Source organism: Ptychodera flava, chromosome 11 (genome assembly GCF_041260155.1).
Source record: "Ptychodera flava strain L36383 chromosome 11, AS_Pfla_20210202, whole genome shotgun sequence".
Lineage (NCBI taxonomy): Eukaryota > Metazoa > Hemichordata > Enteropneusta > Ptychoderidae > Ptychodera > Ptychodera flava.
In genome coordinates, this window is record NC_091938.1 from 41,056,771 (window position 1) to 41,200,949 (window position 144,179).

At 37.1% G+C, this 144,179-nt stretch overlaps 1 protein-coding gene across 3 annotated transcripts; it reads right to left on the minus strand.

Annotated features, from left to right (window-relative positions):
* Positions 1-1,926: 1,926 nt before the first annotated feature.
* LOC139144554 (somatostatin receptor type 2-like) lies at positions 1,927-104,051 on the minus strand. 3 transcript variants are annotated; one of them, XM_070715263.1, is made up of 2 exons: positions 103,719-104,051; positions 1,927-4,884 (listed from the first exon to the last, which is right to left on the minus strand). In XM_070715263.1, exon 2 carries the CDS (start codon positions 4,814-4,816, stop codon positions 3,710-3,712), a length of 1,107 nt encoding a protein of 368 aa, XP_070571364.1. In that variant the 5' UTR covers positions 4,817-4,884; positions 103,719-104,051; the 3' UTR covers positions 1,927-3,709. The 3 variants fall into 3 exon arrangements, with proteins under 3 accessions (XP_070571364.1, XP_070571363.1, XP_070571365.1); XM_070715262.1 differs by lacking the exon at positions 103,719-104,051 and adding an exon at positions 98,677-98,817 and having other exon boundaries at positions 2,505-4,884; XM_070715264.1 differs by lacking the exon at positions 103,719-104,051 and adding an exon at positions 57,869-57,939 and having other exon boundaries at positions 2,505-4,884.
* Between the last annotated feature and the right edge of the window lie 40,128 nt (positions 104,052-144,179).

Below are 144,179 nucleotides of genomic sequence, written 5' to 3' on the forward strand. Positions count from 1 at the left end.
TTCCGGGATTAGAATAAGCGCAGCTTGAGTCCGCAATACAGCGTGTCAGTTTAGATTTTCATGTATGCACGGTTAATTCTTTTGAAAATCTTCGGTGTTTTAGATTCATTCTAGTACATGGTGCCTCTTACAGAAAAATAAAACCATGAATATACCGAGCAAGAACGTAGACCAGAGGCAGTGTGTGTGTTGTTGCACTTGTAGATCATATATACCCTTTTCTTATATGTTGTATACATATGGCAAAGTGGAGCCAATTGAATACTTGACTTAAGAAAACAAACAAACAAACAAAACAAAACAAATTGATCAGTGCTTTGGTTTACATTTTTGTCTAGGAGATTTTGATATTCATAAAACCCCACGAATCATCAAATGAAGAGGCCAGGCAATGTATTGTACACATTAAAATTGTCGAAAGTTTTATGAACAGCGACGCGAATGGATATTCATGTAGGAAAATGCTATGCCACCATGAAAGTCGTTTTTTTTGTACGACATAGTCAACAGCGAACAGGGCAGCCAGCAATTTTTTTCACGAAAAAGTTTTATTGGCTGGTGTGTGAGCATTCTTTCTCCATTCTCGCGAATAGGAGCTATAATTATGATCCACAATTGTACGCAAATATCAAGTAATCCGTATACAACTCCTGCTATTACCGCAAACACACCAACCAGCAGTCCTACGACGATGGCTTTCTTGTGACAGTGGGCGTGGAATGGATGGACTGGCAATATTTTATCGACGGAATGGGAATATGTTTTACCTGACCAGTAACTTGCGAAAACACCCAAAGGGTGGGTAGGGAGTATGTTTTCATTGGTTTGAGGGTTGGAAAGTAGAAAATCATGTTATGGGGAGAGGGCAGAGGGGAGATTTTGGAAAGGAAAGAGGACAGTGGGGAGGATCAGCAAAGAGTTTTGCTAGTGGGGAGGCAGGAGGAATCTAGTCGGCACCAGTGAAATAGATGGTAAAAACAAGAAGGCATTCATCGACCACTTTGGAAGAATGTAATATATATCAGGGGGTAATTACGTCTCTGCAAATAACAATGATTACCACGGCGATATGCACCGACACACAGCTATGACGCCAACCATTTATGGATTTAATTTACAAAATCGAATGCATCGCTCTCCCAATGACATTTACTATACCTAAACACTCACTATTCAATATTGATACAACGTCTATTATTTACTAACACGCACGCTAAGACTGTCGTGACATTGTTGAATAGTAGAACCTGTCAGAGTCTTAATTCCGATGATTCCCTAGGTGGTTCTTGACTAGCTAACAACGAACATTACATTTATTTCGCTAATTTCGATTTTAATCAGGTATCTTGGTTGCAAATTAACAGTCTTAGCGTGGGTACAGCGTTAATTTTTGTCTTGATGCCGCTTTGTACACCGTCTTATTATTCATGGCGATCTTAAATGGGTCATGGACATTTCGAGAAAAATTTCTCAACGGATAGTAAAACATATAAACCACCATGTTGTATTCCTAATGTTGTTATAACATTATTATTAATAGAAGCTAGTGTTATATCCTACAGTAAATTAGAAATCTGATCAGTGCGAACAGCAATTAAACTATAATTATCGTTTCCTCTGTTCTGTTTAGCTTTATTACAGTTCGATGTTTACCGAAATATCATTTTAAGGCAAACGAGAGTAGCAGCAGCAGTATGTTCGTGTTTATTATTGTTTAAATACAGTTCCATGTGTCAGACATGCGTTACAATGAGCAATATTGATTAGAAAATGTCAATATTTTTATCCTATAATTCCATTCAAAGTGAATAACCTGGCGGGTTCAGGGTGTGCTGGCCCAATATTGCGAGAAAGCTTCCAAAATGCGAATATCCAAGCTCAGATTATTAAATTTGAATAGAGATAGGGATGTAAGTATTGTAGCTTGGTGGTAATACGACCTTTAATCACCATTTGAAATATAATCGGATTCAGTGTACATATGTCAACTAAACGCAATTCCAGGATGTTACAAATACAGTGTGGCATCTAAAAGCCCACCGCCGTTCGTAATATTGTAGACAATTTCAGACTTTTTCGCACCTGAGCAGAAATATTAACAACCATATTCAACCCTGCTAAGAAGGTCAAACAGTTCATCCAGCTAGTTGAATAAAATCTGACAATGAACAGCAAGACTTTGAAGTAATGCCGCTTTTTGTTCGTCTGAGTAAATCGTATTGTGATTTGCGAAAATCGTGTCTATCTACGATCATAAATCGTTTCAGAAATTGATAAAATCATACCTCATTCCCATGTTAAATTTTTGATCGTAGGGAGAATATTCGAATCAATCTGGCATTGATTGGTGTTCACTCGCCTGCGTGATTGGTTGTCAACAGTGCTGTGTCTGGAATACTAATCTATTCTTGTTTCATTTGCTAGTGCCAGCACAATATCCATAGCTGTGATGTTGTGTCTAACGACATGAAAAAATACTTCAAAAATATACCATTCTTGAAAGCAAGTATATATTCATGTTACATATATTGGATAAAGACTTAACTACGTCATTTCACATCATTACATCACATAAAAACGTAAGGTAAATGTAAGTTACCTACAAACATAAAAGTTTGAAATTTCCACTAATAAGTTGATACGTTTTCATGATATATAGATTTGTGACAATAAATTTGTTGAATAAATTAACATGTCTGTGAATCTTTACTAGAAGTGTGTGAAAGTGCTTAATCTAGTGTTCAAATATCTACGTAATATTAGAGTGGCCTTTACCTGATCAATGATATCCAATGTCTGTGCAACATTTAGAAAACTGTCGACGTCGGAGATAACATCACATTAAATAGAAACAAGTTTCAATAACTGAACACAGATTCTCTTTATGATATTCTCAAATGTACGGTGCCTGAAATCAGGTGCAAATCTAATATCTAATGAATCTTAAATGCACGTGTGCGTGCCTTATGTCCGTAATGTCCGTATTGTCTTTGTATTTTCCTTTGTACACCTTGTTTGACAATTGAATAATTTAGCATCGTGTATTATTATGAATTACATCCTTGTGGAGTTTGTCACCAACACACGTCCAGCAGCACTGTCGTTGGTATGTAGAGCTGCGTCCTTGGTGCAAAGACAGAATTTCCGCACATTTGAATGCGTTAAGTTCAAATGGGCAGCTGAAAGCTCCACATCTGTGTAACTTCATTTCCCGAGATTTTCTGTGGTCAAGTTCCCATCATATACAGTCGAAATGCCGAATATTCTGAAACATCTCTACCTATAACCAATCGACCCACATTGACTTTCATTCTTTTTGCCCTTCTCAGCAGCCACTATACCTAACCATGACATCATTATCGCAAAGGATTATGAGCCAAACATTTCCTTTGTTTCCTCGCCGACTTAATTATATACAGACACTGAACACCGATGGCGCCTTTTTTAAGGAAATGAATTTGAGAAAATAAGTTAGCGATAATCTCATATTACTTGGGAAGATGAATATTGCCTTCTAAGAAGATAACGGAAAATCCATAATGACACGGTCATGAGTCCCGGATGTGTCTGCAGTAGCATGCAATGAAATCCTTCTGCTGAGTATGCACCCGTGTTCAATCTTTCCAGGCATTCTCATCTTCATCAGGCGTTAGGTCAAACAGAAGATATTTCCTCTCCAAGTCTAGTTATTTGTGAGTTCACGTACCATCTAAATGTTTTTGCTTCGCAGACTCTTTCTATTCAAGTTTGTTGTATTAGCTTCGCTGATTCGATCGCTGACCACTGTTGAACTGCCTCTCATACGCAGTTTTCGCCGCACATTGTGACTCAGTAACGTGTACAGTAAAGGATTGGCACAGCTATTGATATAGGATAAGCATACTAAAGCTAAGTTAAGGTACATCAATACAGGGGTAGGTGTTATCACTTCATAAACGACAAGCATCATGATTATCCAAAAAGGCAACCAACAGATGAAGAACACCACGACGATAATAAGAACCATCTTAGCTACTCGCTGTTTAGATTGTCGAGACTTATTGGTTTCGGCGATTGCAGCTGATCCGTTTTTACGCAGAAGAGTTGACACAATGGTCAAATAACACACGCTGATGATGAAAAACGGCAACGGGAATGCAAAGACGAAGATAACCGTTTTGTATACTTTGTCAAACTCTTCATCCATGAGACTTTCACATCTCTGTACTGTTGAACCGTCAGAGTTTGTAATAGTTACCTCATTGACCATAATCATCATTGGTAAAGAAAATACAAAACTTATGAGCCACACTGCAACATTTACATAGGAGGCGACGGCACGTAATCTGTAAGCCATGGCCTTTAGCGGGAAAACCACAGCAAAGAAACGATCAACACTCATTACAGTAAGCGTGAAAATACCAGTCAGCATTGTAAAGATGTCCATGGCGTCGATCAAGCGACAGCCGATCTCACCAAATTTATTATCCGGTCCCAATAAGAACTGCACCGCAAAAAGGGGACTTGTAAGTACAAACAGAAGGTCAGCACACGCCAGGCTCAATATATAAACACTCGTCGTACTTTTCAGCTTGATTCTTCGTGTAACGACGTAGATAGTGAATATATTGCCGACAACGCCTACAACGAAGATCATGGAGAATATGGTTGATGCCATAACCGTCATCAAGGTGGAAAATTCCTGGGTACTGTTACTGGGCAGTAGACTGCTGTTAAAGAAATCCAGAAATAGGGATTCATAATCCTCAGAGTCATGCTGTAGAGGTTTTCGAATGGGAAAAGAATCCACGGCCAAATTTGCCATTTCATGCGACATCGTAGAACAGTATAGGTCAGTGTGCGTCCACAGCTCTGTATGTCTCAGCGATCATCGCCTGGAACAGTCTGCAACGAGGAAAAAACGAAAGGAGATATACTTGTAGTGAGTGTGGCTAATAATATGGTGGGTGGAGTCACTCCTTACTGAAACACCCCTCCCCCGCTAATAACGATTTTACATCTATTTTCAGAAAACATCTCGATAAATAGCAATACAGGGCCATATGTTTAATTAACATTTTGCCGAGAGGTGATTTCTATTTAACAGTGATGTATCGAAGCTATTGGAAAACATCTCGTTTGAAATACTGAATATTTTGACAGGCGATATTTGACACTATTTTTCATCATATTGGAAGCGTCGTGAGACGATGCATAAAGCATATAAATCGATGCCCTGAGCTTTTAAACATTCAAATATATGGTGATATCTTTGATTATTTCTCATGAGGAGTTTAGCGTTTTAATGATTTTACTAGTCGAATGACGATTTTAAACATTATATTCGTCTTCTCAAGAACATTGTATTATATGATCAAATTATAAATTTTTGAACTAATTGCTCAACATCTCATAATCAAGACTACTCATACAATATCGTCCCATGTTCATCTCTAGTTCATTTATCTCCTTTTTAAAGATTAAAGAGAAAGATGAGTTTTCAACTTAATGTCAATTACGGCTTTGGATATTTTTAATTGAAAAATCCAACTATCTCTCAGCTCCCTCTCTGTCTCTTTCTGTCTACTTTATCATAATTTACTTGTAAGTGGACATCTTGTTCCACATTGCAATTACTGTTCCGGTAATTGACCACCTGCTCTGCTTATCGTATCAACGCTCTGTTAAGACAAAGGTAACCGCACTCATGATCTCGGACACGTGTCCTACACGTGTAAAGAACAGAGTCACTGTTTTCTTCTACGAGAAAACAGTACTTTCTCATTTTCTTCCTTTATATTTCCTTTTATGTGTTAAATGTAAATCTGTCGAAGTATATTTAAATTAATAAAATTTCCTAATTATGAACAACCAACAATTTACAAGATGTTTTAAAGGGCAATGACGGGTAATGTGCTGTGACGAAATATTCTGCGTCTGTGTTAAAAAAAACGTTTTTTTAGCATGTCACTTACTAATATGTGTGGTGCGTGATTTTCATCAGTTTTATTGTGTAAATGCAATCTTAGCCATGTCGTTTTGATATCAAAGGATACACAAATTGGATATTTTTACTATTCTTTGACAAATCTCGTCAAATAAACTAGCATACCTCTCAAGGGAGTGAAATAACAGAACTTCCAGATGTTTAATGTCAGTCAGAGAAATGAGAATTATCCGACAGCTATCGTAGAACTAGCCTAAACTGACATCTTTGCCACTCAACTATTCAGTAAACTAAAGAAATAAAGAAAGCGACTGTATTGATTTGATTCTCATGTGCTAGCAAGCTGTGAACTACCATTCCATTATCAACAATTAAACTGAAAAAGTATGTAATGAATGTCACAGCCAATGCAACTTCTAAGTTCTGTATTAGTTACTTCAGCGACTAATCAATAATGTTTTCAGATGTAATTTTCCAAATGTAACTTTTCAGTAGTTTGTTTATCCAAACATTTACTACATGTTTAGCCCATACTCTAAATTGCTGACAAAAGTAACAATGAAATTACCTTCTATGAAATTATAAAAGATGGTCTACTCTAATTATCATAATATGCAAATCATAGTCACAAAGACTCACTTAAATGCAATAGGATAGCAACTATAGTAAAGACCCTTTACCTTGGAAACCCAGCTGTAATAAAGTAAGAGTCCTGGATCATATTCAGCCACTTTCTTTTACCAGGATACTTATCTCTAAAACACAAATCGATCTCTAGATTTACACAGTCGATAAATAAAACTATGGAATTCTTTCAGTTGCCTAGGGCCTACTTTACATCTACACGATCGACGATGTTTTAAAAAGGAGCCATTCTTGCAAATAATTGCTTACTCTTTATCGATAAACATTGACGTTTTGAACAAAAAGGTACATTACCATACCAGGGTGATTGTATGTTAAAATGTGAAAGTCCATTGGATCAACGGCTTTCTTCTGATGAATGTCATTCAATGAGATTTTATCCTAACGAACTCTCCAAACACGTATTTTTCGTACAGCCACAGGCAATCTCTCCTGCCTTTCAAAACACTCATCTTGTCTGGGCCCTAAAAGGAAGACCTACATTTACTGAGAAACTAGACCTACATTTCGTTAACTTTAAACGTTTTTGGTTTCAATTGAATGTACATAATTAGTCAATCTAATATTGTCCAGACCTCGAAACATTTATTCCTAAAACCATGCAATTAAAAGTTTGGTTCTTCTACAAAAAAATTCAAAAAACCATTCTGGAAGTTTTCATACTCTAACATCCACCAAAATAGCGTCAGTTCATCAACAAAGTTGAGTATCTCAAACTTAAAAGGGTATATGGTGCTTCTACCGTGCAAATATAATCTGGTCTGCAAAGTCCGTAGTTTCCCCAAAATAAACTCAACTGGATATGAAATTATGAGTTGCTGGTAATTATCAGATCAAAACATACATTTGTTAAAACTTTACACAACTAGTACTGAAAATATGCCCACTTTATTGTTTGAAACCAATCTCTATGGATTTAAAAACCATTTGAACGACTAAGTTGTTTACATCTGTGTCGTACAGTCATTTCTTTGATGTGTAATTTATTTACCCAGTTCAACTCATGAAAGATGCTGAAGTATCGACGGCCAGAATGCTGCTCTTATCAAATTCCTTCCTACTTCAGAAAACGGAATATATTATTTAGGGAGGCAGTTTTCATCTTATGACTGTGCTGTGTGCAAGACTAAAATGATGCCGTTTACTGAACCCTATGATCTTACTGAAATTATTTATTTTTGGTTGTGAAAGACAAAAATGCTTCCACAATTACAGCCTGGAATGCAGTGGGCATGAATACTATTTATCAATCTATGGCTTTTGGTCGTTTTTCTGATCACATTATATGAAGGAAAGTGTACAACAACGTTTAGAAAATTGTTAAAGTGTTGAGCAACTGTGGTAGCAACTTTGTAAACTTGACGATCGATTCTGGCAATGAAAGATACGCTAAATGAGATAACTTCAAATCATTTTTCTCATCTATTAAAACCATAAAAGTTCTAAAATAACATTCGACATGAGAGGTGTAGCCTGACGCAGGTGAATGTTAACATAATGGTGAAAATAAACATATGTGACATACCAGCTAACCGCGGAGTCGTGATCAACCCAATTGATTCGGAGATAGTGTCACCACAGTTGTCTTTATATTTCACTACAATATTCTATGGTATGTTGGGTAAAGTTAAATCTACCCAATTTAACCCATCCAGCTAGTCTATAGTCAGTCTTTCCCACTAGTTTATCCCTTCCACTTTCCTTACTCAAAATCAGGAAATCCCCAATGGCCCCATCCCAATGGCCCCCTCCCCAATGGCCCCCTCCCCAATCACGAAAGCACCGAATATCTCTCTCGTGACAAATGTTCCTTCTTGCACTCTTCCGGACTAACGTTCGGCATATTTCTTCCTTTGTTGCTCAAATACATGTTTCAGTACGCTGTAAAAAGGGGACATTTCCCGCTCACTGAATAAATGGAAAATTTAAAGTTTCTCAGCTCTGTATAATAATGCCACTATTTCAATGACTATACCTCTCATAGTTGCTAAGATAAGGAGTGGTCGAAGGTAAATTTAAAGAGAAGGCAGGGCCGATTTAATTGAATGGTAGACCTAGTCTTAATTAATATAATACTGTACTGAGCTCTCGTGATCTTCTGTGGATACCTGTTGCCGCACAACTTCAAACTAACGACAATGAACTTGTCCATGTGCACCTTGAATCCCAAATCTCTACCCTACGCAAAGTCATACTGGTGTGAACTTGATTTCGTCTTTGGCGGAACATACCATTACACGCCCACTTTGGTGGAGTCCTTTGAGGTGGTAAGACTGATATGTAGAATGGAGTATGATGTATCGTTTGGATTTTCTCACGGGTTTAGTGTATTCTAACCTTGAACATGAAACTCGACGGGAAAGGCCTAGCCCATATCTTTCAACAGATCTCGAAAGACCGACATCAATCTTCGTTAATATGAAGTTGACATTTAAGATCAACAGCTAACTTCTAAGAGAAGGTTTAGCCATCAAGCTAGTTCGCCTTTCAAATAATATGCAACGACTTTGCCCGGATAATGGAGATGATAAACGGTTTGTACTTCACCTTAAAAGAAGTAAGTCATATTCCTTGACATACAATCGTGAAAGGTTTTCGTAGCTAGTTTGTCTCACTGAATACTTAATATGTGACAAACATGAAAATTATAATCTTTCTATGTTGTATAGTTATTGTAGGTACTGTAGTTTTATTGTGGGCCTTTTAAGTCTTTTCATGGCACCATTTAGGGGACATCACACGGCAAGTGAAAGACAACACAACTTGCGTAACTGAAATTGTTATTGGTCTCAAGTAATTGGCTTTTGCCTCGCAATAACCAAAAGCTTACACATCATTTTAGAAAACCAAATGCCACGATACAGGGCCAAACAAAACGCTTAATGAAAACGAGTATGATGGGTAGGAAAAATTCTGTCATGATTCTTGTAGTAAAATGTTTCCATTAGTCTGGGCAAATGAAAACATTAAGCTACTGAAAAGAACTAACATTACCCGTACAAACACAGGCTTAGAAAGTATTTGCCAATCAAACAGGCTTGCAAATTGCAAAGATGTATATAGGGGCTTGCAAAGGCATAAAAAAGTCTCTTTCACGGATTTTGCAGAAAGTGTAAACTCTGTCCGATAGGCTGTCTTTGTTGTCGTTTTTAGTCGTTTATAACAGTCATTTGTTACCATGATGTTTTAATATTATACAAACAGAAAGTTAAATGCATATCGATAAGCATTATGTGCTAAGTAAAAGGCAAAATTACATGAAATCTTACTCACAAAAGAGAAAAGCATGATTGTATATCTGAAGTTGAAATATTCAACACTTTGACACGACTGTAAATAAATCTACTGCTATACAAGGCTGAATTCCTCGTTTCGGAATACACATCTTTTCGTGTTAACATTGGTGCTCTTTACACTTTTTTCAAATAGCCACATGACCGGGTGTCCAATCATGTTGCATCGTACACCCGGAGACTGACTGATTACAAAATACATGTTCTCTGCATTTTAAAGCAATTTGAGGATGTGAATGAAAAGTTTCAGAAGTGTTAAAATCAAAATTTAAAAGAACTATGTTAATTTATTTCTTTAGTCTGCCATACGAAGTGAAAGCTTGTCACAGCAATGCCTCCATATGTTCCAACGTAATCTACACTGAGCAACATTTGAATAGTTATCGTTGTTCTCTTTGTTAGAAGATTGTGTATACGTTTTAATTTGATGTACTTTGAATGCAACAATGATGCATACATAATCCACTTGTTTTTTCCCAATATAATGAGTATCATCAATGAGTACACGGCTTGGCTTTTCATATGTAACACGTTCTGCTTATTCCTTATTAAACACTTGTTTAATTGAACCAGAGTTTGAACAAAAGCTACTAAAAGCAAAACAGAGAGTGGAAAAGAGAGAAAAACCTTGCAACGGCTGTTCTCTTCAAACAGCCTGTTTTCTTTAAAGATGCTTTACTCACAAAGAGGTTATCGCTATATCGAATGCATTACAGGTCCATACAAGGATGTCGACGAAATACACGAGAAAAAAATGTATTTTCAAAGTCTTTACATACTGCATTTCTTGCGGCGATAGATAATGTCATCGTATTGCGATAGACAAATATCATCGTATTACAATTTCCTATGAACATTTCAGAATTAATCGTCAGGTAAATGATGTTACAGAATGATGTGTTTGCATTCGGATGAAATTTAATCACTCTATCTAACAATTCTCTGCAATATATCAGGTTTCTGCGAAAGATAAGCGTCTATTCAAAAGAAAATGTCTCTGTCAAGATGGGAAAGTGACACTTAAATGTAAGTAAGGCGTATTAATAGAGCACAATAAAACTTGATACCTTCTCCATCTCATATGACAATAGCATTTTAACGTTTGACTATTTCAAAGACGATATAAAAGGATAAGGTTTACCTGTCCGATGGATAACATAGTGTGTTTTGAAGCTGATGATAATGTATCGCTCGAACAATCCTGCTGACTATTACCTCAAACATGATTTTATACGATAGAATAGCAGAAATTGACGATATATGAAAAGAAAACGCTTGGAAAATTGTGGATATAAATAATACAATTGATGTTCACCTCATCATCTCAGTTGTCCTAACGTCTGACAGAATCTGATGTTGCAAGACTTACCGTATGACTGATGCATTATTACCAAGGGGAAACTGTACGCGTCTGTTGAAATTTCTCAAGTCACACTTTAGCACGTCCCCAATTACTATCACCTACTTTAGACAATATTACATAGATTTGATTGCTTGATGATATAGCCAACGATGGCTGAGCCATTGAACGCGAGAGAGATTAAAATGTACACAACTTATGACAGCGGTGTTGATGTTTCTCCCGATACGATGTTGTCTGTGCATGTTATACAATTTACGCACTAATAGACACTCAAGTCATTTCATTGGTAGACGGTTATCGTGTGTAATATCACTTCAATATTGCTGAACTATCCAAATTGTCAACTGTGTGTACGTACTCACTACAACTATGTCTATATACCCATATGTCAATATTTACCATACCACACTCTGCTAGTGTGAGTTGAGTATAAGAAAGATTGATTGGTTAATATATACAGAGAGAGAGAGAGAGAGAGAGAGAGAGAGAGAGAGAGAGAGAGAGAGAGAGAGAGAGAGAAGAGAAGAGAGAGAGAGAGAGAGAGAGAGAGAGAGAGAGAGAGAGGGAGAGAGAGAGGGGGGGGGGAGGAGGAGGGAGGGAGGGAGGGAGGATACAGAGTCAATGGATGTTCGAGTTTAGTTGAGAATGTAATATATTCACATAGTCTTAGCTTTCACGGACTCGAGGCTACTAGTACTACAAAGTTAAACATTTGAAAGACACTGCGATAGTATTTGCTCAACGGTTTGCGTAGCCTGAAAAATATATTGAATTTGGAACACTCAAAGTAAGATCTTAGCTAACTCAGGTTGCTTTGTCTGTGTTTAGTTTCAATAAATCAACTCTACATATCTAAGGAATAGTATTTCACATTTGACATAGGAACCAATGTGCTGGGGGCTTGAAGCTATATCGCTAATGTAAATGTATTGATTTGTATAATCGAGTTATGTGTTGTCTGTAGACCGCGTTTGAAAGTAATCTCTCGTGTTATTTCTGAACAATTATCTACGGTTTACATGGTATGGTAATTATCAATATCTATGGCAGTAGATGATGCCACGTTTGTTAACAGATTAAACACACAAAGAATCACGGGTAAAATTCCCAGGTGAAGTTATAGGATATTGTTTTAACGCTAAGATTGGAAATGAATAATCTATGCATGTCTGTATTACTCATGATGGGAGCTCTCTGTGCCGAGTCTGAAATTGATCAAGTCATGCTCCACAGTTATGGCCATATCCAAATTAAAAGCACTCGTATGTCTGGTTTCTTCCAGTGGGATTTATCAAAAACACAAATCTATCAACGTACATGACGTATAACCCAGGAAATGCAGCCGCTCACAAGGTCGGATATTTCTATTTTTAATTTCTTTTATTGATATCCCTACTAATGGTTCAAAGACGCTATTTATTATTACTGAGTCCGGAAGAGAATGATTATCATCGTAAAACCTACAAAGAGTATTGACTATCAACATCGTGAGTTCAATGGTCTGATCATCTCACGCGATCTTTCTTATAGCTTGCGAAAGACGATAGCCGTGATATATTACGGCACACAACAAATTTGCACTGGTTCTGGGAGTATATCTGACCCTGGTAGGAATGGAACTCATCACATATCCTCACTGTGTATTGTACGACGGAAACCTCTTGGCCACAATCCATTGTCAATTCAATATTTGCGATGGACTTTTAATTTTTCTCAATACATGATTGTGTTATTTAACCATTTTATGTAAAATATAACAACGTTTAATCTTTTTAGTAACTTTTATTTTACCCTTATCTGGTTTCCTAATGTGGTATTTTGCACACGAAACGAAAGCAAAGTTAAGTTGATGTTTTCAGCTTTACCAGAGGAAACGTTCGATGTCCGAAGTTAATGCTCATTGACATAACTTCTCTATTACCTATCGACTTGTCTGTTCTTTGTGGTGTGAATTGTTTATTCAACCATATAACGGACAATTACAAGAAAAATATTACAGTCACTGTGAAAGTATGACTTTATCTGGTTTGGACCATAGAAATAGTCCATAAGGACTAGTCGAGTCCATGGCCCACTACTCAGCTAATAACTGCAAACGATGATGCCATAAAGGGCTCAAGTAAGACAAAAATACATATCGGAGATAAAGAGGAAATAAAATACATTAGATACATAAACAACTCAAAAAGATACATATTGTTATATGTTCATTAAGTAGTTTCTTAATTCTACTTTGAAACTTTGTCTACACGTTATTTGCTTAAATGAAGAAGGTAGAGAATTCCAATGTTTAATTGCTGCATACTTAATGTTGTGTTGTGTGACTGTAAGCCTTGTTTTAGGAATACAATAATTGCTATGCTCTACTGATCGTGTAGAGTACCCATGGCGAGGAAGTTCAAAACAATTGTTAATAGTGATTGGAAAACCGTTATTTTTGAAATCAAAAACAAAAAGGCAAGAACAGTAATTACTTAGTTTAAAAATATGAAGGATGTTTAGTTGACGAAAGAGGGGATTTGAGTGGGCATGAAAATCAGAAAAAGGTATGCAGAAGAAGCTGCTAATCATATATTATTCCATTTTAAACATCTTATTTCTGTGTATAGGCAATAACATGCAAGATGTTACTAATTATTTTAAAACCTCAGAAGTACTATCTGAAATTATTCTATGAAAATTCGGTGACACTGATGAAGAAGGTTTATTGTGTGTATTGGGATAAGACTGGAGAACTCTGCTGATTGGCACTTGCCTATTGTGCGCATGCGTTAGATAAGGGTGAAATGTAGAAACGGAAACAGTTCAGAGGAAAATCGATCAGATCTGAAGACTTCGCAAAGTCGCCGATGGTTCCGTAGTACACCCGGCGCGTGCTTTGGTGAACATCTTTACGATCAACTGTAACATACAGTATATTTAGATAACATGTTGTACCGGATGTGAACTGGATTTATAGATGCCTTTTCAAAAGGAGGTCCAATCTTTAATAAAGTTTTACATATAACGGATTAAGTTGAAATCTCCTTTTATGACTTAACGATGTCCATGTTTTGACATAGACCACGTTCACACCCGATTGAGTAGAAATAAGTCACGATCTTTGTACAAAACGAAATAATGTTCTTCCCATGGTGATGGTTCTATCCATGCTGATGGTATATTCTACATCCACATTATACGCTTCTTAAAGCTCTTTTTTACAAATTCATAGCAAATTTACAGCAAGCTTCGTACAGTGTCCGACAGGACTTTTTTCAACAGATTTTAATCTTAAATATCAAAAACGTGCTATTAATGCCACACCCTGACCATAAACCCTAGAAGTCAAATACTGCCCGTTAACAGTGCAAGAATAAACACAACATGCCTTTGGGTGACACTTCCAAGGTGAATATGACCTTGAAAATGTCAGGACTTATGCGGTTGTTGCATTTGTAATCAATACCCTACCAGCTAGGAATGAATGGAAGGTAATCGGTATATCGGAACTGAATCTGAAACGTTTTATGTGGCATCAACTTTTCTCGCACTTGTTTTAAGTGTTCGCAACCCTATTTTAGAATTGATAAAAATACATTATTTCAAGCGAAAATTCTGATGCAAAAGTTAAACTGTAGACCAGTAAAATATAAAACGTTTATTCTACTCTGTATTAATTAACCGTGCTAATTAAAGATACATGGTATTGAATGACAAAATCATAATCTGCTTATCTCCAATCGAATCACCGTTGCTCTCAAATATACAATATGCACAAGATTTCAATGAGATCGGATATATAGACAAAGCCATTTCAACGTTAACATGTAATCTAGCTGTGCCATTACATTGTGCGTGCCAAGACATTATAAAGCAAGTCGGAGAGTTACACGGTGTACAGTTCTGTCTGCATATATCTTGTGTCTGAACCTTTCAGCAGTCACTGCAATCCCACTGTAACATCACGTGTGGTAAATGGTTATCCAAATCACGCTACGCAAAAAATGGCCGTTTCTACGAAGGCTTGCATTTCTGAAAGGTGACCTCTATGTAGGTCTCTGACCTAAATGCAAGAAGTATCTATTTCTGTCTGGGATACTCGCATTATCCAATTTGAATTTAAAAGTAGTGTCTCTGCAAATGGCATGGAAGTCGTTATCTGTTTCTGGAACAATAAAGACGTCAGTAGCATACCGCTATGTCAACCAGGTCGCAATGACGACATCTCATATAAGTCAATAACTTTTCTTTCCCGTCAATATTATTTACTCAAAGCTACTTCGTCTTTAAAAAGAGTTCTTGTAAGAACGTTCAATTTAGCCTACAGCTTCCTGCAACGTTAAAATACTTGCTCCAACCGTGACAAGAAGAATCGCTGAACCTTTGTATCTCAACATTTATCCTAATATTGACGCAGACGCTCACTTTTATACTATGGTCTACTCCCACATGTCTCTGGTGAATACATTCGCCAGCTTACTTTGTATTTTCATGAATGTATAAGAAATGTCATGTCTTTAAAGTGACATTAACCTTGTCGTTGAAAAATAATCGGAAAATTTTGATAGAACATTTTTAAAATGATGGATCTCAAAAAATTCTACAAATGTCATTTGATTGTCAATTCTGAGTGTCTTGTGGTCATCATTTATGATTGAGATGAATTGACAGTGATCAGGACCATGTGTTGGAATAACTCTGTCTTTCAAAATAAACTGACATCACAATCTACAATTTTCCTTCGCGTCGAAATTTTTTCATGTCTGGTTTAACTGTTTTAGAATTAAAAGTTGTCGGACGGAATATCTCGTAACTAGAAACACATTTTTTTGTAAGATTCGAAGACGAAGAGAGTAGGTTGGAATTCAAATCCGATATTATAATCATATCTGTCGTACTAAAGGAAGAGTTTGTGTATTCTCAAATTGAATTCTCTTACGGAAAATCTCTGACTTAAAGTTACCTAGCATACTAGATATCAGCGCAAAGGCAGTATTTGCTATCGAAATATATGCATTCGAAACAGACATGTAAGACTGTATATCGATTTATATAGTTGGACATAGGTAAAAGGTATATTACTTTTTATCAGGTGACATGTAATGCGTTTCACGGCACACAGTATAATTACGGCTGGTCTTTCGAAAAAAATCCCACAGAGTTGTTTCCTTGACAACGTCACGTCTGTGTTATTTTTGTGGGTATCCTTGGCAACGCGTAGGAATATACTTATTTTTCGCCGATTGCATTTTGCGTCAGAATTCAAAAGTGAAATGGTGCAGACAACTAATAATATCAACTGATGTCAATTTCACGATGATCATAGCTGTGTTGACTATGTACTTCCTTTCTGTAGCTTTCTTTGAAAATATTTCTGATTTGAATATTTCGAGTACAGCATAGGTTGGTTACAATACGTTTTCATTCCATTCAAATGCTCCCATAGCTAAAAGAGGAAATGTACTTTCATAGATCACAACTTGCGTATCTGTCAAATTTTAATTCCTCTTGTTACCAAGGAAACCATTAAAATATTGCATATAGTAACTTGTCGAATATTAAAAGATTTCGGGAGAGACAATGAGCATGCTCCAAGTATTGTCTTTTGTCAGGAAGTCGCAATTTGTTCGGCACACGCTGGAAACATGACGTCATGAAATTATGCCTGATTACAACAAATTGATTGCCAATGTCACTTCTTTATAGTCTGCGATAGTTAGGAATGAAACTAAAACACGGTCTGTACCCCTCACAAGAGACGAAATGAAACGAAAGCTATATCCATGTTTGGAGGAGACTGGAGTCATAGTTGGACTATCCACGGATCCCGTTCCTTATTCTGTTTCTGATATAAAACTCAACGGACTTTGAAAGAAGTTCAGCGAACTATTCTACTACTTATCTTATCCATGTGCCTTAATTTGTTTTGCGATGTAATCCGATATGATTGATTGGCTTCGATCATAATCGATCACGCACTAACAAGCTGCCTCTGATCCTGCTCTATGGGTCATCCATGGGTCATCCATTGGTCATCCTGTCAACTCCTTCTAAGTAGCAAGGAGGCCAATCGAGTATTTTTTACAAACTGAAGCGTTAACTTACTATAATTCTAATGTTTAATCGAGGTGATGCAAATGAATTTTAAACTAGTCTGTTCGAATAGAAGTTACAAAATTAGACACATACTTTAACAAATGCAATCGTATATTCAGCTAAGAAAAACCTTGTAGTGTTTCTCAAACTTAGTTGTCCTTGGTTTAAGTAAGTGTTAAGCAAAGGGAGGGAATGGGCCAAAGTAAATTTAATTGCATGCAGCGTATACAATATTTTTGCTGTGTATGCATGGGGATAGTTGTGGCTTATTACAGATGTATGCGGTCACTTATTCTGTCAACCAATCATCATTCATAGAATTGACTTTGTGCTTGACTGTGTCAGCAGCCTTATTTGCCTTGTGAAACAAAACGCTCATTGACAATTTCAATCACATAAAAGACTACAAACTGATGTACGGCGAACTAAAATAAAGCAAAATAACAATATCAAATGCCTGTTGTTTGTTTAACCATACATTTAAATATAAACATCGTAGGGAGTTGCACGGCCCTCCTACCATCTTCTGCTCTCCCGTCCACGTCGGCGAACCCCCCTCCCCCCAAGTTAGTCTCCTCTGTTAGCAATGCTATGACCCTTCTCGTCGGTCAAGTTGTGATGACTCGTAAGCGATGGCCGGTACAAGCATTTGCACAAATAAATAATTTGTATTTGAGTCCAATTTAATGATCTATTGCGTGTAATGCAGCCACTTTTCAAGGTGATAGAGACACAAAAATGACATCCATGAATTTTCGTGCAATTCTCTGTCTATGTCTTCATCATTAACCCCTGTAGGTGCTTGCTGGCTTCGACACGATGGCAGCGCTAACTTTATAGACCTAGTGTAAATTATCTGATATAACCCATTAAAGAATATTGTCACAGCTCGCCTTTCTTTCGAACCTGGTGACAGTCCTATTAACATAATTCATTTACTGACTTCACACAGGTTGTTTTGGGTTTTATATTTTTAGCTGACAATATATAATATATATGTGACTGCTGTGTAAAATATACACCATTTCGTGATGTATCCTCAATTCAGGGTTGAAATCGCATATTCAGTGAATTCCAGTACTCTAGCGTTATGCCGTTCGATCCATCAAAGTAAATGGGTTTACCCAGGATGAATTGCCACTAATCCCGTCGCTAATGAGATCTTTGATGTATGCTCAATCGATGAGGAACACTACACGGACATGAAAGTCGATATGTCACCATACGGAGAACTTGCCTATTATGACAACTGTGTTGGTAGATAGGAGAGTAGGCAAATGTAGCGGTGAATGGCCGTATAAACAAAGGGCTCACATCAGTGAAAATAATATGACGAAAACTGAAAAGACAACGTCAATTTTATTCCACTTGTGACCATACGCAGTGTACAAACATTGAGAGTTTTATCAGTGAATTATCAAAATGAGTGATTTTTTATTCATTATCGAATAAAGCAACGTATCATTCGTTGACATAAATCAAAGCTCTTACGGGAATGTGGGTTACGATGTAGAAACAGCCAACATGAGAAAAGGCAGAGACGTTATCAAAACCGATGAACGCCGACAGAATGCAAAAATGACAAAAGATTGGCTACAGTGCCAAATACAGTGGGAAAGTTATATAATTATAGCAAGGCTCATACAGACTTTTTATCGGTGTTGGACACATCCTGGTAGAATTTGATTTACACAATTAAAGTGACATATCCTAGAAATACACACACTGATAAGTATTGACTTTGACATTTGGTAATGAAAGTATTGAAATACTTTTACAACATGTTGGAATAGGTAAATCTGGAACAATAATAAATATCGCTTGCGATTACACAGTATTGCGTTATAAAGTATAATAATAATACCTATAAATGGTTTTATGACATTGGGGCTTGAAACTTGACAGCGTCACAATCACGATATTTCTGAGTACTCTTCCTTAAACTTGAAACTGATACAATATGAAAAGTTTCAGTCATTTTGTGAAGTATGGGGCAATATTAGGCTACTTTCAATTTAAATACACTGGAATGCTCTTTGTCAACAACCGATGAAGTTAACGAGGAAAGTTATAGGGTAGAAATTTTCTTTCACCTTGTGCCAGTGTTACCAAACGGTGTTGTATCTTCGATCGTTATTATTTCTTTTATGGTGGCTAAATCAACATCTGATTGTTTAGCTAGGGTTGGTTTACAATGTTTTTGCTGCTGTACTGGAGCTGGGTTTAGTACAAATCTTTTGTTCAGCTTGTTTGTATCATGATATGCAATCCTTATTATTGTTCTTGCCAGTCTTTGTGCCCTGGTCTAATTAACTTTCAAATATTTAAGGACATCAAACTCTAGGCTCATAGATAATCCTTGTTCAAAATCACTCGCTATGTTTATAATTGGTAGAAAAAATAATTTTCAAGTACGTTACATTGTGCCCAATGAAATGTTAAAATGTGAATTTCAAATGATGGTAAATGGCGGGAAATTGTTTCCCCAGTACAAGATTTTGCACGGTTACCCATGAATTATATTCTTTATTTGGAAAGGGTAAAAGTTTCTTCACCTAAACTTTGACCAAAAGTTTAAGTCTCTCAGTTTCTTCCTTAAATATCATCTTGTGAAAGTCATCAAAAACATTCCTTGATGAATTGTGCAATTTTTGTCATTATACTCAAAGATCAAATCGTATGAGAAAATGGAGCAACACATTCTTCTCAATTTCAGTTCGTCGATTGACTACAGCATCGCATTGCTATAAATGTACATAATGATATTACACTTAGAAAAAATTCAGTTGATGTTATCTGAGTAAAAAAATCCATGGAGTTGTGATGTAGGCTACATTGCATATTTCAGCATTCACATTGATTTACAACACAAAGTCTCTTTATTCTGTCACGTATACATCAATACATCTATACGCACATTGACACATGAATATCCACCCATCCATCCATCCATCCATTCATCCAATACATACACACATAGATAGATAGATAGATAGATAGATAGATAGATAGATAGAAACATACGTACGTAAGTACGCATGCACACACGCATGCACGCGCATACATACATACATACATACATACATACATACATACATACATACATACACACACACACATACATACATACATACATACATACATACATACATACATACATACATACATACATACATACATACATACATACATCCATCCATCCATCCATATAAATACATAGATAGATTTACAGACATACAGACAGAAACACATGGATATGTAGACCCTCCCATCCACACGCAGAAAGTCAACACTTCAAGTGCATGTCCTTACCACCATCCACAATGTTTCAGGAGCTTATAGTATTTTCAAGAGACAATCAGTAAACGATGTATGCAGCATTCTTTGAAAAGAATAGTAGGGTTCGAAGAAACCAAGTGGGGCTTCATCTTCGAAATAAGCGTACAACGTGCCTAGTGGCCGATAAGCTGATTTGCATAAGATCTCTTCAACCTAGGTAAGCTACAGAAAAGCTAAAACGAGTAAAGAAGGTCAGTATTGAGATTGATGTGTCTTTCTAGGTTAACATCTCCTGACCATGTCGTAAACCTAACACGTCCTGTAAACTGCAACTTTTACATATAATTTATTTAAGTAGCTAATGACTTTCGCAATCGTGATTCTAGCTTTAGATTTTACACATACATACACTAATGCAGCACTCAAACTGATTGTCTTCTTGGATTTGAAGTGTCCTCTTCGTCGACTTGCAAATGCTACTTTGAAATCTAAAAGCAATACATAATGCAGCCTGTGGGTATTACAGGCTTTTCCAGAGCTGAGACTTCAACTATACCGATAAGATTTGACATTTATCTGGCAAAACTTACATGAACGTAGATGGCAACTGTGCTGACATTTATATGTGGCTTTATCTATGAAAAACGATCGAGAGAGTCTCTCCCTGAACGATTCCGCTGTCTAGTTCCGTTGTTTCATTTATCATCGTATATTGTCAACAAGTCTCATGTTGAAAAGTAGCATAAAAACTTAAACTGCTTGGACTATAGTCTAAGATTATGATTATACCCTGTGCGATAATTTAATCCTCAGCTTACATGTCAGTTCTTTGTAATTGTACTTCAATTTAAGACTCGGTTTTGAAGATGTAATTTTAAATGTACGCTGTTAGCTATAAGACTTTAAAGGGGAAGGTTTTTTCTGCTTTTTCTCTGAACACATTATTAGCTAGCTACATTTTCCAAAGAAGAACAAAGGAGGAAATTGTGCATATAGTAAATGTCAACAAGCGCTAAACCAGGGACTGTAATTTGAGGACTGGCGCTTTAAGCATTTAACTTGGTTTTCATTTCAAGGTTTGCAACAGGTGTAGGCTAATTGCCTAATGCATGGCTGTATGTCTTCGCTTATGTCTGTGTGTCTTCGTGTCATGTCTGTCTGTCGTCTGTCTGTTGCATCGGTATCTATGAATCGATACGTTGGTCAGATCATTTAAAATAATCTTTAGGGTACACTGAACTTGGTGGAGGGCTGAAGCTCCAAAAGTCTCATGTTGTTATGGGTTACGTATTGTTAGAATATTTGTCGGTGTCCGTTTTTCACCATCCACAGATTTGGAGAAATATGACGTCATAGTCATGATCACAATCACGCTAAACTACATCGACATTATCGAAATAACTGTCTTATCTCACCACATATTTCCACTCAATTGTGAATACGTTTTTACTCTCCTACAGTATAGTCTACGCTAATCACACAGTTTTGGAATCTGAATTCCCTGCACGTTATCAAACATTCGTGTAACATTTTCAAAGTCAGCCGTTCCTTTTGGGAGCACTGGTTAGCTGTATTCATTAATTGTATTTCTAAAAGTGTTTCATCCCTGATACAAGAAGCATGCACTTGATATTTTTTCTGTTACCCAACTATTTAGAGTTGAGAACTGCTACAAGGTAAATTACAGTGATCATTATGGTCAAAAGATGCTTAAAGCAACTAGGACGCATTTTTAACGTCGTGAAACGTTGACAGTAATACCACGGAGAGCGGTATTCATAGGGGCAAGGACATCTAAGATTCTAGCGACCTTGTTAGAAGGTAGAAATGACACTTTTTCTGTAACTGCTCAAGATGTAGTGCCAAGAGAATTGATTGGCTCCCAACCTATCAAAATGGCAGTTGGCGTCAAAGTGTACAATCCTCTCAGGTCGCTTTTACGAGGTTCATACTGCACTACCAATCGCTGCTCAAGTTACATGGCAAGTTACACTGGATCAGTATGAACTGATATTCTTCGTAACTTTTATGTATCACGCGATATAATTATATTAGGCAATGGTACGGTCACGTGACGTTGTCTTTTTCAAGTTTCTAATACATGTGCCGAAAAGTTGACAACGTCATTGCAGCGGTAGTGAATGCACTCCAGAAAAAAAAAAAACTTGCATTCGAACTTTCAGTGTATTACCGTTATTATTTCGTGCATGCCCAAAGTCCTTGCAAGTAATGTATATTCTGAATAATGACAAACGAGATGAGAATGACACGGATTAAAAGCTTTGAGAGATACATAATTGTCATTGTTTCTGGCTAAGTCTAGCAAATTAAAGAAATCCTCTAAACTTTAAGCATGTTTAAACCTATTAGCGTGACAATGCACAGTAAAGTTTACCAGTTCAGTGTTATTCGATGCTAGACAAGTTATCCTCCCTCCTCCGAACTGAAAACTTGTCCGAGTATATTGTTGAAACCTCCGACAATAGTACACGATTCCTTTTCCGTATGCACGATTCACGGTATCTCAAATATATTCCCATTAACTTGCGTGATCACGTGTGGCTTGCCATCGTTTAGCTTTCCTTTCTAGGTAGTATCATATAATAATAACCTACTATGAGTGGACTTAACTGTAAATGAGAGGACGAATAGCTCATGTCTGGTAAATTCTAACCAATATGAATAAATGAATACAAAGTGACAAATAGACAATGTAATGATGTATATGACACTCCTAGGCATTGGCTATGACACAATCTAGTGATGTCATTTGTACTCACAGAGACACTTGGCTATGACACTAGTGATGTCATTTGTACTCACAGAGACACTTGGCTATGACACTAGTGATGTCATTTGTACTCACAGAGACACTTGGCTATGACACTAGTGATGTCATTTGTACTCACAGAGACACTTAGACATTTGGCTGTGATATATCTGACTGTGATTGGCATTTACCATGTAAGTATTATACATGAAATTATTCATAAAATGGAGGTTGCACGGACTCCTTCCAATTAGTCAATAGACGACATAACCCCCACACCAATAAACCCTGACTTATCTGATTGTAATCTATAGCAAACTTTGACCTTTGTTTGACCTCCGTAGAGGGAAGTGGAATATCATGTTGTTAGGTAGGTCCATTCTCTGGACTCATTTGTGTTTCTTTAACTGCATGTGATATTGAAACTCTGAAATATGGTCTTCGCAAGTTTATTTCACTTTAATAAACCATATATTACACAATATCACCAATTTTCTACTATTAAGCAACGCACTATTTTTAGGACTGTGCCGCTCTTGTCAGCCCATTTGCGTTTAAATATTACCCGAATTTAACACGATTGGAACTAATATGGGATAATTGGATCGTCATATTTTTCAGATTTCTATAAAGTGTTAGGTGTCCTATAGCTGAATGTTGTAATATTAAAAATTATTCATAAAAACAAGTGTATAACTTAAAAAGAAATGCAGATGAGTTTAAATATGTAGATTAAACCGACATTACTACATCATCCAATTATCCCAAATTAGTTCAAATCGTGTTAAAACAATTTACAACTTCACATCGACAAGGACACATGTAGAGATAGCGTGTCACGTACAAGAACTGCTGAGAGTGTCCAGTGGTAACCCATGGCTATCCATTACTTTCATTTCAGTGTGTCTTTATGTCATAAGAGATGTCCTTCTGTGTGAAACATTGAATTACATTAACTTACGTTAGTAGACACTTGTAAAATACTATAAATAAAAAAATTACACGTGAATTCTTTAATTGATGAGGTGGATATAATGTCACACTTACATTGCATTGCAGTATTTTTCTGATCCTACTACTTGAATAATTATATATTGCTATAGTGGCTGCATCGAATGTCTACAGCTGTTTCTGCAATATTTCCATATATTGATTCTTTGTGCAATATATTATCACTTTACTTTCAGTTTGCATCAAAATTTGGATGGAATACATGGATTTTTTAGATTTATTGTCATTTATTTTTCAAAACATTGAAGGGGTTGCTTGCTTTCTCTAAAATTTTGCATATTTTCACACAAAATGCTCTGACAATAAAATGTGTCTATACGATCTACGTCATGAGTATAAATTCCTGACGCAGTCAGAGAAGTCTTGAGAATGAAACTTAAGAATTTTTCTGAATACGTTATCGACGTCAGACACATATCTGTCGTTATAGAGACTGTACTAGAAATCTGAGACACTGTGTTGTAGATTTATTCCTTCACAGGCATAGGGACTAAAATTACTCTGAGTTAATCTGTTCACATGGCGCCGATCGATACAATGTGGGGAGTTATCAACTGCAAAAGACAGAAAGTAGAAAATATTGGTTGCTTAAAAGCCTGTTAGCATAGGATATTTACACTAATGACTTTCCTTAACGAATGATTATTAAGGCGGTGACTTGCAAATGCCAATATAAAATATTTAGAAATAGACTCGTGAATTTTTAAGACACTTCGACGCACATTCAACATTGATAGCAAGCTGATTTGTGCTGATCACTAATTCTTTCGTAGAATTACGAATTACTGTATTTTAAAAGTTTAAACATTGCCATGGAAAATCAATACATTACAAGGTGTATACCCTTATTCTGTAGAGTGAACATTCAGTATCTGTACGAGAACACACATGCCGTCTTTGGTCGCATTGTTATTCTATTCTCAGGTTCTGTGTTCAGACCTCTTTTCCGTTTTTAGTGAGTTATTTCGAACTAACGTTTCACCGACTTGGAGCTGAAGTTTTATACACTTGATTGTCAGATTGAAATCGTCGATTAGCGGTGTCTCATAGAAGAATATTACATATTTCCGAATTTCGCAGACATATATTCAGTGTGTTTAGCAGCTCTGACCATTTCAGGTCATCGCATGGTCTATGTTCGCCATTTAGAGAGAAAGTGAATACTATAGAGTGAGACTCAAGTTGTATACAAAAGTGCAATAAAATGAATCATGATATGTGTTTTGTTAGCATTGATTCTAAATTGAGTAATTTCTTCCATGTTTCTAAATTAATGTAATTTTTTTTAGAATCCCTAACACGGCAAACAATTACAACACAATGTCAGCCCCGTTTAGATACCACTGTTACCAACTGAAAGCAATCTAGTTTTGAAAAACACTTATAATAACGCTGCAATATTCGAAGATCTCACAGGTCAAGCAGAAATTATTATTTTCAGTGACAAACTATCAGTTCGACAAGTTAACATTTGATATTTCCGTGGTTACCTGCCTGGAAAGTGAACGCTAAAGTAATAATTTCATTTTATTCCTTTCACATTTTACTGAGCTAACCACCACTAGGCATTTGGCTGTTAAGGGACTATTGTAAATTTATCTCGAAAATATCAACTTTTGCCTTCTCGATTTGCCGCCCTCGACGAAGGGATACAGAGAGTATCGTGTGCAACAAAAGGCACATGCGCACAACGTCGGAAAATAACATTGAAAATCGCTTTATACTGACTTACAGTGTAATATACCCTTGACAAATATGGTGACAGAGAAAACTGTGATAACACTCAGACAATAATGACACACCTTGTTACAACCCTGTCTATGTATATCAATGCAGTCAATAATTCAATTATTACAGAGTAATACGGACCCGGCGTGTTCATATTACATCCATAGGATTGAAATCGAAAAATAAAGCAAGACTTACAAACCATGTCATGCCATGAATACAGATCTTTGCCTCAACAAATCAGTCCTCAATCCTTGGTTCTCTCAATACTACCTGTTGACATTGACTGTTAATTAAAGAGATATCAGTCCTAGATCCTCTGTCTCCTTTGGAAGTTGTGTCCAGTTAATCAGTTTGTTAAAAAATAAAGTCGATAAAAACCTGAGCCTCAAACCTCGTGTATGTTATTAGTGGGAAACAGTGTACAAGTACACAGACATTACTGTAGTGCTCGATACTTAAACAACAACTAAAAGTCGGCGATTTGGTGATGCTAATGACGATACAAATAGAGCAATCCGTACATTTTTAAATCCGTTATATTTCAAACGTGCACATATCTCATTCTCTATATTCACAAAGCGTGATGTAAAACTAATATGGCCATCTCCTAAACTCTTCGACTTACCGACTTAAACGAGATTTGAATATGATTTTACAGTTTGTGTTAATCAAATCCATAAAAATTAAACTATAACAAAGAAGGATAGAATGAAACAATCGACAAAAACGCACTACTCTCTGAAAATTTATTTTATAGGTCATGCTCAGGTGACGTCTATGTAACAAGGTTGAAACAAGATCCTCTTTTGCTGAAGATTTTCTCGAAACTACGGCCAGATGGAATTGGAAATAGCGTTTGTAAATTTTTTCATTTCCGATTTGAGCTGGAACAATATTCAGGAATACGATGACTTTCATTGGATTGTCACGAAGGGTACCTGGAGGCTGAACAACGTATACATAGAGTCGACTCTGTCCAACGGGACAATAGCTGGTGCCAATCTCCCTATTAAGCTATGCGCTATTTGCTAGTCATCTCCTTACTCTATGTTACGCTACGGTATTGACTAGACATCCCCCTGCACTATGTAAAGCTATACGGTATTGGCTAGCCATCTCCCTACACTATGTTAAGCTATACGGTATTGGCTATCTTCCTACACTGTGGAAGCTTTACGGTATTGGCTAGTCATCTCCCTACACTTTGGTAAGCTACACGGTATTGGCTAGCCATCCCCCTACACTATGTTAAGCTATACGGTATTGGCTATCTTCCTACACTGTGGAAGCTTTACGGTATTGGCTAGTCATCTCCCTACACTTTGGTAAGCTACACGGTATTGGCTAGCCATCCCCTACACTATGTAAAGCTATACGGTATTGGATGTCTTCCTACACTGTGCAGGTGCAGCCAACGAACAATGCACTTTTAAAAAGGTCCTTACTATGATAAGATATATTGTGCATGACAAATAATGTGAACTTAGTCTGACTAATTTTAAGTCAAGAGGGTAATTAATTAGCTGTTCATAATTTGCCCTCCGACAGAAATTTTTTCGACTTACCCTCCCATGCACACTCAAGATTCATTTTTACCCACTCCCCACTTATTTTTGCCTGTTTCCCCTCCCCACTGTGATTTTTTGAAGCTCCCTCGCCCTGTGGCGAAAAAAAACTTGCCAATTTCCCCTGCCCTGGAAACAATTCCCCTCAAAAAGTTTTTCGCCAAGCCCTGTCCCAAGGACAATCACCGATATCCGCCCTGCCCTACAAAAAACACTAAATTTGCTCCCCTACCACCTAAAAACATGTCCCCTGCCCTAGCAAAATTAAATTTCCCCTGCCCTCAAAAATTGCTCCTGGAATAGCTTTTTCGATGAATTGCTCCGTTGGCTGCACCTGACTGTGGAAGCTTTACGGTATTGGCTAGCCATCTCCCTACACTTTGGTAAGCTACACGGTATTGGCTAGCCATCCCCCGTACACTATGTTAAGCTATACGGTATTGGCTAGCCATCCCCCTACACTATGTTAAGCTATACAGTATTGGCCCTACACTCTGTTAAGCTACACGGTATTGTCCTTGAGCTATACGTTATTGGTCTTACCAAACTACGTCTGTGTACAATATGCGATGTTGCTGACAAATGAATTGTAGCCCGGACTAACAGTCAGCTACCAATAATAACAATTGACTTTACTCATATTGACGCTGTGCCAATCCAAAATAAACATCGAACACTTCAATATACTATTCTATAAACACAAAAAACCAAAACAAATGAGTTAAAGCTAATGGATCTTTTGGTTAAATTTTGCAAGTCAGTGTTAGTGCATAGTAAAACGAAATGTTTTATTTGAACCGACAAGCATATTCTGATCAAGGCCTGACACAGAACATTGCAAAAGTTAATTCAATATCACATTAAGGTTTAGTGTAGAATATCGTAGTCCAGTCAGATATAATTTATAAGATGACATATTTTATTGCGGTTGACCCGCTTTGGAGTCCAGCGTATTTTCATCTGTATGTTAGGAGACTTAGCTATACATTTTATAAGCCCTGTTACAACCAATAACGTTATTGGTTCGTTACTACGTTATCGGTTGATTTACTACGTTATCGGTAAATTTTTACAACGTTATGGGGTTTGATATGTTATCGGTCAGTTACTACGTTATCGGTTGTAACAAGCCCTTGTAAACTTGACATTTAAACCTTGTACAAGCATTGGCGTATATGTAAGAAATGCTGTTTCATTTCAAAATGTGTCTAATATTAATTTTCCCATTGATCAATCAATTTTTCCTGAAAAGCTTAGTTCTATTTGTAGTCTGAATATGGTTGATACGAGTTACACATTCCTTTTATCTTTTCTGACAATCCTTTCTGCTTTCCGTTGACAACAAGGCTAGGCACGTCAGGGTGACATTCTAAATAGAAAGAAGGATATATGTCAGACTATGGTAGGAGCTTTCATGGCGGCAACTGACTTTCATTTCCTACATATGAAGTCGTTATTGACACAAGATGACATCATCTTCTTGCTATATTGTTTAAAGTCTACACAATTTTTGTATTTCGATTGTAGTGTTTCCGTGAGATGAACCCGAGCACTATGTCATCATCTCGGCAAAATATAGAGTAATATACTCAAGATAGACAAGAGAAACAATTTCTATCTTTATTTTGTAAAGATATCAGTTTGTTGGCACTCACAGTTATCACTGCAGGACAAGCTAGAAATGCATAGGTACATCACCATGTTACCATTAAAAGTTTCAAGGTGAGGTGTAACAAGCAAACGTAGCTCAGCTGGATATACTCACTCTATCAAATGACTCACAATTTAATTTTACGTATGAATTCACTCTTTGTGTGAGATGTTGTCGGAAAGGAGAACAGGGGACGGACTTTCGTAAAAAGCTCGACACCATTCTTCAATTTAAAGACGAAATCGTTGAGCAGTGGTTTGCTTTGAACGTATAAAGGGGTTAGATTACATGCTTACAGGTGAATACTGCACTGAATGTAAAGCTTGGTTATCAATGTAATGTTGATTTACACTGTAGCCTTCTATTTTACTCACAACACATGTATTTTGAGAGTAAAAAGTCTATTTTTAGAAGGCTTATAAAATGTCTCTAATTTAATATAATAACAATACTGGTTGTCTGCGAACAAACTATTAGTTGTAATCAGATTGTAAACATTTCAATAATGCAATTCTGGGGAAGAACAGCCATTGAATTTCATACATATGGGAGGAAACGATCCATTATCGAGTCCAGACTTATTGTGCTAATATCAAATCTGAAATACTGACATAGCGCTACACTATTGCACTTTTTATTGAAAGCAACGACATGAAAATAAGTATCAATTTGTTTAGAAACTACCACCTCTATTTGATTTTCTCTTGAAAATTAAATTTATTCTTGTAAATTTGCCTCATGCGTTGTGCGTGGTACAAAACACATACAATTGTCGGTTACGATGTATCAATTAGCTCATAATAGTTTGGCATGGTAACAAATGTCGCAGTAAATCACTATGGAGACGTTTTCAGCAAATGGGGGAGGGGGGACAAAACTGTGAATACAAATAAAAGGTCGTTGTAAGACAGCCCAACTGGCTTATCCACTCCAACAAACACGATGCACTTTTTCGTCATTCAATACTACGTTCTAAATCAGAAGATTAAACTTGATCCTCGATTTTTCATCTCAGCAAAAGAGTAGTTATATTTTATTTTGTGAATACACCACCGCTAAGTTGAGGGAAAGAGAGGAGGGTTTATTGCAAAGAAGAACGGAAACACCGACAAAGTATAGAATAAAGCACAAAATAAAACGGCAATATATAAAGCAGTAAAGGGCATAGAACTAGTGCCCTCGCAGATCTCAAACTAAGTACTATCAAAACTTACAATACAAAACAGTCAAAATAGAAGTAGCAAACTAACCTACAATAAAATATGAGCAAAATATATGGGAGAGGGCCCCTTCAGTCAAGCAACCGAGCAAAGGTCATTGGTGACCCTGGTATGACATGAACCCATCGGCTGAATGAATGAATGAATGAATGAGAGCGATGAGACAAAGGCTTGATGATGTAGTGTCGTGTGCAAACGTGGCTGATTGGCTGGGAAGGAGGATTGATAACAGTCATGGGTAGAAGAGCCGATTGACTAAGGGGATGACAGTGAAGATGTAAGGAAGGCAGATAGCTAGGTGTAATCACAAAACACATCTGTGATAAAACACAGATTCCACTAAAACTCCACCACTATGTTTACGAAGAATATTACCCGCTCATGTATTTTACGTTTAACTCATTTAGTTTTTGCCGAATCATCACAGTCAAAATTCGATTAGTAGAGAGAAAGAATAAAAATAGATTGCAGCACGGGTACACCTACCAATAAATCAAGCAAATATAAACTTACCGTTTAAACGTGATTTTACATTATTTTTCTTGTTCTCAGCAAAAACTAAATGAGCGAAACCCAAAATACATGAGCGAGTGTTAAAAAATTTTCAATTTAAAGATACTGCACTTGTGAAGAATATTATATTTTCCTCAATGCTACCATCATTACCTTTTCACGGCTAATATCTAAATGAGAACAAGTAATGTCTCACTGTATAGACGCAATATGAAAGTCCTGTAGGTACATAATCAGAAAAGCGTTTCAAAAGCTGTTGTCACGTCTTATTTTTTACCTAAAGAGTGATGTCGAGTACTTCTCTTCGGTTCAAGGCAATTTTGCCCTCTTTTGATCTAAAAACAACAAATTAATCATAGATACCATACACATTTTATACAACCGTTTACCATGTTCCTCGGAATTTAAAACAATTGATTTGCTTCTCTACGTTAATTATCAGTCAGGGCCAGAGAGATGAAGTGCGTCGATTTCCTCGTGATGCTCCGCGTCCAGGTTACGCTACTCGATTTCCTCGCGATGGTCCGCGTCCAGGTTACGCTACTCGATTTCCTCGCGATGGTCCGCGTCCAGGTTACGCTACTCGATTTCCTCGCGATGGTCCGCGTCCAGGTTACGCTACTCGATTTCCTCGCGATGGTCCGCGTCCAGGTTACGCTACTCGATTTCCTCGCGATGGTCCGCGTCCAGGTTACGCTACTCGTCCACTTGATAGAGACCGGCATGACTTCAATCGTCAATTTCAAACAACTTCTACGAACAGAAGAGTCAGATGCTATCTATGTGAGGAAGAAGGTCACATCCAGCGGATATGTTGTCATGGCGTGTCCATCAGATGTTGGAACTGTGGATCTCTCGGTCACAAGCAGAAATCGTGTGCTTTGCGTAGACTAGGCCGTAGGCAAAGAAGTTCTGGCCGGTAATGTGTTTTGTCGTACTAGTGAGGAAAACAATGCCTTAACTTTTTATTGTTGGAACGTTCAACATATTTCAAACAAAATCGAACAGATCAGACATTATTTATCCCTCACTAAGGAAAATATATTATCTTCTGTTGATGTTTTGTGTATTGTGGAAACCTTTTTATCTGACGATGGTTCCAGTACCGAATTTTCCATCGACGATTTGTTACGTACGCCATACTGTGTCGAACTCCCGCGCCGTATTCTGTCATAATGTCGAACAGTTGTGTGGCCACTCTGTCAAAACACAATTTCAAAATCGCGTACCAGTTTTATTCTGGCTAAGACAACCAAACCCCATACATCGCTGTGATTCCTAGACTCTGGCTTGAAGTCCTGCGAAATATAAATCGTGTACCTACACAGATCGTTCAGAATACCCCATTTGTATCGGAGATGGCAGCGATACAAATTCTACCGTATGGGGAACAGTTCTGTGGCCACTCTGTCAACTCATTTTCAATATCGCGTACCATTTTTAGTCTGCGTTTGACAACTACAAAACAGGTATCGTTTTAAAGCTCTGACATTGCTCTTCTTTCTTGCAAAGTGTTATACGCGTACCTACACAAATAACCTTTATAACAGTATTTCTAATAGAGATGACGAACATCCACAAAATGATTCTCGGTACTTGAGCGAAATCGATAAACTGGGGGTAGAAATGAATCGTCAATATTTCGAATATTTGTTCACTAATCGGACTCCTTGTTGGACATGACCTTCTGCAGAACACGTGGATTATGTTGACTGTCGAAATTCGTCGAAATTCACAAGACAGGGGCTTAATAAGCGGCCCAAAACTGCCGATCACACTTGGTGGGTAATTTGTGACCCAGCGTGACCTGTACTTTATTAATGATGTAATCTGGTCGATGATTGGCTGAATGCCGGAATACATTATCATAATGAGTCTCCAATTTTGGAGATGACCCGGACTGCATATTTACGTTTCGAATCATGTCAATTTTTATAATACTTCTGTTCTGTTTCTGTTACTTCTGCTTATCGGATCATTTTCCTGTTTTAACCAGGCGTAAGTTGAAGTTTTCTCGTCCACTTTTCTGTATTCAATGTTATGTCAGTAAGACAAAGAATTTATTATTTCCTTGCAATTTTAACATTTAACTGTGTGACAGGTAATGCTCCGCAATATCTTTCAGATATGTTAATCTTCCGAAGTAGAATTCACCAATATTATACACGTTCTGTAGAAAAAATGGATTTCAATATTCCCAAAGCAAATATATGTATGGGTCACAGAACTTTTAAATATCGATCATTGCAAGTCTGGAATTCTTTATCGAGTGCATTAAGACATGCTCCAAATATAACAACGTTTAAGGTGAAAGTGAAACAATTCATAAAAGAAAATGATCCTCTGTAATTATTTTTGTTCTTTGTATTGAGATTTTTGCTCTTTGTTTTTTTTTCTCACATTCCTGGCCGCTGGGAGTGCGGGATCGACGGTGTGGGAAAAATCGATCCCACACTCTCAGAAATCGTCCCACACTCTGCAGTCAATATTACACAAGCTGTGATTGGATGATAAACAGTCTGTTTCGTTCCACGCGCAAAATGCTATCCAATGGCACGACGAGTAACACACGGACCGGAACTACAAAGTAAGCAGGTCAGAGTACAGTGGCAGATCGACGACAGAGTTGTCACGATTTTGGATAATGTTGTACGTGTTTAATGTGAATTTGATGCATTTTGTGGTCACGTGAGAAAAATAATCTCACACACCAAGGATCTGGGATCAGATTTCTCACACGAGTTGGGGACATTTTGTCTCACACGAGCCGCAGGCGAGTGTGAGACAAAATATTCCCAACTCGTGTGAGAAATCTGATCCCAGGTCCTTGGGGGTGTGAGATTCTATTATTCTCTGTATATTTGAGCCCCGATGAAAATTACTCTTTGAGTAACTCGGTCGCTCAGTAAAAGTGTAAATAAATAAATAAATATCCCCAACGTACCTGAAATCATCCATAAGTGTTTTCAAATCTGATATGACATACTGAATAGCGTTCATGATGTTATTTATCCACAGCTCTGTGAAAATTATCGCAGCTAAGAATGCATTCTGGGTATTAATATACGCTGCTGGCACTTTAGCATACCATTTCACCTATAGCTTCCATGGCAGACAAAACATTTCAAAACACAATTTGAACTAATTTGGGAGAATTGGATCTTCATGTTTTCAAATTTCTCCAAAGTGTTAGGTGCCCTATGGCTGAACGTTGCAATATTACAAAGTACTCATAAAAACAAGTGTATAATTTAAAAAGAAAAGCAGGTGAGCTTACGTTTGCAGATTAAACCGACATTACCTCACTATCCAATTATCCAAAATTAGTTCCAATCGTGTTTCAGATACTTATTACCGTGTTTTGCGTTATTTTTATTTCAACTCAATGTTCTATAACTCTTTTTAACAAAATATTGCCACAGATGCACGTGCAAAATTTACTGAAAATGCATTTTACATTTATACTGTTCATTTACAGAACATCAGAAGTATTACCATTTTACTTGTTTCCACACAGGTGATGTAACTATGATAGAGGAAACTCGTGTTGCCGATACGTTGATGTGTGATGGATATCTTTTGAAGAATTGGGACAGGGTCAAACTGTAAATTTTATTTCAAAGTATTCTGCTATACTTCTGGCGTATTTTCACTCAATCCCTTTGCGACTTCAACGATGGTGGCTGGAATGACTCGCCCTCGGAACGTATTGGTCGAGTAAATCAAATTTATTCATTTAAATGGCGAGAACAAAAAGATCACATGACCGAATAGAAATAGGACGGATAATTGGATAACTACAAGTCGGGTTGAGTCAACATACTATTTTTTCCGTTAAGAGTTAACAACACTATGTGCCTACCAATAGCCATGGCAAACGCTGAGACCTTGAACGCTGAACAACTGTACATGTGGAACGTAGAATCTTCAAAGGGATGAATTAGTTTCAGCAGAACCAAGTCAATTTCAACACTATTGAATAAAGAGAGACAGTATCAGCTATATACGTCATATTACAGATGAACCGGAAACGACACGCCGCCAAGTAAATTAATTGTAAATGCATGAATTAGAAATTGAGCATGATCAAAGGAAGTACCGATTCTAAGCGATGCTAGCTTCCTAGTAATCTGGTCAATTAGTATATTATAAATAGAAAATTCCAATATGCAACAATTACAAAATATACTCAGTGACATGACCCAATAACTCCCCAATTTCTGCACAGAAAAAGATCATGTCTGAGACAAAGACATCTCACCAAATCTCTACTCCTCTCAGGTTTGACAAGAACCACTTTCATTCAACAGTCACGTTTCCTTGGCAATGACGATGCCTTAAAGCTAAAGCAGTCCTTGAGACTGTAATATACAATTTAAATAACAAATAAATTGGAAATGATGGAGTGCCGATTGACTTTTATAAAACGTTCTTACTTCTCCTTACTTTCCAAGTCACACTCCTTTTGAGATGGGACTTCGATAAACCAACTGACATCAAAGTGATACTGGGAAAAAAATCAGGACAGAAGGTACATCTCTCTTCTCAATGCCGACTAACAGATAGCAGCAAAATGTTTCAAAAAAGTTCGAGAGTGTCCTACCACACCATTCATCATAGTAAACTGTTTTTTTTAATAAAGTGTATTAATGATTTCATTAAGTTCACTTATCAGATCCTCGATTACACAGAATTCGAACAAACACCAATGCCAGAAGTTCAGCTATAGACTTCGAAAAGACCTTCGATACTAAAGATTGGTATTTTTTCTTGTAAGTGCTTTACGTTGGCTTTTGTCCGGCCTTCAAAGAAATTTGGATCGACATCTCGCTTGTACTTCCTTGTACGGAGACATTTTCAGTTCCACGATGAACAGGTTTAATTTCAGTTCTTGCGGCAGATTTGGAAACAGAAAACAAAGAGATGACCAACTTCACAGTTTGGCAAGAAGAGGCCATAAAGGTCATCCTCGTACTGGATTACGCTGCCATTATCACGGAATGTTAGGAAGGTAAGATGCCAGGTAGAGTTATTAATGGGTAAGGGTATTTCTACACGCTACCCTAGAACATGTAGAACAGTAACGCTGCAGACCAAACAATCAATAGAAGCTTATCAGAATTAATAACATTCTTATGTTTTAAATACCGACACCATCTACAGTTCCCTTCGGCTTATATTGCAATGCATGATGAAGAAGAGTTGTTTTAAATCATTTACAAAACTTTAGCCTTATCAGAAATTTTTACAACCTCGATTTCTGCAGGGATCAAGAGTGAACAAACAGTCTTACAGGCCGTTAACGTTCGGTGACCCAGATGATTATTTAGAAAGTTGGTATGAAATGTATATTGTGTGTTGGATAAATATGCTCCGTGGCAAGAAAAACGTGTCAAGAAACCAATGCAACCAGAATGGTTGTCTGATGATATTCTGAATGCCATTCATACTAGAGATAGATTTAAGACATTGAAAAATCACACTGAATATAAAATCTGGAGACAGAAAGTTAATAAAGTGGTTAAAAGGCTAAAATTGATTACTACAGATCGCTCATAGAGGAAAACAATACAAATACTAAAGAGCTATGGAAGTACATGTCTGATCTAGTGCCCAAAAGTCTAATACTTGCCCCGCTTCATTGAAAGTAGAGGGATCAGATATTACAGATCCAATGGAAATAGCAAATTCTTTCAACAAGTTTTTCACAGATATAGTGAATCAGTTACTACAGAGTTTACAGATTTAGAAACAGATTTTACAAAACTAAGAAATCATGTTCATGACACTTTGGTCCAGATGTGAGTTTTCAAATCCCTCCAGTTAGCGAGGAATTTGTGTTAAAAGAATTATCAAGTTTAAATACAGCTAAAGCTACTGGACTTGATCAGATAAGTCCTAAGATTCTTAATTATCATCGAACGCTATAGCTAGATCTTTATGCTACATTTATAATTTAAGCTTAAAAACAGGTGTGTTTCCAGATGTGTGGAAGGGAGCAAAGGTTACCCCTTTGCACAAGTCTGGATCCTTACAAGATCGTGGAAACTACAGGCCTGTTTCAGTACTCCCGGTCCTTTCAAAGATATTTGAGAAACACGTTCATAGTCATTTATACGGGTTCTTAAAACCTATGGTTAATGACTCACAGTCAGGTTTTCGAAAAGGTTTCTCATGTGAGACAGTTTTATGTAAAATGGTTCAAACCTGGTCTAAGGCTATGGATAATGGTGATCTAAATGGTGTAATTTTTATAGATTTACGCAAAGCTTTTGACCTGGTGAACCATGATGTGCTTCTTAAAAGCTTGAAATCTATAATTGTGATATAACATCCATAAACTGGTTTCATTCATATCTCTCAAATAGGAAACAAGTTGTGTGTTTTCAAGATCAAATTTCTGATGCTTTACCGATATCTACTGGGGTTCCTCAAGGTAGCATACTTGGACCCCTTTTTTCATATTGTTTATTAATGATTTACCTTTAGCTGTCAACAACACCATTGAAATGTATGCCGATGATTCTACAATCATGGCAAAAGGAAAGAACCTGGCAGAAATTGAAAAAAACACTCAATGATGATCTTGAATCAGTAAGACATTGGTGTATGCAAAATAAAATGGTTATAAATACAAGCAAACAAAGACCATACTTATGACCACACATCAGAGATTGTAACGTCTACCAAGCAATGTTCTTCATTGTAAACTTGGTCAGAATATTTTAGAGTGACTGTCTGTAAATGAAGAAAGACTTCTGGGTATAGTGGTAGATCAACACTTGAACTGGAAGTCAAATACTGATTCAATTTATAAAAAGGTCAATTCACGTATAGCTCTACTTAGACGTATAATACGATATTTACCATTAAGTAGTAGACGAACATATTATAATGCATATATACTTTCCCATTTGGACTATTGTTGTAGTGCATGGGGAACTGGTGCAAATATAAACAAGTTCTTTAAATTACAGAAACGCGCTATGCGTGTTATGATGGGCACTAAGTATAATTATCCGACCAATGGACTTTTAGATCATTACATATTATGCCTTTACCAGATAGAATTTTATACAAGAATATGTGTTTAGCTTTTTAAATCCTTGAAAGTATAGCCCCATTGTATATGACGGAAATGTTCCAATATGTCAGTCAGTGTCATAGCCGTGTGACCAGAGCTAGCTCCCAAAATAAGCTTGATATCCCTAGAGCCAAATTGAATGTTTTTAAAACACATGGTCAGTACAGGGAGCTATGGAATGGAATAAGTTGAAAACAGAAGTCAAATCTTCTGAGACACTTGTCTCTTTTAAAAGAAATTATTTAAAACAATATTGGCAGAATTTTAATTTTTTCTTGCTTTTCCTGTTAAATGTGGCAGTTGTTATATGTGGTTATTTGTATTTTCACTCTTGAAAATTGTTTTTGTCGTTTTGTATATATTTGTTGTAATGTCCAGGGCCCTGGGGGAGATAAACTCTCTCTAGAGTTTACCAGGCTACCCTCATTAAATAAAGCCAAATAAATAAAATAAATAAATAAATTTAAATCTAGTGGGTTTTGCTTATAGGACATCAAAGAATCATAATCACAAATTGAGCGAGTCCGAGCAAGTCACAATGCATCACGGTAGAAAATACGAATCACTCACCTTGAGAGTAAACCGTACGTCACGAAAACGTCAAACTGCACCTTTTTAGCGACTCATGCTCGTTGTTGAAATGAATACTTTGTCTAATTATGTTATGAACGTGACGATACGAAGCTTACCTTGCACCAATACGTGTTGATTGTTTCACAATCGCTGCACGATTATTAACAAGATGTTTGCTCTCCTACACGTCTTACTCCCCCCTACTGTGATTAATTTGACATCGAATCTCTCACGATGGTAGGATAGGATGAAGCAACAAAACACTGGTTCATAATTTTGGTTATTTTTATTTGATGACATGATTTATTCGTTTCTCAGCGTTTGAGAGTTTTAACCTGTAACAAATGGCATTATCTCTGCGAAGTAATAATTAATAAAATCATTTACATCAGAGGATCCTTTGTAATGCTGTACCTGATGCGAATTTCTCTTTATCATACACCAAAGATATTCATATCCTAATTCCTACATTTACATTTAAGCTCCAAGCCTAACTGAAAAAAGAGCGTTGCATTTCAGTCAATGTTTGTACTCGTTGTCTAGTTTCATCCACAACGCTGATCTATGACGCTCTCTGCAGACAATGAAGAAGTCTAAGATTCACGCAACTTACAATGACTGATCCACAGACCAGCTGTGATCCTTTAATGGTTTGACCTCGGGGCCATGATGTCTAACTGAAATTTGTATTTGTTTTCGTTAAACTAACTCTCCAATCGGATCGTGACCAAGTCGGCTACCTTTCAGTGTATGATAGCTTGATTTTTGTTCCTTTGAAGCCAAAATAGCACGAACCACTCAGCATGACTTCGTCGATGGCATCTATGAGACATCAACGCGCGCAAAGACGACGATAAACCAAGAACGTTAGTCTCTGTGGCCCGAATGGATAAATTGCAGACTTCGCTCTCAGTAAACGAGTTGAAAAAAAAGAATACTGATGGATATATTCTGCCGTTGTATATAATTGAACATCATACAACTGAATGTAACGCTTTCGGTTATTTCGTCGGTGAATTGCATCACAGATGAAATTGCTACTCGGATTAAAAAAGGTGACCAGTTTACAAATGTTGGTTCTATTTACACTGAGATTTCACCAAAGAAACCTAGAGCCTATGATAGATTGAAAAGTAGTTCCTTCGTAGACATTGAAGGTAGTAAAGTTCACTGCCACATCAGAACATCCTACCGTAATATCTAAGGCGTGGACCATTAAATCTTTGGAGAGGTGGTCAAAACGTCGGAAACTTTGCAGATAAAAAGTAACAAAAATACTTTTGCAGCCATTTCGAATTTAAAACAAATCATATAAAGGTTGGCTAAAATAAAAGCACGCCAATGGGGGAAAGCACACAATACTCGAAACTCAAAATCTACGGAAAAATAATTCGTTACATTTTGCAATGCACAGAAAAATGCATGTCAAGATCTTTCCCTAAATGGTAGATACCGTATGTAGCGCTTTCAATGCATCACATAGTAGTTGCCATGGTGACATAATGGCTTTGATATAATGATTCATTTACTCCAAAGTACATGGCCACAGAAAAGATTAAATATCGGCAGTATTTTAGAGCAACATCTGCAGTCGGCCTTGGAGAGGCTAAGAGTAATTACATTTGGTTGGCAGACAGGTTACGCTTAGCTAGGCTGCGTATAGTTTGAAATATTTTCAAATAGAACTGATGAATACGATAGCAGACCTTCAAAGTAAGTAATAGTAGTCAATGCTACTTTTATGAGTGACGAAAGAGGAAAACACACACCCAGCCAGGTATTAAGTTTCTCAACTTTATCAACTTAATTCATCTCATCTTTGTGATCGTTATCACTTTCAAATTAAACATCCATTAATAGATTATTCAATAAGACTATAGGAATTTCTTCATAAACACAATCCGTTCATAATTAACTCTCACAGACAGCAATGGGATATGTACGATTGTGTTCAGTTAGGTACACTATTTTGGTGTGTAAATATCAGCAGTATCCCCTGTCACTCTCTACTCTGTCTTTTCAACACAAAAGTGGTTTATAGTCACAAGGCAATTGAAAAAAAATGTGAACTGCTATTTCTGCTTTGAATGTTTTAATCTATCATTTTAGTGGAACAACAGAATGTTTTTACTGTCACGCTGACAAAAACACGGCGTCGGTTCATGTCACCAGTATTGGAAAGTGAAGAATAGGTCCCGTAGTTTCCAATAATAACTCATGGACGGGAGTTTTCTTTTGAAACATACTCACAGAGCTTTAAGAGTGCAATTTTTTCCCAAACGAATGGAGTCAATTTGTGACGTGTTTAGTACCACATGACACTCACTTACGTAAGAAGGGCACAAGTAACCGATTCTCGAATCTACAACGTTGGTCATTTGCTTCATTCATTTATATTTGAGAAGGACGACAAACACTTCCTAGAAACTGGACATTTCGCTTGTCTCTGACTTACGTAAAATTCAAGTGTAGTAGGCCTGTTATTTACTTCATTGAATCCATGTTCAATGCCTTCCAACTAAACTATCTGTATCAAAGTAGTTGATTATTAAGTCAGAGTAAACAATGTTTTTTGAATTTTTTTGAAATAAATATTTTGAAATCGGTCTGACATATGTACTGAAGCTTTTAGAGAATTGACTTTATCAACATGAATGTGTTAACGTTTGAATGTTGCATAATTTGCCTTCTGAGTAAGTTCTATGAGAAATTGACTTAGTAATTTTATTCACTGTTTCCTGGGAATACATTTATATTTGTAGTTGAAGTGTTACCTTGGAGACAACACCAAATGGTGAAGAGCAGACACATCAAATCCTTACCGGAAGCCTTTTCAAGAATGGAACAACAAGAGAACTGTTTTATTGTGGGTATTTGCTAATTATAACAATGACATTGGTTGGCAACTAATTCTAAAATGATAATGAACTTCCAAATCCATACAATACTTCATACTTCGATCACGTGAATTCGGAGAATGCTGACACTGATAATTTTCTTTTTCTTCCAGAATAAGCTAAGATGATGGTAGTGTGAAATAAGAGTAAACGCTTGAGTGCTAGAAAATAAGTTGAACCCAATGGATATTTAAATATCGAATCAAATAAGTCATCCATGATGTTGTACTAAATATCCCCTGTTGCCAGGCTCTGCATAGAGGATGCATGGACACAGTACAATCACACTCCAGGCATCATGATATAGATCTTCAATGCAAGGACGAAATGATACAATGTAGTGGCACACGATTTCAATTTATCGACATATTGGGTATATCGATTAAACCTACAAAACAGCAAAAGCAGTCGTGAATTTGAATATTTGCATATTTCATTCCCTAAATAACCACTCTAAATAAATGCCTCGTTCTCATTTTGAGCATTTTTCAGCAGTAATAAACCCTATGGCAGGTAACATTAACAGGCTAATCTAAACACGCTGGACAACGCCTTACAAGTTCTTTGGGATACTGAACAGTGCGTTGTTGCTATGCTTTGTCGAACACTGAACTGCCCGTTGTTGCTACGCTTTGCCGATCCCGCTCTGAGATATCATCTCCACAAACAAGTTTTGAGTCATTCAATATGTCGTCATGAGTTTAACCGATAACGACTGATAATCAGGTTACTATTTTTATGATGACTTCGACAGCACTGAAACTTGAAAAAAAGCACCACAGTTTCTGCAGTGTCTCTGATTAAATTGAAGTGTTCATAGACGAATCCAATAAGACAAACAGCGCAATAAGAACGAGGTTATAACGCAAACTAGGTATATTTATCCATCGTGTTCTGCAAATACAGTTAACTTGATGGCCAAAACAATACAACTGAAGTTCCATAGATTAAATTGCATTTGATAACATCAGTTTCATTGCCGTAGTGCTAAAGCCTTTCCATTATATTGAATGTTTTACACAATCAGGAGCGAATCAGTCACAGTGTTATCCATTTCCTTCATCTACTAAACCATGGCATTGATTTGCCCGCCTGCAAACTCGTACGTCAGACCTTTTAAAAGTGTTACTGTCCTTCTCGTAATTCATTTCTCATTCACACATTACAAGTCATTTAAAAAGCCATCAAAGGACTAGTACTATGATATTTTTGTAGAACTAAAATGGACTAATCTGCTCGGGTTGTAAATTTACACTTAAAATCTTGAAAGCAATGCTTTGAGTTTTAAAGAGAGGTCAAATACCTTTTTAGATCACTTTGACAATACCAACCATCATAAAAACTGCAGCTGTTCTGCAATAACCGTGAAAAACTTCATTATGGAACTAAATTCCTCTTATCTCATCCAGGGTACATTTTATGACTAAAATTTTAAGGAGAACGATGATGAATAGCACTCTAGTAAACAAATGCAGCTATCTACGCGTCCACCCGTCAATCATTTGAAATTCCACTGTAGAGAATGTTTATAACCTCTTTGTTCACCAGCAGAGCTTCATAACGAAGAACCATACTGTCGTTGCTATGTGTACAAATAATTGTACATGACATGTCACATATTTCTAGCAGGGCTGTATCAACGGCAAATTATGAATGTCCCTGCATTCATTAAAGTACATCGTTTCTGAAATGTTATTTTTCAGCTGATCAATTTCTCTACAGCTAATACAACATTTTCATTCTTTGCAAAGAAAGTTACCATTGGTTGCTGGCTCATCTGATAATATGACAGCAGCTGAGAGAATTTTGAACAGAATTTTGACACGCATATAAATATGCTTTTTCTGATGGATAATATAAACTTTAAGTGACATATTTCTCATGGGTATGCAAGCTAAGGATGGACACCCACAGATTTCCCCAAATCTATGATTTAATAAAATAGACAAAACACGTTTCTTGAGGAATATATTACTATGTGAATTGGAAAAGGTTACAATTCATTTGCATGATAACATTTTGAACGTTAACTTAGACATATGTTTCAAATAATTCACAAAACAGTGTACCGTACCGGTGAAATAACATCTACTCTTTTGCATAATAGACATCTACAGATTCAAATATCAAAAACAGTATTGCCGCCGGCTATGGGAACGTCCAATTGCAATTGAACAAAAAAAACAAGATTGTGAGAATTTAGGTTGTTCATCGCCTATATATTGGTGTTACCATGACGCCATCAGTGCCCTGATTCTGAAGTGTAATGGAGTGACGCAAAGCGACCTAGGGTATTACTTTGCATTCATGTAAATAATGTTACTAATTGTGAACGTTGAGTCGGAAATTAACTTCCTAATAAATAAAGTTGCTAGGCTTGTCGCTCCATGATGCAACCCTGATGTATGATCGCTGTCGGCATATGATGGAATCATAACACTCCGACTTTACTAATAATTTGTCTATGATAGCTTTTCATGTATGCTCCCACAATTATTCATCGTTATATGCAGGATAGCAGTTTTAGTGGGTTGTTTTCTGCAGGCAACACATTCAAAAGAAGAACTGCTCCTGGACATTAATAGCATTCTCAAGCTATAAACTGTCGTATAATTTTGTTTTCAGACGATTGAAAAATTTGCTCCGGTAAATCATTTTAATGCTGCTATTCATCATATGGGTTAGCTTGTGGCAAGGGTAACGTCATATTTAGATGGGATTTGCCGAACAGCTCAGCCTATCAAGGCTCTACATCATTGCTGTATCGCAATTGACAGAAAACTTCGCCTTAGCACACCCTTGACACTAAATTATAACAAGTACTAGAGCAGTGTCGTAAAACATGTTGAAGGCACGCCAACTTTGGCCACGCTAGAGGATTAACTGTCATGGTTTATTTTCGATCAAATTTATTTCAAAGGAATCAAGCTTAAGAGTGAACAAAGTATGATTCCTGAAGACTAAGCTAGAATCTCAGACACACCAACAGCCCAATATTTTGACAATAATAAGATGCCAGGACTTTGTCATTGACAATGAATTACAACTCTAGATCCACCATTCACTGCCAACACCTCACATTAATCAAAGGTCAAAAGGGTCACCCGGAAAAATGCCCATTTGCAGATCACATTCAATATTCAATTCATGTACTCGGGACTGTTTGTAACAATAAAAAACATCATAGTGCTTGTACATTTAGTAAGAAGGATAACAAGTTCAAAACCACATTTTGACTAGACGAGATCTCACATTGGCTGTGGTAAAGTTTTAATATCCCAGCACTGAAGCAATTCTCAGTCTAAACTAACACAGAAGGTTATTGCCAAAACAAAGCGGGTTTACATAACATGAAAAAAATTAAAGGCTAGTAAAAGTAAACAACAGAGTGTATTAAAAAAGCAATGTATGTAAAACTTTTGACAATGGACTTTCAGAACTGTCATATTTGAACATTTTGCATGTAGTTCACTATACAAGAAGAGTTATCATGTTTGGTCGTCTGCTTCACTGTCACTGTCAGGCCCAACTACGTGTGCGCCCAACTTTGGTCCCGGATTCTGTACTTTCTCTCAACGATGCAGGCTCAATTTTGAAATATGCTTTCGCCTTTTCGATTGTCAAACTGAAGGGAAAACTATCTTAAAATGTCAGAAACACACATGTCCACATAACATAATGGCAATAACCCCTCCGCTGACTGGTATACACTCAATTTTGATACAATTCACTCCATATAGCATTCGCCTAGTGGGTGGAACTTTCATATTATGTCAGGCATTGCACCCAAAGCCTTGTGTATACTCACTCTCGAATGGGGTTATTACTTACATAAAAACCCCTTAATATGACTTTATTTGATATTTGACCTCTTTCTTTATTTTACTCATAAATTTGTTAAAAAGCGCAATGGAAGGTATATAGGGATAATTGCATCATATGAGAAAATATTGTTTGAAGTTTCTCAAGGAAAGTAGCAAGCGTAAGATGTTATGCTTGACTTCTTATCATTTTAATATAAAAGACTAAGTTTGTAAATCAAAAAGGAAACTGTCTATGAATTTCTTTTATCCGTCATACCAGATACCTATCCCATAATAGTTTCAATGGTATTGAAAAAGCCAGAAAAATATTGCAATGGAAAATCTTGCAATAGGTTTTGCTCTAACAAGATCCTCATTACCGAATCTGTACCGGTTTTATTATCAGTCTTCTAATACGAAATTACTTAGATAATTGGTGATGTCCTTCCTCACTAAGATTAAGTAATTATTACAATAAGGAATTCACTTGATCAGAAGGCCGTCACTTTGTTACTCGATTAAGATTATAAGTAGATTAAAAGGGACCTCAATGCAATAAAGCTATAATACTAAAATTCTCTTTTCTTGAAAATCGTTGTGACAAGTAACGATTTTTGGAAAATCGTTTTTATCACAATAGACTGAATCTCATAAAACCATGACAACGCAATGATTTACGTAGGACGCAACATGCACCATGAGAACTTTGTCTGATAATTGGATTTTATATGCAATGAATTTTCTCTTTGGCACGCGATAATCAATATCAACAACATTGGCAGTTACGTGTTTGGATAAAATATTATCCAGTAATTTGAGTTGTCTGATAGTGTACACTTGCGTGAAAGACCGTTTAACATTGAATAGACCTTATTCAAACACAAATTGCAATAACAATCAATAGGTTCAATTGTAAATGCTGTCTCGCGTCAAACCAAAAATTTAAATGATGTTTTGAAAATGTAATTTCCAGAATTTGTTTTAGTGAGGAATGCTTCACTCACTCTTATATGTTATAGTAATTTGTCAGCTTTGTGTTCAAACCTTGCACAATTCATCAGTGAACTCGTCTGATCTTGTCATCGCATGCCGAATGAACTTTAAAAACAAACGTTCAGACGGTTTTACAACGTCTGCTATTAATGATGTTTTTTATAATCGAAAGGCAATTTTATGATCATTGTAAGTAATAACTTGATAAAACGAACCCATGATTTGTATTCCACAAAGATTTAGCCTCGTTACCATCAGACGAGACGACGCAGTTAGTACCACACACGCACACTCGCTTAGTTTGCTAGGCAGAAACGAAATCTTTTTTCATTCTGAAGTCCGTGCTGCAAATTGTCAATAACTTGAATGATCAAAGTAGATCATAAAGTTGTTGGAAAATTAAGCCATTATATCGAAACAAGCTGAACAATATGTCCCTGAGAGCCAAAGGAATGAGTTGACAACATTTTATTGTATCGACTTAACTGCTCTTTATATTTGGACTGATGCACATTTTAGTTTCTATTAGTATTTGTGAAACATCACGCTAGCCTTTGGGGGGAAATGATTCACAATAAAATAGACACAATCTGTTGATGAGATAGGCGAGCAGAGTGATTCCATACAGCCTAGTTACGCCTGCAGCTATGTTACAAGTCACGTATAAAAATTCGTGTCAATTTTATAGTAATACAACTGAATCCCAAGCGTTCTCATCTGTTTATACTGACAAAAATCTTTCTGCTACATTTCATTCCCTGAAAGTTATGGCCAGATTATGTAGCAGTTTATTTTCTCCAGTGTCACCCTTGATAACATCGAAGATGTAGTAAGTAAAATTGCGCCTGTATACTCTTTGACATGCAAAACTTTGTGCATCAGCCTACGCCAGTATTACATTACACTTGAGATTTTATTTACCATCATCGTTGTTGACAGTCGGTTAAATTTCAGAAAGGTTGTTTTATGCAAATGAGTGCACGAACTAGGGAGGGAGATATAGCGATTGCCTTTACAAAGAGCTAATCTCTGGCATTTCCAATGGACAAAGTATAGACAGGCACAAACAAAGTTAACGGCAATCGTTTCGGGTTACCACAGATTTATACAATGGTTTAATACAACCAAACTGTAAAGCACGTGACTTTCAGTGAACAGCAAATTTTCCGTGTATCAATGCAAACGTGTAAACGAGAATGTCATGTCCACTGCTCCAGTCATCACGTGACAGCTTTCAAATGGCTTATATAGGAAGATCAAATAATAATGCGTGGCGGAATTTATTTTCGGCAGAATAAGATGTAATTAGGTTGTGACCGTGAATTACTATAATGTTGATGCATGTAAGGCGTACTACATTCTTGATCTCCTATGAAGATAATAACCGACCAATGGCAATAGATAATTATTTTGACGTAAATTGGATAGATCTTTTGCAGATATGGAGTCATTCCTAGGGAGTTGATTTACAATAATTTGACAAGTTAACGACGTCAACTTTGAAAGAAGACTTACAATACAACCAAATGTTCAGTAACGTATTCAGTAACGCACTGTAATACCCTATCATCCCAAAACTTTGAGAATGACATAATGACCAAGAAATGTTCGAAATCCATAATAAATATGTATTCTTAATAAGATTTAGGTTTTATAAACCAAACAAAATACATTCACATCGCGTGTTTATGTAATTCCCTAGACTTTAATAATAGCCATTGTGTACCGTTAGGATCATGCAATGTATGACAGGACAACAAACCAAACTGTTGAGACTTGACTGAAATGAATGACTTCACTGTAAACTCTGCAATAAGGAAAGTAACATGACTAATTTCCTTTCAGATCACACTATCACTATGACACTTCAAAAAATTTCAGTCTCACTGTGTAACCGTGGATTTCCCAAACGAAAGAGGACGATCCATAACAGTCTGAGCGCGCTTCAGTGATGTTTCTCAAACCACTTCATTTTCACATCGTTGAGCATATCATTGAATTGCCAGAGTGGAAATACCTTGTTAACGAAACTGTCAAAATGACCCTATCGCAGTGAAACTCGTACGGATTTCTTACTCTCACTCAAAGTACGCTAAAAGCTTTACTTGTGACGTCATGTGCCCCATGTGGTATAACATGCGTGTATGGAAACACCATTATGTAACAATAGACACAAACGTGATGTTCCAAAGATCTGGCATATTCGCTGATAGACGCTGATAAAAATGCCTATTAACAGAGTCAGTGGAACAAGAAGACAGTGTAAAATGAAAAGGGAGTAGGACAACGTGGCCTTTTTTTTACCGTTAAACCAAAACTCGACTGATTCTGTACTATTGTAAGGATATTGAGAAACATGCACAAATTGAAACCGAACAGAATACTGGGACTGAAAACAAGAGAGTGGATTCAGTGACGCATACAACGTCTCCCCGTTTCCTCGTTGTCAGCATTGACAAATCAGGTGACTTAGCGTGAAATACGTTTACAGCTGCAACTATGGTCTATTTCCTTAAGATTGACTGGGATGAAGATTATCTCATGTTTCACTGTGGTACAAAGCTTGACATAAAGCTATCTACTTTAATTACTTTATTGCTCAGCCAAGCAATATTTATTAAAACTGACGTCATGAACGCACTACGATTTGTTTCGACATCTGGACGGAGTTGCTTATTCACATTAGAGCATTTCAAGCAACAACTGACAAACACAAAAGATCAATTCTGCTCAGTTAGTCCACGCTGCCATAGTCTTCTAATGTGTCTCTGCTGACCTGAAAATCGTAAGGCTTCAGTTTTGAAGAAATACGTGAATTACTTTTGTTTTGCTTGCCATATTGAGAGATGGTGTCGGCCTTAATTTTCCTTTTCAAAACTCATCACTTCCATCATTGGAAAGGAATTATCAGAACAAATCCACCAAATAGTCTACCCCATCTCTTTCTTTGTGAATGACACGTGCGGCAATAGAATTCTTTTCAATATAATGAACAGTTTTATTGTGAACTATTGAATCATTACACTCAGGCATTCTTAGCACAGTGAGACATTGAGCCAGACAGGAAAGTGACATTATTTCGAAAAAAAATGTCAATTTCTCACTGTTCTTTAGTTGACTCAGATGCGTGAATATAGACTATTTGTGTTGGATTGGTTGAAGGTTAAATTAGAAAGGCGTCTTTTCATGCATTGCAGGTTGACTCAAGTGTACTTGATAATGAATGTCCAGAATAGGTGCGACACTTACTTCATGACGCGATGAAATAGAAAACATTAAACTGAATTGTTACAAGTGGTTACTTGAACACAACACGGATCTGTAATTTCACAAGAGAGGGCAAAATATTCTTTACTGTCGATGACGTTCAAGTACTCGGCGGCAACATCACAACGAATAGAAGCAGCAGATATCGTTTTACTAAAATAAATTTATGTCTTGCATCTCATACATTTTACATTTTATAGATAGACGATGTCAACAGAACTCTGCTAGTATGTAGGCTTTGTATGCATGACATGATTAAATGTGCAATGATAGAAGACAGATCTAATGGTAAATTTGTAGACAAGTATTGTAAACATCCATTAGGATGCCATACTACTCGAAAGATATCAGTAATTGCTCTCAAAACCTATCTGCTGGGGTTTCGAATTTGCTGCTGATTTACAAAGTTGCCCACTGAGACACATCGAGTTCTTCAATTTTGGCTGATTGCCATGTGCATAAAGTTGACCTCACCAAGCTTTGAACTTAAGGAATACAACTTGCAATCGCATTCCCTCAGCTAACACACATAACACACATATATCTCAAATAGTTGATGTCGGAAATGCATCAACTCAACAGGCAATTGGATAACTTGTCGCTTTGAGAATGACTTTTCACGAATTCCTAAGCTCTAGATCAACCCGCAAGGCTAATCAAATGGTAATGTAACCAGCATAGGATAAGTGACAAGTTGGTCAGGGCAGAATCACCGCAAATGAATCACTAGCGTTGGTCATTTAGCAAGCAAAACCACTTATGGCTTTGTGTCAATGTATTACAAAGCAATTGATGCCGCTACTTTCCCCCGCATCGTACGATCCATGAACTAAATCAATGACGTTTCTAGACAACTTCTTGTGTTACATTTCTATCACGGTCATGTTCTCACTTTTACAAACAAAGCTGTTTCGTTAATATTTGAATCGTAGTCGATTTGTTTTGGATATCCGTAGGTTTCTTCACTAGATTTGCAAGCGTGGATAAGTGTTGCCTCGGCGAAGATTGACACCGTTCATTGCATGCATGGTATTGGGGTACCTGTAAATCACAGAGGCAGTAAAAGATTTATCAGAAATTAACATTGCCCAATCAACAAGCAAATACAGTCATCATTGACAGATCCACAATGGTTTCAGGAAAAAGGGTCATTGGATTTAATAACACTATTGAGTAGAATGCTATCGTTAGGAAACCTTTGGAAAGTGAACGTCTGGTGTGTACTTGAACTTTATAATGTAAAATCATCAGTACACACGTGTTAATAGTTGAATCCTTAGCTGACTAAACGATCCGTGCCAGCACAATTTTCGTCCTAGTAGTTTCTAATTTAGCTGATGAAAGGGACAAAGTCGCTTTGATTTCATAGTTTTTGTGAAATCAAGAAATGAATGGAATACTTGCTTAAAGTCACTCAATGTACAAAATGACGACAGTGTAAAAAAAGTGTCAAAATTACCCCTTTGCTGAATGCAAACAGATAATTTCCTTTTTGACCTCTAGAAAAAACGGATTTTTCTTACTCGGGCTTGCTTTCCCATGGCAAATAAACATTGTTACAATGTACAAGAAAGCTGCTATCCTTGTCTATATGAAAGGCAGGCACTACAGTGAAGATTTCATTGCAAAAGCTTGCATGAAGTCCAAACTTTATGTAACAGAGTATGTTTAGCCATGCATGGTGAGAATTGTGCACGGGACTTGATTTTTTGGTACAGACCATAAAATGTTTCAGCAAATGTTTAACTTGTCTGGCTGCAAGCAGAGTTGAGGTTGTGCACAGTTGACCAGTATTCCAGCATGTTTTAAGAAGTCAAACAACACAAACTACTTTTCATATCAAACGAAATTCATGAAATAAAGCTCAACAAGTCATCGTTGATGACACAGTCCCCACTTGTTAATGGGTATTTTAATTAGAAGTCCTCAGAGAGGATAGAGTCCTCTTCATTAATTGGGTCTGTGATTAAAAATACTGCGACACAGATGGGGCTTAATGGCCAACAATGAGTTCCATGGTGGTGAAAACATAAAACCAATGTAGGCCGCCATCCTAATTACAAAAGGTCATTAAATGAGTCAATTGGTAATTCATTGACAGGATGCTGCCAAACATTTTTGCATCCTATCTTAACTCTGACAGATTATCACCGGTACCACATTTCATAATGTTTAATGCAGCGCTTCTTGACATTCACCCTACAAACAAAAATTCATCATGTAAATGAAAACTAGCAATTAATTTAAATGACAACACTATGAGATCAACATCTGTAACAAGTTTCATCAAATTTGACGCAGTATTTGTCGAACTATCACTCCAATTAGGAAAATGTATTACTTGTGCAATTACAAATTAATTAACATCATACTGATAAATGTCTTTTTGACTGTTAAAGCAATTTGAGCTTAACATCTGTACCAAGTTTCACAAAATTTGATGCAGTATTTCTTGATATATCAGTTTAATTACGAAAATTCAATAATTGACATGAGACTGCTACATGCCATGAAACAAATTAATGTGCATATGTATGACATAGGTCAATGTCCTTGTACCAACTCTGAATAATACTGGTGGAAATATGTTTGAATTATGGCTCTGTACATGAAAAAATCGTAACAAAATGGCCGCCGTGCAGCAATATTTGATCTTACCGTCTAAAAAATTAATATGCATATGTATGACATAAATCAATGTCCATGTACCAACTCTGAATAAAATCGGTTGAGACTTGCCAGAGTTATGGCTCTCGACATGAAAAAAAACATAACAAAATGGCCGCCATGTGGCCATATTGGATCATATCGTGAACAAATTGACGTACATATGCCATAACATAAGTCAATGTCCTTGAACCAACTTTGAAAAAAATCGGTTGATACATGTCTGAGCTATGGTTCCGGACATGAAAAAATCGTAACAAAATGGTCGCCACGCATCCATATTCAAACTTATCGTAAAACAAATCAATGTACATATGCATAAGATAGGTCCATGTCCTTGTACCAACTTTGAATAAAATCAGTTGAGACGTGCCTGAGTTATGGCTAAGGACATGAAAAAATTGTAACAAAAATGGCAGCCATGCGGCCATATTGGATCGTATCGTGAAACAAATTGACGTGCATGTGTATGACATAGGTCAATGTCCCGGTACCAACTTTGAATAAAATTGGTTGAGACGTGCCTGAGTTATGGCTCCGTACATGAAAAAAATCAAACAAACTGGCCGCACGGTGGCCATATTAGATCGTACCGTGAAACAAATTGACATGCATATGTATGACATTGGTCAATGTCCTTGTACCGACTTTGAATAAAATCGGTTTAGATGTGCAGGAGTTATGGCTCTGTACATGAAAAAATCGTAACAAATTGGCCGCACGGTGGCCATATTAGATCTTATCACAAAACAAATCAATGTGCATATGCATGACATAGGTTAATGTCCTTGTACCAACTTTGAATTTAATCGGTTGAGAAGTGCCTGAGTTATGGCTAAGGACATGAAAAAATTGTAACAAAATGGCCGCCATTCGACCATATTGGATTGTATCGTTAAACAAATAGACGTACATATGTATGACATAGGTCAATGTCTTTGTACAACTTTGAATAAAATCGGTCGAGATGTGCCTGAGTTATGGCTCCGTACATGAAAAAATCGTAACAAAATAGCCGCACGGTGGCTATATTGGATCGTATCACAAAACAAATCGACGTGCATATGTATGACATATGAAGTAATCTTTGTACCAAGTTTGAATGAAATCACTCCAGGCATCTCTGAGATATCTGCGTGAACGGACGGACAGACGGACGCACGCACGTACGCACGCACGGACATGACCAAACCTATAAGTCCCCGGACGGTGTCCGTGGGGACTAAAAAGCCCTAAAATGATATTTGAATCTTCCCACAATGCAGTGTATTATATCATAAGCGTGAAGAATATCGTACAATAACGTTCAAATCATACTGCTTCGAACGATATATTTTATCGCAAAAATGACTGATTATGGATCACAATGTTTACTTTTCTTGTTTCACAGGCAGATAAAAATGTTCGCCTGTGACGTCATTATTCACTTGTCCAGCTGTTCCACTACTCTACCCATCGTCGTGGAAATAAATTGATTTCGTAGACGTTTGGTTTCTTAATATAGACAATAAGAAACTGAAACATCGTATTCGTGATTCGACGCCAGCACCATGAGTTTACCATTTATATTCCCCCTTAATATATTGTGTTTTCGATCTGCCAATTGTTTTCACATGTGTGAGAGTAAAATACGTTTAATTTCAACTTCAGAACGTTTCGAGCTCAATGCATGTCACAAATTACTATTTTCTTTACTCAGTCCATAAAAATGTTGTTCTATGGCATCATCTTGGAGTTTTAACGCCGGCTTGCATTAGGAAAATTAAATGCATGGTAAGTGACTTCATCATTCGGTATTGTTTTGACCAATTGGGGTTTTATCAGGCTGATTTCACTGCCGAAGGCACTCAGATCCTCAAGGTATTACTGTATTTGCTGCACGAAATGAATCACCGTGTTCTTCATCAAGGATAATGTAGACGCAAACAGGATATGCTCTTTCATTTTGATTGACGAACATTGAGGAAAAAATATCAGTCCTTCAGAGATATAGAAAATAAGTAATGACCAAGAAATGTCATACCCGTGAATTTGCGATGGAGAGAGATCACAAGATGTGAACGAAAACCTACAAACACCTCGGTTTCTACATAAATCATATCTCAGGAAATAACTGAAGAAAAAACCATAGGATATTGCAAAAATTATTGTGTGCGGCAACTAAGATCAGCGTTCAGCTAAATTAAATAATGTTCTTATAATTTCAAGAGTAACCTAAGTTGCTGGTTTGACTAACGTAGCTAGAGTTTTTATCTCCGACTCCAGGAACGGTGAGTGTCATTTTGTTACTTGATTACACAAAACGTTTGGCAGTCGTTGACGTCGGGATAGCGAGTAACTAAGAAGAGTCCAAGCCGTGAGTTGCAATTCATTAACATGCAAGTTGTGTAAATGATTGTCATCAAAATTATCCACATCAATGACTTTGCCACTACTTAAACATGACCTACCATGACCTATCCGAGAACACTAAATATTTCAAGTGTAAATGCTGTACTTATTCCTGTCAGAAACGAAGGCAGTTTAAAGAGCCAAATCCGATGATAAGATGGGCGCTATTGACTTCAGGCCAGTTTATATATCATGGAGTTTTTTTTCCGAAATGTGATAAAACGTTTTTAGTTTCAGTGATAAAATATGAAGCGTCTGGACCACATACCTGTCAAACAAGAATAATATGACGCTGACGTCTGTGTATGATCAAGGCCGACAGCGTGATACTATCCGTTTTGTTTTACAGTCCTGTACTTCATTTGCACTAAAATCGATTGACGGCTTTAACGGTGTCACGCTATGGTCAGTGTACGCTCATATCAATACACGTCCTCAGCAACCTAGGTGCTGATCTAATGTTGGCCCTCTAATTTAATGGTTTCTTTGATGACGGGATTCAAATGTCAGCATTCACTTTCCACTGCGCCGCGGCACAAATCAAACTTCGTCACAATCAGTCTTTTCGAAATTCCAACTTCTTCCAAACTGGCGTAATTCCAAAAAGTCAATTTACTAGTCACGTGATTTATTCCTACAACGTCCTATTACAGTGGCCATTCTGAATAAATACGATAAACGTAATAGACTGACGTCACTGCAAGTAAATTTATGCAGTAACAGTCAGGCTGTAAGGCAATGGACACACACACCTTTAACAGAACCACACTCTATCTATGAAAACGAAGATACAGATGAAAATGTAATGTTAATAAAGATGTAAGATGTGTTTTTGAGAGAGGGCATGATTGCATTGTAATTGCAAACACCGTGGGCTACAATCACTTTACTTTGTGAGATGTCGATAACGGTATACCAAGTACAACAAGTATGGTTTACTGTGAAACAAGAATTGGCAGCTAGCTTCTTTTCACACTCTATATAATTGCTCTGATACGCATCATGTTTTCATGGTAGTGAACTATCTTAATTAATTTAGTCATCCACAATGTTTTAACTTTAATAACTTCTATAATGGCTGCCAGTTTGAATTTTTAACGAAAAACCTCCCGACTTTAACCCTCAGGTGTTAGAAAATGTGTTGCTCTCAATTTAACAAACCATAAAATGTCCCCTGAGGTGGGGAGTAATTTGACTGCTCCGAATCTTAAATTAGCTGTAAACTCGACAAGGCTTTCCCTGACATCTCGAGCTACTTGATGAAAGACAAGTGGTCGTTGTCTTAGCAACGGCCTCGATATAATTTAGTCTCTAGTCTTGTTTTAGGCAGGACCAGCATTGAAAATGTTATCATCAACAGGAAAGCATGAATCTGTAATTTTAGGAGAGATGTAATGCACGTACTTGATGTATATATACAGTAGAAAGTAAACTTCCCTGAATGTCATTAGCCCGTATATAATACGCTTAAAACTGCACATCATTTTCACAACTGCAGACTCAGAGTTCATCAGAAATACTTTTTTCAAAATGAATAAAACGCCATTTACATACTTGATGTTGACGAAAAATTCAATTAAAAATACTGAATTTGAAAAGGAGAAGTAATGGAAACTTTTGAATTTCTAAAGGCTGAGCGAAATCTTTAAACATGTTTGACAACGAATACCAGGTAGTCCATTTAGATAATATGTAAAATAGATCATTTTCTGTCTCACCAAGTCGATGCAAATTTACCGATAGCCATTTTTTCCCTGTTGCAATGCATTAATGGGTTCACTTTACGACATCGTAAAGTGCCGGTGTAATGTCTGCTTGTATGCTAATGTCGCTAAGTCGCACTAATCATTGCTACATAAGGCAATGTCACGGAGTCATCACCATGACTACATCGGGTAATGTCACAGGGTCATCACCATGGCTACATCAGGTAATGTCATAGGGTCAGTACTCGTACTGTGTAATTGTTTTCTTACCGGTCAAAGATGAATTCCAATCCCCATTTACTTTGGACTCACAAATGAAACAATTGTCCAAACACCAACTAATAATCACAGCATGTTAAAACTAGCAAAATATTATTTAAAGATTTGCATCATACTTGATATTTAATTATTAACACCGTTCAGACAAAATTAATGTCACGTTTGAGACAGAATCGGGCAAAATACTGTAATATTTCTAAGGGTGATATCACGTGCCATCGGAAGGGCACTGGAAAAGGGTTGTCGCATGTGCTTTCTCCGTCGGCACATCTCTCACGTTGGAGGAAAAAGGGCGGGCGAAGAAATTTCATTCATATTTTCAGCTGGCTTCTTGGAAAATGGCCAGCGGGCAAACAGTTGCACGATTCGGTTTTTTTGGCGGGATGATGGGAAAGGCGGAATCATAAGGGGAGAGGGTACTGAGCAGCCTTTGAAACGGAAAGACAGTCAGCGAGAAGAGTTCCCGTTGGGAGAGGGAAGAACAACACTTTTTGGCGGGAGGGAAAATTTTAAATCATGGAATTTCAGTTTCGTTAAAAATACCCGATCCTGATAGTATATTCTACTTGTAGGAACACCTCTTGTCGCGATGTCTCAAAATGGCTTGATCTTCAGCCCCCGTACAATATACCTGTCCGCATGCAATCCAAGGGCCCACGGCAAATATTTCAAAATCAAGTCAAGGGAAAATCAACTGAGATAACTGAAAAACATGTCAATTCTCATGACTTTCGGAATAATTGTGTCCAAATGAAAGATTCAACTGATAGAATGGAAGACACTGGATAAAGAAGTTAACAGATTTGTGACGAGGTAGTCAATCCAATCCATAAACCATGCACTCATCAACTTATTACTGTAACAGTGACTGCAGTAATGATATGCAAAAAAAGACTTATGAGAGCTGCGAACACACTTAGGCTGCATTTTCAAACGCCAAATGCTGACGAAAATTAAAATCTGGCTGAAAAAATATGCTCACTTCCCCTTCCCCAGCCAATGAATTCATTTCAACCCACATTCACCTTCTAGGTGCATTGGATACTGCTGAAATGTAGCATTGTGACTAAAATATAAAACATTGATGAAGGCGAAATTATGAAACATTAATTACATTGTGTTAATGCAATGTAGCGAGGCTTTAACGGGGTTTTACGACCTACCTGATTAGGTGAAGTACTTTGCGTAAAGACAATATCGATATACTTTGAATAAAACATCATGTGTGTGGGCTGTACGAAGTAAAGGATTTGAATAAATGTCAGCAGCGATGGAGAATGTCTTTAGACCTTAGTTTGATATCATATAATGGATCACTATGACCTACTTTCGTATTATTCGTCAAACTTCGTAACCTTTGACGCGACAAAACACTAACAAATAGGTGCAGACTTGTGATTTGACCATGGCCTGCAGGTATTACAGTTCAAATTATGAAAACTAACGCTGAAATGCAAATCTCCGATAAGCAATCAGCATGGAATATGGATCTTAAGGGTACAGCATGCTTCATTTATAAAGTACCACATTGACACAACTACATATTCCATAGACGGTGATTGAAAAAACAAAATCCCAAAAAATAAAAAAACCCTCCACCATTTAAGTGCATGCACAAGTACATCTTTTGAAAGCCTTTGTTCACCCTTATCGATGATTTCTTCCGGTAAGTTTAATATGCTATATCGTTAGAAGGCAGTAACTTGCTTATATCGCCGACAAGGGCAAAACTACTAAAGCTGTCTTGAAGATAACATCCCGATAGACATAAAATTGGCATACGATTATATAAATTGCATGTTGCCAAGGTAACTGCCACGGGACAGTTCAATTTACATGAATGATATAAGTAAATAAAAATACGTAACTGAAAATTTGCTTGATAACATGAGTCATAGCTGTATCTAACGAATGCAGTTAAAGTGTTGACAAAGCACATTACACAATTTACCATTCAAAGGAATGGAAACTTGTACATATCATAGCATGGTCCAAACTGATGACGATAAATCTCAATATTGCTTGAAAACGAAACTTACTATTTTCCAGATTTTTTCAAAAGTCGATAGAATTGTACAAGCGATAAGAATAGATTTAGTTTATATGGATGGGCCGCATAGAGGGTTTCTCGCCCGTCAAAAAGATTAAAAGACAATGAGCTGATACTAATGCATTGTTGTACAATGTAGAAACCACGCTTTAATGACATTCGTATTCCGCAATACTCGAATAGAGTGACCGCCCCCTTTAGTAGTGAAATGGTGGGAAGGAGGGAAGGAAGTATGCGATTAAATGAAAGAGTTTGCGCAGCTCCGTACAAGTTTTCTAAGAATGATTATTTAAAACTGCATTGAGAACATCAATAATTATGAGAACATTATAAAGTTTCGATGTATAACTTAAAAAAGTGAACATATTTGCACATTTGTCGAATTTAGTCACAGAAAGATGGAAACGCGCTTTTTGTTGCCAGTTTTTGGCTTTTTATTCAGTCTGTAAAGATTTAAGTCTCATCTCCAAATTAAGTTTGTGGCATCGCAGTAACCACCCTGCTTGACATCATACTATCATCTGATGTAGTGAAGGTGAATGCATGCGATGAATCTACCTTTCTTTGCTGATAAATACAGAACAAAATGATATATTTGATCAAAATATTCAAATGACCAGAAATTTGATTGTATTTGTATTTAGTGAATGAGTCAGCCAGAAGTTGTGAAGAGCCTCATCATGGAGTCAGACAAAGCGTCATTAATGCCTTTCTTATTACATCCGTTTTAAAAGGCGGGGTTGATAAAAGTTTTTCCATTTTATGGCTTACAAGTGAGATCATTATACGGTAGAATAGGCTAGCTACGATATTGTTAGCTACTTTGATTACTATGATGATAATATCAAAAGTCAAAACGCTAGCACAGATCATTTGTCACTCTTTTCCTTCAATAAGTCGGGTCATTCGTTGGTTTTATTTCGTCAATTTTTTGTCATTATTTTCTGTGAAGTTTTTATGTAAAGGCTGATTTTGTGTGAAACATTACAGAGACGGCTAATGGATTCCCTTACTTACTCTTTGCCAAATCATCAATATCTACGACTTTTGCCACTTTAAGGAGTGTATTAATCACCAACAACTGCCACGTCTGTTAAAACATCATAGTCAGTATGGCATGGATCGATCGAAGACCTACTTTTGTAACAACCACACCTGTCTTTCATGGCAACCATTTGTTTTCAATAGCTTCAAGTCAGTAAGCTACCATTATTGAAACGTAAAACGTGTTGTCTTGGAAACATTATTACTCGCCTGCCTTCTCGACTCTTGGTACGCCTACGTGTCACCTATGAGACTGTCTGAGACTTTCATAAATGGATTGATGGACTGGGCGGCAACTATCTGATTGGCCACAGAAATGACCAGCTAAAGTCCCAACTTGACTTATCTAAAAGGTTGTAAATTGTTTTTTTACCTGAAATATTATAGTTGATGTGTTAACCTAAACAACACAGGTACTTGAAAAATGAATATATTTTAATCAAACAACACAGGTACTTGAAAAATGAATATATTTTAATCAAACGTCTGTTGAATCGGATAACAGAAATATGACATTTTACTTTATTTCAGTGAAACGTTATTCTCCATGGCAACTTGCTGAGTTGAATCTATCGGCACTGGCCAACGTGTCAACTATGAAACCGTATCTCCATGGCAACTTGCTGAGTTGAATCTATCGGCACTGGCCAACGTGTCAACTATGAAACCGTATCTCCATGGCAACTTGCTGAGTTGAATCTATCGGCACTGGCCAACGTGTCAACTATGAAACCGTATAAGACTTCTGTAACTTTAGCGTGATAGGTATCTAATATATGTCTGGATTGTTATTAGATCACGCAAATGTCAGAAATAATAGCGACGCACGTACAGTAGGAAACCGTAAACGTTGGCAATAAACATCCATTATAATCACTACGCCCCTTCAGGTTATTAACAGTGTATGTTTGATATCCTAAAGAAGACCATAACTCAAATCAAGCCGAGTGTAACACGTTTAGCTGAGTCTAGGCCAATTAGCCGTACTACGCATTAATTTATCAGTTACAATCAAGGGAATTGAAATTTCCGTAGTTTGTCGCAGACATGTTAACATTGTGACGTAAATTTTATAAAGTAGAGAAATGTCAGTGTACTTAACCTTTGGGCACAAAAACGGATGAGAGTCAATTCCTGCTTCTGGATGGACAGTGTTTGCCGACATTTCCTCTAATTAGAATGCTGAACTTCACTTGCATACATCAATGGTGCAGATAATGTATTCATGCCCTCTAAGAACTGACGAAAACGCCCATACGGTTCTGAATCCATGGTAAAAACTGAGGCGCCGTACAGAACCGAATAATTTTCTACGAAACATTTCACGCCTTCAGCTATGGTCAAATTAATATTTATGTATAATTTTTACACATTTCATAGAATATGATGCCGAATTATACACTAGTGGGATAGTTGTGCACATATTTGATCACACTTACGTCGAAATAATAAAATTAGTATCGTTTCTAACAACTAAAGAGACCCTTGAAATGATTTATATCTGATCACAAACAGTTTTTTCCTGTAAGTAATCCAGTCAGGTTTGAACCAGTATGTTCATGTCACACACGCATATATCAATACTTTTAATATTCTCTACTAAACAATATCTGCCATTTCCGATAATTAGTTGCACTATATATAATTTAACTCACAGCGTTTCGTGTATGCGAACTACGAAGCATAGCATGTATGTGGAGATGTTTTACGCACCGTACTAGACGAGGATTTATAGGCTCAGTAAATTGTCATATCCAAGTCTTTAAATTAAATGACAGCTCGGAAAATGTTGAAGCACAGAGAAGTGCGTATCCAATAAAAAAGTGAATATATTTAAAGTTGTATTACAACAACAAGATACGAATGGTGCGAAGTTCATCGCTTGAGCTGTCCCAACACAAACTATCCCAACAAGAACTTCGTTTGCAATTACATATCCTTCAGCGATGACAAAATATCTCACATAATGTAAAATATTGATTCTCTCCGTTTTTCCTTTGGTTTTAAATGCAACATAGTTTGAAAACATGTTATATACCATACTCGGACTAATGCAATGCTAGGTTTCATCAAAACATACAATGTTCAAACATTAATTGAAATAATTTCCGAACTCACGTTTTTTGAGACTGGTTTGCATCAGAATCTTTCTGCATTTAGAAACGGTGGTCTCCACTAAAGATATTTACGACCGATTTCATCTTGGCGAACATTACAAAGTGGAACTTGACAAGTTATCTGTACGATCTGGACAAGACCCAAACATTATATCTAGTATACACAGCGACTTCTTTTCCATCTATAAAGTTACAATACATGAATTCGTCTTCCTGCCAATCTGTTTGTGCATTGACTCTTTCAACTAGATTTACTTTCATATCATTTTGTATTTTCCAGATTGTAAGATAACCATTGCTAGGTTATTCTACGGTCCCTATATGCAATTATAAGGCCAGACAAAAGCACTGTTCCTCGTTTTTTTGCAGGTAAAGCAACTAATGTAAAAATATTTTCCTTGCTTCGAATCAATTCCAATAATTCTATGACAATGAATGTTTAGTAAAGATTATGTGACTGGAGAGAAACACACAATAAATATTGTCGTCAATGAATTTATTCACTTTGTAATGAAGCAAGAACACACTTGCTGATGAAGTATGTGATTCAAAGGGATGAATCGCTGAAATCTTGAATTCTTTCAGCATTTCAGTCCCTCAACCTATTCACCACGATAGTTTGAATCCAACTCCACCTGGTAGAGGTGGATTTATCCATAGAACATGGGGTCAAAGGTTGGGGATTTGGAAATGAACAGTATTCAGCTTGTTTACACTTCATGTACACATATATCCACGTTGATATTGATTATTTGAATTTTCAAATGTCAACAAAATATTTTACATATCCAGGTAGTGTTTACAACGTGATCGTTTTTCCGACGATAGCAAGAAAATGTCAAAATATGCAGGAAAAGTGCTGAAAAGTTAAATTGTACAGCTGATGGTGGAGTCTAATGTTTGAGCTCTTTTAGAAGTAACACTTCACCGTGATTTGAGTGATTTAATGCAGTAATTATCAGGGAGATTGTCTTACACTCATAAATAGAAATACCCTGCTCAAAAATGATCCAATCGTCGCGTTGTAATCCCCATTGAACTCATTCAAGTCACAATTCGTACAGCAACCCTACAATGGAATTCACGGTGGCTGAGAAACAGGCAGTATAAAATCTCGCTGAAATAATTAATAAAAACAACGTGGAAGTATTTTCGGCTATTTTACGTGATTTAAAAAATTCAAATCGTCGGCAAAAGCAGAAGCGGCGATTCCGACGGACAATTTATTTAATCATCTGGCCTTATTAATATTGATTTGGAGAATTTCAGAACAAAAATAATAAGATCCAAAGAAATAGTAAAAAGACAGGTTTAAGAAATAAATGAGATTAAAAGGCAGAAATTAGTGGTTAATTTATCGTTGTTTTGTTGGTGGATTCTCAAGTCTTTCATTGCAAGTCTTGCATTGGAAGGTTGAATTATGGCTAATCTGTTCATACAACAGTGTTTTCCAAGTACATGTTCAAAATTAAATCTATTTACAGCAGGTTTTTCGTATCTCTCTGTCACTTTTAACTTCTGTTTTGTAAAAGACGAACAAGAAACTGCCAGAAAACAAATCAGAACTCAGACAGTCGGCTCAAATGTATTACTTGATCTCAATGCAGGACAAGATAGCATCTTCACAGTCAAACTTCGCACGATTTGTATCTATCTAATCACAGTGCCATTAGGTTAGCATTGATTGCCGACTTGGTATTAGCACGTCCATCTCTGGAATTTCCATATGACTGACTTTATGAGAGAGACTGTTAAGGATTTCACTGCAAATTTTTGTACAGTCACTTGACAAAGTTTATTGTAAACATAATCACGGAATATGATATCTGGGATTCCATAAAAATAATGACCTGTCAGCGATCACGTTTCCATGGCAGCCATTGTGGATGTGAATACAAGTTTTCTGAAGACGCTAGTGGTTTTCATTTTTGTTGTCAAACTGACTCGACTGAAAAGATTTTTCTGAATGTTAATAACCGTCATGGCAACAGTAGTGCAATAACATTTCCATAGCAACTACTCCGACAATTAAAGTGACATTTGCCTAAATGTTGTTATTCGGCTATTAGCAACTAGGAGTAATTTAGTGGCAAACTAGATCTTATATTGCTCGTTCAACGAATAAAGTATCATTAAACCAAGCCATAACCTGTACTTACAGATAGAACGTTAAAGTAAAGGTGTTCTGTTATAACATGGGCGGCCTCCATTTGGCTTCTTGCCTTCCTTGTGTTAATCTCACGGCGTATCGGCAGTATCAAAGTTCCAGCGACCAATCAATCAGTCGACCATGCCGTGGCATACTAGCCTATAGGAGTGTGACAGTGTATAGGATGGTCTTCTGATACATACACTTAATTCAAACAAATATGTATGTATGTATGTATGTATGTATGTATGTATGTATGTATGTATGTATGTATGTATGTATGTATGTATGTATGTATGTATGTATGTATGTATGTATGTGTGTGTGTGTGTGTATGTATGTATGTATGTATGTATGTATGTATGTATGTATGTATGTATGTATGTATGTATGTATGTATGTATGTGTGTATGTCTGTCTGTCTGTCTGTCTGTCTGTCTGTCTGTATATGTGCATGTATATGTGTTCGTGTCCTATTGTCTAAATAAAGACAGCAATTCAGACAAGTTCAAGTCAAATCACGCACGACGGTTTTGCCAGAATGACATATTGCGTTAAAGGGACAAAGTCGGCCATTTTTCATGAATTTTGTTTGATGTGAGATACTACTTACATTGTTTGACATGTTGAAAGATACAGAATGAATGAGTGACCATGCATATATTCGACCCCGGTTTTAGACACGACACACGAAACCGTCGCGAAAATGAAATACTGACATGACCATCAATTCATTTTCGCGATGGTTTCATTGATCGTGTCTATAACTCGGATCGAAAATATGCATAGTCACCCATTCATTCAGTATCTTTCAACGTGTCAAACAATATAAGTAGTATCCCACATCAAACATAATTCAAGAAAAATGGCCGACTTTGTCCCTTTAATTACAATTATGGATATCAAATCGTTGCGTCCTTTGAGCGCCCTCTCTCGTACACAAACTTTACTCATAATGTTTACAGTTCTGTCTACGTGACTCATTTCTACTAGAGCCAGTGTCTGGCATTTCCAAGGGACGTGAAGGTCGTCTATTGACCTCTGAACCCTTCACGAGCAAATAATGCGTACAAAAGTAGTAAACATGCACGCATTTAAAAGTACCTCAGGGTGCACAGATTTACTTCAATCAGAGCAAAATGGAAAACGCATTTCACTAGTTCCGCAAAGCCGCTGTTATTGTTCAAGGTTTTCCTTTGCGACATTGTAACAGAAGAAACAACGTCTCCATGTCATTTTAATATATTTGATATTCTTGCCATCCATGCATTATACTGTACAAAACTTCACGGAAGTGATCTACCTGGATAATGGATTTATTAAAAGACAACACGCACAATAGATGGAAAGAAACAGTTGTCATGGTAACTGATGTTGTTATTCTCCCTTGGTTAGCGAACGCTTCAGTAGGAGTGACCCACATTAATCCACATGGGGGGAATGGAACTGCTTTTAACTAACTGATGAATGTAGTCAAAACCTGTCAGATTAACACAATAACGACGGCTGCAATTGCAATGTAACTTGACATATTGTGTTTAATCACAGATGAACACCTGAATATGGCAGAAAGCTTGATTGAAGAGTTAAGACACACATGGCGTAAAACACATAAACTTCAAGGCTTAGTAAACGGTCCAGAGAGCAGGTCGCTGAGTTTGACCCTTCGGTTTACGAACAGATATTAACGAGTTTTTCTCGAGCGGTCACTGAAAATATACGAGACGATAACATATTCGGGTAAATGTCGATAATTGACGGAAACCGACGACTTAACTTTTGTTGATTAAAACCGACGGATCTACTTAAAAGAGGTAAAGTAAGCACTCCCATATGGACTTTTATTGATCATTGCCTTCTATAATTCAATTTTACCTGCATAGCTGGCTGTCACTTCGTTACATACAAATGTGATAGTGGTTTAAATTTTCCCCAATTTACCTTTTAAGTTCAACGAAAACCTTCCTTGAGTAAATCGGTAAATACTTTAACTAAAATGGGTATTTGACAATCCAACTGTGATCGTCTCCATCTCCTGCATATGTGTTATTGCACTCTCATCAGGGGCAATCACGTAGCTACGTTATCCAGTCTCTCTTACGATAGCATCTCACATACACTGTATACATTCACAATGCAAGCAATGTACGTTGGATTCGAAGCCTAAGGATATTGAACTTTGAACTTATTACGTATAACATGACTGACATTTTTGCAGAAAAGACTAGCTCTATTCAAGCAATAAACCCCGCCACAGGCGGGTAAACACGAGATTTGGGTACAATGCGAGACATATCGCACCAGCCGCTAGGCGAGTGTTATATGGAGCAAATTCTACCCAAATCGAATGTATGCCTGTATTATATCAACATTTGTGAGTTTTTGGTTAAAAATTTATATTTCTCCGTAGTCTTAGCACTTGAAAAAAGGGGAAAACCCCAAAATCACAAAGCATTAGCAGGAGTCGTGGAACGAAAATTCGGCGCCAAAGACCGAGCATGGTAGGCGAGAGGATACATGTAAGTATACTGGTATGGCTGTGAAAGTGACGCTGACGACATATATTTTCCTGCTATCTAAAGGATTTTACTTTTGGCATTAACCTGTTGTGCTTGTTGAGGGTCCGTTCTAGAGCTGATATATTATTTTTACCACGGCCGGCGTGAGCTCTCTTTCAGTCAAAACGACGCATTGGTGTACCTGACATTATGATATAGTAAACTGAGCGGTAGTCACCGTTATGTTATCGTCCATGTGAGCGAGTGGTCTCTCTGTAAAACACTTAAGGCTCAAGGCTGTTGAATATGTGAGTGCGAAAATTCGTTAACTTCGAAAAAGATGATCAGGGATAGAGCATTGCTGTTGTCGTATTTAGCTGACATAAAATTCTATAATCTTACATCGAGAAGTCAAACTTGACAGACAAGTGCCAAAATAAAAACAAAGTGCGCGACAGGACACCACAAGGATGATCCTTTGAGTCAAAGCACTAATTGTCCCCTTAAATGATGAATAAGAAGCTTTTAATCTTGGTAAAGTACTGGACACGGGACAATTTATGTAGATTGCAGTCAAGTCTTCACACATCTTCGCGGGGCAGATAGCAATTCATTGAGACCAAGGGTTGATAAATATATGGGCCAAGACATTACAAAACAAGAGTAGTTAACAAGAGTTCGTTTTCCTGTCAATGTGTCTACAATAAATGCAAATCTATCAAATGTTAGAGTTATTTATCTAAGTCTTAGTTTCTCCGTCTCACTTGATTCTTATCTTAAGACAGTCAGCAGTTTGGAAAAGATAGTCTTGAACTAATTCAAGACAGACTCGAGTTGCGACAACTACCACAGTGTGAATACGATGGTTTTCAATCGGGCTCGAACCCACAACGCACGGTACCCAATCACCATGCAGCAGAGGCCGCAAACAGAACCGCTCGGCTAAATCCCCAATCTCAAAAAGATTGGTTCAATAACCGAGCTAAGGATGTTGCAATTCTGACTGCGCCCTCGCCACTCGCCGTAGAGTTCGTGAAGCACACACGCTAGTACACACACTTTCATACATCTCACACAAACTTTATCGAAGCGAAGCAATGAATTCATCGCTTTTACAGGGGGGAAGAATCGTACAGTTGACTGATACGAACGTTTGTTTGAAATATCATCTTTAAGGAAATGTACATCGGAAAAGTTCAATTTTGATGTAAATTGACGTTGGCACGGACACATTAATGCCTACGTTAGACGCAGTCTGTTTGACCGCACTGACTCACATTTTGTATATGTCCGCATGCATTATGTAAAGGATGATATACATTACTATTAGGTGAAACAGTAGCGATGGGATAAAAAGACTACCGCTACATAATCAACAAAAACGAAGTCAAGAGGAAGATTCCCTGGGGTGAGACGTTTCGCATTTGAATTGTAAGTAGATAGAAAACATGTAAAAAATAGAAGAAACAGTGAGTTTATGAATTCTTTGGGATTCATGGAGTAGGTAGTGGGTGTATCATTGGGTATTTTTCCATCCGTGCTATTATAACATATCCAGCTGTAGGCATTTCTGCTGAAAAAATGCAGGATTTCCTATTTGCATTAAGGGAGTGCAGAAGGGCACTGTATGTTATTATTCAAACCTTTGTCGTGACGATTCTGGAAATTTTTCTCCACTATCGTTATCGTGTATTTATTTGAATTATAGCGTACATGAACGATAAGGTCTCTCCGAAGACATACACAGGTCTGACTCGGGTAATATTGTACGCATTCAATAAATTCTACTTAAATCTTTGTTTTCTGCGGGATTAAAAATATTGCCATATCTACTTGCCCTAGCGATTACCAAATCATATCAAACCTTTGTATAAATTCGATTTCAAACATTACATGCACACGCACACACACCTAAGCAGCATGAACATTGGAGAGAAAAATAAAGCTCTATGCCGTGATAGAATCATAGAGAAGATATTAACTAACTAAGACACAGTCACGAATAATACTATTTAATATCTGTGTTGTGCAGGTTGCAGTATGAATCTACTATGGCAGTAAATATGACCAGAATTGAACACAGGAAAAAAGCTATCTTGTCTTCCTGAAAACATCACAAGATGTATTCAAATTAGACAGAGATCCCTTTGACGGAACGTGGACAACTTCATTACATGTACCATCAGTTGAATTGGCAGTTTCATTTTAATATCGACATTAAAAGTGTTCTAAAGAAATATGAATGCAAATTAGATTAGGCAGCCACGCAGTGCAAGTATGACCAACGTTGTTCGTGCGGTATCGGACCTCCCCCTCCCCCGGGGCGTTATCTGACTGTTGATTAACTGTTGATGCAAGGAGAAATTCTGTTTCTAGTAAGTATGAAATATATTATGCTCTGAAATATTTAATAACAATGTTCTATGAGCACCAATTATCAAGATTTAGGTACAGAAACAGCATCTTCGGTAAGCTAATACAATGGCATGAGCAGCATAGTTATTGTAGGATCATCTCAAACTTGATCACGGAATACGGATGCCAATCGTAAAGCGTAAGGCAAGCATCATAGATTTCTCTTTGTATCAACGGGCTTTAATCAAGAGATGAGCACAGCTATATTGGGGCAAGCGGTTGAATTTGAAAATGAGATTATTTCAATTGCCATGCTGCGATTTTCACATGGCACTTTGGGACATCATAAAATTAATGTAACTTTTGCTATTTTACAATGGAAATGATGGCTTCACGCTACACCACCCACTTACTAGTAGATGTATATACTTTGTTATCACATGTCCAACTTTCATAAATTCCAAAGACAAAGTAAGTAAGTGACAGAGTCCTTGATCGTTGATTTGCGTATTTCAAATTCAAGAGGAAAGCTGTGTAAGTGACTGGTCACTTATTGCTTCAAGGGTGGTGTCTGGATTTGCTGAAGATCCGGGGTTATTCTTTGGAAGTTGCCACAATTCAAAAACCATTGATGCTTCGGCAGAAAACTCTAAAGTATGCCATGATTATGGTATTGCTTGAAATCCATAACATCTCATTAACAAACCCAAATACGGATGCCCAAACGTCCATTTATAGATGATGAAGATATCGCTATCTCACCTGATAACTTAGCTTGTTACTTTCAACAAGAAAACCGCCAAAACTTTGAGATGTTTTCTCTACTGAGAATGGCTTAAGATGCTGGTTGTCCATGCAAATCGTGTGCGCAAGCGCGAATGGGCAAGTGAAAGCAATTGCAGGAAAACTATGTACTATGGAACCGAAGAACAGGTTACAAATGATATAAAACGACTGGTCACTTTTCCACAGCTCAAATACTTTCGATGGCTATTTAAGGATACCTACTCAAGTAATATTGTCACTACTATTCTAAGAGTTTGCAGAAACTGTATCTAGAGCACAAGTAAGATCATATGCAGAAAATTCCATGCGTCACAAAGGTCAACTACTCAATCGTTCTGTCAGAAGTGACTATTTTGTTTCGTCGTCTGGTTATCATGCTTGTACGGGGAGAGGACATAGCAATCTGCAGAACAATCTTAATCTGAATTATACCAGGGCGCGTTACTAGAAAACATAAACAACTTTACCAAGGGCAAACCTCCTGCCAGAGAACAACTTCATTACCAGGCTCTATAGAGTTTAAGCCACGCTGACACTGTAACACGGCAAGCCACACTTTGTCTTGCAGAACAAAGATAACTGCCCAAGTCCAAAGAGGCCATTGGACGGACATTCCGCATGAATAAGCTAATGATCAATTTTCGCTCAAAAAAAGCAACACTGAGTTATTACCTGGAGTTGTGTTGTCTCACACTATAACTTTGCATAAATTAGTATCGCTGCAACCTCCTTTAATTCACTGAGTTGATTTCAAAGCAATTTCAACATCAATCACAGCACAGGGTTATCACCTGGTCACGGTTCTACCGTCTCCTTTTTTCAGACCCACATTACAACTTAGTGTAGAATAGCATCGTTGTGACCTCTTTAAATTCACTGAGTTAATTTCCTAGCATTTTCAATACCAAGGGAATGTTTTCTTGTAAATAACGCTCTATTGAAGCCAATAGCGACCAGAATTAGTGTGATGACTAGATTAGTATGTCGTACTTTTACTTGAAGTAATTTTAGTGTCATACGGCATGTCGTTGACTAGTTGAATATTAGCCATGGTGTCTGTGTGTCATACGACATGTCGTTGACTAGTTGAATATTAGCCATGATGTCTGTTTGTCACACTCAATGACGTGAGACGAAGTCGCAATTTTTAGTTAAAGTTTTGACTGTTTGTAAATTTGTGTTTCTTTTACCTGAAAGAAAACATTTTTAGAGGTTCAAGGGTGCACATTCATAGACCTTCAAACTTTTTCCTGCATCACGGTTGAAGGCTAATTTTTCGATAATGTAATTATGGCAAAGATCAGAATAAACATGATAAACATAATTTCGTAAGAATATTCATAATTACTCATATTACATTATGATCATTTTGTTACTCTATTCTCTAGAAATGTACAGCATGTTGATGGTTGTTTTATGGTTGTGATCGTGCCTCTCTGGACAGTATACAAGTTTAAAAAATGGCGTAATTACTATGCTCCGCCGTCTCACCACAATCAGGAATACCCGGATGACAATGACTGCCAATACTTCGCCAGATGTATGGTTACTCTGTGAAGATTTGGCGACTCGAGTGTCGTTTTGATGATAGCAATGATATATACCACTTCAGGGAATACGAAAGGCTTAAATTCACTGTAAATCAATTATCTACCCATTAGAGAATTCATTATCACTAATACCTTTGTTTTACTGCTATTTTACATGTACATCGATCCTACCACTGAAAAGTTGTTCCAGCGTTGTTATCGAGTTTCAACTTTCATCATCGCCCTTGCAGTGAGATTTTACTGTTACATATTTAAAACATTTTCATCGGCATTAATCGGCGCCACGGGACAGATTATTTGATCTTCATGTTTATTTCATGCTTTGGATTTCTTTCATATTGATCGTATTTTAATGATATATATTTTTCAACATCGTCAGGGTCACATTGAAAAACCGAAATATCAATGTTATCATTGGGCGTATCGGCGTATCGGACCAATGGTCTTCCCCACCCCCACAATAATCGAAGCATCTTCGTCTTCAGAAATACAGTGAAAATGATTGTCTTTCCCCTCACATAGTGGTTTGAAAAACAGTCAATTTACCAAATCCTTGTATGTTTAGGGGACCACCATTAAATATTTAGACGGTATGCAGGGTTTGAAAATTATGGTGTACCATGGCAGAACATATTAGTGAAATCAGAGGCAATTTGCGTTCAGAGAGGCAAGTAACGGCATCTTGTTATGTATAATGAATGTAGCGCAATTTCTTGGAATTACCGTCTTCAGCGTTGTGGTAATTTTGCACAATATGCAGGCTAGCCTCGCAATGCAGAAGGAAATTTATGTTTCACGGTTTTTGTCTTTTATTTCTGTTTTTATCTTGTTTGTTAGTATGTTTTGTTTTACGGTGATCAAGATATTGCTGTGAAGATATCCAAGGTGATGGGTCAACAAACTTTGAATGATTCATTCTTTCTCCAATTCTCTCCACACACTTTCGCAGATTTACAGTGAGCCTTGACATACAAAGTTATGCACAATGAGAGATGGCCGTTGTGCTTTGAGAAGGAAGAACTGTATACCAGTAAAATATTTCATCTCCTTACAAACTGTTATAGTTCTTAAGAGTTCCGGACAAACTTTGCCTCCTTTCCATTTAGCACTGGGTTAAAAAACATCTCTGACAATAACGTAGCACGTTATTGTCAGAAAACGCTTATTCGAGTCCATTCCCCGTACTGAACTTGTCCCTGAAACGTAATCAAGTCATTAAATGGAGAAATGACGATATTGTACGAAGGGACGGTGGTTGCAAATTTGACAAACGTTGTCAGATGTTTGTTTTTGTCCGAGAAAACAAATACAGTTTTTTTTTTCTTTTTCTCCTTAATTATGGCTAAAGGCAAAGCAGTAATCTCGCCAAGATGCAATGATATTTTTGATAAGTGAGTCCTGCCCAGATTGGACATTTCATAGGCTGTGTTACATTAACAAGATTAACACCAGGCATTTCAACATCATTTGGGAATAGAACAAAAGAAATGAAACTTTACAAACAGAACAGCAATAATGAATTATATATGTACACAAACCGTTAGAGCAAATGGAGCTTTAAAGTATATGTAGAACGCGCCCCGGGGACAGATAGTCGTACTCTCAAATGTTTACAATTCTTTTCTGATCTACCACTTATGGGGGTCATTTTAAAGCTCTTGGAGAAAGAAAAACTTTCACCGTCTTAGTTTTTCGAAAATCCAAAATTTTATTTTTTCCCATAGAGTTAACACAGGAATGGCGGCCATTTTGAATTTCAAATATCGCGAAATGTTAGATAATTTGTTTCACTAGTTCCAAACTTTGCACGGTGACCCCCGATTTTTATTGTTGATTTTGTAAGAGAATGGTTGAAAGTTTCATTTAGGAAAGTTTGAGCAAAAGTTTAAGTCTTTCATTTTCGAGGCGCATACTACCTTAAGCACCACGAGAAAGCGAGCGTGTGGTTTGTCATAGTCGATGCGGGACAGATATAGAAAATGAGAAAAGTGGTATACGAGTCATGTACTACAAAATACAAGAGTATTTAGACTGCGTTTTCTATACATTAATAGGCGCGGACGGAGAGCATAGAATGAGATACCTCAAATTGAACTGTTTGAATACTAGTGGTTGAAAAGAGTGACTTGAACTGGCAATAATCACCTGTCTTAGGTTTTTATCGACTGAACGCCAACGTATGTAAACACTTGTTAGGAGAAAATCTCTAGATAAACATTAAGGGAATTTCACTACGGAGGGAAAGATGACAATATAAAAGTTCTTACAATTTAAGAAGTCAATATGCCTCTGTTGATCTCATCGGGACTATTTCATCTAGTGCAACTTAAATAATTTATTAATTCTCGGACTTTTCTTCGCAGTTAGTTTCATTATTTATTGAAAATCTGGTCGTTTTCCTACAAGCTTATTGCTATAGTCGTAATCGAAACGCTAAATGCTACCTGTGTCACGTAGCATAATGATCAGCACTGTAAAACCTGATTTGCAACATCATCACCGCTGAAGTTTACAACACTTGCAAATAAAATGAAGCACAGCTAATCTCAATGTTGCAAGCAAAATAATGCGCAGTAGTCTCTTAATGTTGCAAGAAATGAAGTACAATATTGCAAGCGGCATGAAGCACAGCTTTCCCTTAATGTTGCAAGTAAAATTAAGCATAGCTATCCCAACATTCATATCTGCTTTATCTGTTTAAGCTATTCCTGATTGTACGTCAACAAGAAGTGATCTTTTTCCATCCAGCTTATTTATTCATAACGGATTTCTCATTTGTCCAGCAGCATTTCTTTATAACAAAGATAAGGATCAGTAATAAGTGAATAATTGATTACTACTCCAATGACAACTAATATTTTGTATTGACACATTGAATCCAACTGTCCTTAGGCTGAGCCTGGTCATAGTCCTAATGCAATATTTAAGCACACAAAAATATTTCAATGTTTTAGTTGAATGTTTGAAGAGACGAGTTTTTGGAAGATATTCTGACCTGAAATAATAATGGAACGAATCCAAATCTATGAAAGAAGTTTGACCCAAACAGACAAATGAAGAGCCAAAGGTGTGGTTGAAATAAAACTATCATCTAGATATTCCCTAAATAACCAATTCAAACGACAAAACGTTCGCTAGTCTCTTGTAGAAGACCTTAAATTACTAACCTACCAATGATGTCCCATTTTAAATATATTGACGTATCGACTGGCCTTGACATTATCTAAGATGAATTGGTGTAAATAGATCGCGTACTTTTACATGTTGGCATTCTTTTCGTTGTGAAATTCCTCAGCATGATGCATGGCAAAGCTGTATTTCAGAATTGCATGACAGTTTGGCAGAAGTTCAAGTTAACGTGGGAGTCAAAGGCTCCATTTTACGCTTGACATGATATCAATGAAGAATTTAATTAAGTTTCACAGCGGAAGAGTTCTATTGAACATACTTTGCTTGCCAGGGTGTCAAGCTAACTGTGTTTCAGAATGTTGGCTGCCACGCATACAATTTTTTGGTTTTGTCTGAAAGATATGTGACTGATAAATACAGCTAACTTAAAAATATTTTATTATCAAATGATTAATTTCACATAATTGTGAAAATCACTGTGTATGCCACTATAGCAAAAGAGAAAGTCATGGTTTTCATCAGGCATGTGGAGTTAAACACAATTCTACAGTATGTGCGTGACAGGACTGGTCGACGTGATCATTGGTTAAATTGTTAAATTATGATAAACTGTGCCAATTTGAAACATACTTGCACCTTTTTTTAAAACATTTAACTTAGTTTTGCGTTAATAATAAACCGATGGGGTCCGTACGATTACCAAGGCCCCTTCAATCAATGCTGAGATCAAAATGAGAGATAAATGTGGCAGACGACAAAATTTGGATCCATTGTTTGCCAGTGACGCATGTGTTAGACTATTTGCGTAGTAGTTCATATTATTTAGAATAGGCGATTGGAAAGGTCATAGATATCAACTCTTGGACGAACAGTTAAATTGTATTTTCACCTAGGTTATATACCGCACCCTGAAAAGAATGTTGATGATATCACGTTTAACCAATATTTACATAAGAACTACGTAACTAATTAAAATGTCGTTTCATATTCGACACAGTCGAGTTACTATGCACGTGGAAATATTTTATATATCAAAAACATTGTCGCAAGTCGGTTTTTGATAAATCTTAGCGACGAGCAGGCACTGAAAAATGTATGGACATGAGCCGACGTCTCTCTGCAGTGTTATTTTCACAGTCAACTATTTGATTTGGGATTAAGAAGATTTTTATTGCTTCCTTCACTGTTAATTTGTTCGCAGCGTCTGCAACAAAGTCCAAATAAGTAGAGTTCTCATCTAAAGGTGGATTGAAGCACATTCTGTACGCTTAAACACATTCCCGCAACACATTCATCTTCACCAAAATAACGGTCAACGGAAGTCACGGATCATTCTTTATGACTTCCACCTTTCAGTCAGGACTCAGGGAAATAAATGTGAAACCATTAACCATCTAGGGGTCTTACCGCTGCTACTGATAAATTACCGTGGCTTGATGTGGGTCGCTGACTATTTTACCGTCTCGTTTTGGCAACGTTTACAACAGAAATGGGCGGCTTGTGCCATATTACACGCACTGTACCCAAATCTCGAGTACCCGCCTGCAGCGAGTGTTATTGCTTAATTGTGACTTTTGCTATTGGCGTCCTTTGACGGTCAACTTCGAATGTAAATTACGTGAAGAATTTTACTGAACAGCATTTCAACAGATTTCTTCATTCGATTGATTATCGTCTTTACAAACACCAAGATGAGAAACTTGTTAGTATACGGGCAAATTAGATTTCAACATTTTATTTTAAAACAATTTACTGCTTTAAAGCGTTCCAGTCTACAATATGGTTGGTATATAATCTTGGTTGAAATATAGAATTTTAACGAGTCTATTGATGGATTGTTAATAAAGAGTTTCATCATCAAGATTATGGCGCCAAAACACCAATGAAATATCTCATAAAATGTGCATATCATCACTTCGTAAATATTTCCAAGCATTCATGTCGACTTCATTATAGAGGATTAGATATTTAGGGCTGTCATAGCAACTACACTTAAGTTAACTTCCAGACAAGTTTTATTTTAAAACAGATTTTCCATACGGCAGGTAAAGTATACTTTCTTCATCAAAATGAAGTAGACGTATCACAAGTATGGCATAAAGTTTGCTGATTTGAGATTAATCGTAAACAAGAAAAATGACAAGATTACCCCTTGAGCAAAGTCCTGGTCTTACAATTCTGGTCTACCATTTGTAGGTGCTCATTTTAAAGCTCTTGGAGTAAGAACAATTTTCACCGTCTTAGTTTTTCGAAAATTATATTTTTCATAGAGTAAACACAGGGATGACGGCCATTTTGAATTTCAAATACCAGCGAATATTGCTCTAGTACAAAAAGTCTTACGGTGATTCCTTGATATTTGGTCTTGATTGGGTAAGAGAATGATTGAAAGTTTCATCGAGGAAAGTTTGAGCAAAAGTTGAATCGTCCGTTTTTGACGCGCATCGTGGAGGGACCGTGCTCAACTATAGTGCTACCTACACTGTATTTTATAGCAAAGACAAGTTCATTAAATTCAAGTATACAGTCGTATAAAAGAAGACGCTAGTCTGTTGACACAATAGTAGTTAAACTGCAACCCCCCCCCAAAAAAAAAACCAAACAAACAAACAAAAAACTAGGCGTTCTCCATAACAAGATACATTCTTCATGTATATTGGCGTTCTGTTTCCATCGAATGATATGATCTTGTGCAGTTCTATTTCAGTCCATTTCACTCTACATCACTCAGTATGTTATTTCCGGGTTACAAATGTTGGATAAACTTATTAAAAAGTTTTTGTTACCGGCATAGCAATAATTCGGAAACATTTTGTGGACTTGATTTTTTGCATGAATTTCTAAACTACAAATATCGATCACGAGACTGTAGAAATGTAATTCAAACTGCGGACATCATTTCAGTGAAATCTTAAGAGTTTCTGAATCCTAATCTTCTTCAAAAACACAGTATTTCTTATCTGAAGGTTATGACGATTTATTCAAATGATTTTACATCGTTTTTTTCTGAACTACACAATCTAAAATGAAATATTTAAAAAGTCAAACATGTTATTAATTGCCCTCATTAACGTTGCATAATTAAACTGATAATTTAGTGGACGGATTCATCAATTTTCGTTTTTAAATTATCTTAAGTAGAATTTTATTCAACGTTCATTTACTTTTCTGTAAGAAAGTTGTTGTTAAGACTATTTGTCGCTATAGAAACACGTTAGACTAGATGTTCTTTGTCATCAACAGTCCCAAAATACACTCAATGAAACGCGTTCGAATAAGTCCAATCTGCAATTATTTGCATTGCCGGTAAAATCCATTTTGAGAGTACAATGGTTGTCATAGGAACAATCAATAGTCAAGTAGTTTTTGTGAATGTTTCGGTTACAATCAAAGATTTTGTAAAAAGGTATATTACCGGACAGCTGATTTGTAATTAATTGAGTTATTACTTCTTTGTATCGCTGACTCACTTTTCATTCATGTCCTATTATATTTCTTTTAGTAGTGATCTTGTTTGTTGAGGTATCTGCAGTTGACTGCTGTGTATGGTCTCAAACATCGACATTGACGGAAGGGCAGTTTGTTCTTTCACATTCTCCTTACTCATACTGTTATAATTTGGCGACGGCGAGGCACCGACATAGCAAAGATAGTTGAGCAACCCCTGATATAGAACTAAGCTATGTGTAAGGCTTTTCAACGCATCCTGTCTGATTTACTGACAGTGAACCAACTCACGAATATCATCACCTTGTCGAAAACCGATTCGGAACTAGAATAATTCATATTCTAAACAAAGTTATAATTCTGGATGACGTGCTGATTTGATTACTGATATCATGATGACCTTTGACAATAATGATACAAGGATGCTTGATAAAACATCATCTGTTTTTCCATTCTCCGTCGATGCTATAACCTATACATCTGCTGATATAATCCCAACAGGATGTCTAGTTCTGTTCAATACCAGATTTCTAGCAACCGTGCTTTTAGCATTGCATGTACTTAGTCCCCATAAGACAACTTTACAAAGCCTCGGTGTGTAATTCCTCCCAACATGTCAACTAAAAAGTATACGCCTGTGATTAGTTCTCCCCTGACACCTGAAAATAAATTAAGTTCAATGTGTATACCTGTAGAGTCATTTGTAGGAAATGGAGTTTATTCACCAAGTCTCATCTCTGTTGCTACCACTTGATGTTGTTTTACCATCTTCGCATGAAATAGATATGCAAATGCCAAATAGAACAAAAAAATGTATAATGTACACTCCCAGTTATGCAAATCTATCAAGTCCATCCTAATAAAACTGTGCATTTTCTAAAAAATACTTGAAATTCACCTATGAAATATTTACATCTGCATGCATTATGTGAGCATTTAGACAGCCGAAGGTAAAATAAGAACAGCGAAGTAATCTGCCATTTTAGTAAACAGGACTGTTCCACTAAGTTTAATCCCAAAATCCTCTAATTCTCAACGGACCTTCAGGTTTCGACAAAGTTTCAGTAGTGTATAGTATATGGTGTCCGTTTACCTCATACAGCAAAACATCACAGTTACTCTACAACAAATAAGAAGAGAGACATTTTATAAGAGACGTGAAGGGCTAAATAGAAGCTGAAAGGACCCTGTCTCATCTTTACTCTCAAAGTCATGGCTTTCTAATCCTGGCTTTCTAATCCTCATGGCCAATCAAAAATCACTGCTGATTCTGTACGGTGCTCGATGTCACGCTGATTCTATACGGTGCACTATGTCCCAATAATTACAACCATTTGCAGTAATAGAGCGCGAAGCCACTGCAGTGAACTGCAACAAAACTGCTTACACTAATTAGTTTCAGCTGTAGCCGTGGCCACTTTGGTGTTGAACAAGGCTACTTGATAAAGACCAAAAAGTCTGCCTGTACAAAGGCAAGTCTGCCTGTACAAAGGCAAAACAAGCTCTGTCTGAAGCTCGAGTTGTAAATGAGAGTTTACGATTGGCACCCTGTGTTCAAGATTAAGATACAATGTAACATTACCATGCACTGGTCCATGTACAAATCTTTTTTATTTCAACTTCCCAAGACAAACTGTCTGCATGGGACATACAATGTTGTCGACTTTGCCAGCTGGCTACAGCTGAAACTAATTAGTGTGAGCAGTTTTATTGCAGTTCACTGCAGTGGCTTCGCGCTCTATTACTGAAGTAATAATTAATTTCGAAGTGGACATTTGTGTGGACAGTATTCTAAATTTCGTTCGTAGTGAATTTCACTTGTTTACGTTGTGGTTTTAGACTCATAAAATTGTGATTTCAGTTTTCAACGCACACAATCATTTGCTTTAAACCATCGGATTGTGTTCATAGTGCGTTATAGAACATTGAAATTTGTGTAGCTCGCAAAGGAAAATGTCTTGCTTGAGGTAGATTCACATCAAAATTCATTTTTCAAAGTTACGATTATCAAGTTTTTCAAAGCATGTGTTAGCTGCCTGTTCTCATAGGCAAGTAGGTGCCCATTTGCTTGCCAACGTTGTTATATTGATATAGTTTTTGTATGTTTTCCTGCAATAAAATGTTTCAAACCAGATCGGTGTGTCAGTGTAGAGTGTTATAACTGGGCAGTTTCTGTTGCACCCGTGGCTACTTGATACAGACAAAAGTTCTGCTTGTCAAAAGCTAAAACGTGCTCTGTCTTGGGTTGTAAATGAGAGTTTACGATTGGTACCCAGTGTTCAAGATTACAAGATACAATGTAACATTACCATGCACACTGGTCTATGTACAAATCTTGTTTATTTCAACTTCCCGAGACAAACTGTCTGCATGGGACATACAATGTTGTCTACTTTGCCAGCTGGCTACAGCTGAAACTAATTAGTGTAAGCGGTTTTATTGCAGTTCACTGAAGTAGCTTCGCGCTCTAATAGTGAAAAGGGTTGTATATACAGGGCACTATGTCGTTGATACTATATAATGCACTACGTCACTCTGATTCTATATAGTGCACTATGTCACACTGATTCCCCTCTATACGGTGCACTATGTCACACTGGTTCCCCTCTATACGGTGCATTATGTCACACTGATTCCCCTCTATACGGTGCACTATGTCACACTGACTCGCCTCTATACGGTACACTATGTCACACTGGTTCCCCTCTATACGGTGCATTATGTCACACTGATTCCCCTCTATACGGTGCATTATGTCACACTGATTCCCCTCTATACGATGGATTATGTCACACTGATTCCTCTCTATACGGTGCACTATGTCACACTGATTCCCCTCTATACGGTGCACTATGTCACACTGATTCCCCTCTATACGATGCATTATGTCACACTGATTCCCCTCTATTCGATGCACTATGTCACACTGATTCTATACGGTGCACTATGTCACGGTGATTCCACATGGTGCACTATGTCACGCTGATTCTTTATCTATATGTTTTATTTATTCGGGTGCACAACAGGAGTAAATTCCCAACAACAGGCTCTGCAGAACATAAATATAGATATACGTACACACAAATATACAATTTAAAACAACAAAAAACAATGACGAAGGACATAAAAAAACATGAATAAATAAAAACGATTCATAATACTGGTTCTAAAAAACATGAAATCAGTCGAAAATATAAATACCCGAACTAAATTTTGGTATATCGTTATATAAAGTGCTTAGAGCACGTGGCATAAAGGAGTTTTTACGAGTATTAATTCTGGGAAAGGGTACCCGAAAAGGAAGGTTTACCCGTAGACTACGTTGGACATTTCATGGGATTTGAGTCAAATATGAACAATTTACCACACAATGAACACATTTGTATAAAAATTAAGATTGGGCACCTTTCAACGGTTCTGTAAATGAATTAATTTGAAAAATGTGCTCAATTAACACGATTTGAAGTAATTGGGATAGTTGGATCTTCATATTTTTCAGAATTCTCAAAAGTGTTAGGTGCCCTATAGCTCCATATTGCAATATGAAAAATTACTCATAGAAACAAGTGTATAACTTAAAAAGAAAAGCAGATAAGCTTACATTAGCAGGTTAAAGCGATCTTACTGCACCATCCAATTATCCCAAATTAGTTCCAATCGTGTTAAGTCTGTGTATCCTAAAGAACAATAGCGCATATGTAATTTAAAACATTTAATACAAGGTTTACTGTGCCATGTCAATTCTATAAGATTCACTATGTCACATTGATTCTACAAGGTTTACTGTGCCATGCCGATTCTATAAGATTTACCATGTCACGTTGATTCTACAAGGTGTACTCTGCCATGCCGATTCTATAAGATTCACCATGTCACATTGATTCTACAAGGTGTACTGTGCCATGCCGATTCTCGAAGATTTACCACGTCACATTGATTGAACAAGGTTTACTGTGCCATGTCAAATCTATAAGATTCACTATGTCACATTGATTCTACAAGGTTTATTCTGCCATGCCGATTCTATAAGATTCACCATGTCACATTGATTCTTCAAGGTGTACTCTGCCATGCCGATTCTATGAGATTACCATGTCACGTTGATTCTACAAGGTGTACTGTACCATGTCAATTCTATAAGATTCACCATGTCACATTAATTCTACAAGGTTTACTGTGCCATGTCAATTCTATAAGATTTACCATGTCACATTGATTCTACAAGGTTTACTGTGCCATGTCAATTCTATAAGATTTACCATGTCACATTGATTCTACAAGGTGTACTGTGCTATGCCGATTCTCTAAGATTTACCATGTCACATTGATTCTACAAGGTGTACTGTGCCATGCCGATTCTCTAAGATTTACCATGTCACATTGATTCTACAAGGTGTACTGTGCCATGTCAATTCTATAAGATTCACCATGTCACATTGATTCTACAAGGTTTACTGTGCCATGCCGATTCTCTAAGATTTACCATGTCACATTGATTCTACAAGGTTTACTGTGCCATGCCGATTCTCTAAGATTTACCATGTCACATTGATTCTACAAGGTTTACTGTGCCATGTCAATTCTATAAGATTTACCATGTCACATTGATTCTACAAGGTGTACTGTGCCATGTCAATTCTATAAGATTTACCATGTCACATTGATTCTACAAGGTGTACTGTGCCATGCCGATTCTATAAGATTTACCATGTCACATTGATTCTACAAGGTTTACTGTGCCATGCCGATTCTATGAGATTCACCATGTCACGTTGATTGAACAAGGTTTACTGTGCCATGTCAATTCTATAAGATTCACTATGTCACATTGATTCTACAAGGTTTATTCTGCCATGCCGATTCTATAAGATTCACCATGTCACATTGATTCTACAAGGTGTACTCTGCCATGTCAATTCTATAAGATTCACCATGTCACATTGATTCTACAAGGTGTACTGTGCCATGCCGATTCTATAAGATTTACCATGTCACGTTGATTCTACAAGGTGTACTGTGCCATGTCAATTCTATAAGATTCACCATGTCACATTGATTCTACAAGGTGAAATGTGCCATGTCAATTCTATAAGATTCACCATGACACGTTGATTCTACAAGGTGTACTGTGCCATGTCAATTCTATAAGATTCACCATGTCACATTGATTCTACAAGGTGTACTGTGCCATGTCAATTCTATAAGATTCACCATGTCACATTGATTCTACAAGGTGTACTGTGCCATGTCAATTCTATAAGATTCACCATGTCACATTAATTCTACAAGGTGTACTGTGCCATGCCGATTCTCTAAGATTTACCATGTCACATTGATTGAACAAGGTTTACTGTGCCATGTCAATTCTATAAGATTCACCATGTCACATTGATTCTACAAGGTGTACTGTGCCATGTCAATTCTATAAGATTCACCATGTCACATTGATTCTACAAGGTTTACTGTGCCATGTCAATTCTATAAGATTCACCATGTCACATTGATTCTACAAGGTGTACTTTGCCATGTCAATTCTATAAGATTCACCATGTCACATTGATTCTACAAGTTTACTGTGCCATGCCGATTCTCTAAGATTTACCATGTAACATTGATTGAACAAGGTTTACTGTGCCATGTCAATTCTATAAGATTCACTATGTCACATTGATTCTACAAGGTTTATTCTGCCATGCCGATTCTATAAGATTCACAATGTCACATTAATTCTACAAGGTGTACTCTGCCATGCCGATTCTATAAGATTTACCATGTCACATTGATTCTACAAGGTGTACTGTGCCATGTCAATTCTATAAGATTCACCATGTCACATTGATTCTACAAGGTGTACTGTGCCATGTCAATTCTATAAGATTCACCATGTCACATTGATTCTACAAGGTGTACTGTGCCATGCCGATTCTATAAGATTTACCATGTCACATTGATTCTACAAGGTGTACTGTGCCATGTCAATCCTATAAGATTCACCATGTCACATTGATTCTACAAGGTGTACTGTGCCATGTCAATCCTATAAGATTCACCATGTCACATTGATTCTACAAGGTGTACTGTGCCATGTCAATTCTATAAGATTCACCATGTCACATTGATTCTACAAGGTGTACTGTGCCATGCCTATTCTATAAGATTCACCATGTCACATTGATTCTACAAGGTGTACTGTGCCATGTCAATTCTATAAGATTCACCATGTCACATTAATTCTACAAGGTGTACTGTGCCATGCCGATTCTCTAAGATTTACCATGTCACATTGATTGAACAAGGTTTACTGTGCCATGTCAATTCTATAAGATTCACTATGTCACATTGATTCTACAAGGTTTATTCTGCCATGCCGATTCTATAAGATTTACCATGTCACATTGATTCTACAAGGTGTACTGTGCCATGTCAATTCTATAAGATTCACTATGTCACATTGATTCTACAAGGTTTATTCTGCCATGCCGATTCTATAAGATTCACAATGTCACATTGATTCTACAAGGTGTACTCTGCCATGCTGATTCTATGAGATTCACCATGTCACGTTGATTCTACAAGGTGTACTGTGCCATGTCAATTCTATAAGATTCACCATGTCACATTGATTCTACAAGGTGTACTGTGCCATGTCAATCCTATAAGATTCACCATGTCACATTGATTCTACAAGGTTTACTGTGCCATGTCAATTCTATAAGATTCACCATGTCCAATTGATTGAACAAGGTTTACTGTGCCATGTCAATTCTATAAGATTCACCATGTCACATTGATTCTACAAGGTTTACTGTGCCATGTCAATTCTATAAGATTTACCATGTCACATTGATTGAACAAGGTTTACTGTGCCATGTCAATTCTATAAGATTCACCATGTCACATTGATTCTACAAGGTGTACTGTGCCATGTCAATTCTATAAGATTCACTATGTCACATTGATTCTACAAGGTTTATTCTGCCATGCCGATTCTATAAGATTCACCATGTCACATTGATTCTACAAGGTGTACTCTGCCATGCCGATTCTATGAGATTCACCATGTCACGTTGATTCTACAAGGTGTACTGTGCCATGTCAATTCTATAAGATTCACCATGTCACATTGATTCTACAAGGTGTACTGTGCCATGTCAATTCTATAAGATTCACCATGTCACATTGATTCTACAAGGTGTACTGTGCCATGCCGATTCTATAAGATTTACCATGTCACATTGATTCTACAAGGTGTACTGTGCCATGTCAATTCTATAAGATTCACCATGTCACATTGATTCTACAAGGTGTACTGTGCCATGTCAATTCTATAAGATTCACCATGTCACATTGATTCTACAAGGTGTACTGTGCCATGTCAATTCTATAAGATTTACCATGTCACATTGATTCTACAAGGTGTACTGTGCCATGTCAATTCTATAAGATTCACCATGTCACGTTGATTCTACAAGGTGTACTGTGCCATGTCAATTCTATAAGAGTCACCATGTCACGTTGATTCTACAAGGTGTACTGTGCCATGCCGATTCTATAAGATTCACCATGTCACATTGATTCTACAAGGTGTACTGTGCCATGCCAATTCTATAAGATTCACCATGTCACATTGATTCTACAAGGTGTACTGTGCCATGCCGATTCTATAAGATTCACTATGTCACATTGATTCTACAAGGTTTATTCTGCCATGCCGATTCTATAAGATTCACCATGTCACATTAATTCTACAAGGTGTACTCTGCCATGCCGATTCTATGAGATTCACCATGTCACGTTGATTCTACAAGGTGTACTGTGCCATGCCGATTCTATAAGATTTACCATGTCACATTGATTCTACAAGGTGTACTGTGTCACACTGATTCTATTAGGTGAAATGTATCATTGCGATTCTGCAATATAGGCTGCGGCACGCTGATTTGGAAGGTGAACATTGTCACGCTTATGCTAAAAGATGCACTGTGTCACTTCTGACTCTATAAGATGAACTATGTCACGCTGACTTTTCAAGGTACGCACTATATCAAACAGATTCTACAAGTTTACACTAAATGTCGATTCTACAAACTATAGTCTGCGACACTGAGTGACCTGAAAACTCTATTGTTATGCGTCCGCTGATTGTGGCGTAGATTTTTTCACTATATAAAACCAACGTATACTACCATGGTACCATGCATGTCAATATTGTAATACACCATCCTCTTAACTAGACGGCTTTATTTATGTCATCATTTTTGAACATCTTAATTTTATGAAATAAGCACACATACAGTCCACACATTCCGTTTATATTAAGCCATAGCAATTAGTACACTAACCATCGCCTTAATAAGCTGGTTCGTTGGAGCGAATAAAGCTTGAACGATTAAAAAAAAAATTAGAAGAAAGATAAATTGATGAGAGGGAAAGAGTTGCGGGTATCAAGAGCCTGTAGCAGGAAAGGGAGATAATGCACGTACTGTGGCTATTTCAACTGTCACGAACCAACACGTATTAATAGATTTCTGTATCTGTCTGTTTATTTTATCATGACTAAACACACACAAATACACACACACCTCGCTTGGTGCATCAAACGTGTTTTCACAATCAATAACAGACCTAAAGCTATGAATTTCATCAAATTTTAATGTCAAAAGTCTCCAAACTGTTCTCAAACAGAAACTGATAATGAATTGTCTGTTATTTCAGAATATTTTGGACAAAGTATCGAAGAAAACAGATTACTGTCATTTCTCCTGATAAAGGGATCTCACATTCATTCTTAAGCGTTATCACTTAATTCTAAAACATCCGATATACCGATTGTCGTGAGGTTTCTCAATATTACTTCTATTTTGGCTGATAAATTAAGTGTGACGTCACACGTGTTATCAGTGTTCACTTTCAACTCAGACAACTCACAGGGACTACCTATTCATTCTGTATCATGATAAACAACGTAAATGATAAATCTGTAATTTGAATATTTATGATAAACCTGATTATACTCATACCATTAAGACTTCACGGTACAAGAACGCATAATCCCTTTTACATCAGTCCTAAGATTAAAACTAATATTCGTCCACGCCATAAGAATACGGGCAGAATATCGTTCAATTATTTTATTTTTGCATAATAATAAAAGTGCATTGTTCTGTTTAATATTCAGTATGTATAAAACATTTTAATATTTTTTAGAAAGTGCAACATAAAACAATGTTGAACCTAATTTCAAACCATGAAATCAATAAACCATTTACTTTTACCGTCCAAAGATTATTATGTGGGCTTTCATTCAAATAACAGAATATTTCTACTTGGCTGCCATATTTCACACAAAAACAAAATTAAGGTAGTATGCGCCTCGACAGTGAAAGACTTAAACTTTTGCTAAAAACTTTGCTCAATAAAACTTTCGACCATTCTCTTACCAAAGCAAGAACAAAAATCAGGGGTCACCGTGCAATCTTTGGTATTAGCAACACAAATTACCTACGACTTCCCGATATTTGAAATTCAAAATGGTCGTCATCCCTGTGTTAACTCTATGGGAAAAATAAAATTTCCTATGTTCGAAAAACTAGGACGATGAAAACTTTTCTTCCTCCAAGAGCTTTAAAATGAGCCCCCTACGAGTGGTAGATCAGGAGAGAATTGACAAAATTTGAAGGCTGGAATTTCTGTCCCCGAGGCGAGTTCTACCTTAGGTCCTAAATTGTCCGATGGATTTGCTATAGGCCTATGGTTTGATTCAAAATGTAATATACCGCTTCTAACTACAGAAGTCAATTTCTCAAGGAAATGGTATATCAAAGAATATGCGATCAAGCGTGGCTCCAGTCTATTAACAAATGATTTTAGTTAAAACTGTACAGATCAACAACTCTGTACACATTCCCAAATGTGTCAATGCTGGATAGCACTGGCAGACTCAGCATTCTAACAATACCATGAAGTCACGCTTGAAAATTGCAAGCGCAAAATACATCTAATGACGGCAAAGGAACACATATCACATCCACGTTTCACTGGTAAATTCATTGTCAAACTATCAAATTTTGCATTTGTAATAAACGTGTATAACTCAAATCACTGCTACTAACCTGGTCGAAAAGACGGATTCTTGATAACGTTTTTTTTTTTGCAAACATTACCGTTTACTTTTGCCCTTCCAACTTGTCCTTATTCAGCTAACAACATTCGAAAACACATATTCAAAAATCTTTCTTACAATGTTATCCCAGAACGTACTAATGAACGATACATGCGATGCTAAAAGGCAGTAATGAATTTTGTCCGAACTACATTTCGTCGTGTTTGATACCACTAGAGCATCATAAAGATTTTGATAGGCGGAATGGGAGACAAGCTTGCTTGAACACCAACACACATAGGTAACACGAACAGAAAATAGTGTTAACAGATGTTGTTTTGACGAAGTCTGAAAAGTCAAGCCACTTCGGGAAAGCAAATCATATCTAATAACCAACATTGAAGCGGATGTTTCCAATACTCACGTTGGCACGACATTTTTATAACATTTCACAAAATGTTGTCACAGACGACAGCGACATTGTGATGTCGTGTATCGAAGGGTTATCCTCGAGTATTCAAGAGATATCCCATCATAATACGCTCTGACGTCACGGGTGTAGTCAGATAAATATTTGTAAGCATATAACAAGGAACTGACGTCATGTTTTTATTCGCACTATACATATAGTAATAGTTTAAATAACTATGACGTCATACATTGACGGCTAAATTAATTATTTTGTTTACTTATGTCATGGGCGATTCTGACTTTCAGGTTTGTCGGACAAACATGTTATCCATTAATATGCTAAGGATTTTAGTATGTGGATTTAGATAATCCTACCATCATCTCCTGCAAGAACCATAGGTGTTGAAAATATATTTGTTTTGATGCTCAATTAGATCGTTTCCCGATAAACGTCTCCAGTCTTCATCGATACTCGCATTGTCACAAATTAGAATTTATCAGAAAACATTTATAAATGCACCCGGCTTGTCTATTTCTCTTTGCTTTTTTATCGTAGGAATAGTTTTGAGAGCCTAAATGCTGGCTTTCTTTCCAAAAAAATTGTGTCTGTTGTTTGTAAACGACGTAGATGTTCAAGTAGGTTTCAAACACTGTAGTCTTTCCATATATGCCATCCTTATCCAATAATTGCTGTAAAAGCTGTCAATGATTTACCGAGCACCGTTCGTGGCAGCACCGTCGCAGTCACTAAAATGCTTGTAACTCTTTCATCATTTTACAAAGAAGGAAGAATATTTTGACAAGTATCTACCATTTCGTATTGCCATTGGCCATGGCATGCCTTTTAATGTTATATTATATCCAACTACATTTGTTTGAAGGTAAATTTTCCATAGTATCTAAAATACGTACCGTACATTTTTAGCACAGTATGCGCTCATGCGGTGTCACCTACAACAATTATGTTCCGTATATAGCAGAGGAAAATAGCTTGCCCGGTGCGGTAGAAGACACAGTCTTCTCAGAATCAATGAATGCATGATATCACCCCATCATTTTGTATTGAATGCTTCTATGAAATAATTTGGGGAGATAAAATACAAAAAGGATGATACTACCGACTGATATTTGATAAAAAAAGCCAACTGCTACAGATACAGCGAAACACCATCAGTAATAATTCATAGTTATGGCTCGATCACTTTGCATGTTGGGTATTGTACGTCAGATGCCACGCTGAAGGATGTCCTCAGGAAATTAGAACTTATCTATGAGCGCATCGACGCCTACCATTATCCGTATCGGATAAGTAGCTGTCCACTCTTGCGCTATCACTGGAAATTAACGCATATTTATTTGAAAGTATCTTGGGGAAAGTAGGGATATGATGCAGTTGATTTAGCAAGGACACGCATCAGTGTGAAAGCTTGCTTCCAGTGTCTACATCACACTGCAACTATGACAACAGATGCATTTCAAAGCTGACTTCATCCGTCCTCATTGAGACGAAGGAATAGGTCACTTGTATAATGACTACGATATGATAAACACAGCTTACGTATTACGGTATATGTTACAGACTTCAAATGAAATGTTAATGTAAATTGGTTGATTGGCCTCAAAACTCACTTGTGCATCTGAAACTTAGGCAGCTGGTTGATGGACTTTGAAAGCCATCGATTTGTAATGCTTCACACACAAGTTTCCATGCAGAGACAGGGATGTATCTATCTCAAATTCCGTCAAAGATACAACGTTGAACGAAAACGATACAACGCTCCTTAACGACATAATATGTTTCCGACATCATGTTCATTTGTTGAATGATATTTCTCAAGTGTAACATATATTAAGTCTATAGTTTGGTTTTTATACAAAGTTTCGTAACAACTTTTCACAATTTGTCCTGTTCACATCATCGATATTGACAAAGGACAGAAAATGTACACACTAGTACTGCGCGTAATAAAACATCATTTTTGTGCCTGTCTCCGCATTGTTCATTGAAAAATGGCACAAATGTTAGTTATAAATATTTCAGTAATTTTGATAAAACTCACGAATCGTTTTAAGTTGACGATTTTTTCAGAAATTTCATCAATTAATTTTCGAAACTTTTCACAGATTATTTGTTCTACGTTAAAGTGTACAGTTTCTGGCTTGTATGCTGATCGAGGCTGAGCACATCTAGTTTGGAGATGAACAGAATAACATGTTTGACTATAGTTTTCTGTACGACAATATTCATTGCAACAAATTAAACCTTTCATTTTTCACATGGCGACAACTATTCGACTATGTCCACATAATATCATCATCAGATCCACAAGACAAAGATACAGTCTCTAAAATAACTTGTTTTAAAGGATTTTTAGTATCATTTTGTATATTGCTCTACTTCATAGTCACTTGATGTCAATGAAATGATTTAAAAAACATCTTAACACTGAGTGTAGAATTACAGATGAATAGATAGTCCTAATTTGCATTATTGTTGTTTATAGCAAAATCCTGAAAATTCAAAATTACGTAGAAGTTACCACATATGTTTTGTGTCATTAGATGTTTAATTCCTATTCTTTGCGTTATTCACGATTTTTTTGTCTTTGAAGTTGATAAAGTGACAACTACAAAATCTCGCAAGCAAAGAACAATAATGATGATCGTTTCTGAAGAAATTATAGAAGAGCACATACATTCAAATACAAAGTAAATCTGTGTCCCGATTTAGAATTTGCAAAAAGCAAAGCATTATACTTTAAATATGCTTTTCTCAAATTACACACATTCATTCGCTCGCTAGCTGTGAGTTTTGCTGTTACCTCAATAATACACGAGCTAATCCAAATTAAGAAAATAGTCTGAAATCAAAAATTCAGCAAATATCAGTGATTTTAGAGCAGAAGGTTTGTGACCTTTAAATTTGATCGGGTGCAATTCTCCGTCGTTTATATTTAGATCAACAAACTGCTCGCTTAAAAACTGATTGCAATTAAGGTGAAAATAACTGCCGAGAAAATGAGGAAACAATATCTGAAGGAGATGAGGTCTGTAGTGAAGACAAATGAGGCCGCGTTTACATGATTCAAACGATCAGGCTATGTAACCCCGAGGCTGAACACCGGGAGACGGAAGTACGCTTGGCAAGATTGAATAGATCTGGTAGAATAAAGAAAATACTGGTCACTGCGATAGCTATCTCGTAAGTTTATCACTTGAATGAAGAAACCTTGAAGCGTCCGTGTTCGCCCGACATTGATGCGATATTTTTTAAACAAAGGCTTCCACGATCAAAGAGTAGATTATAATTTTACAAGGAAGAGACAAAATTTTGAGGCGATATATTGGGCCACATGTAATTTCAAGCCTTGGTTTTAATACAATTGTTCAGAACGCAATACGGTAGCAAAGTTAACAGAATGGAAACACGGCAAATTCATGATTTCTTGGACATGAGTTCACATACAAAGATGAGTCAACGTTGACATACAGTATACTTTGCGTCACGCTTGCATCACCTTTAAGACCTGACATGCTTCTTTTCTTCATAAACACAATAGCTCGCATACTATACTGACTTCACAATGCTGCATATAGTTTTCCCTTTCCAATGTAAACAAGTGGCATTGATATATTGGCAAATGCTGTTAGAATAGAGCTTTGCCGCTCTGTCCATCATTAATTATCAAACTCTTTGGCCACAGAGTGCGCAGACTGTGAACGGTAACGTGAGGAATGAACGGTAGATAACGAATCAGTCTGGGTAATAACTGAGGGTGTGTCATACTTTACACAGCGTATACAAGATAAGTTTATCACTTGATGATTGGCCGATGATGCCATAAATCAGAGTCAAATTTCACCAATTAGAAGCCAGCATATCACAATGGCTGACGACAGCAACAAACCGATTGTTGTAACTCTAACATGATAAAGAATTGAAGACATTTTTACAAAAACCATTCATCTGTGCTCTATGAATTGGCATCCCTGTGAAAGAGAAGGACAAAAAACTGCCTACCGGTATGTTGTATTGGAAATGTACTACCAAACATCTGTCACAATTATTGACTATAATTTTAACAACCATCAAAAATGGTCTTTTTCGATATTGTGACAAAGTGTATGAAACAAGTGCGTTGAATCAAATGTGGATACTAAAAAATTTAGAAGGAATTGTTGCTTGATTTAAAAGTCAAGAAAAACAAGTTCAGATCAATCCGAACATTTGACTTTTCCACATAATACACCACAATTCCCCACGATAAACTTAAAACAAGGCTGTCATCTCTTGTTAAACAAGCTTTCCTGCATAAAAATGGCAGTAAAAGGTACCAATACATTATTATCAACAACATGGATGCCCAGAATAAATACACAGATGAAGAAATTATTAAAATGCGTAATTTCTTAATCGACAACATATTTGCTAAGTTTGGCGGTATGACATTTCAACAATCTATCGGCATACCAATGGGTACAAATTGTGCACCCCTTCTTGCAGATTTATTTCTGTATTCATATGAAGCAGAGTTCCTGCAATCTCTCTACAAAGCAGGGTCTAAAAAACTTGCACGGCGTTTTAACAAAACACACAGATATATCGATGATCTGATGAGTCTAGACAATCCAGACAGATCAAATTACTTACATCATATTTACCCTGATGAGTTGGAAATCAAAGAAACAACAGAGGGTAGGAACTCTGCTTCATATCTTTATCTGTTCCTACAAGTGGGTACTAATGGGCTACACACTAAGCTGTATGACAAAAGGGATGATTTTGATTTTGAAATCATTAATTATCCCCTCTTGTCAAGTAATATTCCGTCTGCACCTGCTTATGGTGTGTACGTGTCTCAACTTCTCAGGTATTGTAGGGCTTGTGATTCCTACACTGATTTTCAACTGAGACACAGCTCATTGGCATCAAAATTACTGAGACAAGGATACACAATAAAAAGACTCGTTAGGACTTTCAAAAAATTCTACGGTCGATATGACGACATTGTGGCCAAATATGACACCTCGGTCACTCAAATGATTAGCGACAGCATTCCCGGCTGTGACTTATTACAGTGATACATATCCTGTATCTTTTCATACAATATTTAGACAATTTTGGGACCAATCCTGACGGGTGTAGCATGCTAGCAGGGTACGCTTACCCATTCGGACATCTGGTACCACCACTAACTATCAGTGGTTCAGGATGGTCCTACTTAAATTTTTAAATCTCAAATGTCCCATGGACCTGGTAATGTATTACCTTAAATGGAAATGATTATTGGACCAGTTTAATGTCATATTCTGTCGGCGATTGGGTGTATGCATGCCAAACTGCACCATCTCAAATACCGTAGATCTAACTTTCGTAATTTATTTTGGCATTTGTATCGTACTGTACGACATTTTGTCAGCAAACAGTTCCCTTAGGAACATTTGGGATGGCTTCTTAGTTTTTAATATGGTACACATATACAAGAGTTTGTCAATGGTCTTTAATCTAAACTTTGCAGCTCAAATGTTGATGTAAAGTAATCCACTTTCAGATTTTTTATTGAGATGAGCTTTAAGAAATATGAATGTTCGATAAAGACTGTCAAGACACAATAAACCGAAATACTTTCAACGTGGTTAAAAGCATGTCTGTCAGGATTTTGAAGAGTTACTTCAACCAAAGATTTCAAATGATTTCTCATCCAAAACAAATCAAAATAAATGGGTCATCATCTCATCAGTATTCTTGTTTGTTCCTCGTTTTTGCTATTTTTCATGAAATGTCTCAAAAAAACTTTCCCTTCAGATAAGCGCAAAAAGATTGTCGATAGTAATGCTTGCAAATCGATCCTTAATTTTTTTAATACAAGGCAAGATAACGTAATTTTTATATTTCTTTCTCGCTCTTTCAGGTCATATCCATCGCGTTGATTTAAATAGTTTTTAAATATTCACAAACTTTACGACAATCACGTGTTTCATGCGAAAAAAAATATATACACTAAAGTTAGCCATCTTGAATAATTGACAGTGTGAACATTAATGATGTTGCATATGGATAGATTTGTAGTTATACATATCTCTGTCACAATTTATTGCAAGGAGAGGGCTGGACTCAATGATGTTAGATATGAAGAGTGAGTTCGACAGGATGATTTTCGATACCAAGAGTAAGCTAGACTGAATGATATTAGATACGAATAGTTAGCAGGACAGGACAATTTTACATACAGAGAGAGAGAGAGAGAGAGAGAGAGAGAGAGAGGAGAGAGAGAGAGGAGAGAGAGAGAGAGAGAGAGAGAGAGAGAGAGAGAGAGCTGGACTGGATGATATTAGGTACGAAGAGTGAAAGAGTGAGCGCGAATTTGCGATGTTAGATACCAAGGGTTAGCTCAGTTTGATGATATTAGATACGTAGATTGTGCTGGACTGGGTGATGTGAGATATGAAGAGTGAGCACGACTGGATGATGTTAGATATACAGAGTGACTGGACTGGATGATGTCAGATATCAAGAGTGGGCTCAATTGGATGGTGTTAGATACGGACAGTTAGCTTGACTGGATGATGTTAGATACGAAGAGGAAGCAAGACTGAGTAATTTTAGACACGAAGAGTGAGCTCGACTGGATGATTTTAGTAAGAAGATCGAGCTCGACAGTATGATGTTAGATATGAAGATCGAGCTCGACAGTATGATGTTAGATATGAAGATCGAGCTCGACAGTATGATGTTAGATATGAAGAGAGCTGGACTGGATGATGTTCGCTACGAAGAGTGAGTATGACTAGATGATTTTAGACACGAAGACGAGAGTGAACTGGACTATGTGATGATAAATACCTAGAGTGGGCTCAGTTGGATGATATTAGATACGAAGATTGTGCTAGACTGGATGGTGTTAGATATGAAGAGTAAGCAAGACATGATAATTTTACATACAGAGAGAGAGAGAGAGAGAGAGTGCTGGACTGGATGATGTTAGATATTGAGAATGCGCTCGACTGGGTGATGTTAGGCATGATGAGTAAACATGACTTGACGACGTTTGATACAAACAGTAAGCACGACTTGATGATTTGAGATACGAAGAGTGAACTCGAGTCGATGATACCGAATAGGAAGTAGCCGAATTGTCTTTCGGTTGATAAGAATTCTTTTAACTAGTAAAGAAATGGACCAGTGGAGATACATCGCATCGCGCGTTAAACAATTTTGTGTGATTTATGAAATGTCGGCTTTACAGATCAGGAATAATTGTATTTTCATACAAAAAATTTAACGGAATTGTTTAATTTCTTGATGCGCTAATAGGTATCAGAAGGGGTACCTTCAAATATCTTTACAGATTTTTATAAGGTAGAAATGATACATTACAAGTCAATCTAGACTCAAGTGAGCAGAACAGTTCACATTGGAAATAAAAGTTGTATGATGCTGAGATATATGTACGTGAAAAACATACGGCAGAGTTATTATGCTTGTGAGGTCATTAAGTTTACGAAAAAAGTATTCAAGGAATATCCGTCGACGAATGTTTCCATGCCATAAAACTTAATTAAGTTACATTACATTAGAAATTAAATTTGAATATCTTGCTGATTCTCTCTGCCAAGTTTGAGTCAATTCGTCTGATTTGAATTTTTTCATCACTTTTACACTTATAAAAACACGATTTCAGAAACATATGATTTGATTTAGATTTGCATGCTCTGTGTGATCTATGTTGTTATTAGTTTATTTCATGACGCTTTCAATGAGTAACCGACTTTAATACTAATTGGGTAACTTTCACGAGGATCAATACATTACTGTCATTAATTTAGAGACAAGTGAAGCAAAGACAATACACAAGGCTTACAGATTACAGAATGATAGTCTTCCTAATAAATCATTTAATTATCACCTTACATTTTACAATATTCTTGGCATATCTTAGATCAATTGGCAGTGAGTTTTAGAGTTTCGTAATACGCTAATGAAAAGTCAGCTTGCCAATATTTAAAGCTTACTCTGGAATGTAACAATCTTGCGGAGAAACAGTGGACATTACTTTGAAAAACGAACAAGTTAGATATTGTGGGGCACAAACAATCATACACCTAAATGTTAAAACTGACATGAAATATACAATTCTTTGTCTTATTAACATGACGTTTAAGTAACAAATCGACAGAAGGAAAATCATTAGGTAATACACAAAGAATACGCATCGCAAAGCCCTCTTTTGTCAAGATTCCATTCAGTAGTGTTTCCCCATACAACACAATAATAGTGACTATGTTCTGATATTACAGGAAAGTTCATTTGCTAAAAGTCTATGTCTTTGCATCAAGAAATCACAACAAACACTCCGCTGACTCTCCGAACGCTTATCAATAGGTATCGTTGGATGTTCAAATGACGTGGCGACAGGATTATAAATAGAACCTGCCGCGTGCGTCAACAATGTGAGATAAACGAGGCTGACTATAACGCTATTAAATACTCGATACATGATAATTTTTCAAGTCTACGCGTGTCATAATAAACATATATTCACAAATATTTGCAAAGTACGACCTAAAGTATAAACTTGGATTCATTTGAGGTTCCATACAATGGTACATGATACATCTTAACGATCATCGCATATTTAAGGTAGTATGCGCCTCGAAAGAGAAAGACTTAAATTTTTGCCCAAACTTTCCTGTAAGAAACTTTCAACCATTCTATTACCAAATCAATGATAAAAATCGGGGGTCACGGTCCAAACTTTGGAACTAGCGAAACAAATTTCCCAACATTTTGTGACATTTGAAATTCAAAATGGCCGCCACTCTTGTGTTAACTCCACGGTGAAAGTTCTTTCTTCAAGATCTTTAAAATGAGCCCCCACAAGTGGTAGATCAGGAAAGAATTGCAGAAATTTGAGATTGCGACTATCTTTTCCCGAGGCGCGTGCTACCTTGATTACTGAATTAGCTGAATATATACTAGTCTTCAACTTGTCGTGACACGGTCATTACGTCACTCATATTTTCCTTTGCTGAACGAAGGAAAATATTAGGGAATAACGTGTAGGTGTCACCGACTACTAAAATTACTCATGGTCATTTGTTTTTAAATAAATACACAACCCATGTGAAATAGTTTGAGTATAATCTAGCACCATTCACGCACACACCGCGTATATACGCGTAAGGGAACGCGTCCGTCGATATTCTGTATATTTCGCAATTGCCTTTCCATGTTCCAGGGCAATCTAGTTCACTCCACATTTTCATAAAACAATGTCAGTTTTTTTAGGTTTGTTGGTATTGTAATACGAACGGGCGATGGGTCGACCATAAAACGTTTATTCATGGGCTACGGCGGGGAAAGCTAAAATTGGCGTGCTCTGCTAAGCCCTACACCGTTAATTTTCGGCTTTCCTCTAGTTCCTTGCCATAAATAAACGTTTATGGTCAGTGTCTCCCTTACTGCTTCCATAATTCCAAATCCTTCCATACAAAATTTCCCGAATTGATCTCATACATGGATGCACAAAGCATCACGTAACTAATATATTGTTGTTCCCGCCTTATTTTGATAACCTTCATCCTCGGGATTGAACAGACACTTTTATTTTACACTGTAAATGGTTATATTTCACAACAACTTAGTTAAGAGGAAACACGACATTCCAATATTATTTGATTATTCAAGACCAATTGTCAAACGTATAAAGACTTGACTTTTTTCATACATTATGTAACAACACAGACACTTGCAAGTTTAACCATAGACCCTCGAGAACTAATGCTGCCATTTCTCCGAAACATACTCGCGTATACTCAAACAGTGTGTCTTTCTCCAGCAGCCCTGACCTTGTTGAAGGTTAGCAACCTGATTATGCATTGGGAGCATAACAATAAGGGCGGGGGTAATCTGAAACAGACTGTGTGATTTATTTCAAAAGTTGAAGAGGGATAGATTGGGCACGATTACAGAACTTATCCGAAGACAAAATGATGGTGGTAAAGTAATACAAGAGTTCGCTGGCACTCGTACTGCCATCAGAACTGACACTGAGATTAATCCGCTTGTATTGTACAGTAAACGTGCAAGTATAATAGAAGGAGGCATATTGAGCTATGATTTATGACTAACTGTTGGCTAGGATCATGTTCTGCGCGAATATGCATTAGGCTTAGCCTTTGGATAGCTTCAAAGACGTGGCAAAACGCTGGCTCATGGTTTCCGTTCAATTGCACACATATGCCGTTTATTCCTCCTGGAAGGGTAAGTTGTGTTCAGTTAGTGACGCGAGGTCGTCATGTACGGCAGTAAATGTCAGTAATTCAGACTCACCTCTTTGTCAGTGCTATGTGGTCATATCTAGCGTAGCTGCTAATCCCGAAAGACGTTCCGTTGTCCACAGGTTTACTGAAAATCTCACCAAGGTTTCACATTGTCATTATTTACTTTACAAGTACCGATTTTTGCTGATGTACGATTACCGTGAATCATCCTCAGGCTCTCAGACCCTCATTATAAAACCCTGTCAGAAAGAACACCTGCTCACACTGACGAATCAGGTGTCGCTGCTTGACTCCCCGTGAAAATGCGTTCTATGAACAGTCTAAAGAATACAGTCGTTCGGCCTTTGCCTTGTGTTTGCTTCAAATGTCATTTCATCTTGGCTTTTATCTGATACAATCGCCAATATCGATTTTATTACACACAACCAGACGAGTGACTTTCTGTAGTCCACTGCCTATGGGAATACAGTGTCACCTATTCAACATGTAACCTCGTTGAACGTGGAGATGCAATGCGTATTTGAGGCATTGAATATTACAACCCAACAGCGCGATGGGTTTGAGAAGAATTAGCAACAAGTTACTTACAATGGTTGATAAAAGAAATCACACCAGCTAATTATTGTAATTTCGTTTCTAGGTAGACAAGATATAGCTACTCGGCACACTACTTCACATACAATTGCTACTTGCAGATGCACCTTTCAGATCACACATTAATAGTTCTACAGTGAACTTCAATTAGACAGTCCCATGATGCAATTCTACTTCCGGATCCTAACAGGCATGTTTGACCGGAACAATCAAAGACGTTAACGAAGAAAAATCACTGTAAATTGTATGTAATAGTGTCTATCATATTTCATGAGGAGTCAAATTTCACCTCGGTTGACAAGGGTTTGTACAACACCGGAGTAAAGCTCTATAATAATGAACAACAGGATATCGCAGTGAACTCATAACAATACACATCCTTTAATACTCTTGAAGTTCACCGAAGAGACTGATCAACTAGTATTTCTGGAGTTGTATTTTAGTTTTGTCAGTATAATTTTCTCAGTATAATCTTCTTTCAGAAAAGAAAATGTTTCATTTATAAACTATAGTGTGTTATTCAAAATATAATTCAAAATTACTCTCGATATTGGAGACGAATAAGAGGATTAATATAAAATTATTCTCATTGTCTCGAGGTTGCTTTTTATGAAAGTGTATGCAAGGTCATATTTTCTCTTTCTATGACAACACAAAAAGGCAATTTTTTATTTTCCCTCCAGAAAGCTCGGCAAATACTGGAAAGGTTCAAAAGTATATTACCTCCGAAAGTTACTAAACTTATCTAGTTTTAGTTCAACGAAATTTTTGTGACAGATGTTTGTACATTACAGAAACATAATCTGGACAAGGGATGGGAACTAAAGTTCACTCAAAATGAAAGGGTGATCATATTATCATTGACTTGAAATAATTTCGTTTCGGAAACATTTCAACAATTAATTTCTAGACATTACCATTATTAGAGAATAACCGTTACATGCTCGTACTTGACTAATTTAAAAGACATTGTTTTATGATTAAAGGAAGAAGATTCAGTGTTATGACTCGATGAAGTCCAGTTTTGGGTTCTTTAATTTTTGTGAAAATTTAAGGAATTTATTTTAGGCTGTCTGTATTTTACGACCTTCTTTCTACTTTGACTTATGGTTATCGTCAGGAAATCCAGATTTTTAATTATTTCCGAAACCCAGTTAATGATGTAGTAATTGAAGCGTTTGCATGCGTGACCCAAATATCTGACACACACACACAGATGAAGTATCAAATGTGATACAAAGCATTGGAGCGTAAACAAGAGATAGCATTGCTTGTCTTAAGTTTTATCGGCATGTATAGAGTTGTACTAAGAGTAAAGCAAGACAGGTGACAGCACTGCCTTCACTTCACTTCACTTCATTTCTCGAGAGTGGAATCAAGAACGAGCAGTTTCCTTACTTTGTTAGCATGAACACGTTGACTGTGTAATATTTGGTCTTCGTAGTTTTCGCAAAATGGATACTTAAATTTTATTCTGAAATGAAATGATAACTCTCTGACACTTTCAGACTAAACCTTTGTTCTTTGAAACGATTCGTTTTAAATGACTCGGCTGACATAACTTGTTAATAAATTATATGTCGCAACAAGCGTCTTAATGTTAATTTTTACGCCAAACTTTAACGAGCTGACTTCAATGAATCATCTATTGCCATCATTTATGACTTGTTACGTCTTTCATTTGCTGATTCTGTTAAATCCTTTGTAAAGTAAAACTGCTGAATTCAAGAAACGTAATTTGAGAGATCTGTGTTCTTGTATATAGACTTTCATCGGGTTCTTGGACAGAGTCCTTTCTTGTGGCTTCTATCAAGGGGGTTCTCTTTACAAAAATTGACAATTTTAAAGCTTATCTTACCCAGTATTCCATTCTTCTAGTATGGCCATTTTGACAAAAGTTTGAATATGTGCATCCAAATGAACCGTCCAGCTAGGCAACTATTAGTTCTAAGACGATTGAATGTTTACACAATTTTACGTCGAACAAGATTTACTTTACAAGATTTAAAGAGGATTTAAAATGGTCCTGGGTGAACTCTTTTCTACGAATTTCAATGGTTTAAGCTAGAACAACGCAGTCGGACAAATAACTAGGATCGAAGATACCTGCTTTTTCCGTTTGACAGTTGTTCTAGAGATCTGAGGCAAACCAAACTCATTTGACAGCAAAATGGCTTTCGATGTCATGGTTTCTCCCAATGAATACTACTAATTAAATTGACTGCTTGGCTTGCCTGGTAATGACGAAAGACGTTCATAATTTACCGTTAGCATCACATGACCATGGTGTGTTCGTTTCATTTGGTGCGGATTGATGGAATAGGTGTTAAGAGCACGTTAAGACCGTGATTACACGCGGCAGATTATCTCTCACACATTCTTAGGTGTTTATGGGACATATTACTGCCGCTGAGTTTGTAATTACTGGAGTGAAACATTGAATACACAAGGAGACACATGGGTGTTGTCTTTTAGTGATGTCACCAAGGCGTTGTATTCGATAATAACAGGAATTCCCCTCTTTCAACTCTGTCCATGTAAAATCGCTCCATTTGATAAAAGAACTTTTCTATATCCACAAATTCAAGATAATGTAAATTGCATTTGCTTATTTTTCTCTTGACATTTTCCTTTGTCCGTCCGCTTTCTGATTGATCTCCAGGCTTTTCAACCATTCGCTACCACTAATTACACTGATGAGCCTCCAACCTATATTCAAGTCTTGTTTATATGGACAACAATCCATCTTAGCATGAAAAAAAATCATAAAATCATAATACAACTAATGATGATAAATATAGACGTCAATAAAAGATCCCTTTGTATAGCACTAGAATGGTAACTAACGACATTTGTACAAACACATCTTTATACCTAGAGTTATTCGTGACCAAACTGTCATGTGATCAATTTTCTCTGAAACTTTCAGACATTATGAACAAGTTCTTCCGCATAAGTGAATTGAAAATGTCAATAAATCACAATGAATCTCATAGAACTTATTTCGTTTTCCTTGACATAATTTATTAAAATTTTCTCCGTGATATCGTTTCAAAATTCCTGTCAGGAGAGATGGTCGCGTTTCATCAAAACAGACGCGGCGAATGTAAATATTTTGCAATTCTGACAAAAAGCACCAAATTCTTATCACTATTTTCAATTTCCATGTCATCTCTCTTTATTTGTGGTTGCATGAGTGTCTAAGCGCACTCACGTGTTCAATGTAAATAAAAACGTAGCAGAACAACGCTAGACAACATTGTCGATTTCCCCAAATTGTTATATAGAAACACATATTCCTAAGTTTCGTGTAGATTTTCTTTCTCTTGGGGGTTAATGTTTGATACATTATGTACAGTCTTGTTAAATCTTACACTACTACATATTATGAATAAATCTAACTTTAAAAGGCATAATTATAAGGTGAGATTTATTATACCTAGTACCTGGGCGTTGAATGATACTTCACCATGAATAGGCTGTCAAATTCTACTCTAATCCAGCACCATGACAAATTACCAATTACTCGTTTTTGAGAAAAAGTTATCGAATTTGGTAAAAACACTGATAAAATCGTCAAATTTTGTCCCGTGTCACTTTATCTTGTTTGAATTTCTCATTTACGACATTTGCGTAAAGGTTCATCGAGAAATTGATGTACAACACTGCTTCATTGTGACACCCTTCACAACGACTGCAGCCAGAGTGTAATTTTTATGTTCTTTCTTGCAGAAAACAGACCTACCATGCATTTATCGCCTTGCCTTATGTGTTCAATTCATGTCACCAATGCCAATTACATTAGATGAGCTTGCAGTCAAAGGTGCTGCGCACTCTCCTTCTAAAACAAGCTTCGATTTTTGTCATTCAAAAGTATGAAGGTAGTCTATAGGCAGTAGCAAATGGGAACGTTGCTATGGCAATGCCGGAGAATAATTTCAGAAAGCAGACTGACTGGCCAGTCCTCGTAGCAGTCACGTGACTCGTTCTTCGCCGTGTAAACTACAATCAATAATGAATTCAAATCTCAACGATTCAAAGAAGTCGTCAGACTTTAGTAATCCTGACCATATATCATAGCCATACTAATTAGAATTCATTACATATATTTGGATAATTATCCCAGGTTCCAGATCTTCTTGGCTTATAGGGATGCATATATTGATTTGGTCTAACGCTGAAAAGTTGAAACTTTTGTCCAAAAAATAACGTTGGACAGTGTAAAGCAAACAACAAATACAGGCATTATTAAACGAGTGATAACAAAGTTTAAGTCTTGTAGGTAACTGAAGGTTAGGGGCAATGAGATATCGTGACGGAAAAGGATCGAAACAAATAAATGGATTAATGAGACGGCAGACAGGCAAAGACAGAAGAGAAAGAATTTCACAGACACTAAACATGTGCAACGAAAAACAAACGATATGCATAAAATATATAATCTCCGCAATTCGGAGATACGAAATAGTACATGAGTAAATTAACAGCGTTTCTTACCTTTTTGTAAAGAAAAGTCACACTGTCTAACTAATACTGCAAACGTCAACGAGCCGTCTTTCGCTGCAGAACTTGTATTCGTGTCGCGGCGTTGAAGTGTTCTTGCGATGCGCTGGATGTCTATACTCTATTAGTTGAATTCTAACAGCCTTTGGCGACAAATAGGATGACTAATTGTGGACGCTGTGTCCAGAACGCCACAATGATGTCATGAGCTGAATTTGCAGGATGCTCTGAAAGTCATCAAATTTTCCTGATAAAGTCTACCATTCCGGCCACCAAAACTGGTATGCTATGTGCTGCTGTTGTGTTGTAGAAAGATCATCAATATGCGCAGAATATCAAACACATCTCTGATCGGTCCAGGGCTATACCGCCATGCATTGCGTTCTATGACGCCTACCGTCACCCCGATGTCATGACAGGGGGCTTTGACGTACGCGACACTAGATCTTGACAAAATGAATACTTTTGTTTGTGAAATTCGAAGCTTTTCGTGTGAGATTAATGTTTAGAAATTATTCATATTCATGATTTTATTGAAACGACAGACAGAACAGATTGTTGGTATCCATGCCTACACGTTTTGCTTTAATTTGGCGGTTTAGGTCAAAACAGTGAGTAGAGAGGTCTTCAGATGTTTCAGTAAAACATTTTTATCAAATCATAAGGCGCCAACTTCATTTAGTTTGTTCTCCAGTGAGAATTCGGTCGGTGTCAGTGACCAAATATAATAAGGTACAATCATTCGGAAACTAACACCTCAACTAGTCCATGTATTTTCTACTTCTGTTAGTTCACATAGCTGTATTTTTCACTGTAACGTATGATGAGCGTGCGCATGCCCAAAGTGGTTCAGCTTTTGTCATGTGATGTGGTTTAATTAACTATTACTTTACTAAAAAGAAATCTACAGGCAATTATGGCAACACATTTACTGAAATACTTGTTAATTTAATGCTTTAGAGGCTGTAGGACGAAAATATAAAAATATTTTTCAAGAGTGATGTGTGATGACAATACATAATATTCTGGAGATATCACTACATAATGTGTTGAACTTCTAGTAAGTCCATTACTAATTAGGGAATATCTGAAACAGAATTTACGACTAGGACATTGTCAAAAATAACAAAAATCTGATTAACACTGAACACTTGAGTTGTCCAAGGTATTCGACATTTAAGCAAATAGTCGGCAATCACTACCGTGTGCTTGCTAAATGACGAAGGAACAGAACTTTCCTGTATTATGAATCCATCGAGATGAGATTTTTTCCAAGTTTTCAGGAGAGAGAGAGAGAGAGAGAGAGAGAGAGAGAGAGAGAGAGAGAGAGAGAGAGAGAGAGAGAGAGAGAGAGAGAGAGAGAGAGAGGAGAGAGAGAGAGAGAGAGAGAGAGAGAGAGAGACAGACAGACAGACAGACAGACAGACAGACAGACAGAGACAGAGAGTTCGTACGGATATTAATGCCAGATGACTCCCGTCAAAAGGCGAATCAACATATCTCGCGATGTCGTTTTTTTCTTCTCTTTATTTGTAATACAAAAACTCTTGAATTCTTTTATTGTCCTTGACACCCTATTTTTTTCGTTGAAATTCAATACTGCCATATGAAAGACTTCAGACTTAGATTGATTTTATCGAAAGATACCCAGCCACACAATCAAAACACTCTGTACACACTTCAAATAAAAAGTTAACTCTTTGTATACTTTTCTGTTTCTTAGAATTATATTAGTTGTTCAATCTTACGATAAATCCGTCTACAAGATGGAAAGCTCTTTTGTAATCTCAATGAACCCCAGAGAGAAACACATCGAAGAGTGGAGTACTTTTGTCGTGCATCTTGATTCATGAATGTCATTTGTCGCTGTTCTGTTCGCTTTGTCTTTATAATCTTTGTCCTTTTGTCTCGTAATAAATTTACAGACATGTCCAATTTGTATGGTCTCATGCAGTGTTAAGTCAATCATACTCACTAAACAGTCTTTTAAATTACAGAGACAGTTTGAAAGAAACCACGTGACAAAAGCTCCCAAGTACGATGGAAATTTCAAATAGAACAGGAAACTGTAAGGCAAAGCGGATATGACAAGGTTGAAATTGCACTGTGGTTGACGCTATCACGTGACTATTCAACTCAGCATTGTTGTCTTGGTAGTGTCTCAACCTTTACAACAAATCAAATACTCTTGCTTTAGTCACCTCTCCTCAATCCGTAGCCTTTTATTAAGACTGCCTTCAATTACTAATTAACTTAGAAACTACATCTAACAGCCGTGATCAATCTTTACCTTTTCCAACGAAGACTAGTTTTGTTGTGACACGATACTGAAGACACAATAACGCAGGTTAAAGGTCATCGAAAGGGTGCCACTTTTCATTTACGAATATGTAGATAAGCAAGACAAAATAACATTAAAATGTAGGAAAAATTTAATCGATGGGAAATAGTAAAGTAATCATTAGAGTCATTTTGATAAAGAGCTTATAAAGGTTAAATATATGTCATAATATCCTACAAATTTCATATGAGTTGTGAAATTTTACCTGATTACTAATAAGACTTTAATTTGTTATTATGTTAATTTCCTCTGTTGTAGAAGGGAAGAAACCAATAATAACAATTATTATTATTTTTATTTAAGGCTTACATAGACCCATATAAAAATATATAGTAATATCTAATAATATAACAACATAAAACAATGAAAATGATAAAAAAAATAAAAAAGCACTGGAATATAAAGATGTAAATACCAGTATGGTAATCTTGTTGAACGATCGCTACAAATTTGACGCGCCCTCCATAACTACAATATACACACGATGACAACGATTGGTGTTTCTGTTTTCAAGAAAATCATACAACAACTGAAACACTGGATTTTTTTGGTTGTCGTCTGCTACCACTGAATTATTGACAGTACATCTGATTATTGCCAACAAATCCAACTACTTCAGGGTAACCATTACTTGAATTTAAATTTTATGAGTCTCGATTTCTTCAGCATTATTCGCTGTAAATAACGGCTCACACTTTCCTTCATTCGACTCAAGCTAGCGAAATTAAAAGCAATTGGACTGGATCTGACGATAATCCCGCCAATACTTTCATGAACACTTGTAAGTAGGAAATAATGTTGTCGGTAATATCCGGACGTCAGCGTCTGACTTGCTGTGTATCATAAACTGGCTTATGCAATCTCATCTTACACAAAAATCAGATACAACGTGCAAAATATGGATTGTGAATGTTACAAACCCTTTAGGGAGTATGGTTTGCTCTGCTACTGTAATGTGAATGTTTCAGCCGTAGGGAATTTAACTGGCATTACTGTTGAAATATGAAGGTTTCGGCTTTGGTTGAGTCTCGTTCGTATTCTTCTGTACAATAAAATACCAGGTGTCAGGATTTGAATAACTTGTAACTTTGAGTGAAAGGGACTACAGTGACATTGAGTAGTAACACGTCATTACTGATGTTCACCCTGATAGCTACTTTGAACAAAATCTCAACAGATGTCAGCTATTAACTGCGCCATTAGTCTTATCGCGACAGCCAACACTACATTGCCTTCTCTAAATCTCACCTTTAAATCAAAACAAGAAGTGAAGAGTTTATGCCAGATGTGAAATATGTCTCAGCGGTAGTATATTTATTTTCTGTGCGTCGCCGTCCACGTTTCAATGTTTTCTGAAAAATAAGCTTTTGAGTGTACATTGATGAAACACGTCAGTTTTATGACGTCCTTCGTGATATTAATAAGTACAAGTCTTAATGTAAGAAAATTAAAAATAGGTTCATTACTATAAGTTTTAATAATAATGAAATCATTACCAAAATATGTGGAGATTTATCAACATCAACTCTATGAATATTTTATGCTCAGGAATAATAAAATACTGAAGCCAAGAACTACTTTTTATTTTTTAGACATGATACACCGTAGATTTCTATGGTAACACTTTGATTTTGCCAGGTGCCAATGGAACGTTTCTGTCACTTTTGCCATTGTGACAGCACGTAATTCAAACAAAAGAGGTGTGGTATTAAGAACACTGAGAGAAAACCAGGCTGCAGATAGAGCTAGAAACATTAAGAAATGTTAGAATTTGCTTAGCTGATCAATGGGTATATTATAGGTACGTTTTTACATTTAGCATATTGAGGCTTTATCATTTAATACATGGTAAATTTACGTGCTATCCATAATTAATAAAAGTATATAGTGAATGACGTCGTATGCATGTAACATGTATATTGTACATAATTGTATTATTGTACTAGACATCCACACAAATCGACGGTGTGATTGAAACACGAGTAGCAGAAAAGCACAATGCACGACCAAATAGTGTGACAATGACGAAACACGTCAACAAAATATACCTCTTGTCTCCACAGGGTTGCTAACTGTAAAATTAAATACGAGTATTTCACGATAGGGTAATCATGTATAAAGATGGATGAAATCTATAATTTATAACAATACTATACAAATTGACACTATAAGACAGTATAAGACTTAGTTTTGTATCAAGCCACACTCACTGCATTGTCATCCATAGCTTATTACTTCACATTCTTTGTCAGTACTTCAAACGCGAAAGCCGCTTTCGTATAATTGTATAGCGACCCAGTGAGGAACCTGTCTTTTGAATGCGGATACTAAATTGTGAAATGATGAAATTTTTTCGTTGAAATCTTCGCTTCAAATAATTCAGAAATGTACAATTGTGTTACCAAGTCGTGACGACGGGTAATGTTGTGTCTAAAAATATAGCATATTATTTGTATGGAAAATGAGTTCATACTGTGTAGAAATGTTCATGCTTGCTAAGTGTGCAAGCGAAATGTATTGGTATTCATTGATGCATTCGGGTGCCTCACTAAACTTTTTTTGCGTTTTTTTATCGTGAGAAACAAACGTTTATGAGTCAGTATGATGATTGAGGTTTTCGTTGATAGCATTGCATCCATTCATTTATCCTATAATGAAGCGTACGGAAGATCCATTTCTCTGAGGTTTATACGGTTTAGAAGTTCTCTGGATAATTATTTATTCCTCTGAGGTTTTCTACAATTTTTATCGGAAGATTGCGTGGAGAATTGTTCATGTCGCCAGTCATTAATTAATTACGCTTTTAATAAAAGTTGCCTATAATAAGATGAACATTTGAGGAAAACACGATGAATGAGCATGAAATGAAACATGAAATGTAATTTACTCGGACTTTGAAGACTGTCATATTCTGTGATTCTATTCTGTGAAATACTTGTATGCTAGTCATTGCAGCAAAGTCATTATTCTTCTTTGATATATTACGATAATTGAAAGGAATTTTATTGAAACACTTCGTGATAAAAGTGTACACATCATTTTATATGGGGCTCATAATGAGATTGGTTTAGATTTTCATGGTTTGGATCTGCGAGCTAGTTACGTCACTGTCCTTCCTAACAATGACATGAGGTACTTTTTGTGTAGCACGAAGATTTCCAGAGATGTGATGTATGATGGATAGAGGATCATTCAAGGTGAATAATTTGAAATCGAATAAAAAATAATTACAGAAATTTGGAGGTGCATAATGGTGAACAGCGAACACCAAGCACTTTTCCACTCTACAGATACTAGTGCGATATTTTTTCCATGAGATCATCATGAGGATGACAGAGACATGTACATCATTACTGACGACATACTAATACAACTAATAATTCTTGTTTGATTTTTCACTTGTTTGATCTGTATTGTATTTGCAAAATAGACGTAATATCAGAGTAATATTTTCTTCCTCCCAGTGACAAACTTCAGTTTCTTGTCGAGATTTATAAAATGGTTATTCTAATAAGACTAATTTCTACCCCAGGATGCTGATTTCATTATTATATTCATGTATTTACATCTTTGGCCCTGCATCTGTTCCCATGAGGCTGCCATACAATCTCCGTTTCCCACTACACGTCTCGAGACAATCTCGGATATTTTAAATAGGTTCCTAATGCACATTACTCTACAAATCTAGCAAAAGTAAAAGGCAATGCAAAATGCTTGCATTTTCTTTGCGATCTGCTGTGAGTTCAGACATGGAAAGTATAATTTCGATGGCGGTCGGTGTGTTTTTGGTTGTTACAGTAAGTGTTCTATTGATTCAGCAATGCTGAACACAAGGCCAGTAAAATGGTGTTATCAGTGGTTGAAAGGAAAGATCTGTAATGTTACAGTTTTCACAGCTAGTATCTTTGATTTCCATATCAATTATGCGTTACCAGTCACCAGTGTGCTTCCAAAGATGGTCTCTAATGTAGAGTTAATATGAGAAACACGGTTTGAACCGATGGCAACTGATCGAATCTAAAACGCTATTAAACACTCAATCTACATAATGGTATTTTAGACGTTGCTAAGCTATGGTATGTGAAAGCCAAAATAGCGTCCACAGATCAAGCTGAGAACTTTGGCATTTGGGTTTTTATTAAACAGCCTATGAAATTTAAAGGTTCTATTGATGAAACTTGCAGGTTTGCTCACATTAACAACCATAAGGAACAAAATAAGCCAAGAACGCGTAGACATAAAATACATTTTGGACCATGTCAGACACTAACCACCAAGTGACACGTAAAAGGATGTTTTAAGGGTTTAGCTGAAGGTAGGTTTTCTGTAAACGGAATTAGAAGTCCTCCATTTTGTTTGGAACTGTATCAATAATGTCGTTCTTATGAATTAAAATGTTCGAGTCAATGATATATTCCATATTACAGTCAGCCATAAATTGTCTTCCCGTCATGACGCCGAGTACATTTCACTTATGCGACCGTATAGTCCACTTGGCGGCTCCTACAAGTGCACCAAATAAGCTTAATTTTGATTGAAATATTTGAAAATAAAGGGTTAATCTTCGATATATCTGATGAAGCCAATGAACGCTCAGATGCCCTTACCATACAAGGTTAATACCAATGAATGCAAGTATTTAGATGTTCTATGTTCATCGCGAACTGAATCGCATTTAATTCGTGCCGATCCTTTGCCTACAGATTCACAGATATCCAATATCTGCTAGTGTTTTTTGAGTTCAGCTACACATAACTATCATTCGTCGTACTCTTATAATAATGATGATTGTCTATGACACCGTGACATCGTCTATGATTATCATCATACAATTAAACAAAATTCAGGGAAATGTTTTTATCCATTCATTTGTTGTTTAGTCGCCAGTTACAAATACAAGGAGAATGTCTGTGCATTCACGATCCCTAACAGAGAACAAACTCTAGTAACTCTTTATAATAATAATAAAATCAGGTCGACTTTTGTGAGAATTTCTGCATTCAATATTCCACTATAACTTTTCGCTTTCATCTTTCTGTCTTTACACCCATGACTTGTCTAGAACTTCTCCAACTCGACGAGTGGGCTGACTCATCAGATATACTTTTAACTGCTGTAAATTATAACTATGATAAAATGATCGTAGTGAACATTATAATTCTGAATATATGCTTTAAAATATTTTCCTTCCACCAAAGAGCAAGGTATAAAAATAGAACTGTTCCAGCACATGACCTTTGAACTCTTTTCTGTAGGTGAGTGATAGAGGAACAAGTAAAACTTGTATACATTTACTGCGGTGTGTAGGCTGATCTACCTTGTAAAGATAATGATTACAGAGAATACAAATGTGCTTTGTATCGCTAATAATCACAGGTTCGATATAAATGGTCATAATTTGCAAAATGAGTAATTTCAGTTAGGTTTTGTCGAAGAAACGGACTAAATTATCAAGAATTAACCATCTATGATGACACCTTTTAAAGTTTTTTCTGAAAAGGTGGCAATTAAATTAAACGCTTGAGGCACTGGGAAATTGTTAGAGCTACTGGAGTTGATACGAAGGAAAAGTGAAGACGAAGAAAGGAACTGTCAAGCAGTATGCAGTGAAAATACAACATAATATGTACTGTGTATTGAAGATTGGTTGCCATGGAAATGGAGATGATTAGACCCAGTACTCCTTTTGCAGAAGAGTATGTGACACAGTCACTGAAAATACTGCTTCAGGGATTAAGCTTACAGGCTTCCTGACAGTTGCTAATTTGATAGATACCATGCAGTGTATATGGGCTGCACTTCCATTACAGTTTTGTGTTTGAATTTTGAAGGAATTATAGATTAGTGTGCAACCATTAATGTGCTTTATAATAAACTAGAATGAAATTACATTGAATATGAGCCTCAAATGAAAATTAAAAGTTGAAAGAAATCGTCAAAATCCAACAGAAATATACCTTCCGTAACATGTCAAACTGTGTGAACTCAAATTATCTTGTCAGTAAAATTTGTAAGTTCTGCTCCGGTACTTATATAAATAGGTTTTGTTCATCAGAAACCGCAAAATGTTAACGCATAACTAAGTCAAATTATAAGTTTTGTAACTCTGGATGAGTGGAGAAATATGAATGAATATCAAAGTTAATCGTGAATAGTTTTCGTTTACCCATAGACAGTAGATTAGGACTGTCTTTAGTTTACCTAAAGTTGCAAAACAGAATCATTGCCGATATGGCAAGATAAAACCTTCCGCTATTTTCGCAATATTGATGTTTTCGCTGTTGTATTTGTCTTTCTTCTGGTTTCCCCCTCTGCTATCATATTCCTCATCATCATTTTCATCACTGTCACCAACATTATTAAATATCATAACTAAGATTTACATGAATATTCAAATTTGTATAAAGAGTCTTCAATAGAAATTTGAAGGAAACTGATGAAGCCTCTCTTATTTGAAAATAATTTCCAACATTAAGTGAAATTATATACATTTCAAAAATTCTGGTCTCTACAGGAGTGCAAGCAACGAAATGGTCCAGCAAAGCACCCACAACAAAATGAACACCAAAGAGGATAGAGATCTCTCTGTCGAACCGGATGTCTTTTATCTGATAGATCACTCTAAATCACTCTTTCCTGGTACCGATTGCACACATGTAAAGTTAACATCATAATAACAACCATCAACACCACCAACACCATATTAATAATAGTAACCACCACTACCACCACCGTGATCACCACCACAACAACCATCAATATCACCATCAAAACCATCATAATAGCAACCACCACCAACACCGTTATCACAATAACTACCAACACCACAGACACCATCATCATAATAACAACTTCCACTAATAATAACATAATAACAACCACCATAGCACCATCACCACCGCCACCATCATGATAATAACAACCACCATAGCACCATCACCACCACCACCACCATCATGATAATAACAACCACCATAGCACCATCACCACCACCACCACCATCATGATAATAACAACCACCATAGCACCATCACCACCACCACCATCATGATAATAATAACAACCACCACTACCACAATCACCACAACCAACAACACCGTCATCATCATTACATCCACAACAAGTCATCGTTGATGACACAGTCCCCACTTGTTAATGGGTATTTTAATTACAGGTCCTCAGAGAGGATAGAATCCTCTTCATTAGGTCTGTGATAAAAATACTTTTGAATGAATTCGCTTGATACATGTCTGAGTTATGGTTCAGGACATGAAAAAATCGTAACAAAATGGTCGCACAGTGGCCATATTGGATCGCATCACAAAACAAATTGATGTGCATAGCTATGACATTGGTCGATGTCCTTGTACCAACTTTGAATAAAATTGTTCGAAACATGCGGATATGCCTGAGAAATGGCTCTGTACATGAAAAAATCGTAATAAAATGGCCGCCTGGCGGCCATATTGGATCGTATCACAAAACAGATTGACATGCATATGTATGACATAGGTCAATGTCCTTGTACCAACTTTGAATAAAAACGGTTGAGATATGCCGGAGTTATGGCTCTGCACATGTAAAAATCGTAATAAAATGACCGCACAGCGGCCATTTTGGATTGTATCACAAAACAGATTGCCGTGCACAGCTATGACATTTGTCAATAAGCTTGTACCAACTTTGAATAAAATCGGTTGAAACGTGCCTGAGTAATGGCTCTGTACATGAAAAAATCGTAATAAAATGGCCGCCTGGCGGCCATATTGGATCGTATCACAAAACAAATTGACGTGCATATCTATGACATTGGTCAATGTCCTTGTACCAACTCTGAATAAAATCGATAGAAACATGCCTGAGTAATGGCTCTTTACATGAAAAAATCGTAATAAAATGGCCGCCTGGCGGCCATATTGGATCGTATCACAAAACAAATTGACGTGCATATCTATGACATTGGTCAATGTCCTTGTACCACTTTTGAATAAAATCTGTTGGAACACGCCTGAGTTATGGCTGTGTACATGAAAAAATCGTAATAAAATGGCCGCCTGGCGGCCATATTGGATCGTATCACAAAACAAATTGACGTGCATATCTATGACATTGGTCAGTGTCCTTGTACCAACTTTGAATAAAATCTGTTGGAACACGCCTGAGTTATGGCTCTGTACATGAAAAAATCGTAATAAAATGGCCGCCTGGCGGCCATATTGGATCGTATCACAAAACAAATTGACGTGCATATGTATGACATAGGTCAATGTCCTTGTACCAACTTTGAATAAAATCTGTTGGAACATGCCTGAGTTATGGCTGTGTACATGAAAAAATCGTAATAAAATGGCCGCCTGGCGGCCATATTGGATCGTATCACAAAACAAATTGACGTACATCTGTATGACATATGAAGTAATCCTTGTACCAACTTTGAATAAAATCGGTTGAAACGTGCCTGAGTAATGGCTCTGTACATGAAAAAATCGTAATAGAATGGCCGCCTGGCGGCCATATTGGATCGTATCACAAAACAAATTGACGTGCATATCTATGATATTGGTCAATGTCCTTGTACCAACTCTGAATAAAATCGATAGAAACATGCCTGAGTAATGGCTCTTTACATGAAAAAATCGTAATAAAATGGCCGCCTGGCGGCCATATTGGATCGTATCACAAAACAAATTGACGTGCATATCTATGACATTGGTCAATGTCCTTGTACCACTTTTGAATAAAATCTGTTGGAACACGCCTGAGTTATGGCTGTGTACATGAAAAAATCGTAATAAAATGGCCGCCTGGCGGCCATATTGGATTGTATCACAAAACAAATTGACGTGCATATCTATGACATTGGTCAATGTCCTTGTACCAACTTTGAATAAAATCTGTTGGAACACGCCTGAGTTATGGCTGTGTACATGAAAAAATCGTAATAAAATGGCCGCCTGGCGGCCATATTGGATCGTATCACAAAACAAATTGACGTGCATATGTATGACATATGTCAATGTCCTTGTACCAACTTTGAATAAAATCTGTTGGAACATGCCTGAGTTATGGCTGTGTACATGAAAAAATCGTAATAAAATGGCCGCCTGGCGGCCATATTGGATCGTATCACAAAACAAATTGACGTGCATCTGTATGACATATGGAGTAATCCTTGTACCAAGTTTGAATAAAATCGCTCCAGGCATCTCAGAGATATCTGCGTGAACGGACGGACGGACGGACGCACGCACGCACGCACGCAAAGGACATGACCAAACCTATGAGTCCCCCCGGACGGTGTCCGTGGGGACTAACAAGCACTACTATTGCCACTATCACAGTTGAGCACTTCATAAACAATACTAATATTTGATAAGAAGTTCGCTCCACTTTACTTCACACCTTAGTAGTCACAATAAATTGTATTCTTCATTACACTGGTGGCTCGATTTTAAGAAAGGGAGTTCTGACATACAATCTGACAAACTTTGATATTCAAATGTAACCTTCAATGTGTAGCTATAAATATTTTCAAATACTTTAAACTTCTAATTGCGAAGTAGTGACAGTATTTCACACTTTCCTTTGTGTCGCTTGAGCTTCATTCGTATAGAACTTGCTGGCTTCAGTCTATGGAAAAATACGTCTCTGTATGCGGGAAACGTATAGAATAACAAAATGATACGGTATGTCCGATGATTAGGACGGACATCTGTCCAAAATTGAATATTAATTATTTTGTATCCCTTCAGAAACACGGGACGCAACCTTGTGTCGTAAACGTTAGAAAAGAAGAGTTAACGATCATCTCAAAAATGACAATAATTAAGAAATTGGCCTTTGCTGTTTTACCAGTCACTCAAAAATAAAACCGTCAATGTTTCTTGAAATCACATACTATCGCCGATGTCATATTTTCATTTTACGCTGATAGTGTTATCAAGGCGGTGCATGGTTTTAGTCATACATATTCTATTTTAAGCGTACAAATGGACTGTACAAGATGTGATAAAACTCAGCGTGTGCATGTATGCATGCATTCACCGATACATGGATTCACACCACGTCTGCTTATAACTGAAGATAGGCTTTCAAGACACAGTCAGGGTTTTAGACAGATTCTATTGTTCAGCAACAAGTGTAAGTCGCTGCGATCCTAAAGCACCATGGGTTTGCTTGTTACTTTTCCTTGGTAATTGTCCCTGACGCCATTGTTACCCTGGTAACCAATTGGCCATGCTAGAGCACTATTGCAAAAATTACGGTCCCGTTTACATTCATCTTCTGATATGAAATTCATAACAGCGTATTCTAGGCTGGCCTAAGACGATCTTCTTGATATAGCGATGCTGTTTATTCATGCGTGTGAAATCTCAAATTGAAAATAACCGTCATTAATTTTTCTGATTTAGTCTGCATTGATTAACTACATTTACGATAAACCCGCATGAAATCGGATTAATTGAAGACTATTTTACAAGGCAAACGGAGTTGTTATCACGCTTTGATCCTTGGCCCTAAAAAGGAACAGATATCATTAATGTTAATGTTATCCGTGACTTGAGGGCACTATGTACGTGTTTGTGTTGGCAAGTCGTTATAGTCCCAGGAAATACAATCCCATGGTACAAGAGTTTTTATCTAATTTTACAGATGGCATTACAATAAAAGAAGAGTGACAAATTAGATGGCATATCTGTTTAACGGTAAAAAAGTGTGCCCTTATTTTGAATCAAATCTGACACTGATAGACGTTCCCTTGCAAGTTAATTCATACCCATCGGCTAGATCAAGGCTCTCGTTTGCAAAGAAACCAATACATTGCTCGTACCAAGCAGTAGGTTAACTGATAGTGTACAAAAGCTAATATTTTGCATTTGATTTGGATTGTAAATACACCTAACTCCAATAAGTGGACAAAGGTCTCTCTGCAATGTTGAACAGAAGAACTTCAATCTACAAATTGAAATGCGGCAAAATGAAGACATATTACTGGTATACATTGACAGTATCACACTGGATCTATTCGTTCAACGGCCTTCTGATTTCCCGGGGGATTTTTAACGAACTGCGTCAGACCTGGATATTTCCCATTAGATTGGGTATTTGTTCTATACACTTATTCTTCCGTGTGCAAACCGCCTTGAGCTGAACAACAAGGACTGCTCGACTTCAGCGCGATTCCTTGTTCTTAAACTATCTTTACTTGTTTACCCAATGGAGAAATATCATTACACTGTTACTGCACTTCTAAATCTACGCCATACTTGGTTCATTCTGGTAACTAAAAGACTATGGAAACTATCGAGTACCCCTATTGACAAACCACTTTTCGTGCCAAACGAGACTTGACGAGACCTTGCATGATTGTAATACATTATATTTTCTGTACACAGGACAGATACACCATTTAATGATTGGGTTTTATTCACAGGATCGGCTGACACCAAGAATTGAGTCTCACGACGCCATGAGCGGAAAATGATCTATTGACTGTTTATTGGCCACGATAAACAATTTCTTCACTTGATAAAGGAAGTTACAACTTATACAAAATTCAGCTGCACGTCTTGTATTGAAAAGAAAGAAAGCAGATTCTATTCAACCAGTACTACGTAGTTTACACTGGCTACCTATTTATAAGCGAACAGCGTTTTAAAATTGTATGCTTAACGTTCAAGGTTTTAAACGACACAGCCCCGAGATACATAAAAGAGCTAATACGCGTTCGTAATCTTGGGCGATCTCTTCGGTCGACTGCTGATGGTGCAGCGATCAGTTTACACCAGCCGATCGCTAACACTGTGTTTTACGGAGATCGGTCTTTTTCTGTTTGTGCTCCGCGGCTTTGGAACAGGCTACCATCAAAACTCCGATGTGTTGATAATTTTAACGTTTTTAAGTCTCATTTAAAAACTTACCTTTTTAAAGAGAGTTACTTGTGTGATTTTTAACCATTTTCATTGCTCTATTTTTTATAGCTGAAATGTAATGCGCCTTGGGATGTCTTTTACATGGAAGGCGTTTTTAAAGCAATAAATATTATTATTATTATTATAAAGTCAACATCTAGTAAACCCGGAAGTATGGCAAGACTATGATCCACCACAAATAAAGAGTAATCCAATAGGTATGAATTATATACATTGAATGCAAACTCACAGACTGCCCTTATTATACCCTTCGATGACGTGACTAATGGTTAAATTCATTTTTGGAAAGGGCAATGGTAGGCGAACTCTTGAATATTTTATAATAATCCGAATTAAATAAAATGGAATCGTCAATTAGTATCATTTACGGAGCATTGTTCTGAAAAAATGGATGTCTCAAAAATCAACCAATTATGACAAAGATAAAATGTCTCTTTACGTCTAATTAAACCTTTGCCTTATTCTTATTCAGACAACCCTGGTATGCTAGCTGTGGCACTGCCTTTGCACACTTCTATCTGCAATTATACTCTCCAGATATAATTCTCCAGAAACATGAGAGACGTTTGATTTACTGAATTATATAATTTATCTTGCATGGTAGTGGAAACTTTGATGTAAATGCTTTGCAATTCATGATCAACAAACGATGACCTGTCTCCAACGGGAAATTCTCTCTACTTTGTCTATTCAGGAATTTCCCTCAGGGCCTTGAGGTTGAAACTGGCAAAATGTTCAGATACTGAGCATTAACTGGTCATTGTCTTATCTACTACTGTTCACTCATATATGCACAGTATTATGGTGATTAGATAAATACAACTTTTTGTTACAGCTGTTTGACTCAATATTCCAATAAACTTTTCACGAGCTACCATGACGATGGCGCCACTTCCTTGTGCATGAACACATTTAAATAGTTTCCTGCAATGTAACTTGTTTAAAGGTTTGCCTTTAACAATCTTTCTCGATCTCTCTTCATAAATCTTTCAAAATATAATCATACATTTTTTTATGTTGTGAAAATTGTCTCTGTGATTTTCACAAAGTTTGCATTTTGATAACCATTTCCTGTGTGTGTTTTTCTACCTTTTCGTGTAGCCAGTCATGCTAACTTTTCCATTATGTATGCCCGAATAATGTAACTAGAGAAATAGTGAAATTTGAATCGATTGCAGACGTCTAGATTGTGTTGTTTGTGATTCTGAGCCATGACGTGATGAATGAGACGTCTTTACACTCTGGAAGATTGCATCTATTGCTTTAGATTACTGCCAAATGTGATTTCATTCAAATCAACTCACTTAATTTTTCCGGTTGACTGAACGTGTCATTTCAATTTTGCCAGTTAATTAATTGCTAGTAGCAAAGCATATGTGATGACAATAATTCTAATGGTTGCGACTTCTTGACATCTGTTCCTCTAAATTCACGACTGCGCATCGCCATACTGCGTTAAATGTAGAACACTATGTGTTCTGCGTACGGTGCAGAATTGCTTTCTGCCTGAAGGGTATACGGCTAAACCTTGCAAGCTCATTGTCCATGAGTTTTCTCATTCTTATTATAATCAAAGTTATGCACAAGTGCGAAGTACAATTAACGCCAAATAGTACGCCCCCTTAACGATTTGAATTCAATTTGAATTACATTTCTACATCATATATAACATATATGTGTTTTCTTTCATCAAATGCTACAAATGGAACAACATTCCTCATTATAGAACATTTCATGCATATTTGCTACACATAAGAATGAAATGTTACGTGTAACTGTTGCCAATAATAGTGTGCTCTAGAGATCAATGCATAATAATGACAGTGACAGATAAAATACCTATCACAAGATGGTATTACATTGTTGTGACAGTCACTTGTCATCATTATACCAGGTTGCATAGTTGTAGAATTCATGGCAACCTGCTGTGAAGCAGGCATTGCCGTGCGACATGAAACCACTGATAGCAAATGATGTGGTGTGATATGGCTACGATTCTGATTACCATGGTTGTTTGATGTTTAATGGGATAGGGAATGTCCGTGTATCTGTGGTGGATGGGATGTCGGTATATCTGTGATTCTGGGGTTGTAAGTGTATCTGTGATGATCGGGTATGTAAGTGATCTGTGATGGTAGGGGATGTCGGTATATCTGTGATTACGGGGACGTTAGTGTATCGGTATCAGTTAAGGATGTCAGTATGACTGTGTTGGTGGGTGATGTCAGTGTATCTGTGATTGTGGGGATTTTTTTCTGTAATGATCGAGTATGTCTGTGGATGGGTGATGGTGGGGGATCGATGTCCGTGTATCTAGGATTGTGAGAGATGCCAGTGTATATGTGATGTGGGGATGTCAGTGTATCTGTAATGATCGGGTATATCAGTGTATCTGTGTCGGTTGGGAATACAGCGCACATACCGTAGTAACTGCCATGCAGCAATGACATTGGATTAGAAGTACAGCGACAAGACGTAAATACCGTATATGATGCTGATAAAACGTGTGTATGTATGTATGTATGTATGTATGTATGTATGTATGTATGTATGTATGTATGTATGTATGTATGTATGTATGTATGTATGTATGGATGGATGGATGGATGTATCGATGGATGGATGGATGGATGGATGTATCGATGGATGGATGGATGTATGGATGGATGGATGGATGGATGTATGGATGGATGGATGGATGGATGGATGGATGGATGGATGGATGGATGGATGGATGGATCTGTTTTAGCTTGTTTGTATCCAGTTTATATATATTGTCAATATCGAGTCAAAACTCTTCTGTCAATGAGCATCAAGTAACTTGCAAGTTTTACAGGGGATAACCATGGTAACATGCAATGACTTTCAAAAGATTTAAATTTCAACCTCGAAAAATCTATACACAGTTTGTTTAACGACAATACCTGGAATTGTCTATAGTCACTGAAATATGCTTTGTATACCTTTCTGAAAGATAGATGGATAGATAGTAATTTTCTGACTCCATTGAACATATTTGTAGAAACGTTCAAATTCGAATTGAAATACACGAGTATTTGATAAAGAGTAAGTGCTGACACGAGTGACTAAATTTCTGCACTTGTAAACGATGATCGAATACTTCATTGCTGGACAAAGAAGTGCCGTGGAGGAAACAATCAACAACCAACTGATGTGTGTTGATCGAAACATTCGTAGATTGTTCGTCAGCAATATCTGGTTTTCATCTCAATTTCTCTGTTGCATGTCCTTGCGGTTTCTCTTTCTGATTTAATCTAAAAGATGGAAAATGAGGTCTACCACACGGCTCGGTGCAATCATTATCTATAACTATGCAGTGGTAGTTTATTTCAAGATATTTTGAAAAGATAAGTATTCCATCAGACACGTGTCTTGACATCGTCCCAGACAGCCTGTGAGCGCTAATCAAGCATACGTGGCGGCGAGTGTAGTACATTTTGAAACAGTTATTAAGCGGAGATTATAAGACATGGCTGGATAAGATCTTACTGGACAAAATAATGATCAACCATTATTTAATTGGAAATGCTTCTAAGGAGACTCCTAAGTGTTCTGTAGATACTAACGATTTAGATAAAAATTTCAAAGTCCCTTTGTGAAATGTGTTTGGCACACCAAAAGCGGTATGCTATGTAAAGCGAGTAGCGACGGCGGTTTTTGTTGGTTGGCTTGACCCTTTCGAGATAATGGAGGAAAACTATTATCTGTGATGTCCGGGGGCTATTTCTCGACTTTTTAGGAAACTCTTGAATATCAATCTACTCTAAACAGAGAACCTAGTCACGATCGCTTTAGGTTCTTAATATCAATTTTCGAATGAAGGTACATTTAAGGGATAGAGGATATATGATGATTAGCAATTTCTGCATTTTGTCGATATTATATAAATTTTATGTTGGGAAATAAAGAGTCATAAATGACTTAAGTTTGCTTTTGATGCACAGTTTTGAAACTTAGGACTTTGTTCAAAATGTAATTGACTTGAAATTGTGGCAATGTCGACAAAAGACGAACGTGCGACGAACCGTGACAAATGCACGAGTCTTTAAGCTGTTTTATTCAGAACACTACGATTGAAAGGATACAGTGCTTTGTTGTGTGGCTGAACAATGATCAGTCTCGTCTGAAATATTTATTTTATAAACTAGTTTGGAAGTATGTGAAGTAATTTGTGAAATAACATTTTGTGAAAGAAAATTGCTAACAAAAGTCAAGATTATTGACAGATTTTGGTCTCATCGATGGAATCAAGGAAGGCATTGACAAGGGCGAGAGAAAAAGCCAAAAATTAACGGGCAAGGAGTAGCCTAGCGCAGGTGTTCGGCTTAGTTTCCTATCGTCCGAGCCAATAACAAACGCTTAATAGTAGAGGTCAACCCAACCCTTTCTTCCTCGTGTAATGCCTACATACAAACCAAAGAAATCCCCGTTGTTCTTACGACAAGTTTTCGAGAGATTAGTTTGGGCAGGAGCATGGACAAGCAAAATGTGAAATGAAGAGAACGGTCTGTATGCGTGACCGATTCAAACCCTTTACTATAGGGTTGCCTCTGTACTTGACAGTACGAGTGAAAAGACAATGTAACCTCCAGATATTGTCACGTCTACCACTTCTCTAAAGATTATTAAAAATGAACAAACTAATTAACTCCATTGTCTATACACCATGTAGTAGGTACAAGTGAAAACACTCTCTTCGCATCAGTACAGAGTCACCGTACAAAGAAGAGCGGATATGCACATGTGCGTCGTCTACTTTTCGAAAAATTGCGGTACTTTTTCTCAAAGGTACGATGTTATGTGACCCAAATTAGTTAAGATGTCTTACTTACTGTCCATGTAGCAGATTAGTATTATTCTGCAATGTGTTAGCGAGTCATTGTAGAGGTATAAGATGCAATGTGTTAGCGAGTCATTGTAGAGGTATAAGATGCAATGTGTTAGCGAGTCATTGTAGAGGTATAAGATGCAATGTGTTAGCGAGTCATTGTAGAGGTATAAGATGCAATGTGTTAGCGAGTCATTGTAGAGGTATAAGATGCAATGTGTTAGCGAGTCATTGTAGAGGTATAAGATGCAATGTGTTAGCGAGTCATTGTAGAGGTATAAGATGCAATGTGTTAGCGAGTCATTGTAGAGGTATAAGATGCAATGTGTTAGCGAGTCATTGTAGAGGTATAAGATGCAATGTGTTAGCGAGTCATTGTAGATGTATAAGATACAATGTGTTAGCGAGTCATTGTAGAGGTATAAAATGTGGTGAATCTCAAACAAGGAAGAGACACTGACATTTGTAACAAAGTATGTGACTCACGTCAAATTAAAGTACACATAAAATTCGCTCTCAAGATGTGTATTCCAAATTGTAACAGGATAATAATGCAAATTACCATAAACTAACCTTTCCCAAATATCGTTCTACTTTCACCGACGTTATTAAAATGGTGGAATTGCTTTGGAAACAGAAAGTTTTGCTCCGACATATGTAAATACGTAAATGTCCATTAGAAGAAGAAAAAAACAGTATCTCCATTATCAGTCAAAATCATGATTTGTCACTGACTGCATAGTTATTGGTCTAACTACAGCTAACCAATGAATGACTGACAAGAAATACAACAAAAACATACAAAATTAAACAAAAATCATGGAGATATGTTGATCGATATGGAGGACACTTTACTGCAGATTGAAAGTGTGGGTATATTGTCATTGAGGTATGGACCATCAGATTTTGGGAGCGTTGAAAAAACTGTAAAGCACAAATTGCTGAAAACTTTGAAGCCTTGATACTTTTGCGAAACATATTCCCATGATTTCTGCTAAAAAACTGAGTTCTTGGAAACATTTGCAAACACTGCGACCAACAAAACAGTATTTGTCGAAGTCTAGAAAATGAAAAAAAAAGGAATGCTATCATTCTAATACTCCTTGTAATCATCCATTGTGTTTTAATGACGTACTTTGACGTCATCGATATTATAAATTGTGATGTTGAATATGTTGAAAAGATGCAGAAAACCATTGTTTCAACCAACAAAACTACAGACATGCCTTGTAAAAGAAAACTGTGGCATAGTTCCGCTTTCTATTATTTTTAATGTACACCGGTTACAGTTATCAGCGTTTTTTTTTTAACTACAAAGCCCTGGTTAATGTACAGCATGATTTTAATTACTCAACTCACTCACTCTATGGAAGTTCCACTCACTCACTCACTCACTCACTCACTCACTAGGGGTCCCAATAATTCTTCCATAATGGGCCCAATTTATAGGAATACACCGGATTCCCTGAGAATCCACTCACTCATTCCATAGAAGTCCAATTGACTTTTTCCTAACGAGTCTTACTCATCACTCACTTAAACTAAGTGTCATCATCCATGCCGTATAAGTCCCGATCACGAATTCCATTGGAGTATACAAACTAATTCCAGAGGAGTCCACTCACTATACTCTAATTCGATATGAGTGAACTCACTCACGCCATAGGAATCCATACACTCGTTCTGTGTGTCAACTCACTCATTCCATGTGAGTCCACAGTCTCATTCCATATGAGTTCACATAATCTATGAGAGTCCACTCACTCATGCCATAGGAGTCCACACACTCATTATGTGAGTCCCCTCACCCATTTCATATGAGATTATGATTAACTTACTCATGCCATTTGAGTCCATACACTCTTTTTATGAGAGTCCACGCACTCATTCTACATGAGTTAACTTACTCATGCCATAGGAGTGTATACACTCGTTCTATGAGAGTCAACTCACTCATTCCATTTGAGCAAACTCACTGATGATAAAATATAATCAAGACGTAGGTACAAAGGGAATTTACGCCATATTTGATTTTGAACAGCGTTCTTGTTTACAGCATTATTCGCTGACAAGTTTTAACTGTCCCGTTATGGTCGATATCTTCAATTTGCTCTGTAAGTTGCTTTGTAAGATTTGATGAGTTTTGTGCCATGCACTAGAATAATCCCAACGAGCTTTTCCCATTACAGTGTAATCATTTTTTGTCTGAATTTAAAGATAAGTTAATGTAATTTTGTTCATTTTTTTCTCTATTTCTTTCCTGTGAACTAAATGGTATATATTATGTTGTTTTATAGCATTCGTTTGGAAGAGAGACAGACAAATCCATGTCCGCTAAAACGTTCCAGGTTGTTCTCAGAGTGTTAACTGAGCCATTGTGTAGATGGATTGATCTTTTCGTCATCATTTTCCTAACGTTTCCTACAGAAAATGATTGATTCCACTAGAGGCATGTTACGATAAAATGTGGTGACAATATCCTACATTTTATCCGCTCATAAGTGCGCTGTGACATCGATAAAAGTTTCCTATCACATGTCAATGTTGTTTGAAATAATCCTTCGACATACACGTGTAACCATTCAATACAAATAATTTACTACGTTTTCAGGTCCGTATCCCTTTAAAGATACAGCGATATTGTTAACGGAAAAGTCAACGTACGGTCTATGTATCGATATAAGAACGCATCTCTTGTCAACAATATCACAGGATATTTTCACCTCCATTGTCTGTGTTTTTTGTAAGGTAGGCGCGGTCACACTGGTATCACGTGACAGTCGTTTGCGTACGAAACCTTTCTACGCAAAACGATATAGGTGTTCATGTTTCAACATTTATTTGAGAATGGTATTTGAACCACGGTTGGACAGGACATAGCATCCGTATAGAGACAAACAAAGCAAATTATATACAACTTTTACAATTATAGGTGCCAATCCCTTATCACAGCATTTCAAAATAGTCATACTTCAGTAATTTAAAAGTAAATACGAACTGACTATGATCTCTTTTCGGCTTGGTCTTTCGGTCCGTAGCTCTGCGTGGCAGGGCTGTGTTACCGGCTATAGGCCTCCCACCACCACCTATAGCCGTTAACACACAGCTCTGCCAGAACTATTCTGTCCTCACCGTTGGCAAACTGTGTGCAAACGTAGGTAAACTGTGGGCATTCAAATGGGAACAAACTGTGCACCACTTCTTGCAGATTTGTTTCTCTATTCATATGAAGCTGAGTTCATCCAATCTCTCAATATGGAGACATGGTTTCAAAATACAACACAACTGTTACGCAAATGATACGTGACAGTATTCCAAACTTTGACATTATATGGTGGCTTCCCTGAGTTGCCATTGATTTTGACATTTCAGGGCCATGCTTGACGGGTGTAGCATGCTAGCAGGGTACCCTTACCCATTCGAGACACCTGGTACCACCACTTATGATTGTATTCGTGGTTCAAGATGGTCCTTAATTGTCTCGTAATTTTTTCTTGTTGATATTTTATATCGTAATTTTTTCTTTTTGATATTTAAACTAAGGGACCTGGTTATTACCTTGTATGATTTGGATTATTGATTTGTTTTGGCGTAATATTGGAGTGTGTGTCGTCATCGACTGCTTTCATCAAAATCAAAATGGAAATGAATTTGTCTTTTTATCCAAAAACTTGCACTATTTTGTCAATTATGTTAAATTCTTGAAACGACTGACAAGATTTTAAACAGAAAAAGACTTATTTTTTAAGCAGGACCGTGCTTCTTATTGATCACGTGCCCAGTTTCGTTATCTTTTCATCTAATCCTCGGTTTCCATAAAAACTCTATTCATTCATGCATAGTGTATCAATAAGCGTTGTTTAGGTATACAAATAACTCATGATGAATCATTATCCATAGAGCATCATGCAACAAAGCACTTAAGTTGGCTCTTGCTGTATCTAAAATTCACCCAAACTTAACTCAATAGTTTCTCAAAATTTGCCCCGGTTACCAGGGTAACACGATGTGCATACGGAAAAAAACACGCACCATACGAATGGATTTCAATCATCCATACATTTTTCAGTGTCGTTTTTCAAGAGCGATGTTTTCAAAGACAGTAAATACGGCTTCCGGAAAGGTGTCAGGGTGCCAGCCGGTATGAAAACCCAAAGATAGAATTTTGCCGGATAACTTTTCTATGAAAAATCAAACGTTCCCGGGATATTTTCATAACCTGCAAGAATCCGTAATATTTTTTCGGAAAGCGAAATATGCACTTCGTATCTTTAGAAAGGAGCTTGGGTTGATGAATACAAGAAAGGCTCTGTCAATCACCGTAACTATAGCAATCATTTTGTAGAAGATGTTGCTAGTGTTATATTTTATTAATTGCACTGAAGTTGACTTAAAGTGTCCTTCAGCCAACTTTAGTGTAATATTGCCTACCATGGGTTATTTTGTATCTTTTCATCATTCTTGGCAACCGCTTCACTTACGTAGCCCCAAGACACGAGTCGATTGACTTGCTTTACAATGGTTTAATTGATTGAGATTTTTGTATTCTCTGGGGGCAGTTTTCTTATTGTTTGGTTCTGTTCAAATTAGTACAAATAGTGGCACTCGTACTATTTCAAGTAAAATGAAGTTAAGTGTTAGAGACTGGGAAAAATAGCCTATAGCCGTTGTTTGTGGCTTCCCAACATGAACGCAGGGGGCATTTCAAGGAGGATTAAAGTAATGGGAAATTGTATCTTAAAATTGTAGCTTACCCGGCACGCGTAATGTCTCCAATATATCATCGTATCTCGTCATTGGAACAAACCTCTTACGGTCTTGCAATGAGTGCGAAATCAAACCTGATTGCAATGAAATGTACATGCTAGCTGAGTCTTGGCCGTCATATCGTTCAAAGTAAATATATCCCTTTAATATGACCCTTGGTGTTATTTCAAGTAGTCGTGCGTTTGGAATCCATGCCTACATCGTGAATCAAGGCATTCTGTGTAAGATTAGTATCAAATTGTATTCAATCGATTACTGGTGATGAAAACGGTTCGTTTCGTCTTCATGTAGCATGAGAGTGTTGCCTCTCTACTACATATGTACTAGGTCGCATCAAGATAACAATTTGGTTGTGAAATTTGACATGATAGTAATTCCGCCCATTGTTACTATGACCAACATCACCATGGCAATCGTCAAATATCATCACCACAATACTATTTATTATTATCAGTGTCGTGGTCATGCTTGCCAGCATCTCACATATTGATTCTTACTGCAAGACACGGTGATGGGGAAAAAATCAAGACATGTCGATTGATAATTGCTCTGAAAGTGTTATCCTTTCCATTAAAGTACCAGAGATTCAAAGTGGGTGTGTATCTAATGAGTAAAATGACTGGGGTCAATACCGGTGAAGGCCAATTCAAGATGACACTGTCTGGCATTTTTGTTGTATCAGGTCACCCTAGAAACCAATAACATTAAAGCTAATGCGTACCATAAGTTACTTTAGATTACAAAATCCTACTGAGTATTCATGTGGTCCATTTAGGCACAGTCCTTTATTGTCAGTGAATATTTTAATAAGATTCTGCTTTAGTCTTTTTACTGATTTGCAAGAATATTATTTAAAATACATAATATCTTAAAGCCTTATTAGCCGTATCTTTTTTTATTTTGTTCATCAAAAAATGACATTCAATCCTAGGAGAGATGTATTGATTCCCGTCATTAATCTATCTTGTCTTTGAAAATCTCACTCTAGACCCTTGGTAATGGGTTTGGTCGATTGTTCAGAGTTTTTTGTACTGTCTCATAGCTATCAATTTGACTTGGAAATCTAAAATTACTTAGCTGTTAAAATCTAGTGGTACATTCACCGCCAATATTTGGAAAACGTTCTGTAGTCATACCACTTGTAAGCATTTTACATAACTGTATTTGATATCAAACCATCCTATCGAAAAAAAAATGAAAAAATATACAACTAATGAGGCTTTCAATCAAGAGACTATTGAAACATTCAAACACTCAATTACCTTTCCATTCTTTTCAATCTCTGTGGGTAATATTTGACTACTGTTACAGTAGTACGGACCTGAGATCAATAATTGACCACTTATTAATGCAAGTATTTTACCAACATGGTATCACCTGGATATTTCATACCTGAATTTCAGCAAATCCAGTTCCAGTCGAAAATTATGCCATTCACTATCAAATAAGTCCACGTAATATGTACGAACTTTCCTGAAGCACAGAATGAAACATCTATAAGCGTGACTTCATTTGTCAGATGTGCGAAAATATCATAGTTGCTGCCAATTGATAAATTATATTCACAACGTGATTAACTTTCACATTATATTGGAGTGGGTCAAAGACCTGCCACGTTGTAGCTTACTGTAAGTTCTAGTTCCCTACAAATAGCACACGCTTATTCTCAAGGACTTCAACGAAAACATCGTTTTTGCAAGCTGATCACGATTGTTCTAGAATAGACGTCAATGACGACAAAAGGACATTGAGTCAAAGGGAAACCGTCGTCGGAACTGCGCATGTGCTAGTTTCTTGTTTACAAACAATGTATTTCGTGCAAGATATCTAGACGGACCTCATCATCATAGCTGCAAAATTTAAATTATACGATGTAGATTATGACAGACATGTTTTAAATTTCATCAATCACCACCGTACCTTGGATACAGAGTTTACATTGGTCGTATGGTCCAATACGACCTTTGAGCGCAGTTCCAACAACTGTGTCCCTTTAAACTGCAGAATGAACTGTTGGCAAAAAATGCTCGACAATAAAAATACGTAGTGAAATTTACAAAACTACTTGATGTGTTCCTGGTTGGTATATATTGGTGGGAGTAATGGCTCATTGCGATTGTAAAAGAACATGAAGTGAAGACGTATTTGGAATACAAATTTCCTAGAATGTGAAAATATTGAAGCAAGGAGTGGTTGTAGGCAATGTTCGGTGAGCAATCGTTCATGAGTATTTTTTTCGTTTCCAAGGTAACGACCAGCTGTCACTGATCGATCAAGCGGTAAGATATTACTCTTCTTCGTACGCATGATAAAATTCGGTTCCTCCTGGATGATTGCTCAGAATAATAACAGTTCCCCGATCATTCAACCTTTCGATTCTCTTGCATATGACGTGTTTTGAAGCGTTTGAAAAATGGGCTAACGAAGAGTGTCTGCTATAACATTGTCATAAAATCAAGACTTACACCTTACCGCCGAGTACTCGGAGTCGGTAGCCATTTTGAGAATTTTAATATGGAACTGTGAGAATCGTAAACCTGATAATTTTATAAATAAATAAAATTGAAAACAAGTTGATATAAGATTACTTGCATGCACACTCGGTTTTATAATTCGTATTATTTTGAATTCTGTAGCGTACAAATATTAACAACATAAGCTTGGCCACTAGCGACACCAAAATCTCACATCTGAATATCACACATTTTATAGCGATGCGTTCCTCTGTATAAATCTTGTGTGTAGTTCCTTGACAATTCAACCCACTAGTTCTGTTTTTATACCTGATGACCTTTGAACTCCCTGTTCAGTCATGAGTGGAAGAACGTAATTATTTTTTGCTCACGTGTGAACACGTGAGCATATGTCGCAGCGATGTCTGTCTGTCTGTGTGTCTGTCTGTCTGTTGGTCCATTTTCTCAAAAACGGCTGAACGTATTTCAGTCAAATTTGGTAGACATCTTCAGAATTCAAATGGCTAGAACTGAAAAGGTTTTGGTGGGCGTGGCTTGGATATTAATGAAGTTATGAAAGTTTTAATTTTTCTGTTACGCCGCGTATGACAAGTGAAAACAATCGACTGTTTGAGGGCGCTGTGAAATGTGCTTGTCCAGGTTGGCTACAGCGGATAGCCTGCGTACGATGCTGTGTGTTCTGCTACAGCTAATAGCCCGGCTCACCACAGCCCTGCAAAGACCCGTACGTAGAGTTGGTGACTTCAAATCCATTTTTGGACTTGACGTAAAAAGCCAAATTACTGCCGAAATTCAGCGTTCTTGGGCCCAAGTCGTATCCCTGCCTACCTCAGCTACTCGATCGCTTCCAAAAATGCCAGTCTTTTATTCTTTTTTCGTAAATAACCGTCGATGTCGGCAACTCTCTCGCTAGCCCTGCGTACGTACGCACTGTACGCTGTGCATTTCCTGTGTGCGTTCCTAACACACAGCGTACACTGCGTACGTACGCAGGGCTAGCGAGAGAGTTGCCGACATCGACGGTTATTTACGAAAAAAGAATAAAAGACTGGCATTTTTGGAAGCGATCGAGTAGCTGAGGTAGGCAGGGATACGACTTGGGCCCAAGAACGCTGAATTTCGGCAGTAATTTGGCTTTTTACGTCAAGTCCAAAAATGGATTTGAAGTCACCAACTCTACGTACGGGTCTTTGCAGGGCTGTGGTGAGCGGGGCTATTAGCTGTAGCGGAACACACAGCATCGTACGCAGGGCTAACAGCTGGATAGCTCTGGTTTCAACCACGGTCCCTCCGTGTTTCAACCTCGTATTGAACATTAAAAATATGATATTTTATTACTCATTCAACTCACTATTCAAGATAAAATATCGTTTAGCAAATTAGCTTTATCCTTGGTAATTGATTGTTTCCCTCGCTGCTCGATCGCCAGAAATGAGTACATACGTTCTGTACCTTGCCTCATGGCATGGAAGTGCTGATGAATAATAACTTTGGGTCAAAGGTATTGAAGTGTCCAATCAGGTTCGTGCACAGAGTCCAAGGTCATGACCTACTTCATGTACTTCTGCACTGTTTTGATTTTGCTTCGCCAAGAAACGTGTTCGTCATTGTCCATAGAAGTATGTTTGCTCTCCTTTGAGGTTGTTTGTGAAACAAATTCCGGGATAGGCCTTGGAATGCATACGATCGGCATCGCGGCAGTGCATGTAGCTAGCCCTACGAGTATGACGAGAGTGTCCCTTGGCTACGCCGCTCCACCTTTGGCTACGCCGCCTCCCACCTCCGGTAGGCGGCGTAGCCAAAGCCGGACACTGTCGCCATACTCGTAGGGCTATGCATGTAGCGTACCATGCTTGTGTAACTGCCGAGCTCAACGTGCATTCACGGTTGATACTCGTGTACAATCATGATGTGTTCAATTCTGATGAAGATTCATAAGTCTTACTTTGGCAGTCTTTTTTCCGTACGATAATCCCGACAATACGTGTTACTGTTAGACGAGGTGGCCATTTTATGATAAGTTTCAATACTGCACAGCTACATAGCGTCACTATCGTGTGATCGAGGTACAGCGTTGTTGAACGGGATACAGAAACTCTGCAGAGGGAGAAACGATCGTTGACATGAACAGTCAATGTACTTCAGCACGTAGTCCGCAGATAGCGGATCGAGAAAATAAACGTGTCCCAGTAAATAACGGAATATTATGTACATTAACTCGATATTAATCAAATTTCCAGCTCATCGCAAAAAAAATGTATTGCAAAGATTAATTTGTCACTGACAAATACTGCACTGTATGGAAACAGTCTGTAGAATTGTTCAACTTCAAGTGGTATTACCCGAGACAAACACTTGTGTTGTCAATTTTGATTTCATTTCATAAACTTCATACTTCATCGAGTATCGTGTATTTCAGCCTTTGTGAAGCCATTTTATTGATATTTTCAATTTTTGTCTTGGCTTTGTTGTGGAACATGTTGAATCGTCTCCGTGGACATGTAGGCAAAAGTGTGACGGGGTCGAAGTGACTTGGGTACCTGGGGCCGACCAAAACCAGTGTGAATTACTGGGGTCAAAGCGGACAGCGGCCGGGATGACGTGTTCCCCAAGCGAGCTACCTTCAGAAGTCTGTTTCATCGCAAAAAACGTCAACTTTTAAAACCCGTCATTTATTTACTGATGTTATTCTCAGCATCACAAACATATACGCCTCTGCTATGTATCACAGCAAATAGTGATATTTGAGCGCCCCGTAAATGGGATCCTCGTTTTTTTGCGAACCCGGAAGTGTGTCTTGCTCAATGCATTTCCTACCCATAGCGAGGGAAACTGCCCGCGTTCCCATGCTCCTACGCACCCTTTTTCAATGCCAGTGCAACGCCATCTGTGCAAAATTTGTGGTGGTATGCTCCCGTGTGATGGAAAACCTCTCTTATTCTAACAATGACGTAGTTGACTTTGGACTTCGATTTCGTAAATGTGATGTCCATGCAGTGAGTTTGGGTTGGCGCGCTTATAATGCAATCTTCGCCCGCCTGCGGTCCGATATCCCGCATTTATTAGCGATATTTATCTGTTTTGACTTGACCAAAGTTGGCAAAACTTGCTATGTACATTAAAGATACTATGATACAAGATTATTGAAAGTCATTTGACATTTTTTTCAGCCAATTCCCAATATGCATATTTAATGAACCTTCCAAATTAGGGATATATACTGGCATTTACTTGATAAAATTTGGCGAAACATGCTGTGTACATTGATCATTATACCAGGTTATAACAGTATTGAAAGTCATTTTGCATTTTCATGTCAGCTAATTCATAATTTGCATAAATAGCTAACAAGCTTTCACGGTTTGGCATATAGAGCTTGAAGGACTTGACCAAAGGTAATTACACATGCTATATTGTGATACAATGACAGTACTCAAAGAAATTAATTATTTTTATTTCAGCTAATTACATATTTGAATACTTAATGACCTTTAGAATTGATCTGTGGTGAAATTCATTGTGTTGATCATAACACTTTAAATGTAGCAAAGCATGTAGCAAAGGTTCAAACTTGCACATAAATGCAATATATAATGAAACACGTGAGCATTTTCAGTTCATATCTGGTTAAACTTACTTTGCCACTTCATGCATTCGTTCAGTGACCAGTGACACACAAAGATGGACATAATTACAGCCTCGGTAGTTACAGAAAAAGCCAAGACCACTCAGGCTCGGGGGAAGTAATCGTCAAGACGGCATACGAGGGACATACTCGCAAACTGAAGTAGCAAATGATATTTTGGCAGTATTCAGTATACTGTCAACTGATTGTACCGGATTGGAAGTACCTTTTGTCTCTTACTAGCTATCCCGCTGCGTGGTTTAAAACTAATGGTAGTAACAAGAATCATGGTAATGTACGCAAACTGTCCTTGATGTATCAATTTTTGTGACAGTTGTATCATTGTAGAAGAAGGAAACAGTGTTTAGATTTATGAAGACAAGTCAGGGCGGAAATAAAATTAAGTTGCAATCATTGTCTTCGTACAAGTATAAAACAACTTTATAAAATAAGAAAAATTAAGTATAAGTAAGACTTTTAGTTTTATATATACATTTCAATATCCTTATATATTTCTTACCTGGTGAATGCTGTGATCGCAGAAAAGATGGCGTATTTTATATGAGAACCTTAATTTTCATTATGTGTAATCTATGAAATCATACGTTTATAATGAAATTAATCCCTTATACACCATTTGCCCTCTGGTACATACGTTACAAAGACATTATATGGGGACTGAAAGACTCACAGAATAATCGAATCGCTTTTACAAAGTGGCAATACCATCTTTTGCCTGAGTCATTTGTTGAAATTTGAAATGACACATATTTCTCATTTTCATCCGAAGAGATTATCATTCTAAATGCGAAGACATTACTTTGAACCTCCATCTCCGTAACTGGCTGGGTAATATTGATGACATCCCACGGTGTATTTATTGGGCTGCTCTTTATGCGACCAAGTTATGCTGACTCTGTCACAAATATATTCATGCTTGTATTGAAATTATCCTCGATCATACAAAACGAAGCAGGTTGACAACAGTTGCGTGATGAGTGTTGAGTTTCATTGATAAAAGTCATGAAGGTAAAGCTCTGATATTGTCAGATTTGCTAAGTGGGAGAGGTGTTGATATGAACACGTATGAGCAGATGTAGATGATGTGGCATCATAATCACCAACAGCGCATCAGTTTATCATGGTTGATAAGATTTGTAGTGTTTTTTACCTTAGAAGACCCTTCCTTGGTGCTATTTTGATTGATATGATTCTGATTTTGTCATTCACTGTTCAATCGAATTGCAGAATTGAAATATGTGACACTTACAGGGGGACTGCACGGAAGATAAAAAACCGATGTTGTGGACAAGAGTGTAACCCAGCATACAACAAGATGAAAAACACACAATTAATCATTAAGGGAGCGTTCACTTATTATGGCCGGGTCGGGCCGGCAAATTCTTCCTGCGCATCAGTCAAAATAAGTGAACCCCCTACCCATTACACCAAAAAACTGATGACCCCCCTTTTAAGATGACAAAAATTTCATGACCCCTCCCCCACATTGCTTGAGTAAAGTTGCACACATATACACCTCTGGAGGCGGGCGTATATTCTCAAAAACAAGATTCTCAGATTTTTTTCAAATGACCCTCCTTACAAACTCACAAGGTGTTAATGTTCAAATTTCCCCTTCTGTCTTGCTATAGTTTTGAAATGACCCCTCAAAGGGATTGGACAGAAATTACAGGTGGATCATAAAATTTTGCACAAGAGTGTGTGTGCAAAATTTTGATATTTGGATTTAATTGATAATCAGCTGTTGATAATGTTGATTCATTATAAATGGTAGTCTATGAGAAAACTGTGTAATGCTTTATCAATACAAAACTATATCTATGCATTTATAGATATTTGATAATTGACATAAAAGTACTTGATTGGAATAGGGTTGTTACACTGGTATGTGGACAAAAAAATTTACTTTAGAATTTCACCAAAAATGTTCATCCCACTACACATGGGAGTCTATGATAAACTGTGAATATTTTTTTTCCAATGAAAAACTTGCTATACTTGTGCATATACAGACATTGAATAATTAACATGATTGTACTTGATTAAAATATGATGGTTAAAGGTACATATTATGTGTACAAGAAATCTGATTTTGGAATTTCACTGAAAATGTCCATCCACTATACATGGGAGTCTATGAAGAAACTATGAATAATTTTTTTCAAATACAAAAATAGGTAAATCTGTGTGTTTATGTACTCTTGATTATTAATATTAATGTACTTTATTAGACTAGGGTCGTTACAAATGGATATGTGTGCAAGGAATTGGATTTTGGAATTTCACCAAAATGTTAAATCACAATACATTGGAGTCTATGAGAAAACCATGAATAATTACAATGCTAGACTAAATTAATGTGTGCTTTTATAGGTGTTTGATAATTGATACAAATGTACTTGATTCAAATAGGGTATTTGAAAGTTCAGATGATGTGACCCCCTCAGCTCTGAGCTGTTTGAAAAATACATGAACCCTCCCCCCCCCCCTTTGCAGTTTTCAAATTCAAGGTGACCCCCCTGGATTTTGCCGGCCCACCCCCGGCCGTATAACTGAACTCTCCCTAAGGTTCTTTTGATTTTCAACTTATGTCTTACATAGTTTCTCTCTCCATGGTGAATACCTTACTTGGCATAGTAAGGTCATGATACAAATGGGTGGGATACTACACTTTGCATGATGGGTGCCCAGATTTAAATGTTTGGTCTCTTGATTTGCTTTGCATGGAGAGTCAGGTAAGCGTATCGTAGCTCTATTACGCTACCTTGATTATTTCTGTTACTTATGAGACGAGTTCCATGACATACACGGCAGTCCCTAGATTCACTGGATGGGTGCTTCTTTGCATCTTTCGTACCCTGACCTTAATAATAAATCTCCTTGTTAATTTTGCTATTCAACGATAAGTCGAAAAAAACATGTACTATTTAAAACATAAATGACGTATATACACAGATGGGTGAATCAAACACACCGTGCATTTTCTTGAAATCACTGGCCCCACGTGGTCGTTATTGTTGCAAGATATCATCGTTTTCGTGGAAAAGCGAATTTAGCGATCGCTGCATTGATAATGTCTAACTACACGCGCTTTCCTCGAAAATCGTTGTCACCTACGTTGAAACACCATTTGAAAAAATATGATCAAAATATAGCGTTGCAAAGGACGAATAAAATGTTATCTATGAAATCCATTGTTTCATCATGACAGGGTTTTCTTCACAATCGTTTGGTATCACATTGTGTACACTTTTAATCTAACACACGTTGTGAAGACTCCATCCGCTAGTGAAAAGTATCCTTGATCAGGTATTAATGGCGATGAGCTACCTCTCTGTTGACAGGTCGTGTTAGACAAAAAATGTAAAGGGAATTAATTTCCGGACGAGAGCACAAATACTAAATATAGAATTAAAGAAAGTAACAATAAACAGCTGACCTAACACAGGCTTCTCTGCATGCGGCACTGTTCTAAATCTGACACCACTTTGAAGTAAATCTCTCTCTCTCTCTCTCTCTCTCTCTCTCTCTCTCTCTCTCTCTCTCTCTCTCTCTCTCTCCCCAAATGAGTTTGACGGTTTGAATACTATCCCATGAAACTTATTGCAATGTACAGCTTTAGACTTCAACGATTTAGGCGTTGAAGATTATTACTTTCGCGTATTCGACTCTTGTTTGTCCACAGATCCCATGCTATGGACTTAACCTAGCCTGGATATCTTCGATAAAACGATTAAGCTGGCGTACTCTGAGTCCTTCATTAGGATGCGATCACCTCCATCTTCTCGAAAGCATGTAAGGGGTGGCTCGTCTAACCAATATGTAAAACGTCATTCAAATCACCGCGCAAAACCCTTGTTAGGCCTACTCACAATAACATACAGTCAAGCGCTTAAAGTTTCGCAGGAACACTCAATGGAATCGCTCGGCCATCGTTAAGCAAGTATAATAATATTGGCATCACAAAAATGGGTCAAACTATGTAGACAGACAACATTCAAAAGCACTGTATCTCGCAACTGTGGAGGAAAAACTCTCTTTCGACTTCGCCTCTTCCTGGTTTTCCTTTATTTCCCGATATGTGTGAAAGTAGCCTTTGCAAGTCTCTCTTTTGTAAATACCATCAAGTCAGATGTTATTCTTACGCAGGTCATCAAGGACTTCATTTCCTTGATACTTTCGATGAAATGAAAACATCTTCATCTATCGAGTGTTCCCTTGAAAAGAAATAGAAACAACCTTCAGTTCTTTGTCTCCAGGAGGTTCCATATAAAGGAGAAAACACTAAGCTGAAGGTTATCTCGCAAAAGGACGGATATTAAATCGGGTGAAAAACACCTTGGGCGAGGACAACTTGTAGACAAATGTAATGGCTCTTTGTTTTTAGCGAAAGCGCTTTTTCAAGGATCTTGCAATTTTGTGCGAATGCTGGGAAACTTACTGATCAATACGCATTTCCCAGATAACATGTATAACACCATTGAGCTCAGAGATACTTGCAATACAGAGACTGTTAAGAGACACCGTTTTGACACACCGTGGCGTTTGTTGTAGCGGATAAATTGCAATAATTTGTATTGCTTATGTGCAGTGATATGCATTTTTATCTAATCTGTGTCAAACTAGGAGTCTTTAGAATAATGCAAAATTGGGGCAATTATTAACAAAAGGTAAATTAACCCAGCCACTCTTGTTTAGTTTCTCATCGTACAAGCTTTTACAAATGAGAAATATTGCTCAAGCGTATGTACAACAAAATATACAGTTAAATTGGTATACCATGTACGTTTTGCATTGTCAAGGCTCACCTGACCCATACGAAGACAGACAGACAGTATGGCCATATTAATAAGTGATGTGCATGTCAGTCTATAGACTTACACGTAGTTTCTATTTATTTGGAATTCTAATGCAAAACTATTCACAGCTTTCTCATGGCACGGCATAACGGTTCCACATAAAGGAGTACACAACTATTAAGTTACCCGCAAAGTTCCACGCCATAGCTTTTTTATATAGGATATAATATATGATCTGTAAGTGACTGTTCCGACACATGACATGCTATCTCTTGGAGGGGCACAAATACTCTCATGATTGGCAAGAAACATTAGTATAGAACAGCATTTGTCGCTTGTCTCTTTAATTTCCATTGATATATTCAAGTGCATATGTCCTAATAAGGTATTCTATCTACCTCGACTTCAGCATCCATTCAGCTTTGTCAGCTATCACTTAGATGCAACCTGTGATTTTTCTCAGAGTTACTCGTTTAGTACTCAGTAAACCACCCCTTGCGCCTCGTGTAGGAGGCTTGTTGGTAATCTTACATTTACATGTGTTACGGCAAATCCAATTATTTGTGTTTTTAAACTGAAAGTCAACGACCTTTCGTCTCCTGTGTTTACTTGTGAACTGCTATTGATATTGTGAGTTACAAAAATCTCCAAATGATAACGATGTCCAGACGGTGTACGCATGGTAAGCCAGTTCTACGACACATATAGTAACTACAGGCTTGGGTATATTCCAATGTTGCACGGGGGACATTGATAAGGAACACTTGAAAACTACTCGAAAACGCTTTATATTTAATTCTGTATGGTTTTTGGATACTGTCTCTGAGAACTCAACCTTGTGGCATGGGGGTGGTAGCTGACTAAAACATCGTGTGTTCATAAGCATCAGATCCACATCGCAAGATCTGTGCACTCAGTCTAACAAAATTCAGTATATGATTGACGTCATTCATCACGTTCGAAGTTGCACTACTCTCCCCGGCCTTGTGCAATGTATCTAGATTGTCATCTCCGAAACAGGAATACCACCGGCACTGCCAAAAAGTCTACACAAAAGAATGACTGTTCGCAGGTTAATAGAAAAAGTGTTGCTCATGTTATGACCACAGTTAATTTTTTAACAGAAGACATAGGTGAAAAGAATACATCGAGTCAATTCAATGAAACTTCCTTTGGATGCTCACTGAAGTTGATGTGTTTATGGATATTGATACTCTAGGGGAGGGTCAAATTGTTCGCACGTCCTCCTGTAATCCCCCACCCCCCGTAATTTCGGTCGAGTCCAAAAATCAAGCAGTTTCTGGATTTTGAGAATCTCATTAAATATAATACTCAATGATATACATTGCTTCATTTCAGATGTAGCATTCAATGTGTTAAGTTTACGAAATGTATCGCAAATCATATCAATAATTCGTAATATACTCATTAATATTTTTTACTCATTGATCGTCTCTCATAAAACTAGTGTCAACTATCTACCACGATTAGTATGCAGTGTCGAAGGAAAATCTTTCATGCGACGGATTTTTATGACATCCTCCCAGGTGGCAGTTCGCTAAACTTCAATGTATGAATTACTCTGATGGTCAAATCGACAACCATGTAGTGCTTAACTAAATGGGTTTTTTTTCACTTTGAACTCGGCGACGATATCGGATATGTTGATGCGCTACAGGAAGGGGCTCGATTTTTTTCCTGGAATATTTTGTGTCACACTATATATCCCAATTTTCAAATTGCACCGATATGCGTTTAGCGTTGGAAATGCCCTTTACGCTCAGCTGGCGAATTCTTCAATAGACCACCGTTCCAATAACTTCAAAGTAGTTTCTTACTAGAACACAAGTATTTCCAACTGTTATCTGAGGATAATCTACCCTATTAAACATGCTGTAATTGGAGGGATGGAACATGCTATGTACACGATAGCTATTCTTTGCACCTTAAAGAGGCACTCCCATTTGGTAACATTTTTAAAACACATTTTTTTAATGCCAACGGTCGATATTTGACGTGGCGACTGCGCGCGGATCGCGAGATATCGATAAAAACATGTCATTTCCCGAGCGTATTTTTCACATCCCGAAGTTTTACGATCGTTTCTGATTATGACGCGAAATCCACCGAAGATTTGTCGTTGTGCTGATTGACGATATTCTAGGGAGTCCATAATAAGTTCGAACAACGCAATTTTACCTCCCACTGCGAAGACTTTATAGTTAAATAATAACACATGAGAGCGAGGGCAATATCACGATTTATTGCCTGCCCAAGGGATGGTGGTCATGATCGAAATATTGATGATGCCCGAGCCGTAGGCGAGGGCATAATCAGTATTTCGATCATGACCACCAGCCCGAGGGCAGGCAAAAAATCGTGATATTGCCCAAGCTCTCATGTGTTATTATTTTTATTACACCGAACAAGCAAACATGCAAAGAAACAAAAACACAAAGACTTCTTCGAGTACAGTTCGCCTTCCGAGTCCGGACCTCAGCGTAAAATGTTGTCAGTGCCGAGTCTAGGGTTGCTGCTAAAGTTTGCCGATCTCCTCGGTGGCGTATCCAAATTTGTTGCTTGCATAGTCGCTGAACAAAAAAAATTGCATTCCTTCTTGCCATTTTCGTTCGTTTGCTGTTTACTTGCATCAAAATACCGTCTAACTGTGCCGGTGAAAGCTCTGCATGACGTTTCGCAGCCATAAGTTGCCAACTGCAAAGTACAACAAGCGAACGACAATTTGTTTTGCGCAGAAAGGATGCGCAGTAAGTAAAATGACGTCATCCATGTAATATCAAATGCAGAGGGCATCATCAAGTTCGCAGAGGGCATCATCACATTCGCAGAGGGCATCATCACGTTCGTTTACATGTCACGTGAGTCGTGTTTAACCAATGGTAGTGCACGCTGAATGAGTGAGGTGTAATAAACAGCATTATGTCTTTACCACAGGTCAGTTTTTGAAAACTTCTTCTTAGCTTTGTCGTTGTCATTATTCTAAATCAGTTGTATTATATTTTTAACCAATACCACATAAACATAAGTTTTTACGTGTTAAATATTAGCCGCCTCCGATGACTACATTTTGTCGTCTGCCACACAGTACGTGTGGTTCGCCGCGCGCGTGGTATGCGTCTATGCATACCACGCGGTGGCCGCTATGTATCAACCGCACGTAACTGGGCTAGTCACCTATGCGAATTCTGGTGGAATCAGCAAAAATTGTTTTTCGTTTCATCACCAAGTCAGTAAGACTCAGCTTTCTCCCACGGGGCATGACCGATCACCGAGGCAAGTGGTACTGTGGCGTACAGCAGTGTCAGTGTAGACTCGTACTCCATAGCTTAGTTGACAATGGCCCCAGTGCCGAACGTTCGATGTTCGGAAGCTGAATTTAGGTGGGCCACCGGAATTCAAACTTTTACTTTTTTGAAGACATGTTTTTATCGATATCTCGCGATCCGCGCGCAGTCGCCACATCAAATATCGACCGTTGGCACTAAAAAATGTGTTTTAAAAATGTTACCAAATGGGAGTGCCACTTTAATGATGTTTATTTCATAGTACAGAAGTGGTTAACAATTTCAAATGACTGGTTTCAAAGGAATAGTGATAATTTGCAGATAATTAAAATAACGCCATTTTGAATGCATTTCTTATCTTTTATGATGACATAAAATATGTAAAAGGAGCTTAACCACTGAGGTTGGATGAACGGTAATAAAACACTTACCGCATGTACTTGATGTGATATGTAAATCATCAACTTCCTTCGATTCAATTCTATTGAAAGTATGTTGTTGGACTTACCGTAACCTGAAATCTTAATTTGATAATGCACTACTAAATGTTGTGGTAGACTTTAAACGAATTGCAGTGTTAAAACCTTGAATGAGATAACGATTTTTGGATATTACATATTACAAGTAAACACATTGATATTTTGTTGTATCAAGGTTGTAGGAAGAACCACACATTTGAAATATGTGGCTTTTTTAGAAAAAAATAATCATTATAATGAAATGTTCCATTTGAAAGTAGAATTTACATCTCTATGTAATTGCAAGTAGCTCATTACAAATTTATAGAATATAGTAACTGCCCATTGATAGAATTGTCATAAAGTTTAAATACATCTCTTCCCGATATTAAAAGTATTGTATAGCACGAGATAAGGTAATCGAACTCGGACTGTGCCGCTTTACCAACTTGAGGACACTAATTTATCCACGATGGACCAACTATATTCCGTCCTGGGCAAACTCCTATGTCGTACAGTATCCCCACATTTACAGTAACGGTTTAGTACTCGCAGACTTGTCATCAGCATGACGTCCACTTTATAACTTAAACTCCATAACAAACGAAGAAAAGCAAGTCAGTCATCTGCATTACCATTATAGAGGATATCTCCATGCATACACAGACTGTCATTCAAAACAGGTGACTCAAACACTCGACTACCACATGTGACCTCCAAGCTCTTTCCAGAATCACCGAGACTTTCTATTGACATGAAGGAAGGGTTAATAGTTTTCAAGCAAAAGAGATAGATACCGCAATCCAGGCCCATGCTGTAATTTAACCTTGGGAACAAATCACATTTTGATAGAAAATTGCGTGTGTTGTTATCTTGGTTGTAATACTGACTTATCATTGAAAAGATTCATTAATAATGAAAGCATTTTTTTCAAATTGTACTTCAACGGGTGCTTAAAAACTGACAGTGACAGTTTTCTAAAATGTTGTGGCAATTGTTACAGTCAACCTCACTATGTTCAATTTTTCATATGTATGTACCTGTGCATTACTGATCGATAATTTGTATCTTGTGAAGCTGACAGATTTCAATGAACGTTAACGCTATGGGACTGGCTCTGCTTGCAATGCTGGATCCAGATTGCACAGCATCCAATGAAAACTTCTCCAATGGAAACTCGGTTCATTTTTCATGGGTTATTGGCATGTTTCTGTTCTTCTAAAATCCAATCACCATAATAACTCACAGAATACACAGGGTAAATCTAGCAAAGTTAATCAGCTGGATTTACTTTTACTGGCCAATCATTGTAACATTCTGATGATTGTGGTGAAAATAAGTGTCACCTGTCAGAAATTCCCATACAAATAAATATCTAAAGAAACTTACGGAAAACCTCTGACAGATGTTGGAACAACAGATATTTCAAAAGTAAATCCCAACAGTGATGGAGTGCCACGCATGTAAACGGTTTACATAGAGTAATCATTATAGTCGGTGAGAATAGTCGAGCTAAAACTCGCCAAATCTCTAAGAGTTTTGTGTGTTTTAAGTATCCAAGGCTCCTATAAAGAGACAGTTAAATTGTACAGATGATGACACGACCATAGAAATGCCATCATTCACGAAGTGGAAGACATGATAGCTCACCTTGAGTAACATCATTGAATGTTCTAGCAGCGACTTCAATTATCAGTCGCAGGTTTTACTATTAAGAGATTGCATGAAGAATATTGCAATTTGTAGTTGTGTGTTATGTGGAATAGCAGTGTGTTATGTGGAATCGCTGTATCACCTGAACAGAGTATCTCCACATCGGTCATCCTCATGTTCCTAAATCTATTGCAGCCCTGTAATGTTATTAGTATCACATTCCTCAGAAT

What these genes read in the sequence shown, in the direction of transcription:
- LOC139144554 (XM_070715263.1), bottom strand. Translation starts at nt 4,816, where the DNA reads ATGTCGCATGAAATGGCAAATTTGGCCGTGGATTCTTTTCCCATTCGA.